At 34.0% G+C, this 109212-nt stretch overlaps 2 protein-coding genes across 7 annotated transcripts; both read left to right on the plus strand.

The window, feature by feature from the left end:
• The first annotated feature begins 707 nt into the window (after positions 1-707).
• LOC145307474 (afadin-like) lies at positions 708-38200 on the plus strand. 2 transcript variants are annotated; one of them, XM_080149923.1, is made up of 46 exons: positions 708-819; positions 1833-1897; positions 2467-2547; positions 3323-3388; positions 3801-3843; positions 4088-4170; positions 4846-4911; positions 5459-5537; positions 7488-7544; positions 7838-7925; positions 8379-8475; positions 8764-8875; positions 10443-10549; positions 11294-11350; positions 12106-12194; positions 12628-12688; positions 12869-12946; positions 13635-13753; positions 14520-14701; positions 15739-15832; positions 17174-17244; positions 18329-18405; positions 18752-18856; positions 19077-19138; positions 19390-19585; positions 20071-20174; positions 20440-20542; positions 21123-21190; positions 21985-22126; positions 22903-22976; positions 23310-23433; positions 24173-24292; positions 24636-24727; positions 25802-25941; positions 26252-26456; positions 27562-27679; positions 28506-28568; positions 29124-29303; positions 30386-30578; positions 31416-31514; positions 31975-32065; positions 32469-33040; positions 33410-33477; positions 34444-34479; positions 34996-35088; positions 36341-38200. In XM_080149923.1, exons 1-46 carry the CDS (start codon positions 774-776, stop codon positions 36413-36415), a joined length of 4941 nt encoding a protein of 1646 aa, XP_080006049.1. In that variant the 5' UTR covers positions 708-773; the 3' UTR covers positions 36416-38200. The 2 variants fall into 2 exon arrangements, with proteins under 2 accessions (XP_080006049.1, XP_080006048.1); XM_080149922.1 differs by having other exon boundaries at positions 2467-2543; positions 3319-3388.
• Positions 38201-42131: 3931 nt separating this feature from the next.
• LOC145307073 (uncharacterized) lies at positions 42132-88750 on the plus strand. Of its 5 annotated transcripts, XM_080149408.1 has the most exons (27): positions 42132-42206; positions 43468-43522; positions 45961-46050; positions 46152-46250; positions 52386-52484; positions 54005-54103; positions 54460-54558; positions 55331-55429; positions 55881-55979; positions 64553-64651; positions 65255-65338; positions 67079-67168; positions 67382-67480; positions 67760-67858; positions 72429-72527; positions 74118-74216; positions 74674-74748; positions 75167-75265; positions 75842-75940; positions 76609-76698; positions 77343-77441; positions 78742-78840; positions 79478-79576; positions 84896-85003; positions 87052-87111; positions 87912-87964; positions 88554-88750. In XM_080149408.1, exons 1-26 carry the CDS (start codon positions 42189-42191, stop codon positions 87938-87940), a joined length of 2283 nt encoding a protein of 760 aa, XP_080005534.1. In that variant the 5' UTR covers positions 42132-42188; the 3' UTR covers positions 87941-87964; positions 88554-88750. The 5 variants fall into 5 exon arrangements, with proteins under 5 accessions (XP_080005534.1, XP_080005538.1, XP_080005535.1 ...); XM_080149412.1 differs by lacking the exon at positions 84896-85003; XM_080149409.1 differs by lacking the exon at positions 76609-76698.
• The last annotated feature ends 20462 nt before the right edge of the window (positions 88751-109212 follow it).

The raw sequence follows: 109212 nt of genomic DNA on the forward strand, positions 1-109212 counted from the left end.
AAAAAGTGAAGAAATTTTAAATTTTCATAAATCTAAAATATTAATTTTTTGTTCTGGTTCATTAGTCAAAAGTAAAAGTGAAACATTTCTAAAGGGAGAAGTTAATTATCGATATTTTGATGTACATCCCCTCTGATTAGAGACCAAATAAACCCCTCTGTAGATTAAAATTAGTGGTTGAAATGTTTGGACAGTTAGTACATGAATGCACCAACCCAATTTTAATTAAAGTCTCCATACTTGTTACCTCAACGACTAAGAAATCGTTATCATTTTAAACTTTGGGGACTAGTTTTATAAGCAGTCTATGGTTCACTCCCTCCAGGTTTTTAAAAAGGGACGTACGGGCATTCAGGTAATTAAATATTATACGCTTTTGAAATCATAGCAAACTAATACAGGAATCACCATGCCAAGTTTAAAGTAGTTAATTAATACAATTCTATCGTGCATAAATAAGCGAAATGAGCTATACGTTTCGGACGGACTAAATCTAATATATAAAAAAGTAGCGAAGCACACAGAAATTAGGTTTTATAAGTTATTTGATTAGTTGGTTTATTATGATATGTGTCGAAGAGTTCTAACTACTAATTGTAATCTACAGAAGAAGTAATTTTGTGCATCATCATTGGGGATGTACATCAATTTAACGGCCATTGTCTTATCCTTTTATATTTATTAGATATTATTTATTGTCAACCTTGTTCATTTTAATTTCAGATTATAATTATTATTTGATATAGTTGTTAGTAACGTTCGTTTGGCGTGTTATGCCAGCACTGATGCTCGCCACCCCAGCGCAAGGACGTGGGCCTGGTAAGTTAGGATAATAGTATCATATGACTGACTGACGTACGAACGGACGCCAGGTATAGAGCTGATACTCTATTCTGTGTTTAGCTACAACTTTATCATTAATTTCTCTAAAAAAAACTAGTGGTTACGCCCCAAGGGGCTTCTAGGTGCACTTGAGAAAGGAGACCCCACCCCCCCCCCCCCAAATTCAATTTAGGGTTTAAAAAGTTTGATTTTTAAGGATGTCATATATATTTTTTTAAATGGGATGATCCTCCTTAAAAATAGTTAGCTGTAAACTTTTCCAGCTCCACTTTTAAGGAGATGGAAGTGATATACTTCGCTACAGACAGACACACATGCAGACACTTTTTGTGTCCCTAGCATCTAGGGGTTCTGTAATCGAAGGGGTAGGGGCATTTAATAGTTCTTAATCATCACAAAACTTAGATATAAAAAACAAAATAGCCTTAAACCATCCCGGGACCTATGAGGGGCCTCCCTAAAGTGAAAAACTATAGGCTCAGTAGTTATCAAAATCTTTAGACATAAAAACCTTACTACTTTAGGAATACCTATAATAGGATTAATTTTTGTCTTATTTTTTATCGAAATTGATAGGTAGGTACTTAGTAGTTTCAGTGCATTTAACTTAAACGAGAAAAAAAGTGTTCAAATCTTTAAAGAAAATATAAAAAATGTGTATTCTATTTTGTAAAGTTTTTAAAAAGTGTCAGTTTTAAAATGGTAGTTTCACAAAGTGCATTTAAACTTGAATTTAGTGAACTGCATAGTTTAAATTACTACATCTATAGGACATATATTTGAAAGAACTTCAATTTTCTACCAATTAGCTTTAAAAATATTTTATTAGAAAACCCTATTTTTAAAATTAAAAATTATTAAAGCAACTGCCATGCCAAATTTCAGTGCTGTAACTCCTTTTTAGTCTAGTTAATTTCATTGACTTGGTTTTAATTATAAAAAGTGTAACACCTGCCCCCTCCCTTTTTATATATTTTTTTGTATATTAGGTGGAGGCATGTCTCGAGATGGTGTCCATAGTGTTCACCCCCCTCACACACACCACCATCATCAACAGGAACCAATATACTTCACTTTACTGTCTGTTTGTCTGTCTGTGTGTCTGTCCATCTGTCTGTCTATCTGTCCATTAATAGGAACCATATACTTCACTTTACAGTCCGTCTGTCTGTCCTTCAGTCTCTCTGTCTGTCTATTTGTTTTCTGTCTGTCTGTCCATCTGTCGTCTGTATGTCTGTCTGTCCGTCCGTCAATCTGTCAGTTCATCAATCTGTCAGTTCATCAGTCTGTCTGTCCGTCAGTCTGTATGCCTGATTTGTCAATCCGTCCATAACGCTGTGGGAAAATGTGATTTTATGGTTGATCTTTTAGATAGACTGCTGATTTTTTTTGCCCTAGAACATCTAATGAACATTCTCATCATTTAATCTTTTCCACCAATAATTTAATCCACAGATGGGGCAGTTTGTTTAACATCATTGGTAATTTTTCTGCTTATTTTCGTCATAACATACCTACCTTCAAGTAAAACAAGCAGAAAAAATGTCCCAATTTATCGTCCATTGTCTTATTCCTTAAATTTTCAGTCTGTATCCTAAAATGCAATTGAAGTATTTTCGTGTTCAGTACCAGGGTCACCCCGCTCCCCCACCCCTTCATTTCAGCCAGCCCCAACACCATCCTCCATACAACCAATACACAGGAAATTAAAACATGTTCTTTTTATTTGTCTTGACTATCACCTTTTTGTGTAATAGTGGCTTCGCCCCTATCCTCTAGGTAGAAGAGTAGAACCCAATCGGTTCTATGGTTACTGAGATCTTAAGCTCCAGATAGACAAACATATATCGTTCTACTTTGTATTATAGATATAATAGGGATCATATACAACTATACCTAGTAAAATTAAAGGACATAAAATAAGTATCTTTAGATTTTTATATCCCCCACTGAAGGATACCAGGAGGCCTTTTTTCTTTTAGTACCTAGTGAATCTACTTTATAATTCCAAATGTAAGACTGTCCGTCCATCCGTTTTAGACAGGGTGGAACATTTTCTCGGCTCCTATTCAAGATACTTGGCTGAAACTTTTTGTCAATATTCCCATCATTAAAAACATCCATGGCGATCAGATTGTTTTTTAGCAAGTTTTGGGTTATTTTTTTCCACATTTTTTTTGGTCCAATTTTCAAAATTTTAGTAGATAAAGGTATTAAAATTAAATCTTCCGTCGTCCTCAGAATATAAATATTAAAAACGTGAGAGAGGTTTCATGATTTTTTCCTCTCCAATACCTAGGTAATCTATTATTGCCTTCAACAAGTGCTCTTTAAATCTCCTTGTCCCCATTTTTTACACGATTTTTTGTGCTTCGCCTTTTTATGTAGGTATAGATGTTGTCATTCTTGTTAGATTCCAAGAGACAGATTGCCATTACGATATCTTTACTCTTTCTAAACATATTTGAAATGATTAGGCCCGCCACAATATAACCAACACATGGGGCCACCTGGCGACCCAAGAGCAAACTATGAACAACACCAGGTATTTTTCCCATAGTTGTATTTATTTTCCCACGGTCATGTTTATTTTCCCACTTATGCGTTAATTTTCCTACGGCCGTGTTGATTTTCTCACTGTCCAGATAATTTTCCCACGGTCGTTGAAATCTTCCCCACCGGGTTTTATGGGATTTCTTCATTAATATACGTGAAGGTAGTTTTCATCTAGGCTCTGAAGAATAAAGGTTCCATATGTGTTATCCATAGGGTAAAAAATACTCCTGCGTTATTTCAATTTGTTTTAAAAATAATCATAGGGGTGGGTGTGGGGTGGTAAGTCCCCAAAGTTATTAATCCATTGAATAAGAAGACATTATTTGAATACTTTGGGGACTAGTGTAATAAAAAGCCTAATTTCCCCTCTTCGTGATTTTTAACCAATATTTTTTTGCCAGGATTTTCTTGCATTTGAAGAACAAGAAGAATTGCGAAGATTACAGGAATTCTAGCTTTTATTGATAACATTAACCAGTGGCTCTCCCTTGCAAAAAGACATAATTGCCTTTTTATCCACTATTTATTTTAGCTAAGCATAAAATAGATCATTATTCTTGGATATTTTTTTTAGAGGGGGGAAAGAACTGGCGCAACTTTTCTTATTTTGTCTTATTTTATTTTTTTGGGGGGAATAGCACAGCGCATGAATGCCGCGTTATAAAGTTTTAAGCTAGATAAAAAAATTAGGATTTGGAGACTTTACGTCACATTATCAGCCAGTGGAATGCCAACAGATTAGATCTATTTGAATTATCTATGCCGAATGAGGTAAGCTGTCTGTCCCTCTGCCTGCCTGTCTGTCTGTCTGTAATGCTTGTTTATTGTCTGTAATTGTCTTTTTGTTTTTTGTGTTATTTTGTTTTTATCTGTCTTTTTGTCTGTCAGTGCCTGTTTGTTTGTCTGGCAATGTCTGTCTGTTATTACATTATCTGTCTGTTTGTCTTTTAGTAGTGCCTGTTAATCAGTTTATTTTTCTTCCTATATGTTTTAAATATTTTTCTTCTGTTAATTTGTTTTGTCTTTCAGTGTGTCTATCTGTCTTATTGATTGTAAGTCTGTCTTCATTTTAAAAAATCTATCTGTCCTGTTTAAAATAGTATGGGGGAAACGTTAGGTAATTTCTTGGCTGCTATTTACATTAGGGAGCTAAATTATTTTCACAAAGATTTTCCAGTATGGTATCGTAATCGATTGAAATAAGCTGGATTAGAACCTTTTCTTAGCTATACTAAAAAATCATATAGCATCGTATTACAGACAATTTTCCATGAATGATAAAATAAAAATCATGAAATAAATACCTTACAGTTTTTTTCCTCGAGCCTTTGGCCCCTTCGGGTTAACAAAAATGGTTTCAATCTTAAAAGTCTTTATTTTGATATCGGCGGAAAGTTGTCTATAACACGATGCGATAAATGACTAATCCAATCATTGTTTTTTAAGAATCTTGAATTTCATGGGGTGATGAGGTTTTACTATCAAGCCCAAGACTTAGCTTCAGGACAAAAGGTAATCCCTTTTTTGTATATTATGACCCTACAAGGGGTATAGTAACACCATAGGGCCGAGGTTGAGTAACTTCTTTGGTTTCAAGATGATCCCTAAAGGGGTAAAGTACGCAACAAAGTTAGGTAACCCCGGAAGGGGTAAGGTTACCTTTTAAGGGGTAAGATAATTCCACAGGGGTAAAGTAACCCCCCCACAAGGCTGTTGTGTTGTGAATTTTAGACTAAAAAAGATTAATTTAGGCCTACTTCTAGAAATCATATTAATATATCAACTACTAATATCTTTTTAGCGTTTGGGCATTTTCCATTTTAATGCTTATCGAGCAATTAACCCCCTTTCCCTTCTTTGTTTTTAAAATAAAAATGTATCTATTTATAAGGTATTCTAAGTCATGTTAGGTTAGGTTATTTTGGTACTGGTTAGCCCCGCAGGGTCATTACACCCTCTTCCCCTTATTTTCAATGAACTTAAAAATTAAGTGAAAGGGGAGGGGGTCAGCGCTCAACAAGCCCTTTAAGGGAAAGTACTAACTTTTAAATTTGTTTAGGTTGCAACCAAATGTATCCGAGTATCAAGTCAAGCAACAACTAAATCTATCATTGAAACTTTAATAGAAAAATTTAGACCAGGAATTTAAATTTTTCATGTTCTTTCTGCTAATTGTCGGGGGCTTAAATGCACGCACAGAGATCTTAAGGGATAAGACACTGGGGGAGAAATTGATGTTAATTAATTTTTTCTTTACATTAAACTAACAAGTTTGAACCAACCAATCAAGATTTAATAAAAAATTACATTACCTACCTACAATAAAAGCAAAATTTTTGGTATTTTTAAATGTATACCAGGGGTGTATATTCTGCACAAGATTAATTTTTTTCCTCTGCTACAAAATTTTTTATTTCCCCCCCCCCCCCTAGTTTTTTCCCACCAAGTAGGGGGAAAATATAAAAATATTTAAAGAACTCTATTTTTTATTTTTTTATCCCTCTTACCACACATTTTTTTAGTTTTTTTCACCAAGGAGGGGGGGAAAATGGAAAAAATGTTTTCAGTTTTCTTAATTTTTACATTTTTTTCCCCTCCAACCACTTATTTCCCCCCCTCCCCCCCCCCCTGAGCAGGGGATCCAGGGTGGGCATACAAAAAACCCACCCAAAAAAACCCACCCAGGGTTTTTTAAAAATCCCATTGAAAAAAAAACCTAGATTTTTTGGGTTTTTGAAAAAACATTGAAATTTCACGTTAAAATTTATAAATTAAACCTCTATTTACTCAAAGACTAGGGTCTAATAACATTTTAAAGCAAATTTTACATAAAAAACATAAAAAAGTATGAAGTAATTATATAAATGATGCTCTAGGTACTTATTGTTGAAATGTTTATGAAATTAGTTTCTCTCAAAACTTAATTTTCAGAAAACGCTTTGCTACTAAATTGATGATATATAAATTGTGTAAATTACATAATCATAATTGGTTTTTTAATCTAACACATAACAATATATGAAAGGAAATAGTTACAGTGGCGTGCAGAGGGTTTTATTAAGGGGATGTAAAAAGGAAAAGACCTTAATAATTTCTGGGAGGGGGGGGGGGGTGTTGACAGCTTAAGAATAGAGGAGTAGGTTCCATGTTTTGAAGCTTTTAACCTCCCCTCCCCCTTAATAGAATATTTTGTGCACCATTGCTAATAAGTGTTTATAATTGATCGGAATGCCAGCTTTATTCATTATCTATCTTGTTTATTGTGAAATCTTGCTTACCTTTTGCCTACAACAACATAAACATTAATATTTCATCAATATATCAAATGTATTTGACTCCTAAATGAAAAAACCCAATAAAACCCTAAATAACCCATAAAAACCCAGGGTTTTAAGGGTTTTTACGGGTTGGGTTGGGCTTTTTAAAAAAAACCTGGGTTTTTCCCCACCCTGAGGGGATCCCATGTAGAATATACACCTCTGATGTATACATAGTTCAATGTTTCCTCCCTCCCTGTAAATACATAAATCCAGAGAGGGATTTGAACTGTAAACTACCAGGGATCTAAAGGGATAAGACAATGGCCAATAAAAATTACTCAAAAGAATTGACCCTTCTGTGGATGACAATTAGTGGTTGAAACGTTTGGACACCAATCAATCAATACCTATCAATAAAAGTCCCCAAGGTTGTTCAGCCAAGGAATTAGGAAACGTTATTATAAGACTTTGGGGACTAGTGTAATAAACATCCCTATGTCCTATCCCTCCCTGATAAATTACACTGATACCCAAAGTACAATGATATCCCATTCGTTTGCTCAAAACCTTTTTGAATTTTAAATGGTTGCTTTCTTTTAAACTAGCAATGTCCAAACCTTTTCAACCAATAATTTTGTAATTAGAGTATCTTTGATTATCATAATTTAAGATCATTAATTCATCGTTCATTGTCTTATCCCTTCAGATCCCTGATAAAACTTGTACTTTGCGCTTTCCTTTAATACAAAACTTTTTGGCGGGAATCAAATATTTGGCGCGAAACAAATAGTTTTGGCAGGAAAATGTGTCAAGTTTAAAATTTGTGTGCAGACATGAAAATGTTGGAGATGCCCGAATATGCCCTCTATGAGATACACGAATCAGGTACACATCATATACGATATTCTTATCCTCAAAACTCCCTGTTGGGAGGGCGGTTAAAATCATTGTATTGGTACTCTGGGCAGATTTTAAGCTATTTTCTTTCTGAAATAGGTACCTATGTACCCAAGTGACGCATTTGCCAGTTTTTATAAAAAATCATGTTTAAATTAGACATACAGACTGTTTGGTAATGGTTACAGACTTTATAGGTACAGTTTCTAAATTGTACCCAATATTTGCAGGAATCATACCAAGTTTGAAATAGACAGGACAATTTTGATTTATATTTTTAGGGGAGCGTCGCCTTGGTCTGGACGAGAAGCCACTGTTGGTCCAGCTCAACTGGCACAAGGATGACAGGGAAGGCAGATTTCTGCTCAGGTAAAGTTTCCCATGGTCGTGTTTATTTTCCCACGGTTGTGTTTATTTACCCATAGTCGTAATTATTTTCTATTATTGTGTTTATTTTCTACGGTTCTGTTTATAACTTCTCCAAAACTTTGTGCAATCTGCTGCATGTAAGTTACATATAAGTTTCTTAAGCAGTTTCCGATTTTTAACAAGTTTTATTGGGATAGTTTTAGTACCTAAATTATAGGGGTGCAGCTGCTAGTATTTTATAATTTACGTTTATATTTTTTATTCAACACCCCCCCTCCCCCCAAAATAAATAAATTAAAATACATACCCCCGTCTCACATATATATCACCTAAAACAAAAATAATTTAGAGGCAATATTATTTTCTTGGCAACTTTTACCAGTAAAATATACAGATAACTTTGTCCGTCGGTCTGTCGGTCAGGCTCTTAATTAATGGCCATATAAATTTCAGACGAATAGACGAGGCTAGTCAGATGCCAGCCACAACCCAGGAAGATTCTTCTTTCAAGAGAAAACTTTCTAAACGGGAAAAGAAAGAACAGAAGAAGGTAAGTCAATGACGTCCAAGCTTTTTTTTTGGAGGGGGGGGGGGGGTGTTAAAATGAGGGGGTTGTATTTTTATAATTTTGAGCGAGGAAAATGAGCTGTTTTTTTACACTAGTACCCAAAGTTTTGTAATAACGTTTTCTTGTTCTTTGGCTTAAAAACTTTAGTGACTACAGTGAATTTTGATTGGTTGGTTAATTAAGACGAGTGTGGCTTAGGTAGTATCCCTCAAGATCCCTGAAAATTTGGGTTTTTCTGAATTTTGAGAGTAACCGCAAATTATTCTTTAGGCTGAGAAAAAAGCGGCGGCTGGCAAAGGCGGTGAGAAGGATGGTATAAATTTTGGCTCTGGTAGCACCGGCGGTAAAAACGACGAAACTGTGGCAGAAAAACTTTATTCAGGTAAAAATACTTTTTCAGTATGGGTTCGAAATCGATTAACCCATTAGTGCCGAACCGGGCATCAAAACCCGGTTCCGAAAAATGGAAAAAAAAACGGTTTCCGGCTTCATAATTGCATCATTCTCAGAATGAATCCCCCCTCTACTACCCTGACTTTCATTTCCCCCTGGAGCAGGCAGTTTAGCTTACTTCCGTTTGCTGGTATAGTTCAACAAAATTTGAAAATCATGAAAATTCAAATACCCCTTCTAACTTTTTTGTTTTTATAGTAAAGTCGCTGAATTTTTTTGTGAAATCTAATGTTTATTGACCAGTACATCTATTTGTGAATTCGTTTTATTCAAATTATAATTTTTTATATGATTTTTTTATCGTTTTTTTACGCCCTATTATGACCCGGTTCGGCTTGGCCATAAATACCCGAAAATTTTAAAACCCGGCTCGGTTTCGGTTTTTATTACCCGGTTTTAACTTTTCAACCAATAAAAATAACAGCTTACGTCATTAGTAAGGGTTTGAGCCTCCCTAATAACCCTAGTAATCTCTATAGGTGTCACCCAATAGTTTTATGTTCGTTTTCTGATATGTAACACCCAAATTTTATATGTTCTTTTTTTGTAGTGTGTGTCTTTTAAAACTTTGAGCAACGGGTTTTTTTACCCGAAAACGGCGGCACCTATAGCCGAAACACTAAATTTGAAATAAATCGCTTCGTATTATACTTGTAGCTCTTTAGATTACATGAGGTTGTGTAGTTTTCAATTACGGATCGTATCAAAGTTCTAAAAAGTGTTCATCTCACTTTTGGCGTTCAAAAATTACATTTTTCGATTTTTGGTCAAAATAACCGGGTTTATACAGGTCAACCGGGTTTTAAAACTGGGGGAAAGCACCAAAAACGGGTGTTAATGCCTGGTTGGTATTTATGGCCAAGCCGAACCGGGTTTTTTTGCAACTTTCCTGTGCACGCCACTAGAGCAAAACAAAAAAATACGAATTCCGTTTTGACCATTATAAAGCTTCCCTGAAACTTACAGCTCGATCGGCCCATAAAAGTGGCGCTCGGCACTAATGGGTTAATATCCGCTGGATTCGAAAAGGTTCTCAGCAATACTGAAAAATCATGTATCGTATTATATCTAGTTTTCTAAGAATATAAAAATGTACCTACCCTTATCACAATATTAAAACTAGTTTTAACCTTGTAGATTGTACATTTTTATATCCGCGGAAAGCTGTTTATAATACGATGCAATCCTTATAATAAAGTAACAGAATATTTGTCTGTATGTTTGTACCGAAGGATCTCGCTAACCGCTGAACCGAAATGCTTCTCCTGTACAGGGTAGCTTCTCATAGGTCCTGGGAAGGTTTATAACTATTTTGGTAAAGGGTTCCAAACCCTCCCAAGAGAAATTGTCCCTAGAAAAAAATCCCACCCCTCCAAATTTTTTCTTACTTTTTCTTTTATTAGGTTGTCGAATTTAACAACCCCCCCCCCCCTGCATAAAGTGCCCCTAGAGGCCTCTAGTTGCGTATCCACTAGTAAATAAATAAACTATTTCAGAGCTCCCCGACACAAGTTTCACTCGCAGTATCTCTAACCCGGAGGCAGTCATGAGGAGGAGAAGACAACAAAAGTTGGAAAAGAAACTTCAACAGTTTAGATCCAAGGTATTTTCCACGAATATTAAAATCAGAAAACATAAAATTGATGCCTATTTGTTAGACTGGACCTTCGGATCTAACAAAACTTCAACAATTTAGATCCAAGGTATTTTTCCAAAGCTTTTCCAAAGCTTATCCCCAGTACCTATGGCTTTGAAACCGATTTTTAGTCATAATGAAAAATAATGTATAGCATCGTAATGCAGACAATTGTCCACGAATATTAAAATAAAAATCATGAAATTAATACCTACCTATTTTGTTAGTCCGGGCGTTCTGCCCCTCGGGGCTAACTAAAACTGTTGAAATCTTCGATTTTTTTATTTTACTATATGCGGAAAGCTGTCTATTGTACGATGCGATATAATAATATAGCTTTTCTTCAGTTATGATTGGTCCGTACTTCCGTCTGTATATACTATTTTAGCGACATCAATCTACAGACGGATGTAAAGACATCTTGTTATTTTTAAGTACGAAGCGGAGCTACTCAGGGTTTTAAAGGGATAAGACAATGGTTAATAAATTGATGCAAATCCCCAATAATGACAAACAAAATAACCCATTCTTTATATTTATATTGTTGGTAGAAAGAAACGTTTGAACACTCAACTTACTCAACCAATCAAAATTCAGCAAAAGTTATTAAGCCAACTAATAAGAATACGTTATTATAAAACTTTGGGGACTAGTGTAATAAACAGCCCATTGTCCCCCATCTCTCTCTGGAATCTAATTATTATTATTTAGGATGGTGGGCCCGACACTGGTGGTACTCTCAAAATTTATGGTGACGCACTCTGTAAGGTGAACATTTTATTTTTAAAAACTTGCGTACGCGCACATGCCGCGTAACCTTTCAAAATCACGCAGCTTTTTCAATAGACACAGGAAATGGGATTCCAATGGAACAAAGCTTTACTATATTATTATAAGGACACTGTTAATTTAGGAATGTTAGAATTGTCCTATTGATTTCAAACTTTGCATGATGATTTATGTAACAGTTATGTAGAAAGGAACTCTGTAATCGTCACCAGAAAGTCCATAGTTCAATTTAAAACTTGTTGATTTTTAAATTTTGAAAAAACATCGTTTTTTATGATATTATTCTATTCATCTGATTTTTGGAATATCGACTCTTGGAACAACAAATTACGATATTATAAGCGAAGCATCTCATTAATCAAATCTTTAAATGTTAGTATGTCCTTAAACAGTGTCCTGCATATGCGTAATTTTAAGGTTAGGTAATCTTTTTGACAGGGATAAGACAGTGGACAAAAATTTTATATAAGTCGCCAATAGTTATAAATAATTTAAAGAAGTCATAGAAGTTTTAAGAGATTTTTTTTTTAAATTAGGTAGTGGGGGGGGGGGGGGTTTGGGGGTAATTTTTTCTAGGAGCGATTCCTCTTTGGATGGTGATGGTACCCACTTTAAAAATATTAATAAGCCTTTCCAGGATCTCTGAGTAGCTACATTGTAAGACAGACATACTAACAGACACATTAAGATCTTGTTACTTTTATATAAGAATTATAACTTTTTTTTTACTTTAGGATGTTCCGTACAAGACCTTGTTATTAAGTATAACGGACACAGCCTCCATGGTTGTGGCTGAAATGTTGGACAAGTACGGACTCAACAGGTATTGTAGACTTGCGCGAATGCCGCGCTCCATTTAAAAATTTTAAAATTATTTCCCGCCATTTTTAATTCTTATTGCGGATTTTTGCAGTCGACATTTAAAAAAATTGTCTTTCCATCAGTCAGGTATGTAAAGAAGGAAACATAACTTTTAAGATTGACGGCTGACCTTTTACAAAATGTTGTGGGTCGTTGGCCATAAACCAGACAGACAGATTTACAGACAGACAAACTTACAGATAGCCAGCAGTAGCTATTTCTTATTCTATTCTAGCCCCTGCAGGGGACTTTAACCCTGCGGGGCAATCACCTAACCTTACCTAAAATAACCTAATAGCTACTGTGAAAACACGACGAGACGCCCATTAAGAGGCGTTGTCACAAAATGGTCTATACCCTAAAGAAGAAACCTACCCTTTATGATAATTTTGTAGGAACGAGGCTCCAGCTTTCTCCTTGGTGCAGGCAACCAGCATCCAGAACCAACATGATATGGTGAGTTCTTCTATTTTTTTATCTCTAAATTTGCTGCTAAAACGAACCAATCGCGTGGATGTCTTATAGTTCACTAAATTAATTTTAAATGCATTTTGTCCAACTACCCCATTTCTATAAGAGCTATCCGTAACGGATGTACAAAATGCCGTTCCAAGCTCTTAATTATCATTGTTGCAGGATGGGAGAGGTGGAGGTGAATATGTTCTGGAGGATGATGAGTGTCCTCTGGCAATACTTATGAACCATCAGGCACAGGTCAGTTGGAATAATAAACACAACAATGGGAAAATAAACATGACCGTGGGAAAATAGGATATTTTTGAAGGGAAAAAAAGCATTCTGAGTGATAGGACATTCCCTATTTAAGCGTGCACCGAAGAATCTCGTTATTCCCCAAAAGAGACTGTTCCAAAAAAAATTTTGGTTAATTTTTTATTTTATAACTAAAATTGTAATGTTGTGTTTATTCTCCCCATCCTCCCTCAAGTGCCCCTAGAGGCTTAGGAGTGATGCTGCTAGTAAACTGTAAATTGTATAGGTATCCCTGGGATATTAAGGGATAAGAAAATGAACGATAAATTGATGTACATCCCCAATAATGATTAACAAAATTATCACTTTCTTATATTTTTTTATGAACGCGTTTTCTCATATGTTGTGTGTGTGAAGCCATTGTTTCTTAGTGTTTGGACCTATTTAGTCATGGAGCTATCTATATTACAAAGAGTGTTCACTATGACAATTCTGGAAAATTTTAAGGTGTGCAGCACAGGCTCAATAGGTTATGGTTGGTCTAAAAACTCACCTTCCCAAAGGATTTTTAATTTGTCAAGATTTTTCAAGGGATATAGATTTTGAAAAATACATGGTAAAATAAGCTAAGAACTAAAAAAGGTTGCTGATTTTTTTTCAAATGTTTTTAACACTATTTTAAATATTCTAGGCTAACCGCGGAGCAATTACTTTCCATGTTCGGCGGCGGATGTCCCATCACGGAATGGATGGCCGATATGCGGCAAAGAAAAAGCCGTCTAATCCAGCCGCCGCCCAAACGGCCGCTAGGTGAGCTTCAAAATATTTTCTTAATAGGTCACCATCTTAAGTTTTTAATTTGATTTAAAATAGTTACGAAGTTATGATTTCAAACTTTTAAATGTTTTTTAAAAAGAATTAGAATTTGTAAACAGAAAATGGGATCATGGAAAGAATACGAAGTAGCGGGTTTCGTTGTATTTTAATAAGCTACTGTGAAAATACGATGAAACCCGCTACTTCGTTTCCTTTCCATGATCCGAAAAATGTTCTAATTTTCTTTGAAAAAATCGTCGAAAATTTGGAATCAAAAGTTGGCGCCTTTAGTCTAATCCCTAATGGATATATTATACGTGGATATTGTGAGATATTCTTGTATACTCTGATGAAATGTTTCTCTCAGCTTGCTAATATAATGATATTTCTATCCTGCCCCCCCCCCCTCATTATGAATTTACCCTATCCGCTCCCCTGACCAAGGAGGAACGTAATGACCAACATATTAGCAATTTAAATTGACGACAAAAATTTAATTTTATTTCACGTATCACTTCGAAACCGATTAATATCCGGTGGATAAGAACCGGTTCACAGACATACTGAATATTTATGTATTGCATCGTTTTATATCCAGTTTCCTACGAATATAAAAATGACAGTACAATCCTAAGATTAAAACCAGATTTTTTTCATCTCGGAGCTAAAAAACTGGTTTTATTCTTATAATTGTACATTTTATATCCGCTTCAAGCTGTTTATAATACGGTGCGAGAAATAACTATTATTTTCTCTGCAGCCATCTTCCGTTCCTGGTGGAGCTGACAACTGTCGGGGGGCCAAACGGCAGCGGATCTGCAGGTCCAGACTCCAGGATAATCCGGCTGAAGCTGACGGTCACCGAGGTCGGCAGTGATGTCGGCGGCAACGGCGTCCAGCTGCCCGGCCTTCAGAGACGACACTGTGTTCTAGCCCATACAGGTATATTATGCCTAGTTGTTCTAGGTATCAGTATTACAAAAAATCATTTGAATAGGATAATTATAATAAAGTAAAGTATGTTTGTTTGAACCGTTGAACCGATATGATTCTCCTTTACAGGGTAGCTTCTCATGGGAAGGTTTATAACTATTTTTTTAATCTAAAATAAAAATTGATGTATCGAATTTAAAACTCTCCCTTCCCTAAGTGCCCCCTAGAGGCCTCTAGGGGCGTAGCCGCTAGTATCATGTATAATAAAATGTAATTTAGAGTATTTAAACTAAATCTTAATATTTCTAATGAACGACATGCTTTTGCTTACTTTGTAGTTTTCCACCTTGCTACCTAAATTATACCTTAAGATAACAGGAATCTTCTTGCCAAGTTTGAAAATGTACAGTGTCATTGGTTGAAGTCGCGGCTTTAGGTACTTTAATTGGATTTAATTATAAACTAGTAGTGTCCTACCTTTTCAACCAATAATTTTAACCTAATATTATTTCCAGTATGGCTCCGAAACCGATTAATATTCGGTGGATTAGAACTGGTTCTCATCCTTATTGAAAAATCATATAAAGCATCGTATTACACCCAGTTTTCCACGAATATTTAATTATTATTATAAAGAAAATGAAATTCACCTACCAGTTTTGTTAGCCTAGTCGTTTGGATATTAAAATTGGTTTTAATCATATAATTTTTCATTTTAATATCCGCGGAAATCTGTCTATAATACGAGGCGATAAATAATTATTATCATACTTGAATAATTAAATTAATCAAAAAGTGGAATAGGGAATTTATCGTCCATTGTCTTATCCCTTAAGATCCCTGCTTGTTATAGAGTAGCTGCGCTTCAATTTGGATGAACTTTGGGTACTTTAGATGGTGGAATTTTGGGTACTTTTATCAATTTTGGGTACTTATATTAATTTTGGGTACTTTTCAGATGGTAGAATTTTGGATACTTTTATTAATTTTTATACTTTCAGATGGTGGTATTTTGGGTACTTTTATTAATTTTGGGTACTTTTCAGATGGTGGAATAGTGACTGTGACCCCTGTTAGTCCTGGAGCTGATGTTAGCGTCAACGGTCAGAGAATTGATCAAACTACAGTTCTTAAACACAGGTTACATACAATAGATAGATAGATAGAATGAATAACAAAAGATTATTTGTAAAACATCCTGTTTCATGCATTATAGCAATCTTCAGATATATAGATAGATAAATGAATAGACATATCAATAAATAGATAGATAAACATATCAATAGATAGATGGATAGATAGATGAATAGATAGATAGATAGATAGATAGATAAATAAGTAAAAAGGTAGAAAGATAGACAGAATGATGTTGTTAATATATATATATCACCCTAGATGTATTGTTCAGTTAGATTTAATACTCCGTCCAAGGAATTATTTCTAGCAGACAAAGTCTTTTGTTTATACAGTGTGTTTTTTTTATGAGAACTTTTTTGAAAGCAATTTTACCCCACTTATAGTTATCAGAATTTATTGATTAATGGCTTATTTTCTTAGTTTTTTAAGGCAATTAATAGAACAACAAAAAAATATTTCAGTTTTTATTTAAAGTACAGTAAAATCTAAATTTCAAAACTTAGGTGTCAACATATAAAAATGGTTTTAGCGCATTTTTCTTTAAAAAATGGATTTTCTGTAGTCGACTTTGGGGGGCCAGTACTCCCTCCCTGGTTGAGATATGACCTTCAAACTTTGATATGTTCTAGTACATGTCCCTAATAGTATCTGTATACATTTTTAGCTCTATATCTCAACTTTGAAGTGTTTAGCAGCCATTCTTGCAAAAGGTTGATTATTTGAGCATAAGAAAAATGCGCTAAAACCATTTTTAGATGTTGACACCTAAGTTTTGAATTTTAGATTTTACTGTACTTTTTAAATAAAAACTGAAATATTTTTTTGTTGTTCTATTAATTGCCTTAAAAAACGAAGAAAATAAGCCATTAATCATCAAATTCTGATAACTATAAGTGGGGTAAAATTGCTTTCAAAAAAGTTCTCATAAAAAAAACACATTGTATAAAGTGATTCAACTCTTATTTCCAAAGCTTAAGCCTAAACGTTAAACTTCTCAAATCCAGGGAGGGCGGGGACATTGGGCTTTTACTACACTATTCCCCAAAGTTTTATGATAACGTTTTCTTATTCGTTGGCTTACAAATTTGGGGACTTTCATTGAATTTTTAATGGTTGGTTAATTAAGTTGAGTGTTTTTACGTTCCAACCACCAATATTACGCTAAAGAAGGGGGGCAATTTTGTTTATCATTATTGAGGATGTACAATGTACATCAATTTATCGGTCATTGTCTTATCCCTTTAGATCCCTGGCCAGATACATATTTGGCCTGATAGCGGATATCCGGCTGATTTTTTAACCCGGATATCCGGCCCAACCCTACTTATTATATTTATTGTTTAGGTGTATTGTGCAATTTGGAGGTGTGAGTGCCTGGCAGCTTATAGACCCCCTTGCTATGGAGCAACACATGGGTAAATATTATTATCCAGAGGGGTTACCTAACCCCTCTGGTGTTACCTCACCCCTGCAGGATTTCCTTTTGTCCTGAAGCTAAGGTTTGGGCTTGATTGTAAAACATCATCACTCCGTGAAATTCTAGATTCTAAAAGTAACTAGAGCTTGATCTTTAAATCGTTTTTATGGTGCGCTGAATCGGGGCGATTCAGAGGTGAACCGTAGGTGCGCTGGTGGTAAGCCACAGCGCACCTGATTTTTAAAAGATTTTCGGCGCGGTGTTGTTAAATCGCTTGCATACTCACTAAAATATCGATCCGCACCAGTACAACTTTATTACTTAAGCAGTGTCCGTAAGGTATTTTATATAAAATGCCGTGTCAGTATGGTATTTTATATAAAACATTAATATATAATTTATTTTAAAATAACTATAAAAATGTTTTCACGATAGTTTTACAATAAAATATTAAAGTAATTAAAAAAAAATATTTATTTATTAAATAAATCACCCCGATTTGGTTCGTCAATGCCACTCGGTGAGTGGCATCGCCGCGCCGGTACCGTGCCACTGGGCGCGCCAAACCGCCCATGCAAATTCGATTTAAAGATTGGTATTTAATAATTTGATGGTGCGCTGAATGAATCGCCCCGGTTTAAATCACCTATAAACGATTTAAAGATCAAGCTAAGAATAATCATTTCCAGTATGGCTTTGAAACCGATTAATGTCCGCTGGGTTAGAACCGGTTCTCAGCCAGGTTCTGAAAAATTATGTTTAGCAGCGTATTACAGACAGTTTTCCACAAATATTAGAATTACAATCTTGAAATTAATACCTGTGAATACCCCTCGAGACAATCAAAGCTGGTTTTAATCTTAAAGTATTTCTTTTTTATATTCGCGGATAGCTGTTTATAATATCTACGATACAGGTACACTTTGGCAATAGAGGGGGGGGGGGGGGTAAGTTTACTCGACCCTCCATTTTAGTTTTAAAAAGAAAATTAATTACATAAAAATTTTGATGGTGGCGATTAAAGATAACTGAAAAAATCAATGTCCAATCAAATTAAATTTTTCATTTTCCCTTTATTCTAGGGGACGAGATGGGAAGCCGGGGAGGTTTAAACTCAGCACCCCCGGGGCACCAACAATTTCAACATAATCAACCACAGGTACATTGACTGATAGATTGATTGATTAATAGATTGATTGATGGATTGATTGATGGATTGATTGATGGATTGATTGATGGATTGATTGATAGATTTATTGATAGATTTATTTATTGATAGATAGATTGATAGATTTATTTATTGATTAATTGATTGATTGATTGTTTATTGTTTTATTGTTTTATTGATGGATTGATTTATTTTTATATTGATGTATAGGAAGATTGAAAAAGTTTCTATCATTTATCTCGTAAATTTATTCTCCTTGTTTTTTATGACCAATAACATCTGCTCTTTAATTCACTTTGTCCTATAATCTTTTGAGAAATAATGTTCTTTTTTTCAGGGGAAAGATTCCATTTTACCCGCAGTACTTGAGTTCCGAGAGGATACTGAGAGCGCATTTTTCAATGCTCTGACGGTCAATCTGGATCCTACCATTGTTAATTTCAAGGGATGTGCACCAATTATTGTCCACCAAATTTATCCTCAATTGTCTTATCCCTTGATATCCCTGCTAATTCAAGTAATTTTATTATAATCAAGATTCATAACAAGTTTACACAAAAATGATTTTAGGAGGGGTAACAAATATTTGGCGCGAAACAAAACTTTTTTGGCGGGAAACAAAAAAAAATTTGGCGGGAAATGATTGGACATCTGGTGTTATAAAGTTGGCACCGACATATACTCTCTACATGGCAACAAGGTTCAGAGCCTCGACTCACTATAGGTAAGTTTATCGTCTTATCCCCTAAGATCCCTGATGTTAAAGAGGGAGGGAGGGAGAGGACATTCTTGTACTAAAAATTCTATAATATCTTATTCTGGCGAACTAACACTTTGGGTATGTCGATTGGTGTCGAAACTTTTGCACCAATAATTTTGATATACATATGGATTAATTTTGTTTATCATCATTAGGAATGTAAATCAACATTGTCTTATCCATTAAGATCCCTGATATTAACTTTTCATTGCCAGGCCTGAATTAGTACCCGAAGAAAGGGCGGTGAAGCTGACGGATATGCTGAACCGCGTGGCTGACAAGATCCTACGGCTGCTGGCTACACCCCCCGGCGCTAACCACGCCCCCACCCTCTCCTTCTGGATGGGGAATTCGAGTGAGCTGCTGCACTTTCTCAAGTCTGACCGACATATCACTGCGTTCAGCCTTCAGGTAGAATTTAATTTCCAACAAAATTACTTACAATTATTGTTCGAACTTTACATTTATATTCGGCTTATTTATTTCTGACACTATGTTCGTTTGATTTCAGAGCTTCGCTTTTATAGATGTTGTCATCCTTGATTATTATTGTAGGAAAAGATCTATAGTTAGATGTATATCCAGATAACTACCCCCCCCCCCTTTCCCAATGACCTTTTTCATTTGCTAGCAAATTGTTTTCTGCTACTTGGCTGTGTTAATATTCCCGACACCAATTGGTTGACTTTAAAAGACCCAATTGAGAGTCGGCGCAAGGTCATTGGGATAGGGAAATACAGTTCCCCCTCTAGTGTTTTACTCTAATATTGAAAATTAATACATATATAATATACACTATACAGTCAAATTTATATGAATTTTTTCTTCCCAAATAGCAGTTTCCTAAATGGTAGGAAGTATGCAGAAATGTTTATTGACACATTGTTTTCATACAGGCTCAAGACATGCTCGGGGACGCAGTGCACATGGCTTTCAAACAACTAGTTCTTGTACTTCAGTCTGAACTTGAATCTGTACTCCCAGCTCTACTTAGTGACAGGTAAATTGAAATTTTTGGGGGATTAAATTTAACCGAGATCTTAAGCCTCAGACGGACAAACGGTCAGTCTGACATCGTTCTATCTTATATTATAACTATCTCTCTGACCATCTAACTATCCAACTATCTGTCTATTTATCTATCTATCTATCTAACTATCCAATTATCCATCTATCTATCTATTTATGTATTTGTCTATTTAACTATCTATCTATCTAATTAGCCATCTAATTATCTACCTAACTATCTATGTATCTATACTAAGGGACGATGATGTTGAGTCTACGACTATGGGAATTCTAAATCTGTTCACAAGCACCATGGGCTTACTAAGGAAGTGTCGGGTCAATGCCGCCCTCACTATTCAGGTTTGTTCTTGTTCAGGGAGGGAGGGGACATTGGGCTGATTTTTTACACTAGTACCCAAAGTTTTATAATAATTTTTTTTTGCCTCAACAACCTTAGAGACTTTTATTGAATTTTGACTGGTTGAGTCAAAACGTTTCAACTACTTATTGTAATCTTCAAAAGAGTAATTTTTTTTATTGGGGATGTACATCAATTTATCGGCCATTGTATTTGAGTTTTTTTTTACGCTCCTAGCACTTACACTGTCATAGCTATATCTATCCAGACGGACAGACACCCTATATGTATATAAGCTTTGCTATAAAAATTATTTCTCATTCAATCGAAACTGATCAATATCCAGTGGATTAGAACCGGTTCTCATCCATTCGAATAAACTATGTCTAACATCGTATAGTATCTAGTTTTCTACGAATATAATAATGTACAAACATCCATGATAATCAAATCAGTTTTTTTAGCGTGTGCCTTCGGCATCTCGTGGCTTAAAAAACAGGTTTCAATCTTATAATTGTACATTTTATATCCGCGGAAAGCTGTTTATAATACGATGTGAGAAATAACCATTCTTTGTTTCAGTTATTTTCTCAGCTGTTTCATTTTGTGAACATGTGGACCTTCAACCTTGTGGTGTCCGACAAAAACAAAGGAAAATTCATTATAATGATAACCGATAATAGCGGCTAGAGGCCTCTAGTGGCACTTTAACTGTTTTTTTTCGTTACAAATATTTTTATGTTTTGTTGAAGTCTCTACGTAAAATGGAGAATATTTTAAAATTTAGTTTTTTTGTTATTTCTCTTGGGAGGGTGGTGGACGTACCTTCCCCAAAACTTGGTATAAATCTTTCCGGGACTTATGAGAAGCTATCCTGTTAAGGAGAACCCGATCGGTTCAGCGGTTAGCGAGATCCTTCATTACAGAAAAAAAACCAACAGACATATTATTACTTGGATTATGCACCAAATTTTTATGTACTCTGATATTGTGATGCTCGCAGCTGTCTAGAATAACGATACCCCTACTTTACCCCTTTAAACTAATAACCTCCCAAAACTATTTTTTTCACTTTTTCTTTTTAAACTTAAATTAAAATCTGGGAGGGGGTGGGGTAGACTATAGGTAGCCGCTTATCCTACAATATTAAGTAGTAAGTAAGCTTTTTTTCTGTAGGAAAGGATCTCACTAACTGCTGAACCAATATGGCTCTCCTTAATAGTGAATCTTCTCATTGATATGCCCAGGGAAGGGTTTTTAACTATTTTGGAAGGTATCTTCACCCTCCACTAAACCCCCCCCCCCCTTTAAAAAAATATTTTTATTTTTAAACTCAAATAAAAATGGAGGTGGGTGGGGGGTCGACATTTCCACATCCTACATTAAATGCACCTAGAGGTGTAACAACTACTTACCAATAAAATAATAATGAACTGCCAATGCCAGGAATGTATTGCACCCACAAATGGGGGCTGCGACTGAAGAGACGGCTGGCCAGAATTGAGATCTGGGCAGAGAAGCAGGGACTCGAGCTGGCAGCTGACTGTCATCTCGCCAGGATCATGCAAACAGCCCACCTCTTACAGGTACATACAGTCACATAGAGTATCAGAAATAGATACCTAGTCATTTAACCATCAGTATGTCAGATAGTTGTTAGAGAGATAGATAGATAGATAGTCAGAATAATAGTCTGTAAGGTAGATATAATATAATTAGTTAGAAATGAAATAGATAGAATGGATGTAGAGAAAATAGGTGGATATTATGACAGGAGAAAAATTTTAACAATTTAGGTTGCAATATCCCCTTGCAGTTATTGGTCGGACCGTTTCTCCAGTGGGAAAGGAGGGGGATTGGGAGATCGTTATTTTAGCCCGCTACAAAGTTCACTTTTTTTATAGAACATGAAAACTTGGTGTAAGATCCAAGTAATAGATTGATAAATAGATAGTCATACAGATAGGTAGATAGTTAGTGATCTGATAGTAAGATAAACAGTTAGATAGTCAGAAAGATATAATTATACATTTGGTCATAAAATAGTTAGATAGATAGATAGTCAGAAAGATAGTCTGTTAGATAGATGGATAGATAGTTGTAAAATAGACAACAAAATTATATAATCAAATAGTCTGATAGAAGATGGATAGTCAGTAAGATAGATAGTCAAGAAGATAGTTAGAAAGATAGATAGATATATAGACATTTAATTAGTCATAAAATAGTCTGATGGATAGATAGTCTGGTGGATTAGTATTAGATATACTGTTAGATAGAAATATAGTTAGTTACAAAATAGTAATAAAATAAATATATATAAAGTATAAAAAAAACTACCTTATGTTAAAAATTTGTGTAGGCCAGGAAATCAACAGCTGAAGACATAGCAACCCTCTCCTCAACATGTTTCAAACTAAACAGTGTTCAACTAAGGTAGGTAAAATGCTTCCTACTGCTGCTATGTCAGGCGCAACTCATTGACATGCACAGTTAAAACTCCCAGACAAAGATCTTGCAATCCTTGCAAGAGTTGGTTGTCTGTTGGGTGTTATTTAAATCTAATATCCCGGGTGTTTGGGCATAAAGGAGAGATTTGGTTACCCTTTGTTATCCTAGGTTGTTGGACCTGACGTTAAAGTCACGTGTCATGGACTGCAGCCTTGCCCTTATGAGATAATCTGTCTAGTCTACACATGCACATAGTATCTGCCTACATATGCACATCTGTATCTGTTATTGATAAGTAATCACACTTTTAATTTGTAGATATTTGCTGAGTCACTATCATACAGCTGACGCAGAAGCTCCTATCAGCACAGAGCTTATTGATACAATAGTCAGGGTGGCAGAGAATACTGTGGATGAACTCACACGTAGCGAGGGCAGACAGGTACGAACCGGTTTTACAACTACAAAAAATGGCGGCAATATGATTATAAGTTGATGTTCTTCCCCCTTTAAGGCAAAAACTGTTTTTAATTTTGACCAAATATATTTATGAAATGTTCATAATTAAGAACAGTTTAACTGAATAAGCGTATTTGAATTAGAGCTTAATGGAATAATGTAGATGATGTAGCGAGGGCAGACAGGTACAAACCAGTTTTACAACTATAAAAATGGCGGTCATTTTTTTCACGCTCATTAAGAACAGTTTGACTGAATAACAGGGTTTGCAAAAATCTGGGTTTTTCTAGAAAAATCCGCGGACAATTTAAAAGTACCTACGGTTTTAACCAGTTAAATCGTGGAGAAAAAAACAGAATTTTCAACAACAAAAAACATAGTACAAAAACACAGTATAAAAACAGAGCTCATTGATACAATAGTCAGGGTGACAGAGAATCAATACTGTTGATAAACTCACACGTTGCGGGGGCAGACAGGTACACTGTACAAGCCGGTTTTACAACTAGAAAAAATGGTAGCCATTTTTTTCGCGTATTTTTCCTTGGGAGGGTGGTGGTACCCTTCCCAAAAATAGTTATAAACCTTCCAAGGACCTATGAGAAGCTACTATTTAAAGGAGAACCTGATAGGTTCAGCAGTTAGTGAGATACTTCGTTACAAACAGACAGACAGACAGTCACATCCTGTTACTGTATTGTAAGGATTGGTTATGTTTTCAGGTTCGGTTGGAGGAAGATTTTGTTCTGCAGCTTCCATTCCTTCTTCCAGAGGACAATTACAGCTGTGACATAATTAGGGGAGTCCCTGCAGGACTATTTGAGTTCCTAGCCCCACTTCAGGTAATGTAGTTACTAGTTAGGTTCTGTGACATCATAAGGGTGAGGGGGGGGAGGGGCCGTAGGGATATTTGAGTTCCTAGCCCCAGTTCAGGTATTGTATATAGCTAGGTTCTGTGACATCATTAGGGGGGTTCCCGCAGGGTTATTTGAGTTCCTAGCCCCTCTTCAGGTACTGTAGTTAGGTTCTGTGACATCATTAGGCGGGTTTCCGCTATTAGAGTTCCTAGCCCCACTTACCTAAAAAAGATAACCCAATCAGTTCAGTAATTATTAAGAACCTAAGCTTCAGAATAAAAAAAAATTACTACTTTAAATAATAGATAACATTAATTCTAATATTTAGAATGCTGGATTATGTGTGATGACCCCACAACCTTCCTCCAGTGGACACTGGACTATTTATATGGATAATCAAAATCTTAGTATAGTACCTAGGTAATTATGCTGACTCTATATCTATACTCTAGTGTATACTAGACTATTTATATGGATAATCAAAATCTTAGTATAGTACCTAGGTAATTATGATGACTCTATATCTATACTCTAGTGTATACTAGACTATTTATATGGATAATCAAAATCTTAGTATAGTACCTAGGTAATTATGCTGACTCTATATCTATACTCTAGTGTATACTAGACTATTTATATGGATAATCAAAATCTTAGTATAGTACCTAGGTAATTATGATGACTCTATATCTATACTCTAGTGTATACTAGACTATTTATATGGATAATCAAAATCTTAGTATAGTACCTAGGTAATTATGATGACTCTATATCTATACTCTAGTGTATACCAGACTATTTATATGGATAATCAAAATCTTAGTATAGTTCCTAGGTAATTATGATGACTCTATATCTATACTCTAGTGTATACCAGACTATTTATATGGATAATCAAAATCTTAGTATAGTACCTAGGTAATTATGATGACTCTAAAGCTGTACTCTGTATCTATCTAGCTCATCTAACTATCTATCTTATCTATCTATCTAGCACTCCTAACTATCTATCAATTTATCATGATCTCTATTTATCCTAACTATCTATATAACTCTCCTAACTATCTATATTATCTATCTATCCTATTTATCTATCTAGCTTTCCTAACTATCTCTCTATCTGTTCTAACTATCTATCAAGCTTTCCAAACTATCTATCTATCTAGCTCTCCTAACTATCTATCCTATTTAATCTATTTAGCTTTCCAAACAATTCTATTTATCTATCTGCTCTCTTAACTATCTCTCTATCTGTTCTAAATATATATCTAGCTGTTCTAACTATCCATCTCACAATCATATCTCATCTATCTAGCTTTACTAACTATCTGTTCTAACTATAATATCTATCTCTCCTAACTATCTATCTAGCTTTCCAAACTATTAATCTATCTAGCTCTTTCAACTATCTATCTATTTAGCTTTCCAAACTATCCTATTTCTCAATCTAACTCTCCTAACTATCTATCTATGCTAACTATCCTGTGTATCTAGATCTCCAAGTGAGCTGTCAATGGTGGACCAAACTTTGGGGGGAGGATTCATGAGCAACAACAACAACAACATCCTGCAGGGCAGCAACAGATCCATACACAGAGGATATTCCCCTGACCAATTCCCCGGCAATAACCAAGGTATAATCACCAGAGACAGAGGGGGGGGGGGGGACTACGGGCTGTTCATTACAATAGTCCCCAAAGTTTTAAAATACCCTTTTCTAATTGGTTTGTTTAACAACTTTAGGAATTTATATTGAATTTTGATTGGATTTTTAAGTTGAGTGTCCAAACGTTTCAACCACTAATTGTAATCTACAAAAGGGTAATTTTGTGCATCATTGGGGAAGTACATCAGTTTAACGGCCATTGTCTTATCCCTTCAGACAAAAGTACAAAGATGTTATCTTATAGTTGTATCTCAATTACATTTATTTATGTCGTTTAGGTGGAGTAAACCGTCCAATGTTGCCGGCTCCACCCCCAGTGACAGCTGACTCGCGGCTGTCTCCGCCCATCCCGCCGCCGCCAGGAGGTGACCGTTACGACCGGTACAACGACCAGTCGTCTCCAGAAGTTCAGACCATCAGGCTGGCCAAGACCAATGGGATGGGACTGTCTATAGTGGCTGCTAAAGGCATGGGACAGGACAGGTATAAAAACAACCATTTTTTTTTGGGGGGGGGGGAGTAAGGGGGGTTATTTCATTGTCTTTTAATTACACTGGTACTCAAAGTTTTATAACCACACGATCTTATTCGTTGGCTCAAAAACTTTGGGTACTTTTATTAAATTGTGCTTGGTTGGATGCAAACTTTTCAACCAATTATGTTTAGCATCATTGGGCTTGTTAAACAATTTATCGTCCATTTTTATATCCCTCAATATTTCTTATATACAGCTTCTAGACGTTCGTCCGTCAAAGAACCTGAATAGTTATTAATCGCATCGTATTATAGACAGTTTTCCTTCGACCATACGGGGTTAACAAAACTGGTTTTAATCTGATAATTTTTCATTTTAATATCCACGGACTTATTCGTAAAAAATAATCGAATTTTAACATGGATCTATTATTTTCATTCAAGTGTCCAAATATTGTTGGATATTACATGTTCGTTTGTCTGTCTTTTCTGATTTATTAAGCTTCGTTTTCATGATTGTTTTCAACCTTGTTTGAAATGTCATATTTTTAGACTATGTTAATGTAATAAATGTCTTGTACTTGTAATTTTGTCTGCATATTTTTTTTATAAGCGAAGCTTTTCTATAATTATGGTCGGATCGTTGGTAACAGTTGGCTATTTTCGTTAATTTAAACAGGTTAGAATTGTCCTATCGAGTTCAAACTTATGATGATTCATAAAACAGTTAAGGTGTAATAGTTACCAGAAAGTCTGTACGTCCATTTAAAACAATCTATTTTTTTACTTTTCTTGACCACAATCTATTGTGTCCTATTCCTATGATTTATGGAATACTGATTCCTAGGAAAATATAGTTCAAAGTTTTAAGTGAAGCTTCTCTAATCAAGTCCTTAGAAATGTAAGTATGTCCTTAAACAGTATCCTGTATTTAAGTCGTTTTGCATCAAATTTTACTTAAAATGTTGTTCAAACAGTTGCTTATTAAGGAATCAGATCTGACACTATACAAGTGTTAATGTTCGTTTTTCCTACCATTTCAGTGTCTCGCTTTTATGGATGTTGCCATCTTTGTTTCTTTATGAAATAAATATTTTTAAAACAAATATTTCAGGCTCGGAATTTACATCAAGGCAGTTGTTGAGGGCGGAGCCGCATGGCAGGATGGCCGGCTGGCAGCCGGAGACCAACTTCTGGCGGTAGACGGCCACAGCCTGGTCGGAATTACTCAGGTATAAAAGGCGGAGGAGGTGCAGGGTTCGGTTCCCTGACCAAACCAATATATTTCATTTTTCTTTGTTAAATTTCTAAGTTATAAAAATTGACAATTATTAGGTAGGTACCTATGTAGTTTCATAAATTTTCACCCAAAACTTTTTTCCTTTTGCTTTTTAATGCATGAAATGAAATGAAACTATTTTTTAACTGGACATTTGTCCATCCCGTCGTTCTTTTAGAACCTCAAATAAAATTTGGGTGAAGTTTTTGACATTTCACACCAAAAAAATAAAAAGTGTTAAGATAGATGACTGTTTGATGTTTGTAGATTCTCCCATATGAGACAAATTAATATTCGTTTACTCAATATTTCCAAACTTTTTCTCTGTGTGTCTGTGTAAGAGCAATGGATATAGTATATCTTTATATACTAAAGTAACAGGATGTTTGTCTGTTTGTTTGTGTGTCTGTGTGTCTGTACCGTAGGATCTCGCTAACCGCTGAACCGATCGGGTTCTCCTTAACAGGGTAGATTCTCATGGGTTCTGGGAAGGTTTATAACTATTTTGGGGGAGGGTACAACCACCCTCCCAAGATAAATGACAAAAAATTGAAAAAATTTAAAATTTATGGGAGACTTCAACATAACATAAAGAGGTATCCTATAATATAAAGTAGTATCGTAAAATAAAGAAGTAACGTAGAGACTTTAACAAACAAAAACATCTAAAGTGCCACTAGAGGCCTTTAGGGACGTAGCCGCTATTTGTGGATATATTGATAGGGGAAAATTTGTTGTCAATTTAGTTTGCTAATAATGATTTCTTTCATCTATTTTAGGAGCATGCTGCAGAAATAATGATGAAAACTGGAAATTTTGTCACATTAGAAGTTGCACGCCAGGTGAGAAAGACTTCTTATTAATTAGTATTATTTTACGACTGGAATAAGGTAGCAAAAAAGCAAAATAAATCTTTTAAAAAAGGTCTTTTTTTACTGCGGAGCGTTGCCTCTAAAAAATCAGCTGAATTAATTCAGTTGTTTGGTTACAGCTGATTTGACGCCTCAACACACAGTACCTTTTCAATTACCTACTGATATTAAAAAATAAAATATGATAACGTTGTTTATTATTTTAGTTTAGCCTAGGTTATATTGGATAATTGATAGCCTTGCAAGGTTAGGGCACCAAAGTTAGAGGCCCCGCAGTGTTAGGTGTAAATAAACCACTGAATCCCCCCTTCCCCCCTTTAATAAATTAGATATAATCAGGGGGGGGGGGGGTTCCTTTATTTATCAGTATTAATAAAGGAAAGGTTAAAATGGGTACTAGGAAGTCAGGCAGGATTAGGCCCCATTTATTTTCAATTTATATATTTAATTAGGGGGGAAGGGGGTCAATGCTCGATAGGTACTTTGTGGAAAAACGCCAAATGTTTAAAATACATTTTTTTACAGGGGGCCATCTTCCACGGTCTCGCCACCCTTCTGTCCCAGCCCAGTCCAGTTATTTCCAACCGAGGGGGTGGACCAGCACCCCCGCCACCACCCTCCTCCTCTGGGGGGATGAGAAATCATATTCCTGGGAGCAAGAGCACCCCAGCACTCCACCACCACAGCTCCGATTATCAAAACCAGGTAAAAACTATAATAAAGTAACAGGATGTTTGTCTGTCTGTGTGTCTGTCTGTCTGTGTGTACCGAAGGTTCTCGCTAACCGCTAAACCGATCGGGTTCTCCTTAACAGGGTAGATTCTCATATGTCCTGGGAAGGTTTTTAACTATTTTGGGGGAGGGTACTACCACCCTCCCAAAAGAAATGACAAAAAAATTGAAAATTTTCTTAAAATCTGGGAGACTTCAGCGTCAAATAAGGTGGTATCGTACATAAAAAATTAACTTCAACAAACAAAAACATTTAAAGTGCCACTAGAGGCCTCTAGGGGCGTAGCCGCTAGTCTATAATAAAGTAACAGGATATATAATCTAGTGTGTGTGTGTGTATATATGGATCTCGCTAACTGCTGAACCGATATGGTTCTCCTTTACAGCGTATCTTCACATAGGACCCGGGAAGGTTTTAGGTTCTTATGTATGTATAAAAAATTGAATCTGTGTATGGTTTTAGGCTATTTTTCTGCACTCTTATATCCCTTCAAAAATAGAGCCCCTAGATGCTCGGTACGCAGCCACTAGTCCTGATAAAGTAACAGGATATCTTGTGTGTTTGTGTGTCTCTGCTGAGCCGATACGGTTATTCTTTACAGTTTAGCTTCTCATAGGACGGACCAGGGATGGTTTTAGGATATTATACATATATGTATAAAAAATCTGTGTATGGTTTCAGGCTATTTTCTGCACTTCCATACCCCTAGATGCTAGGGACGCAGCCACTAGTCCTGATAAAGTAACTAGATATCTTGTGTGTGTGTGTTCTGGCTAACTACTGAACCGATAGGTTCTCCTTTACAGTATAACTTCTCAAAGGTCCTGGGAAGGTTAATAACTATATTTCCCAAGAGAAATCACCAAAATTCCAAAAAATACTACTAGCAAGCGCCTAATGGCATTTTAGATATTTTTTTTGTAAACAGCTGATCTTAACATAGATTGGGTTCTCTATTTCAGGTAAGCTTCACATAGTTCCTGTGATGATTTTAGAATATTTTATATCTAGATGGTTTTAGGCTATTTTTCTAACAAAATACTTTTTTATTCAGGAATGGTTGCACCAACAGTTTACCGGGTCCAGCCGCCACAGCACAGTCGACAGAACTGCCCATCAGCCGCCGCAGCAGTTAGCCGGTGGCAGCAATTTTTATCAAAATTTAGACAGCAATAATTTGGTTGGGAAGAACTTGTTGCTGGGTGGCTCACAGACAAGTCTCACAGGTCTGGCACCTGCTGGGCCAGGTAAAAACTTTTGTTTTTATTTTAAAGGATTAGACTAATGAATTTATAATTTAGTGGAGTGCCCCAAGGTAGCATATTAGGTCCTTTATAAATTATTGGAGTGCCCCAAGGTAGCATATTAGTTCCTTTATAAGATATCGGTGTTCCCCGAGGTAGCATATTAGGTCCTTTATAAGTTATTGGAGTGCCCCAAGGTAGCATATTAGGTCCTTTATAAAATAATGGAGTGCCCCAAGGTAGCATATTAGGTCCATTATGAGATATTGGAGTGCCCCAAGGTAGCATATTAGGTCTTTATAAGAGTGGAATGCCCTAAAGTAGCATATTAGGTTCTTTTTAAGATAATGGAGTGCCCCAAGGTAGCATTGATATTAGTTCCTTTATAAGAGTGGAATGCCCCAAGGACAAGGTAGCATATTAGGTCCTTTACAAGGTAATGGAGTGCCCCAAGGTAGCATATTAGGTCCATTATGAGATATTGGAGTGCCCCAAGGTAGCATATTAGTTCCTTTATAAGAGTGGAATGCCCCAAGGACAAGGTAGCATATTAGGTCCTTTACAAGGTAATGGAGTGCCCCAAGGTAGCATATTAGGTCCATTATGAGATATTGGAGTGCCCCAAGGTAGCATATTAGTTCCTTTATAAGAGTGGAATGCCCCAAGGACAAGGTAGCATATTAGGTCCTTTACAAGGTAATGGAGTGCCCCAAGGTAGCATATTAGGTCCTTTATAAGATATCAGTGTTCCCCAAGGTAGCATATAAGGTCCTTTATAAGTTATTGGAGTGCCCCAAGGTAGCATATTAGGTCCTTTATATTAATCTGATTAATTTTAAGGTGGACGCATAGCTCGGCCTGCTTCTACACATCTAATAATGTCTCACTCCTCATCTCATCAACAATTATCTCGTCCACAATCAACATCTGTATTGTCAGGTATATACCTTCCCGTTTGGCTTTGAAACTGATTGATATCCAGTTTATAAGAACAGGTTCTCAGCAATACTGAAAAATCATGTATAGCATTGTATTACAGACAATTTTCCATTAATAATAAAATAAAAATCTTAAGATTAATACCAGTTTGTTAGCCCTTGTCTTGGGCCAATCGGAGCTTACAAAACTGGTTTAAGTCTTATAATCTTTTATTTTAATTCCCGTGGAAAGCTGTCTATAATACGATGCGATATATAACTAATATATCATTCACCATTCCTGAGAACTGGTTATAATCCAGCTGATAGTAATCTGTTTGGAAGTCATACTGGAGATAACTATGATCAACATGAACACATAATTGTAGAATTTTATGATTGTTATGTAGTTTTATAGCCTTGTATGGCCGTTACATAAGTTTTAAATATAAATATTGAATTTATTGATTGATTTGTATTAGGTCCAGAAAAGCCAAGCCGGCAATATTCGTACGAGATGGATAATTCAGCCACCCAAGAGGAAATTATAACCAATGAGAAGCCTAGAGTCAGGTTTGAAATAAAATCTTTTTAAAATGTTGTGTGTTTTCGTAAGCTGAATCAAATTGGATTATGTTTTTTTTTGAATATATCTACTTGTCCTTATGTGGTTTTATGCTATTTTAGGTTTGGGAGGGGGGGATAGGACATACTCTTAACTTGCATTAATCAAGCCCAAAAGGACATCCCAGTGGAACTACATTTTATTCATGGAGAAAGTTGAAATTTGACTGTAAATTACAATGAATTTTGATAGAATGATTCTGAGTGGGTAGTGTTCTATTTTTTTAACCAATAATCTTTATCTATAGAAGGAGAAATTTTGTTTTTCATCAAGATTTATTCATTTTTCGCTCTTTGATGAAGGATGTTAGAGCCCAAAAGGATATCCCTGTGGAACTCCATTTTTTTTCAGATTCCTGGAGGAACCAGCGAATGAGAGAGTGGTAGAAGAGGATTCAGAGCAGGATGATGATGATGATGGACATGACCAGGAGGAACAGCAACAACATGACTCTGGTGCTTCCAGACTTGACATGTTACTGCACAGTCAGCCCAGTGGTCCAGTTGCTGTGTCATCCCCCGCCAAACGAGTCTCCTTCCAGCAGCAGCACAGTTCTGTCCAAGTTCAACACCAATCAGACATTTCTTCCAGAGCAACAACAACAACAACAGAATCAAAATTATTTGCTAGTAGTCAGAGACAGGTCTCCTTCAGGGAGCCCTCACCACAGAGCTTTAATAATGAAGAGGGCACCGCTAGTGGTGATGACAGGGAGGATACAGACAACCAGACAGATGCAGACACAGACACACCTGCTCACCAGACAACAGAGAGAGAGTGGGACAGAGACAGGGGAAGGACCCCAGAGGACAGAGGTGGAAGGATCCCAGAAGACCCGAACGCCTTTATCACTGAGGCTGAGTCACTGTTGAATGCTGCCTCTATGGGCATCAGCCAGATGGAGATTAAAACTAGCATAGGAGGTGAATATTATTTTGTATTATTTTGTTGGACTTGGCCTTCAGGGTCAAACAATGAATATTGGACTTAAAATATAGCTGGTGCCCAAGGTTTTGTAACCATGTTATCTTATTCGTTGGCTCAAAAACTTGCACTTTCAATCAATTTTTAATAATTTGTTTTAACTTTGCAGTTTCCAACCTTTTTAACCTAGATAATTCAATCGAGTGGAGGGGTTATTATGTTTCTATAATTTGGGATGCATTGTACAGCAATTTATTATTCATTGTCTTATTCCTGAAGATCCATGAAAGAGTGTTTGAATTTTATTTTTCATTTCTCTGCCTCCCAGTACAATGTCCAACAATTTTTAATCAAAAATATTTGTTAAGGTTCTGAAAGTTCGACAATGACAACAACATCTATAATGAAACACACACCCTCAGTTATTGGCACACAGGCAAGTATTTTTTGTGTGTGTGTGTGTGTGGGTGTAGGTGGGTGTGAGTAGGTGTTTGTGTGTGAAGGTTTATTGTGAAGATTTTGCTAACCAATGAACATCTGCAACATAACTAACTTGGACTACCTGTTAAAAATACATTAAATCTATATTTCTAAGCTGCTATCAATTTTGCTGTGGAGATTTCGCTGAATGTTAAGAAATATAAACTCTATACTTTACATCACTTAGTCTCTCAGTCTGTCAGAAAGTGTTCATTCTGTTACAAAAAAAACGTGATATTTTGTGAGGACATTAAATATTGGTTATGATTAATTTCTTTTATATATTTAAAGATTTTTCTTTTTATTTGGAAGATTTTTTTTCATTTATTAATATTAATGTTTAACAAAAGCATTAAGGTGAAATAAATAAATGAAAATGAATGAAAAAAACACATTTTATCATTTTTTATAAGAAATAGTTTGCTAACATCACCTTTTTGTTGCAAGAGAATGTTGTTGACTGAAACAAAATTTAGCATCAAAAGCCTTAGGATGTAAATATACTTGGAATGCTAAATTTTGTTTTTGTAAATAACTCAATGAATACCCAGAGGTGGATTCTTAAAAAACTATGACTCACTGCCTCGCTAAAAAATTTTGTGAAAAATCCTCCAAAATCGCATTAAAAATCTACAAAAATTAAACAAAATCTTATATTAATACCTAACCCTTTCATGATTTTATATAATTTTTTTATGCGATGGGAGGATTTTTCACAAAAATTCAGCGAGCCTCACCAATTTTAGTGAGGCAGTGAGTCAAAAAGTTTTATAAGAATCCACCTTAGTACTCAATACAAACCTAACCTGAGTGATAAAGAAAAAAAAAAATAATCCCCTTCCCCTTATATCATTTTTTTCTTAAAATAATATAAGGGGGGTGGTATTTATTCCCCAACCTATAATTTTATTTATCTGTTTAGGAGGTGTACAGAGACCCCAGACAGAGAAGATTAATGCAGGAATAATTTTATACACAAAGTCGGAGTCAATCAATCAGTCAGTCAGTGAATCAGGGAGGGAAGGGGACACGTTGTATATATAGCTAGTACCCAAAGTTCTATAGCTAGTATCCAAAGTTTTATATCCACATTTCATTATTTGTTTGACCAAAAACTTTGGGTTTTTTTAAATTTTGATTGGTAGGTTCCACTTTTCAATTCAAAGGGGAAATTAAGTTTATCATCATAGGGTTTGTAAATTAGTTGAGCATCCATTGTGTTATCACTTAAGATCCTTGGAATGAGTGTGAACAAGTGTTTTTTTTTGGGGGGGGGGGGATGAGGCACTTGTTTTAACCAACCCTAAAGCACGAGAGAACTAAACCAAAAATGAGAGATATACAGGGAATGTTAATGGCACTAGTGTCCAAAGATTCTAATATGTTGACCTAAAAACTTTGGGTACTTTTATAAAATGACCATGATTGGGTGAATATCATGATTGCTGTGTGTATAAACTGTATATTGTTGCTACAGGCGCAGGAGGAGAGAAAGATGAGTAGTACACACATACCAGATGGTAGTAAGCTCAGCTTCCAGGAGAAAATGAAATTATTTGCCCAGGAGGTATACCACACAACTTAATTAATTAGTTTTTTGCCCAATATTAAAGATAGAGGGCTGAAATTTTTTGTGCGGATTCCTTATGTCAATATGCATCTATCTATAATACAAAGTAGAACGATGTCTGTCCGTCTGTCTGTCCGTCTGTCCGTCTGTCCGTCTGTCCGTCTGTCCGTCTGAAGCTTAAGATCTCGGTAACCACTGAACCGAATGGATTCTACTCTTCAGGGTATATACCTATTGGTCCTGCGGTGGTTTTAAGCTATTTTCTTGGGGGGTGGGACACCCCCAACCCCCCCAAAAACAAAAAAATCCCCCCCATTTTTATTTTTTTTTTTTTTTTTTTTTTTTTTTTGGTGAAGAATTCTTTTGTAGAAATATTCTTTTGAAGAAGAATTCTTTTGTAGAAGATTTCTTTTGTAGAAAATTTCTTTTGTAGAAGATTTCTTTAATTCTTCTTATTTTTTTTTTGAATTTTTTGTTGTTGTCATCTCTTGTGGCAAAGCCCCTAGAGGCTAGGGGCGAAGCCGCTAGTTATGTAATATAATAGATCCGTCAGACACTGATTAAACAGCTGATGTTCTAGACAGCGTTTCGGAGCCGTTTGATTTTGGTGTGGCTCCGGCTTCGGCTCCGCGGAGCCATCTGTGACGATGGCGGCTCCAGCTCCTGCTCCAGCTCCAGCTCCGGCTCCGACCTAAAATCAAGAAAAAACTCGACATATTTTTTTCCCACGTCTATTTTACTTTTGAAGGTTTCAAAAGTTAAATTTTTGATAAAAATGGACTTGAAAAACTTAATATGGGCATTTGCACATGACAAAACAGAGTTACCAAATTATAATTTATAAAAAAGCTATTTATTTATCTAGTCCGGAGCCGGAGCCGTTTTTTAACAAAAATTACGGCTCCGGCTCCAGCAAAATATGGCGGCTCCGGCTCCGAAACACTGGTTCTAGATAAACAGATGATTTTTTTGGCGAAGAATTTTTTTTATCAATGATCATCTTCTCCATTACTAATTGGTCCGTCAGTTTGTTTGTACCTAATGATTTAGAAAGTCTGTCTATTTGAAATTTTAGTATTTTTTATCACATAATAGGATGCTATACATAATTTTTCAGTATGGCATAGAACCGGTTCTAATCCAGCGGATATTAATCAGTTTTGAAGCCATACTAGAAACTGTGTACTTTTTATATTGAGAAAATAAATCTTTCTAGCTTGTATTAAATCTGATGTCTGAATTTGTTTAGGCTGGAGATGCCGCCACTCCAAGAGAAAAAGCCAAGATATCCAGAGCACAGAGAGATATCGAGACAGATACCTAGATACCCAGCAAGATATCTAGTTGGATATCTAGTACCTATCAATGCTGACAATCAAGTTATATAAATATAGAGAGACAGCACTATTATTATATTATAAATAATTTAAAATTTCTACTATGCATTATTATTTATTGGGGGGTTTCTGTGGTTTATATTTCCCCCCCCCCCCCCCCACTTGTGTCAAATACTATATAATTTACTCCGTCCATCTGTAGCCCATATTATAAATACAGGATAAAAATTTCCGTCCTAAAGTGGCCTCTATTTTGAAACCAATATAAGAAGCTCTTCTTAGTGCCTATAAAAAATGACATCATACAATACAAATGTCTACAATACACAGACTAAATTACCAATCGTAGACCAGTATATACATTTTAATTGGTCAATGGCAGGCCAGTATGACGTCATTTTTTATAGGCACTATTGAAAGCTTCTTAGTTACAAGTATTTTTAAGATTAGTTTTAAAGGATTTTTTATTTATTTTGGAAGATTTTTTTAGAGAATAATTTTTTAAAAAAAGTATCTATCTATTGATATATTAGTTCTATGAAGTAGTAATTATTTGCATTTTTCATTCACTTAATTAATAAATTACACAATTAATGTATTAAAATACTCTTGCATTTTATGCATTTTCCAATATAATGTAATGATAACTTATACTCAATAAAAAATTGAAATTGGATTTACATAGGGGATGTTGATTTCTATAGAAATCTTGTAGAACACGGTTTTTTGGTCTATTTAAATACCTAGCTTCTTATTAACAGATATTTGGAGAAAAAAAAATTTTCAATGTTTTTCGTTGGTAATTATTAGGTATTATTTTTACCTTTTAAAGGCTTTGCAATTCATATAGGTATCTGTTTATATATAGCAAAATAAGTATTTTTCAAGGAAGGTGGGGACATTGGACTGTAAATTACACTGGTACCCAAAGTTTTTATTGGTTGGCTCAAAAACATGGGGTACTTTTATTGATTTTGATTGGTTGTTTTCATACAAGCAGTGTTCTAATTTTTCAAACAATTATTTATATATCCTAAAAGAAGTAATATTCTATTATCTTTTGTCGTCCATTGTCTTATCCCTTTAGATCCCTGAGAATTTTAAGCTTTCTAACATGTTTCTAAATGTACAAAAATCTTACAAGATCTTTATATAAATGAACAACACCCCTTTTAGTAAAAAAGCTGTTTTTTTTTAATTTTGTCTTTTTTAGCTGTTCTTTTTTGTTTTAGAATTTCTTAAAACTTTCCACTTAAATAAATTTGATCACCTTTATAGAAAACTGGGGTATAGTCACTTTTGTGGCTACGCCTCTTAAGGGGCGTTTCTTCGTATTTTCACAATGGCCTTTCTCCTATTTCTAGTTTCTGCGGGGTCTCGTACCCTGCGGGACAATCACCTAACCCATTATAACCTAGCCTAACCTAAAAATAACCTATCAAAAGCCATTTTTAAAATATGTCGAATCGCCCCTTAAGAGGCGTTGCCACGGAAGGGACTATACCCGAAAAACTGATATTTGTTAATATGTGAGCGAAGGGGAGAGGGGGCTTTGTATATGTATGTACCTTTAATGCTTGATTACAACAGTGGTACTACATCATACCCCACCCCACCCCCTCCTTATATTTTCATGTGTATATAAGAATTCTATATTCTATTACTCTGTAGTATAAACTGATGTATACTTTATATATATATTCTATATAAATATATAAACATTATTATTCAACACGTTATTGACACACAAAAAATAAATGTCACACTCTCAATTTGTTTTTATTTTAGCTTCTTTGTTGTAATTAAATAATAGTTATTTCTTTCATCGTATTATAAACGGCTTTCCGCGGATATAGAATGTACAATTTAGCCCGTGCCTTCGGCACCTCGGGGCTAAAAAACTGGTTTTAATCTTATGATTGCACATTTTTATATTTGTAGAAAGCCGTTTATAATACGATGCTAGACATAGTTTTTTCGTATGGATGAGAACCGGTTCCTATCCACCGGATTCGAATGAATACGAGAAAAAAAAATTTTAAATCTATATTACAAAGTAGAACGATGTCTGTCTGTACTTCTGTCAGTAACCGCTGAACTTATTGGGCTCTACTCTTCAGGGAAAATACATAATGTTCCTGTGATGGTTTTATGCTATTTTTTTTTTTGGGGGGGGGGGGGGGGTTGGGATACCCCCCACCCTCAAAAAAATCCCCTAACCCCTCAAATATTTTTCAACTTTTTCTTTACCTTTTACTCTAAAATACAAAAATTGGGTTTCATCAATTCCAGTTCATTACCTCTTGGCCTTGAGGCAAAACTCCTAGACACTGAATATATTTCTAGACAAAAAAAACTTTGACTTTCTGCAATCAATAAACGAAAACTTGTGTCCTATGTAATTTTGGGTGTAGAATCATAATCTGTTTAATCTAAAGTCCCCCTTTTTTGCAATAAAATCGCGAAATTGCAATCTTTTTTTGCACGACTAGTTAATTCAAGTTTTTAAAACATTATTTTATAAAATCAATTTTACAAAAAATGTCAATAATTACTTTAAATTAAGCCTTAAAGAAAAAAAATCTTATTAAATAGGTTAATTTTCTTGTTTTAGGTCTTTTTTTGAGGAAAGTATATTTTTTCTTTTTCTGCATTAATATGTTTTTTTTAATAATTCAAAGTTAAAAATAATAAAACTTAAACGATTTTTCTTCAATAATAAGATGAAAATTTCACCAAACATGCAATTTAAGTGATAAAAATTTTAAAAATCATTTTTTAAATGTTTGAAAATTTCAATTTTCTACATTTAAAACAAAATTTAATAGAATTAAAATACAATTAAACATATAACTTAAAAAGTTAACAACATTTTATAAAATAATGTTTTCAAAAATAATTCAGGAAAAGGTATGAAAATGCATTTTTTATGACCTAAAATGAGAACTTATTTTTACACTTTATTTTGTGTAATAAATCTTAATCATTATTTGATGAAAATGAAACATTTAATAAACTTATTGAATCCTTTTGTGGCAATATTTAAACTTGTTAATTTTTACAATAAGGTGTTTTTTAATTAAAATCTTGGTCAATTTCTCTTCTACGGTAAAAGAAGAAAGGGATTTTTTTTACTATTTCTAGGTTCTTTAATTTAATTTAAACTATTTAATATGAAATACATTTTAATTATCTATCTTTTGAGTCATCACACTCAGTAAATTGTAACATAAATGGGGTATTCCTGTCCAGTTTTTTGTTTAGGAATGAAAAAATAAAATAAAAAATATTTTCATATCCTCTTATTTGGAAATTTATAGAGAACAAGGACATATGCATCTTTTAATATTTCATTGAGAAATATTGGCTGCAGACGCTACAAAATACTTTTTAATGGTCTTACCAAATATGAATAGCCTGAGACAAAATAATAAACAACAAGGATGACAACATCCATAAAAGCGAAGCACTAAAACGGCAGGACAAACGGACATTAACACTTGTATAGTGTCAGAACTGAATAATCAGCATATAAATGTATAAGAGTCAAAGCAAAATTGTATGTAAATTTGTTGAAAAACTGCTGGATACAGGATAATGTTTATGGACATACTTACATTTTTAGGACTTGATTATAGAGTTGCTTCGCTTATAACATTATACTTTGTTGTCCCAGGAATCAATATACCAAAATTCAGATCAATCGGATGATTAGATCACATAAAAATTTGTTGTTAAAAAAGTAAAAAAAATCAACATGTTTAAAATAGACGTACGGACATTCTGGTAGGGATTACAGAGTTGCTACGCTTTCTAATTCGTACCTAACTACTAAAGGAATCACCATGCAAAGTTTGAAATCGATAGGACAATTCAAACATGTCTAAATTAACGAAAAAAGCTATCCATTACGGACGGACCGACCCTAATTATAGAAAAGCTTCGCTTTTAAAAATTAAATTCAGTGTATCACACTTATTTTGTAAATTACAGAAGTTTTTATGTGTAGCATACATACAAGGTGTTTCAAGAGAAATGATTTTTTTTGAAAATTTAATTATGCATAGAAAAAAATTATATAAAATGCTTTATATATTTTGAAAACCTTTTCTGGTACATTTATGATATTTAAAATATTTAAAATGGCAATTTCAACAAATTAAGCCTTTGGGACCATGAAAAATTTAAAGTTCGTGCAAATTGCATACATTTTTTTTATTTAAACTGCGCGGCTTGAGCTAATGATAGAAAAATATTATGCATATCGTTAGAATCGTCATAAGCTCTAGTTTCTTTTGTAGTTTAGGAGCTGCATTGAAAACTATGAGAAGGATTGAAAACAACTCTTAAGTTAGTTGGGACATTTTACCACGTAGATCCTATAAAAAACGTAGCACAGTAATTGTTCTAATAGGACCAAAAACTAGACCTTATGACGATTTTAACGGTATGAGAAAATTTTTTATGCTTAACTAATATCACAAGCCGCGCAATTTCAATTTAAAAAAGGTTTCCATTTTTTGCTCACCCTGCAATTTGGAAAAACCAAAAAAGTTGTTAAGGTCGACAAGATTCAACTCCTGCGCTAAGGACTAAGATACACTAACACACACAGCAACATACACTCACACAGACACACCAGGGAGTAAGGGAGGGGACAATGGATCGAATATTCAATCTTTAGGAGTCTCAGACTTTGGGTACTGGCTTAAAGGGAATGTGCAAGAATTTAGCAGTTTCTTACTGAGTTTGGGTACTTGCGCAAGAAATGCCGCTAATCGCTGTATTAGTTTAGAAAATATATAGTTTTGCAGACAGAGAGTAGTTTAGATATAAATACACGGCTCCCTCCCATACTTTATTTCACTCCCTTCTCCCCCACCTCCTTTTTTAAAGCAGACGAGAAAGGGAAATGGGTGCAAGGAAAATAATTAGGATAAAAAGGGGCAGGAAGGCGTGCGGGTCATATTCTTGCCCAACCAGCTTGCAGTTACCCTACACGCCTGCCTGCCCCTTTTTTTCCTGTTCACATCTCTTGCCCCCAAATCTCTTTTCTTTTTCCCTGTCATTTGGAGAGTTCCAGGGAGATTTTTCTAGTAATTAATTACAGAACGGTTACGTCAGTCTGTAATACTGGTAATCTAATTTTCACTTGATTGCTTTTTTTCTTGGAACTTTTTTCTTAGTTTATGGTTTTCTAGATTTAATTAACAATCACTTTACAATTTCCACCAAATTTTCTGGATTATTCTGGATTTCATTGCCTTTCTTTGCAAACTCTTAAATTGAATTAATTGCCCATTGTCCCCTCCCTTACTCCCTGCAGACACACACTCTCACAAAATGTCCCACAAACAGGAACCATATATACACTTACACAGACACACACTCATACAGACACACACTCACACAGACACACACTCGCACAGACACACACTCACACAGACAGACACACACTCACACAGACAGACACTCACACAGACACACACACTCACACAGACACACACTCACACAGACAAATACTCACACAGACACACACTCACACAGACAGACACTCACACAGACACACACTCACACAGACAGACACACACACCACATACACTCACACAGACACACACTCACACAGACACACACTCACACAGACACACACTTACACAGACAGACACTCACACAGACACACACTCTCACAAAATGTGCCATAGATACCAACAGGAACCAGAAATAGAAATCTAGTTACTTTCCGACTGTTGATAATTTAACATGAAAAAAATAAGTTTGGTGAGTGAATAAAATTTATTAGCTGCTCTTTGACACAGTGTGTGTCTGTATCATAGACGTCCAAGGGGGGGGGGGTAAAGGGGTGATTACCCCCCCCCCCCAAACGAATTTGGAGGTGCCGTAGGCACCCCTCCCATTTAAAACTTACCCAACCATTTAGGAGGGGGTATTTACCCCTGCCAACAGATTTCACGGGGGGTAATTACCCCCCCCCCAAGCAAATTTTACCCCCGGGGTGAAAAATTTTTTTTTGGCGGGGGGAAATTTGCGGTGCGCTTCGCGCGCCATTTTACCCCCCCCCACCTTAAAAAAATGTTACCCCCTCCAAATAAAAAAGCTTGGAGCTGGTCTGTATGTCTAAAATATTTACTGATTAACCAGTTAACATAACAAGGATGGCAACATCCATAAAAGCGAAGCTATCAAATATGATGAAACAGTAGAACAAACAAACATGAACTGTTGTAGAATATCAAAAAATAAATAACAGTATAGTAATTCAAAGGTATAAACATAATTGTATATTGGGATATATAAGTACTAGCGGCTACGCCCCTAGAGGCCTCTAGTGGTATAAGTATAAGGAATTTTAATGTTAGAAGGAGATTTGAAATCTGCATCAAATTTTAAGATTTTTTTTTATAAAATTCGTTTTTTGTATAATTCTTTATATAAAAGCGAAAATACAATTTAGGTTAATTAATTTTGACCAATAGGTGGATTGGAAACTACCTGCACTCTAATTGGTTGATGCACAACACTTAGAGTCTCCAATCAGAGCGCAGATAGTTTTCCATCCACCAATCACAGATGGCAAAATTAATTAACTTAAATTGTATTTCCGCTTTTAGATAAAAAATTATATAAAAAACGAATTTTATAAAAAAAATCCTTAAAATTTGATTCCGTTTTTCAATTCTCCCTCTAACATTTCCAACTTATATATCTTATTGTATATATCAAACGCTTACAAATTGTGAAAATACAGGATTCTGTTTGCCTGTTGTTCTAGGAATCATTGTTACAAAAATCAGATGAATGGAACTAATTTAATTGTTATGGTTGAAATAGATTTATAACTGTCAAAAATGCTCAGATGAATAGGATAATTATATCATGCAAAAATATTAAAATTCTAACATGCATAAATTATTAAAAAGAGTGAAGTGTGACATGATGTACAGATGAACAGACATACAGAACCAAATAAGAGAAAAGCCTCAAATTTGCCCTCTTTATGATATTGGTAATACATTTTTAGGTTTGTTTTATATTGTGTGTGGGTTTATGCTTATCAAGATCATTTCCTAACATAGGTAAGTTTTCTTTTTTTTAAATTTTGATTAGTTATTTCTCGCATCGTATTATAAACGGCTTTCCGCGGATATAGAATGTACAATTATAAGATTAAAACCAGTTTTTTAGCCCCTAGGTGCCGTAGGCACGGGCTAAAAAACTAGTTTTAATCTTATGATTGTACATTTTCATATTCATAGAAAGCTGGATATAATACGATGCTAGACATAGTTTTTTTTCGTATGGATGAGAACCGGTTCCTATCCACCGGATTTGAATGAATACATGAAAATATACTATACTAGAGTTGGCTCGATATAATTATCTCCCTATTGGCTAGTTTTCTATATGCATATCTATTTCTCAATAAATCTATTTTCCTCACCCGGCATTACTATCTAAAAGAAAGTAAATATTTAATAATTTAAATGATTTTTAAAAGATTTTTTAAAATTATATTTTTTTCTTTACATTACCATCACCAAAGGGTTAATGATGATGATTACAATTTTAGTTTAATATTTGAACACACAAAATGTCGCCACAATCGAATTCTTTTAAAACATAGTTTTCTTAAATTTATCATATTATAAATTTAAATTTTCTTTTTTATGATTAGAAATTAAATACATCAATATAAGGTAAATAGCAACATGAAATGAAAAAAATGAATTTATTTTTAATAAAGTAAAATAATGGGTCTTATCGTTCTGGGCAATGAGAGTTTATTATGGATTATTGGAGCACTATGAGTTTTAATCATATATTCCTTGGAAAACTTGAGCTCGTTTATAGACATTTATTTCCTATATAGATCTGACATGGATCTTGAAGCAATTAAGCAGGCCGTTTTGTACATGTTAAAAATTGGAAGATTTCATTAAATAAAAGTAATCGCAAATATACTTAGTAAATGAATTCTTCAATTATAAATGCAGAAAATTTGTATTCTTTCTTTTGGCTTGCAGTTAGGTCTAGATTAAACATAGGTGAAAGAAAATATGTTTTGATCATTATGGTTACAATAAATTTCTTTTATTTTGAAAATTTAAAAAAAAAGTAATACCTACCATATATATAACTAGCGGCTACGCCCCTAGAGGCCTCTAGTGGCACTTTAAATGTTTTTGTTTGTTAAAGTTAATTTTTTATGTACGATACCACCTTATTTGACGCTGAAGTCTCCCAGATTTTAAGAAAATTTTCAATTTTTTTGTCATTTCTTTTGGGAGGGTGGTAGTACCCTCCCCCAAAATAGTTAAAAACCTTCCCAGGACATATGAGAATCTACCCTGTTAAGGAGAACCCGATCGGTTTAGCGGTTAGCGAGATCCTTCGGTACACACAGACAGACAGACAAACATCCTGTTACTTTAGTATAAGGATTAACAATTATGCTTAAATATTTATATTTCAACTCTATCTTTCTTAATAGTCCCTCAATACATCAACATCTTTGATATATTGTTTTATTTATATTTGTAGTAGCGAAGCTACTCTATAATTCGAAATGACCGTCCGTCCGTACGTCCGTCTGTCCGTCCGTCTGTCTGAGACAAAGTGGGGGAAACTTGATTTTCTCGGTTCCTATAAAAGATAGAAAGCTGAAATTTCTTGTCAACATTTCTTGTAATATGGAGCATAAATAAGTAAAACACATTTTTGTCGGTCGGACCTTTTTTTAGCAGGTTTTTGGCTGTTTTAATATTTTTTAGAGACAAACTGGGGAAACGGGATTTACTCAGCTTCTATAAAAGATGAAATTTTTTGACAACATTCCCATCAATAAGGAGCACAATTAAGTATAAAACATTAATGGCAGTAGGACCGCTTTTTAGTAGGTTTTAGGCTATTTTTATATTTTTCACATTTTTCTCCATATCTTCAGTGTTTATGGTCCGATTTCAAAATCTTTTCAGTTATAGATATCAAAATTAAATTTCCCGTCGTTTAAAGAAAACAACCATGTCGGCTAGACTGCCTTTTTGCAGGTTTTTGGCTATTTTTAATTTTTTTTCAAGTATTTTCCTTATCTCTGATGTATATGGTCCGATTTTCAAAACTTTTAAAATTAAGGATATAAAAATTAAATTTTCTGTCGTTTTAAGAAAACAACCATGGCGGTCAGACTGCTTTTTATCAGGTTTATGGCTATTTTTATATGCCATATTTTCCCGTATCTTTAGTTTTTTTGGTCCAATTTTCAAACTTTTTTGGGATATCATTATCAAAATAATTTTGTCCATTGTTATGAGCATCTTTTATGTAATCTACTTTGACCGTCGTCATCATACAAAATAAAACAAGGTTTTGTATTTATTTACCCTAATAAATCTATTCTTGATTTTAATAAATACACTTTAAATCTACTTATACGTAGTCCCATCCACTATTTTTTGTTCTTCGCTACTTATGGATGTTGTCATCCTTGTTATTAATTTATATGAATTTTGTTCAGATTTATTAGAAGCAGCAGAAAATGGATCCACTGATCAAATAATCAAGCAACTGGATGATGGAGCCAATATTGAAGAGAAAAATTATTTTGGTGGGCTTTAATCTCTGGATTGATTAGAAAAAGACAAACACATAAATTTCTAAACATTTTCTTTCAATTAATTTGTTCTGTATATTATTAAAATTGTTTAGGTGCTACAAGTCTCATCATTGCAGCTCAGAAAGGACATTTAGAAGTAGTGAAGTTACTTTTGCAGAGAGATGCAAATGTCAATGCAAACTACAATTATGGTATGTTCAAAATAAGCTATACAAGAAAAACTTTATAGTGCAGTAATCATTGATTGCCCTTATTTGAATAATTTTTAAAAAAATTTCTTGTATTCATTTGAATCCAGTGGATAGGAACCGGTTCTCATCCATCCAAAAAAACTATGTCTAGCATCGTATTATATCCAGCTTTCTACGAATATTAAAATGTACAATCATAAGATTAAAACCAGTTTTTGTAGCCAGTGCCTTTGGCACCTCAGGGCTAAAAAAACTAGTTTTAATCTCATAATTGTACATTCTATATTCACGGAAAGCCGTTAATAATACGATGCAAGAAATAACTATTCTCTCACTGTTAATTGATATGCATAAAACAGATTGACTATAGACTTTCTGAAATAGATTTTCTGAATGGACATAAGTATAGAAAAAACGAATAGACTGCGTGGGGGCAGGGGAATATTCAAAATCCAAAAAAAGTGGGGCTATTTGATATGATCACTTATTAACTAAAAAAATTCTAAAATGATATCAAGAAGTTCAGATCTAAGCTAAATAGATAAAAAATGGCAAAGTTTCCTTTTTTTGGTATTCTCTTCAAATTTAGGATATTTTTTTTATCGAATATACTCTCTCCTTTAAGTGCCAAAAGGGTAAAACCTTTGAAAAATACCTTACAATAAAATTTCTTGTCAATGTTTTTTGAGATATTAAAAATTTTGAAGATTCAATTTGGTTGTATTCTGGAAGTTAAAAGAATCCTGAATTTTAAAAAAAGGTGGTCTCTAATCCCCTTCTACGCCCCATGTAAACACCCTTCCTAATCGACAATAGTGAACGGAAGTAATATGATATTACATGGTGTTTATACAATTTCAATTCTTTTTGATTGGCAAATGATAATAAATATAATTGTGTAAAAAAGAGACAAAATTATCTTACAATACTCAATAATTAGAAAAGATTGCTTCTAATCTTTTAGTCAAAATATTGAAGCGTCTCCAATGAATTTAGGGAATACCAAAATGAAAAGTTATTATTTTCAATGTTTTGTTTCTTATATAAAGTATAAAAGACTTTAAAAAATTTAGTCAACTCTAAGTCTATATTATCCAGTAACGTTTTTCTTGACTGTTTCGAATTCACACTAAATGTCCAATAATAGTAGTAACTTGATATGGGTTTCATACACAGCGACAAATAAACACTACAGCAAATATTCATGTATTATTGTTTTACAAAATTAGTAATTTCTTACCGATATGTTATAGGTCTTATTGCTGAATTTTAATGCACTTACCTAATCATTTTGTGCTGTCTTTCTTTACTTTTTAATTTTTCTATAACTGCTCACAAGTTCTCATAGAACTATATACTTTGTTTCTTTTAATTCAAAGAACATTTATTTTGTTTTAAGAATAAAACACCATAATAAAACACTATAAGAAACATTTCTCACCTGTCTGAGAAAGCTCAGGGATTTAAAGGAATAAGACAATGGCCAATAAATTAGTGTACATCCCCAACATAAATACCCAAAATTAACCCTCTTTTAGGTTATAATTAGTGGTTGAAACGTTTGAACACTCAACTTAACAAAGTTATAAAAAGATCCCAAAGATGTTAAGCCAACGAATAAGAAAACATTATTATAAAACTTTTGGTTTTTTGACTAGTGTAATAAATAGCCCATTGCCCCCCCCCCACTCTCTCTCTTTGAGTGAAGCTACTCAATAATTTGATTGTCGATCATTCCGTCTGTAAATAGGAAAGGTTTTTCTCTGCTAGTACATAGTAGTTTTCAATTTAACTCACGACCGTTGCTCAAAACAAAGCGCATCCGCTTGTTAAAAAAGTAAAAAATTCAATATGTTTAAAATGGACGTACGGACGTTCTTGTAATGATTATAGAGTTGCTACACTTTCTAAATCGTACCTAACTACTACAGGAATCACCATGCAAAGTTTGAAATCGATAGGAAAATTCTAACATGCCTAAATTAACGTAAAAAAGCTATCCGTTACGGACGGACCGACCCTAATTATAGAAAAGATTCGCTTTTTAAAAAGTACGTCAAAATAAAACGCCCTTTAATTAATCAATTTTTGTCCGGACTTCTATAAATTATTAATATTTAATGTTTTTATATATGAATCCGTCTGATTTATTTGGCCAATTTTATATGGATGTTGTTATCCTTGTTATTAAATTAGAAACTTTAATCATTACGTAATACGTAACCACTATAAATATTTGAATATACTTGTTATGAATGGATTTAAACAAAGATTTCTTTTATTTGAGTAAGTCGTTCCTTCAGTCTACCAGTCAATAACGGATAGCTTTTATAGTCTATGCGTCACCTTACAGCATGCTGTTTTTTTTTAACTTTTTGTTACGTATAATATGATAATCCAAGTTTTTTTTTTAAATTAGGTTTGGTTGGTAAGTCTTCTATCCGTAACTCTTATTGTTTATTTAGGCATATTATAATTTTCTTATTGATTTCCAACTTTGTATGCTGGTTTCTTTAACATTTGGGTATGTTTCAGAAAACGTAGGACCTCTTTATTTAGACGAAAAGGATAATAATATCTTATGAAAAATTGTTGTAAAAAATCATCATGTTTTAAATGGACGTACGGACATTATGAAAACGATTATTTCCTTTCTAAATCGTACCCAACTAATACGGGAATCACCACACAATGTTTGAAATTGATAGGACAACTCTAACATGCCTAAACTAACGATAAGAGTTACCTGTTACGGACGGACGGACCGGCCGACCCTAATTATCTTTCTAGCAACATTTCTTTTTATGATATAACAATTCTATGATTTTTTTTGGCATGTTAGAAGTGTCCTATTTATTTCAAAATTTCATGAAGATTCATAAATATCTTTAATCTGAAATGTTGAGTACTTTCATTAATTCTTAATTCAGAGTCAGTCTGACCGTCCGTTTGTCTGGGACAGTTAGCTCTTTTCGTTAATATAAACAGGTGTAAATTGTCCAATCAATTTCAAACTTTTCATGATGATTCCTAGATTAAATTATCATGACACTCTACTTGTTTTAATGTTCGTTTGTCGTACCATTTTAGAGCTTCGCTTTAATGGATGTTGTCATCCTTGTTTAATCATCATCTGGAATGTACGTCAATCTATCGTCCATATTTGCATAGGATAAAATTTATTTATAAGGGTATTAATACATATCATTGATTACTGTAATTTAAAATCTTATTTTTAAAGTAGCTTCGCCCCAAAATATATAATCTGTATGGGTTGTTTTGTCCCGCCATTTATAATGTAACTCCTACTTTTTTGTCAGGGATCTAAAGGGATAAGACAATGAAATATAAATTTTTATAAAAATGCAATAATTAAACACAAAATTACCCCTTCTAAGTTCTGTAGATCACAATTAGTGGTTGAAACATTCGGACATTTAATTTAATGCACCAACCAATCAAATTCAATAGAAGTCTCCAAAACTGAATAAAACATTATTATATTGGAGACTAATTTAAAAACAGCACAATGTCCCCTCCCGTCGTTTTTTTAATGTTCTAAGCGAAGCATATTTACAAGCAAGTCTTAAAAGATTGGTATATCCATAATAATTACCCTTTAATTAATTAATTTTTGTCCGAACTTGACATTTAATGTCCTATTACTCTACATGTGTTTATGTGAGTGTATTTGATTTATTGAGCTATGCTTTTATGAATGTTGTTATCCTTGTTTAATTAGAAACTCAACTTGTTTAGTTATCTCAAGTTTATATTCTAACAAGGATTACAACATCCATAAAGTGAAGCTCTGAAACAATAGGACAAACAAACATTAACACTTGTAGAGTATCAAAACTAAATAAATTTAATATAAATGTATATGTCTAAATAAAATTGTAAGTATATTTTTGGCAAAAATGCTTAAATACAGGATAATGTGTAAGGCCATGTTTACATTCTTAGGACTTGATTATAGAGATGAATTGCTTATATCATTGTACCTTGTTGTAATAGGTAAAAATCAGGATAATTATATCATATAGTAAAATTTGCTGTCAAAATTTAAAAAAAAAATGTTAAAATGGACGTACTGACGTACTGACTTTCTGTTAACGATTATAGAAATGCTACGTTTCCTAAATCATACCTAATTGTTATAGAAATAATCATACAAGGTTTGATATCTGTTAAAAAAATTATAACATGTTTAAATTAACAAAAAAGCTATCCGTTAAGTACGGACCGACCCTAATTATAGAAAAGCTTCGCTTTTAAAAATGTCAATAGACGTGCAGAGTAAAATGAGACAAATTAACAAGGACATTCCTGATTCATGGACGTAGATAATAATTTGTGTGATGAGATGTTAAATCACATAAATAATACACAATTTTTAAGATAATTTATGTACTAAAATATGGCTTAAGAGGCAGAGATCTTTTTTTTGTTGTAAAAGTTTTAAAATCAAAATTTCTCCTATTTTACTTTTAAATGTTATGTTGTTTGAAGATCATTTTTATAATGTAGCTGCGCTGCCAACTTAACATAACATCTTGTATTGGTATTCTCCTCATTATTAATTACATTACTACTCCTCCCCCTCGTAAAGTTAAGGATCTGAACATAAATTTTATTTTAATTTGTCGTAAAAATGTGGAAAATACGCGATATCAGTGGCATGTGTTAGGATTGTGTAGAAGGGTGTCAACGCCCCCCATAAAACTAATATTGGGAAGGCCTGTCTTTCACTTTTTTCAATCGCTAACGGTTGCACCAACTCCTGGTGAATCACTGTGCACGCCACTGCTTTTTTTTAGATATTTTCATAGAAAAGTCGATCCGTAGATTTCGAAAATCTTAGCTAAAACTTGAATTGAATTATAATTCGATATGATTTTCATAAAATAATAATTCTTTAAAAAGGTATAAGAAAAAAATTATCTTTAGCTTGTTTATGCTAATATGCTAGTATGGTAATATATATGTTTATTTGAAATTCATCTGCTTTTCCTAATTACATTAACTCCCCAACTCTAATTTTCATACAGGAAGTGTTTTATTGTCCAAAATTTTTCTGTCAAGGATAACTAACAAACAAGTTTTAAAAGTTTATAGCATTAAATGTGAACAAAAAATAACGCATAGGGTCCTGCAGGGTAAATGCCCTATTGAAAGTACCAGAAACATTTTTGGTCCATGTGAGGGAAAATATCCCAAATTGTTTTTATATTTTAATCCTTTTTTTTAAACCTAATTAAAAAACACTCTACTAAAAAAACTAATTCTAAAGCACTATAATTAAAAGTGCTGAGTTTGCATGAAAGGTATGACTTTAATTTTTAACCTGATGGTATAAATTATTGAAAACTGCAGTCTGCACCTGTTTCTTGTAATTTCATCCTTACTCAGGGATACAGGGATAAGTAAATCAAAAATAAATTGTTTCCACTAAAATTATTTAAATCTTTACAAACAAAGTTTTCTTGTAATGTAAAGGTTGATTATGTTATCATTTAATGACCTATAATTGTTTATAGTACTCCAAGATACTATCACGTTTTAAAAAAAAAATAAAAAAAATATTTGCAAAAATTAAATTTTAAAAAAAATTTAAATTATTTTTAAAATATCTGTTTTTACCTTTAAAAATACATTTACTCTTAAAATGAGAAAAAAGTTGTATTTAATACAATACAATTTCTTTAAAATTATGATCGGTTTGCATAGCATATTATTAGAACTGTTATGAATAGATTATGATTAGACCTTTTCAGAAATACTACTATTCAGAAAATCTACACAAATGCAAAATCTACGCATGACCATAAAACATATTTGAAACTAAATTATTTGGAATGACATGGATTTGTAACTTAGACAATGTTTACATATAAAAAATTAGGTGCACATCTAGTTAGAAATTTTGTATTACTTTGATAGTTTTCTCTACCTAGTTTTAATAGTGTAATATATCAATCCTTTATTAACATGCATTGTATGTAGAGAACTCACTAAATTTCTATGGACTTAATTTTTTACCTAAATTAAATACGTATATATTTCAAAGAATACAAGTTTTGATCATTATTCTTGTAATGAATAAAATCAATCCTTATTTATATATATTTTAAGGAAATACTCCATTGAATCTTGCTGCTAAGAATGGGTATAAAGATATTGTTGAAGAGCTTATACAACATGGAGCCAATGTTAATGACTGGAATGAAGATGGTAAGTTTATAGGCTATAAGAAAGAGTTTATTGTAAATATTGTTCCAATATTCCCATAAACTTGCAGAGTGGAACTAGCCTACCATCCCTGCCATGTCATTATTTGGATACCCCTCAGATAGATTTGGACACCAATTCTAAAAGGAAGCCTGCAAGAAATATCACGCTTTACCTGCTGAAAGACTGCCACAAGTAGACCAAATACCCCAAATTTGAAGCCGCCAGCTTCAATAACGTAAAAGTTCTAGGCATTTTAAAATGACATTTTATATACAATGAAAATTTTTAAAGATTTTAATTGCTCATGTTAGAAATTTTAAAATTAAACTATGTGGCCTAGAAACAAAATTATAAGCTTATTTTCATCATAAATTTAGGTGGCCAGTAACTAATTATATTTTTACAATAAAAATACCCATTTTAATAGTCAAAATCTTTTTAAAAACTAAAAGTGACTTTTGTTGTACCAAGAGTAATATAGTATCTCCAGAAGGCTGAATCAGCTCAACAACCAATCACAGTAGAGCTTGTATTAGTTTCATTTGTTTCTGCTATGATTTTACGATTACAAACGCAATTTAAACCAATTTTTTTCCAGTGATTTTGACTATGAAATGTGGTGTTTTTATCATAAAAATGTAATCAGTTACCGGCAATCTAAGTTTCTGACAACAATCAGGTTTTAATTTTGTGTCTAGGCGACTTAATTTAATATTGTTTTTTCTATTATGAGCAATGGAAATCTTTCAAATCCAATACCTTAATTTTCAGATTATTAATAAGAGGTCAATTTTGAGTCCAGGGATAACTAGATTTGAGAGAGGAGGGTTCTTCTTTAGAGTTGGGGAACAGAATATAGATATCAAAAAGTTATTATTGTTTTGAAGAAAAAAATTATTATAAATCAAATATATATTTTTTTACTTTTATTTACTTTTTGTTATAAATCAAATTCAGGCTGTATCAAAAAATAACAGAAATATTTTTTATATAAAATTGAGATGTCACGAACCAAATTAATGAACTATATAGTAATTGTTTCTAAAGTGAACCAGGCAATGCTACCCTATACTTTAACTCTTTCCTTTCCTGAGAATATCAGAATTTAAAACGGTGTCCAAATCATTTGATAGTAGTAGGTAGGGGTCACTTTTACTTTGCATCTTGTGCCAATATTCCCAATGATTTATAAAAAAAAGGGTTAGCGGCTTAGCCCCTAGCCTCTAGGGGCTTTGCCCAAAGAGATAATAAAAAAAGATTTTAAATTAAGTTCCTCGGGAGCTGCAACCATCACATTTTTTTTTAAATTGGGGGAGGGGAATTTTTTTATTTTTTGGGGGGTTGAGGGTGTCCCACGCCCCCAAGAAAATAGCATAAAACCACCACAGGACCAGTAGTTATATTCCCTGAAGAGTAGAATCTGATTAGTTCAGTGGTTACTGAGATCTTAAGGGACAGACAGACAGACGGACGGACAGACATCATTCTACTTTGTATTATAGATATGAATTATTGTAAAGGATGGACTCCATTAATGGCTGCTGCTCATGGAGGTCATGAAGTAATTGTAAAGAGCCTCATCAACCATGGAGCCAATGTAAATGATAAGAATAACTTAGGTAAGTTTTTTGTTCGGTTGTAAAACTGTGTCAATTATCTTTTATAATTTTTTTTTACCAAGGCAAATTAAATGCTTTTTGAACAGCAGCCTTCTTAAAGATAAGAAATCTTTCACATTATATATTTGTGTAGCTGATTTGAATTTAAATGATATGACTGGCTAGGTTCATAATAATATTAATAAATATATCTAACTATCTATAAGCCTTTAACTGATTTTGTCTTTTTAAAGGCAAAAAAAAACACAATATTATTTCATACTTATAAAGGCCATTAAAACCATCACAATAGTTGTTTATGTTTATAAGGGCATTAAAAACCATTAAATTTTAAAGTATCTAATATATTTATCTAGGAATGACCAGTCTTTTTATGGCAGCAAAGAATGGTAACACTGATGTCGTGAAGTTTTTACTAAAATCTGGAGCTGATATAAATTTAAAGGATATTGCTGGTTAGTTACATACAAATATTAAATGTTTAGTGTATTTTTAATTATCTATCTGCTTTTTATATTAATTTTTTCTTTGACTAGAGCTCTTTAGAGGAAGCCTGCAAAAAATACACTGCTTAAACTGCTGAAAGACTGCTTCAAGTAGACCCATACCCCAAATATGAATCCTTCAGGTTTTATGACAAAAAAGTTATAGGCTTTTCAAAATGACATTTTATGTATATGAAAATTTTGAAAGTTTTTCAGCACACATATTAGAAATTTCAATATTAAATTGTGTCAGCAAGAAGTAAAATTATTGGCACAAAGTTAGAATGCCAGTAGCTGATTACATTTATTTAATTAATACACCCTTTTTCATTGTTAAAGTATCCTCAAAATTGTAACACTACATTACTTTCATTATTCACAGTTAAACAAAATGTTTTTGAGAGATTTGGAATATGAAAATTTATGTTCTTTTACTGTAAAATGTAATTAGTTACTTGAATCCTTACTTTATGCCCAAAATAAGCTTATAATTTTGCTTCTAGCTGACGTAATTTGATATTAAAATTCCTATCACGAGTGCTGGAAAACTTTTAATATTTTCATCTACCTAAAGTGTCATTTTATAACTTTTTGTTATTGAAGCTGAAGGCTTTAAATTTTGGGTTTTTGGTATGCATGTAGCAGTCTTTCAGCATTTAGAGCAGTGTATTTCTTGTATTTCTTTAATGGTAAAACAAACACAATATTAAGTAAAGATTTATGTTACTGTTTTATTGTAAAGGATGGACTCCATTGATGGCAGCTGCTTATAAGGGAAATGGAGAAATTGTAAAGAGCCACATCAACCACGGAGCCAATGTAAATGATAAGAATAAATTAGGTAAGTTTTTTTTCTCGTATTCATTCGAATCCGGTGGATAGGAACCGGTTCTCATGAATACGAAAAAACTATGTCTAGCATCGTATTATATCCAGTTTTCTACAAATATAGAAATGTACAATCATAAGATTAAAAGTAGTTTTTTTAGCCGGTGCCTTCGGCACCACGGGGCTAAAAAAACTAGTTTTAATCTCATAATTGTACATTCTATATCCGCGGAAAGCCGTCTATAATACGATACGAGAAATAACTAATCCAATATAAAACTGTGTTGATTATTTTCTATAATTTTTAAAAGTTTTATCAAGAAAGGTTTGTAATGCTTTATAAACAGCAGCTTCTTTAAAGATAAGAAATATTTCATACACAATTATATATTCATGGAGCTGATTTGAAATTTGAGGATATTGCTGGCTAGGTATATTATAATATATCCAATATTTATTTATAGGAATGTCTAGTCTTATTTGGGCAATAAGTGGAAATTACCCTGAAGTTGTGAAGATTTTATTAGAACATGGAGCAGATATCAATTCTAAGGATAATGCTGGTTAGTTACATATTTATGTTACTCTTTCCCTGACACTTTATTACCTGGATTCTTCTAGAGAATTTATTTTTTGTGTAGTTTTTTTCTACAAATATCACAGAGAATACAACATAAGATTATTCCTTTTGTAACTCGTAATCTTTAACACAAATCTTATATTTATGTCTAGGAAACACTCCATTGATTCTTGCAGCTAAGAATGGACATGAAGATATTGTTAAAGAGCTCATACAACATGGAGCTAATGTTGAGGATAGGAATATAGAAGGTGAGTTTCAAGGCTGGAGAGAACATACAGTAGGAAATTTAATTTGACTGCCAGTCTTTCAGTCATCATACAAAATATAAATATTAAAAAGTAAAAAAAAAACATCTGAAATAACATTTCAGGATTTTTCTCCAATAATGTTCATTTTAACAAAAGCTCCTCAAATCTCCTATTCAATCCATGGTTTTATTTGTACTTCCTACTTATGGAAGTTGTCAACCTTGTTTTGGGAGATTTTGAGATGAAAATGGGTGTTTTTTTTTTTTTTTTTTTTTTGGGGGGGGGGGAATGGGTCTATTTGTGGTAGACTTTCAGCAGTTGGAACACTGTATTTCTAGCAGACTTCCTTTATTAATATAAAATGTCCAATATTCAGCAATAGAATCATTTGTTGTTTACATCAGTTAACTTTAGGAGCCTTTTTATATCATTGACTTTTTACAGTCGGGCCCCTTGCCGCACCTTGTTCAACGCCCCCCCCCCCTATTATCTCAGTTCCTATTAGAGCTAGAGGGCTAAATTTTTTTGTGCAAGTCCCCTGTTTGATAATGAATTTCCGACCTTTTATAAGTCTAAGTCAATTTTTGCTTCCTTCACTCTTTTATTTAACAACCTTTGTTTTTGGGTCTTTTTTTACTTAAAAATTTCAAACGGCCGTAATTTTCTTATTTTTGAAGCTAGAAGAACAATTTTTTTCCAGAAAATGTTTATCTTTATGTAGATTTTACATTAGAAATATCAAAATATAAATTTCAGCTGCCGCAGCTGTACTTGGCAGCTGCCAGCCGCCGTAGTCGGCGGTCGGCGGGAAAACGGCCACGGATCTTTATAAAATTTTAATACGTTATGTAGACATATAAGAAAAGCTTAAGTTTAAAATTTGAAGTCTCTAAGTAAAAAATTGCGGCCACAGGAGCCTTTTAAAGATTTATGGAGACCTGGAGGATCAGGACCTGCAGGATCATACCTGGAACCTGAAAGTGACTTGAACACCTGTATTTCATATAAGGATGTACTACTAGAGGATATTTTAGTATTTTGGTATGATAAAATGCTTTGTTTTAGTCAAAAAAAAATTTTGCTCTTTACCTGGATGACCCTGCCAGGTTTGCTGGCATCCTGTGCCCGACAGGATGGAGATATTCAAAAAAATTCAACTCTCAGTTATGTGTCATACCCATACTTAAAAAGTCACGCAGTTTGGGCTCTTTGTCTTTCACACACAGAAAATGAGATAGAAAAAACTGGAGGGGGGGGGGGGGCGTTCAACGCCCCCCCCCCCCCACCCGACCGTTAAGGGTTAATAAAAGGTAATTTAGTTGTGATCATGTGGTAAGCCGAAACGTTTCAGCTCACCGGTTGCGAGTTCGAGTCCAACGAGCCTTAGCCTTGAATTATTCTACCAAAACAAACTAGCAGGATTTAGTCATACAGAAATTATATATTTAACTGAATAATATTTACAATGGATGTTTACTATATATATACAACAGATTATAACAATGGTTAGGTTTGAAGGGGGTGTGGGACACAAGGGCTTAGCCCACGGCGGTAGACAGTCTGCGGGGGTAGCTGTGGTAAAAGGGGAGGCAGCGCCTCCCGGTTGTATAATTGCGTGAGGGGCGCGTGATAGCTGCGTGTCCGTGCCCCTCCCCATATTTAGGCAGGCCAGTTTGACCGCGGGACAGCGGGGTCACCGGCGGTCATGAGGTAAATGGTGATATAATGGGATTAGTGCAGAAGGCTTGTTATGATAAGTAACTGCGTAGCAATTCTGTAAACTGCCCGTCCGTCTGTTGCCGTATTACCACAACCTCCCCTTCAAGGGCTGCGGGGCTCCCGAGCCACCAGGCCTTGAACCTGGGGATACGGCAACCTCTGGGGCACAGCTCGGTGGAGGACAGCTCTGGCTATACAGGCTCCGCGGGACACTCGCTGCTCTGTCTGGCTGTGGTTGGATATCAACATTGTCAACTCCCGGTTGGCTTCCAGCCGTGGGTTAGCGACGGCCAGGCCCCGTCGTTGGAAGTTTTGCCTTGTCTGCAGGACTAGTTCTGTCTCGGCGGGTAGCTGGACACAGAGGCCTAGGCTAACTCTGGAGGCTCCCAAGGGGGGAATAACGATGGATGAAGGCGTGTAAAATTCCATGGGGGCGCCTGCCTGGTCCAGGTTACTTGGCCTCCTAGCTCCCACTCGGATGGGGACGGCTGTCATCAGCAGGGGGCACATCGCTTCAGCTTTGTCCTCTGGGGCCGCCTCTTCCATCTCAGTGGCCGCCTCTCCTCCTGCAGGCTCGCTGCTGGCCGGCAGGTTCTCCATGTCAGTATCAGGGTTCCAGATGGCATCTCTAGGTGGCTCTGGCGCTGGCGGCGGCGGCGGTGGTTTGTTGGGTTGGTGCTGCAGGTTCTCTTCTACAGGGTCGCGATCCTGGCCGCTAGGCTGTGGGGCGGCGGCTGCTGGCTGGTACACTGGAAACTGTCCTGGGTCACTAGCTGGCAGCGCCGCAGCTCCGGCGGGCAGCTCGGTGGCGTCCTCGTCGCCGTCCAGGTCGCCTTGGATGTCTGTTGGAATCTGATGGGCAGTTACATCTCCAGTGTATTTGCGCAGTCGGCCTACATGCGCGGTGACCTCCGAGATCTTGGCTGTTGGAGAGGCAGGTTTGATGACATAATGGACGTCTGTGGCTTGTCGCACTATCTTCCAGGGGCCAGTCCATCTCTTGGTAATCTTGGCTGCCTTTCCTGGCACCAGGCGGGGAGCCAGATACCAGACCAGGTCTCCAACTTCGTACTTGGCCGTGCCTTCGTAGGCGGCCGCGCTCCTCCGGATGGTTCCCTCTTCTCGCTGCTGGATTGCGTCGTACACGGCATGGTAGCGTTGCAGGAGAGCTTGGACGTTGGCTGGGACCGATGCATACTCAGTGTCTGGCAGCCGGAGCACCATGTCCACCGGAAGTTTTGCCTCTCTCCCAAAGTAGGCCAAGAACGGGGTCACGCCTGTGGATCTGCAGGCCTTGGTATTGTAGGCGAAGGCAATGGCAGGCAAGTGTGGCTCCCAGTTGTTGTCGTCTCTGTCTAGGAACAGCCGCATGCCTGTGTTGAGCGTCCGATGGAACCTCTCCACCCGGTTGGACTGCGGGTTGTAGGGCGGTGGATGTGTCAGGCCAATCTCGAGCTTGGAGGCCAGCTCCTTGAATACCTGGCCGGTAAACTCCATCCCATTGTCGGAGTGGATCTTCAGGGGACATCCGAACGTGGCCAGGTGGCGGTGCAGAAGGGCTTCAGCCACCGTGAGAGTGCGCTTGTTGGGGATGGCGTAGAGGCTGACAAACCGGCTGAACCCATCCTGACAGGTGAGGATGTAGCGGTTCCCGGCTGGGGTCTCTGGCAGCGGCCCCACCAGGTCAATAAACAGGACTTGCTGTGGATACCCCTGGCGGGAGGGCACGTGTATCCCTAACTTCAACCTTTCCTTGGTAACCTTCTGTACACACTCAGGGCAAGTCTGAACCATCAGGCGGACGTCACGGGACAGGTTGGGCCACCAGAAGTGCATGGCGACGCGGGCAATAGTAGCGTCCATTCCAAAGTGCCCGGCCATGGGAGTCCCATGGGCTAGAAAGAACGCGTCCTGCTGGAGGGCCGAAGGCAGCAGGTATCTTGTTCTCTCTCCTGTCAGGGTCTGGTCAGTGGTGGTGAGGCAGCCATGCTCGTCGAGTCCCAGGGCTGCGAAGCGGCTGGCGTACTGCTGCTCGTCTCGTTCCTTGCCGCACAGCTCAGCCTTAGTTGGGGCTTTGCCATCGGCCACCCACTGGCGGACACGGAGCAAGAGGGGGTCCTGTGTCTGTGCCTCTAACACTCTAGCCGGGTCCAGCCGTGCGGCAGAGGGCCGGCCAGCTGCGGGCTCCCCTAGCTGGCAGAGGGTGTGAATGTACTCAGCTTGCTCTGCTAATTCTTCAGCGGTAGCTGTCGGCATATTATCGTCCTTCCGACGGCTGAGGGCGTCAGCATTGGTGTTCTGGGTGCCAGGACGGTGGCAGACAGTGAAATCTAGGGCCGCTAGCTCCTCCTGTTAGCGAGCCACCATCCCTGTGGATGTGTTCAGCGACTTCATCTGTAGCAAGGCTGAGGAATCAGTGTTGATCTGGAAGCTACGGTAGGACAAGATGCCGTGGAATTTCCGAATTCCATACATAATGGCGGCCATCTCTCCCTTCAAGGACGGGTAGCGAGTCTCGGGGTCGGTTGTCTTGCGCCCCACGGCGGCAATCAGCCTCTCCTTGCCGTCCTGGCATTGGCTGAGGATGGCAGAGATGGCGCGGCTGCTGAAGTCTGTGGTGAGCTGGAACACAGCCGGCAAGTCAAACCTGGGCGGCGCTCGGATGGGGGCTTGGCGAAACTTGTCTTTGAGCTGTAGCAGCTGGGCTTCCATCTCAGGCGTCCAGGTCAGTGTCTTGGCCGTTTTCTGCCAATTCATCTTGTAGGTGAGGTCGGCATACTCTGGGATGAACAGGCGGTAGTATCCAAAGAACCCCAGGAGCGCCAGCAAGTCCTTGGGGGTGATGGGGGCCGGCCAGTCCAGGATACAGTCAATATAATCCCCTTGCATGGCAATCCCCTCACGGCTGAGGGTGTGGCCCAGATAGTCCACCTTGGCTCGAAACAGCTTGGTCTTGGCTGGCTTGAGGTGGATTCCTCCCCTGCGGTGGGCTTCCAAGACTTCCCGGAGCCTAGCCAGGTGGGCCCAGGTATCCTGGTGAAAGGTCAGGACGTCATCAAGATATGACTGGAGGTTGGCCGTGCCTAATGGGTTCAGGACCCCTGCAATAAATCTGGAGTAGACAGATGGTGCCGTAGCGAGGCCAAAGGGCATCCTTTTCCATTGGTACAAGCCCCTAGGGGTGGTGAAGGCGGTGCAGGGCCGGCTGTCCTCGGACACTCGGATGGTGTAGTACGCAGCCACCGCGTCTAAGGCACTGTAGACGCGGTGTCCTCCCGCTCGTTCTACCAGCTGCTGGATCCTGGGCAAGGGGTAGCTGTCCAGCTCGAGGCACTTGTTGAGGGCTCTGTAGTCGACTGCCCAGCGGGTGCTCCCGTCCTTCTTCTTGATGGGCACCAGGGGGCTGCTCCAGGCGGAGTCTGAAGGCTCTATGACTCCCTCTTGCAGCCAGGTGTCTAGTTGCTTCTCCAGCTCAGCCTCCTGCCGCGGGTTCAGATCCCTAAATCTCTGGCGGATCGGCTGGGTCCCTGGTTTGAGGCGCAGCTGTAACTCTACTACGTCAGTGCAGCCGGGGGTAGAGTTTGAGAAGACGTCCCTGTACTCTGATAGCATGGTCCAGACCTCCTTCTTGAGCAGGGGGTCCTTGCGCAGAAATTCGTTCTCCTCCATCTCAAGGGCTTCCCACAGCTCCTGCATATCTGGGGGCTCAACAGGCTCTTGGAACGAATGAATACGAGGGGGAGGCTTATCAGAAACCTCCAAAATGTCAGGCTTTACCAGCTCCCCAGCCACGGGGAGGCCGGCGTCCAGCAGGAGGGGCGTCTCCCCTTCATTTACCACCAGCACTCGAAACACGCTGGCGGAGCCGGGCCTGTGGGCATACAGGCCTTCTGGGATGACAAGATCCTCCCCAAACCTCTGTTCTGGGGCAGATAGTTGGATGGCATCCTTAGTACGGTGCAACACTAGTTCAACAGGGACAGCCATGACACCGCGGCCAGGCAAGACCACCCTCTTGGCCGTACGGAGGTGGGGTGGTTGGCCATCAGTGGGAGTGACAGCGCTTAGCCTGTACGTGGCTGGCACGGGGTCAGCTTCGGCTCCGGGATCCACCGGCCGCGACTTGACGGGCTCGGCGTCGGGAGGGGCTGAGGTGTCGGAGACAGGCGTGGCTCCGAGGGCGTCCGGCCACGATTTGACGGGCTCGGCGCTGGGAGAGGCCGGGGCGCTGGAACCAGCCTGGGCTCCGTGGGCGTTCGGCCGCGACTTGACGGGCTCGGTGCTAGGAGAGGCTGAGGCATCGGAGCCATGCGTGGCTCCGGAGGCGTCCGGCCACGACTTGACGGGCACGGCGCTGGGAGAGGCTGATTCCTGGGGGTTGAGCGTGGCTCCGGGTGCATCAGACCGCGACTTGACGGGCCTGGACTCGGACTTGGCCGCTTGAATGGCTGGGGGCCCCAGGTAGAGGGGGCCAGGTGGACACGGCTGGCCGTTGATGAAGGTGTCGGTGGAGAAGATCGGCTCTGGAGGGCTGGCAATCTCGGGAAACATCGTTGGCAGGTTCTCTAGAGGCACCTTGGGCACCGGGGGCAACCCCATGGCTAGCAGGTTGGTCCCCCTATGGGCGTTTAGCGCAGCATCCACCCAGTGCGTGCCTTTCTCAACCACACGCGGCTGCTCTGGCAGTGGGCCTGGCAGAGGCCCCTCGTAACTCAACTCTCTCTCAGCTGTCTCCCGGTCGATGGGGACACCACGGAGTGGGATGAACTCCCCACGCACCCACAAGCAGGGGGGTTGCATGTCGAAACAGAGCCTAGTTCCGAACTCCTTGAGAAAATACCCTCCTAGGTTCAGAGGGTGTGAGAGATTCCGTACCACAGTCACGTGGTACAGATGGAGTATAAGAGTGTGTGAAACTGCCATATATAATTCATATAATTTTCCGATTACCTGGAGAGGCTGGCCTTCCTCGTTAGCAGTCAGGATTTGGGTGTTGTCTGGAACCAACATGCGTTGCACGCCCATTGCGTGCATGAGGTGTTCAGAAATGACGGCAGACCCTGGTACACGGTTGCCAGAATTGACCATGGCATCAACCTGTACGTGCTGGGCAGGGTCAGGAGTGGGAAACCTCACCCTGATATGGCAGGGGAAGTGGAGGTCCTGCCCTTGAGACAGGGGGGCCTCCCGTTCGGCTGGGGTCGGCAGAAACTTCGGCGGTGGCCGAACCGCAGCTATGGTAGTATCGCTTACCATGGTGTGTAGACCGCTGGTGGTGGCTTAGACTGTAGCTTCGAATCACTAGAGCTTATCAATTATCACTGGGTCAACAATTTTATATTTCTTTTTATCACTTGGTTGACATTTATACACACTTATGTGTAGTTATCACTAGGAGCTCTAGGTGTGATTCTGGAAGCACTGGCAGCAGGAGAATGTCCGTCCTGCAAGGGTCAGAGGGATGGCGGCGGCAGGGAATGTCCCGTCCTGCAGCGCCGCTGGTTCGAATCCCGAAAGATGGCGGCAGGGAATGGCCCGTCCTGCAGCGCCTCGGGTTCGAATCCTGGGAGGCAGCGGCAGGGAATGTCCCGTCCTGCCGTGCCTTTGGCTCAAATTCTGCTATCCGTTGCAGTGGTAGGCCTTACTTGTGTGCTGAAGCTTCGCAGCCACACATTGCCTTCTCAGGGAGACCAGCACTTAGCTGTCCGTCTCGTAGGTTTGGCCTGGGTGTCCCGGGGCTTGTCCCAGCTACACTTGCCAATTTAGACTCAGTTTTGTAGCCGTTTGAGCTAAATTATCCGATTACCGTGGCTGCGCACCTAGTGCTACTCCTACACGGTACAGAAAAAACGCCGTAACTGGCGCTTTTAGCAGGCTAAATCTGCTTGCCGTAGGCCAAAGGCCTACACATTGCGTTCAAATGATGGAAATTCGACCTAAAAAGGCCGTCTCACGGGTCAGTTGGCTTCTCAGTTGGCGGCTGACTGTTCCCTTACTTGCCAAAGGGTCCAATCAGAGGTAGAATAGGCTAATTTCTGTAAGGCTCGATTGAAACACGCTGACACCAAGATGTGGTAAGCCGAAACGTTTCAGCTCACCGGTTGCGAGTTCGAGTCCAACGAGCCTTAGCCTTGAATTATTCTACCAAAACAAACTAGCAGGATTTAGTCATACAGAAATTATATATTTAACTGAATAATATTTACAATGGATGTTTACTATATATATACAACAGATTATAACAATGGTTAGGTTTGAAGGGGGTGTGGGACACAAGGGCTTAGCCCACGGCGGTAGACAGTCTGCAGGGGTAGCTGTGGTAAAAGGGGAGGCAGCGCCTCCCGGTTGTATAATTGCGTGAGGGGCGCGTGATAGCTGCGTGTCCGTGCCCCTCCCCATATTTAGGCAGGCCAGTTTGACCGCTGGACAGCGGGGTCACCGGCGGTCATGAGGTAAATGGTGATATAATGGGATTAGTGCAGAAGGCTTGTTATGATAAGTCACTGCGTAGCAATTCTGTAAACTGCCCGTCCGTCTGTTGCCGTATTACCACAATCACTCTATAATATGAAAAATTAATATCTAGGAATGACCAGTCTTATTTTGGCATCAAGCAATGGATACACAGATGTTGTGCAAATTTTACTTGAACATGTAGCAAATATCAATTCACAGGATAATGACGGTTAGTTATTTGTATTATACATTTTATAATATTTAAATATAATTGTAGAATGTCTTACATTTCATATAGTATCATTTCTTATAATTAGTTCCTATAATTACATTTCACATATTTTTTTAAAAATAAAGTTTATGTAAGGATATAAGCCCTGCAAGTGAAATATATGAAACATAACTTACAGAAAAGGAAATTTATTATTATATGAAATATTTTTTTCATGAAATAAACCTATATAAATTCTAATTATATTGATTGATCCTAAATCTTTTTCTAAGAGATGCTTTTATTCAAAGATAAAAGGACACATATTTTTTTTCTTTTCTGCTATTTACTGATTTTTGTGTGTAAAGATGGGGTTCCAAAAAAGCATCCAATACACAATTTACTTTGTCTGTTGGCAACAAAAGAATTAGAAATTTAATTATAAATATCTTTCCTACATGTCCTTCTTTCTGTAAGTCAATTTTTTGTGATTATCTGCTTAGGGATGTTTTATCCTTTTTTTCTATGATTTTTTAAATGCTTTGAAATAAAAGCAGAATAAATTTTGTATCTTTGACTCTAGACAACACAATACAAATGTTTATAATTATTTATATCTAGGAATGACTAGCCTTGTTTGGGCAGCAAAGAAGAAACACATTGATGTATTAAATATTTTGATAAAACATGCTGAAGATAATACTGGTTAGTTGCATATTTATAAGTGGTCTGTCTACACCGTTATTTAAAATGGACACCATGGAATCTGTCCCGATTTTGTATAACTTTTGCGGAACATGTTCCAGTTACGTCATATTTTTTTTTCCCGAAAAAGGGAAGGGGGAAAGAAAAAAAAGGGAAGGGGGGAAGAAAAAAGAGATGGGAGAAAAGGGGGTTTTCCCCATCTCTTTTGAAGAGATTTTCTTCCCCCTTCCCTTTTTCGGGAAAGAAAAATATGACGTAACTGGAACATGTTCCGCAAAAGTTATACAAAATCGGGACAGTTTCCATGGTGTCTTTAAAATGTCTTTATGTCTGTTTATGATAATTTAAGGGTGATTCTCTACTGGTAATTTGATTTGTATTGGAATAATTTAATTTCTCGTATTCATTCCAATCCGGTGGATAGGAACCGGTTCTCATCCATACGAAAAAACTATGTCTAGCATCGTATTATATCCAGCTTTCTACGCATATAGAAATGTACAATCATAAGATTAAAACCAGTTTTTTTAGCCGGTGCCTTCGGCACCTCGGGGCTAAAAAAACTAGTTTTAATCTCATAATTGTACTTTCTATATCCGCGGAAAGCCGTTTATAATACGATGCGAGAAATAACTATTACTTGACTGCTATTCTAGATATATGACTGCTGTTTTAGATTTTTCAGATCATTTCATATCATACTAGGTTGTTCATTTTGTCTGTAATGCTCTAGATGACGTTATTTATATTTTTTACTCCTTTCCTTTTAATCATTTAAGGGCGAATATAGGTAGGTTGAATATGATATTGGCTCAAAATTTAGGTGCAATTCTATACTTTTAGAATATCTATGCCAAATTTTAAAAACGTCATTTATTGCAAGAGATTGACAGGTTTTTGGCCATAAACGACCTTATCCAGTGGAATATCTTAAGTTGTTTGAGTTATTCATATTGCACATTTGAAATAAAATCATATCTTTTTGAACCTATATTCGCCCTTTAAATCAACTTTTAAATATAAACAGAAGAATTTTTTAAAGTGAAATTTGTATGATCACTGATAACTTACAATGCCAATTTCTCTGTTTGTAAATAATTCATTTCTCCATCTATCTTTTTAAAAGCGAAGCTTTTCTATAATTAGGGTCGGTCCGTTCGTCCGTCCGTATCGGATAGTTTTTTTTTGTTAATTTAGGCATGTTAGAATTTTCCTATCTATTTAAAATTTTTGATTCCTTTAATAGTTAGGTACGATTTAGAAAGCGCAGCAACTCTATAATCATCACCAAAATGTCTGTACATCTATTTTAAACATGTTTTTTTTTTTACTTTTTTAACAACAAAATTTTAAGTGATCTAATCATCCGATTGATCTGATTTTTCGTATGTTGATTCCTGGGACAACAAAGTATAATGTAACAAGCAAAGCAACTCTATAATCAAGTCCTAAAAATGTAAGTATTTCCATAAACATTATCCTGATCAAGCAGTTTTTCAACAAATTTACTTAAAATTTGGCTTTGACTCTTATACATTTATATTATGATTATTCAGTTCTGACACTATACTTAAGTGTTAATGTCCGTTTGTCCTACCGTTTCAGTGCTTCGCTTTTATGGATGTTGTCATCCTTGTTCTTCTACAAACCTTGGAATTCTTTACATTTCCAATCTATTTATCATTATTTATTTTTTTATTTTTTTATTTCTAAGATAAATTTACAATACATTTTGTTTAGATTTATTAGAAGCAGCAGAAAATGGATCTACTGGCAATGTGATGAAGTTATTGGATGCTGGAGTCAATATTGAAGAGAAAAACTATCATGGTGGGCATAGGCTTCCAAGCTTATCATTTTCAGGGGGGGGGGATCTGGATAATGGAGGAAATTCACCTTTACAGGGAGGGGTAAAATTCTTATTTAAAACTAAACAAATAGTTAACTTTTTTCAAAATTTTCATAAATTGAGTTCAAAATTTCCAATAAACCTACTTTATAAGTTTTATTAAGATAATTACAAATTAACTAAAATATGTTTAGGTGCAACAAGTCTTATCATTGCAGCTGAGAAAGGACACTTAGGAGTAGTGAAACTACTTTTACAACATAAAGCAGATGTCAATGCTAATTACAATTATGGTATGTTCTAAATAATATCTTAAACATTAAATATTTTAGATTACAAATTTTTACAGACTTTTTTGTTATTATTCTACAATTACATATTTAATGTTGCATATTTTAATATTCAATTGTAGATTCACCTAATTATGCCTTTTCTTAATTGTAATTACCTTGATTCAATTAAAGAAATTTTTTATTTGTTAGTTTATTCTACAAATATGACAGAGAATACCTCATATGATTATTCCTCTAGTAACTCATAATCTAAAACCCATATCTTATATTTATATCTAGGAAACACTCCATTGTTTCTTGCTGCTAAGAATGGATATGAAGATATTGTTAAAGAGCTCATACAACATGGAGCTAATGTTAATGACAACAACGAAGATGGTAAGTTTCTATATGTTTATTATTCCCTTAAAGGGACTGTGAACGTAAATTTTTGGCATCTTAATATCAAATCTTAACATTATCTCATTCATAATATCTCACAGATAGAGCAAAACGCGCTTTTGTTTGCTTAAAAAACGGCTTTTTCCAACGATTTTTATAAGGTAAAGGGAAAGGAAGAAATTTTCCGTATTATATAAAATGTGCATTAAATTGCTTTTTTCTCCCATTATAGCTAAAATTAAACTTTTTCACATAGTTCTTGTTTTTTCCTAACGGTTAAGCTGACTTTTAACATAATTCTTGCTTTAAACCAATGTATAGTTACTTAGAAATTGATAAAATAAGCAATATTTTTTATGGAAAACCAAATACAATAACAAATCTAGAAACAGGTTTTTTATTAGTATCCAATTAACTTTAGATGGCCCATCTCTCGCCCACCTTTAATTACAAAGAAGTTGTATCAACTTTTTTTTATAGCTAGCCGGTCCTTTTAGTAAGTAGTAGATGTAAAATTTTTCATAGAATTCAGATATGCAATCGGTTTTTTTGTAGACCTCTTATTTTTTAAGTAATTTAAGTTTAAAAAAAAAAAATTAAGTCGATTTTAAGGTACTAAAATGCAACAAAAAAAAGAAAGAAAATGGCCATTATGAACAAAAATAGTAAGATCTTTAATTTGACACCTTACTTTTTCAATTCTGTCAGGTAATTATTGAAAAAATCGATTTTTTAAACCCATGAGAATAAAAACTTTGAACTCAATTTTATCATTTCACAAGTAAAAAAATATGGGTTCATATATACCTTTAGAATCAGAAAAATATTAAGAATCCATTGTAAGCAAAATTGAAAAAAAAGTTTACAATATAGTATATAAACTACAATAAAAGGAATTATATGAAAATATCATATTATATTGTACAGGCAACGTCTTAACTTTTGAATTGGGTATAAAAATGGGAAGGGGGTATAGAGGGGGTAAAGAGGGGGTAAAAAAGGGAAGACAATAGTGTTGCCAGAACAAAAAATACAGCATGACCCTCGAAAAAGTATTTTTAAGCATCTGCAGCCCTTATTTCTCAATAAATTATAAAAAAATGCATATGTCCTTGTTCTCCATAGTATTCCACATAAGTAGATATAAAAATATTTTTTTTACCTCCATTAACACCGGAGATTTTTAGAGCTAAAGTTTTGAAAAAGTGACTGAGCAAAAGAATTTTTTTTTGTTTCTCTTATTTTTTGGGTGGTTATATTATGTTTTTCTGGCAACTGAAACTGAGACACAAAGAAAAACAAGTTAACTAATTATTTCTTTTTTATTCCACCAAAAAATATAAATTTTTAATGGCAAAAAATACTACTGAATGAATTGATTATTTGCAAATTTTAGGTTATTTATTAACCCTTATTTGAGAAAAGGATTAATTATGACAGTTGCTCCGCCTACTTTTCTGACATCTCAATAATTTAATAGGGGGTTAATTAAGCTTTTTAGACAAAAAAATCATTAAGTTTTAATTTTATTTTCTTTATAACTTTTTTGTCATTAAAGTTAGGATTGTGAAACAAAAACAATTTTCCTGCTATATTCATAAAGATTTATTTGGTTTTTTAATCTTAAACAATTTTGCCTAATAAGTAAGTTTTTCAAAATATCATTAAACTAAAAAGACTCAAAAAATATGTGTAAAAAAATGCTTCTTACTCAAAAACTAAATTTTTTATTTCATTTTTGTATAAAGTTTCTGCTAGTAACAAAAATAAAAAGATTTCTAACTTAATTTTGCTAAAAAAGTCGTTTCATGTTAAAAGTTACTTTTTCCTCAGTCACTTTTCCAAACTTTAGCTCTAAAAATCTCCAGTGTTAATGGAGGTAAAAAAAATATTTTTATATCTACTTATGTGGAATACTATGGAGAACAAGGACATATGCATTTTTTTTATAATTCATTGAGAAATAAGGGCTGCAGATGCTTAAAAATACTTTTTCGAGGGTCATGCTGTACAATTGGCCATTTTTATATTTTTTATTTTTTTACTTTTTTTCAATTTTGCTTACAATGGATTCGTAATATTTTTCTGATTCTAAAGGTATATATGAACCCATGTTTTTTATGTCTGTTTGAGAAAATATTTAGGTCTAAAGTTTTTATTAAACCGAGGTTAAAAAAATAGATTTTTTCAATAATTACTCAACAGAATTTTAAAAGTAAGGTGTCAAATTAAAGATCTTACTATTTTTGTTCTTACTGGCCATTTTCTTCTTTTATTTTGTTGCGTTTTAGTACCTTAAAACCGACTTAATTATTTTTTTTAAAAACTTAAATTACTTAAAAAATAAGAGGTCTACAAAAAAAACCGATTGCATATCTGAATTCTATGAAAAATTTTACATCTACTACTTACTAAAAGAACCGGCTAGCCATAAAAAAAAAGTTGATACACCTTCTTTGTAAATAATAAAGACGCAATATTTCTTTATAAACAGTCTGATAAAAGTGTAAACTAATTCTCCAAAGTGGGTTATTTATTGTCCAACACAATAAAAAAGGGTATTATTATTTTAAATAACCTATGAGATTCAACCCTTTGTAGACAGTGAGGTATTTTTTTGTCAATAATACGAATTTAAAATAGGTCTTTATTACCTAATTCCTACGTTATAAAAAAACTAATTGGCAATTTTATATCATAAAATAAATCCTTAACAGTAAGTAAATTGTTTCAACCATATATGACAAGTTAAATATCCCTACAAACATTATAAGAAACAAAAACGTTCAGATTTTCCCTGTTTTTTCCTTTTTCCCTCCCAAAATAACATAAAATCAAGGCATTATTCCTGGATATTTTTGTTAATAGGACGTTTTTGGTTGATCAGTGTAGTGAAATGTGCTTAGAAAATGTTAAGATTTGATAATCAGATGAGAAATTTTTACGTTCACACTCCCTTTAAAATATTATTGAATAAAAAAAATATATTAATTAACTTTATTATCAAAGTTAAACATTTCTACCCACAAAGTCTTGCTTAGAGCTTTGTCATGCTTAGAATGATACAAAAAAATTAAAAGTGTAAGGCTATAAATACAAGTTTTAAAAAAATATCTTTTAATATTCTAAAAAATAAAAGTATAATAAAACCAAATAAACCCTATTAAAGGGACTGTGAACGAGAAAATTTCTCATCAGATTATCAAACCTTAACATCATCTCATTCATATAATCTCAAAGATAGGGCAAAACTGTCTCTCATTTCCTTAAAAAACGGCTTTTTTCGTAGATTTTTATTATTTCCAAGATTGGGAAAAAAAAATTCCGTACTATATAAATGTGCAGTTAATTGTCTTTTTTTCCTTTTATAGCTAAAACTAAACTTTTTGACATAGTTCTCTATTTTTCCTAACGGTTAAGCTGACTTTTAACATAATCCTTGCTTTAAACCAATGTATAGTTACTTAGAAATTGATAAAATAAGCAATATTTTTTATTTAATACCAAATACAATAACAAAGCTAGAAACAGGTTTTTTAATTAGTATCCAAGTAACTTTAGATGGCCCAATAATAAAGGTGCAATATTTCTTTATAAACAGTCTGATAAAAGTGTAAACTAATTCTCCAAAGTGGGTTATTTATTGTCCAACACAATAAAAAAGGATATTATTATTTTAAATAACCTCTGAGATTTAACCCTTTGTAGACAGTGAGGTATTTTTTTTGTCAATAATACGAATTTAACATAGATCTTTATTACCTATTATTTACTACATTATTAAAAAACTAATTGGCAATTTTATATCATAAAATAATTCCTTAACAGTAAGTAAATTGTTTTAACTATATAAGACAAGTTAAATATCCCTACAAACATTATAAGAAACAAAAACATTCAGATTATCCCTTTTTTTTCCTTTTTCCCTCCCAAAGTACCATAAAATCAAGGCATTATTCCTGGATATTTTTGTTAATAGGACGTTTTTGGTTGATCAGTGTAGTGAAATGTGCTTAGAAAATGTTAAGATTTGATAATCATATGAGAAATTTTTACGTTCACACTCCCATTAGGTATGGGGGTTTGTTTATGCCCCCTGTGTAATAATTTTGCCTCCCATTTTGTATAGAATTATAAAATTTTCTAACTTTTCAAACAGTACAAATATGCAATAATATTGCCAACTAATCATTGCCTGTATCCCTTGCTTGGTTAACATAAGAACCCATTAATTAGGTCCTAAATCCTAATTCATAAATATTTTTTGCTCATGGTGCTGAATTCATCATTTTTAAAACAATCATTATTTTAAACAAATATCTACCACAATTCTTATAATGTTTGTTAATTTTTGTATTCTTAAACCTGTTGGTATTAAAATTACACTTTCTTCCTACTTTAGTCACAATATTTCACTCCTTACCTATATCTAACTTAGTTTACATAAATGTATTGTAAAATTCAGAAATAAAAATTTTAGTTCTTAATATTCATAGCTTTATTGAAAATTGAAAAAAAGTCATAATAATCACTGGAAATGCCATCAAGATTATTTATCTCTTTAAAGGATGGACTCCATTAATGATTGCTGCTCGTGAAGGACATTTAGCTATTGTAAAGATCCTTATTAACCATGGAGCAAATCTGAATAATAAGAACATGTCAGGTAAGTTCTTTATCTTATGAAATATTATATTGCTTAACTTTTATCCAAATGTATACCATATTTAGTTTTTATATTTTTGATTTCAAAAATATAAATACTATTCATGGTTCAGATGCTAACCTCAAAGTAATTTTCTAAATGTGTGTCTCATTATTATAAACAAGGATGACAACATCCATAAGTAGCGAAGCACAAAAAATCGTAGATGGGAATACGCACAGGTAGATTTAAAAGGTTTTTACTAAAATCAAGAATAGATTTATTGGATAAAATAAATATGAAACCTTGTTTTATTTTGTATGATGACGATGGTCAAAGTAAATTATATTAAAGATGATCATAACAATGGGAAAAATTATTTTGATACTGATATCCAGGGTTCGGAAGCCGCGCGTAAGCCGCGTGTAAGCCTCAGTGAAATCTTCATTCTATCACTATACAATTCAGCTGGATGTATAAAACTGCTCTTTAGCAGACAATCCTTCTTTCTGAAATTTCTTTTTCTGCTCACAAGCAGGTTTAAAACTGAGGCTTATGCGCGGCTGAGGCGCGGCTTCCGAACCCTGCTGATATCCCATAAAAGTTTGAAAATTGGATCAAAATAAACAAAGATCTTGGGAAATATGTAAAACATATAAAAATAGCCAAAAACCTGATAAAAGGCAGTCTGGCCGCCATGGTTGTTTTCTTAAAACGACAAAAATTTAATTTTTAAATCCTTAAAAATTTGGAAAATCGGACCAAATACACTAAAGATATGGAAAAAAGTGTTAAATATATTTATAAATAGCCTAAAACCTGCCAAAAAGGCAGTCTGGCCGTCATGGTTATTTCCTTTAAAGACGGGAAATTTAATTTTGATATCTACAACTGAAAAAATTTTGAAAATCGGACTATAAACACTTAAGATATGGAGAAAAATGTTAAAAATATAAAAAAAAACAGCCTAAAACCTGCTGAAAAGGCAGTCTGGCCGTCATGGTTGTCTTCTTTAAAAGACTGGAAATTTAATTTTGATATCTATAACTGAAAAAATTTTGAAAATCGGACCATAAACACTGAAGATATAGAGAAAAATGTGAAAAATATAAAAATAGCCTAAAACCTGCTGAAAAGGGAGTCTGGCCTTCATGATTGTTTCTTTAAACGACAGGAAATTTAATTTTGATATCTGTAACTGAAAAATTTTTGAAAATCGGACCATAAACACTGAAGATATGGAGAAAAATGTGAAAAATATAAAAATAGCCTAAAACCTGCTAAAAATCGGTCCGACTGCAAATTATGTTTTATAGTCAATTGTGCTCCTTAATAATGGGAATGTTGTCAAAAAATTTCAGCATTCTATCTTTTATAGGAGCTGAGTAAATCCCATTTCCCCCATAGCGTTACGGACTGACGGACTGACTGACGGACTGACTGACGGACTGACGGACGGACAAAGTGAATTATAGAGTAGCTTCGCTACTAAAAATTAAACATTAATATTTATGTATCCCTCTCTCATTTTAAATCTTTTTTATATGCATCCTTAATTAACTCTCAAACAAACAGCACAATTTATTTCAAATATAATTTATTTAAATTCAGGATGGACAAGTCTTATGTATGCAGCAGATAATGGAAACAGTGATCTAGTAAATATTTTATTAGAAAATAAAGCTGATATTAATGCCATGGATAATTATGGTGAGCTTCAATTATAATGTTATTTTAATAATTCTTGTAATACTTTAATGTAAGTCCTAATCCGTACAAATGACCTAATGGTAAAAAAGACCTAAATTACAAAAGACCTAATCTTACAAAGGGCCAAGGTTCAGTATGTCCTTCAACAGAATGTTGTATTTTAAATTAAATTAATATTCCCCTTATTATGCTTTGACACTCAAGTGTGTTAGGTTAGGTTTTTGTTGATGTTGTCATCCTTGTAAATATGTTATACTTTATTCAGGCCTTTGTAAGATTAGGTCTTATGTAATTTAGGTATTATGTTATTTTGGTCTTTTGTGGGACAAGGTCTTTCATAATTTGGGTTTTTTATAGCAACACCAGAATTTATAACATATTCGAATAAAAACACATTGCACTTTGCGTATCTATGGCTCTAGTCTAAATTTTGTAATCAACAACATATTTTATCTAGGAATTAACAGTTTTCAACTTGCATCAGATAAACAACACACTGCTGTAATGCAGTCTCTCTTAGAATATGGCCTAGGTAAGGAGAGTGATGGTTTGATTTTTTACTGTTTTTTTTTATCTTTAAATGGTTATGCAAAATTATTATTCTTTAAGTGATAAGAGGAATTTTAAATTAAATTGCTTCAATCTAAAAAAAAAAACAGGTGATCAGATATGGACCATGGTCAAATAGATTATGTAGATTATTATTAATTAACACACTTTTACTCCAATAATTATGAATGTCTATATAGAGAAATAAATAGAGCATAATATATAGAGATATTAACTAGGGGGAAAAAATCAATTGAACTTCTACCATGAATGTAATTTTTTATCAAAGAACAATAACCAATATTTGATTATTTAATATTCCTTCTAGATGTCTCAGATTTAAATCACTGTGATATCTATTTATTTTCAAATACTATTTATATTTCTAATAATTTATCTAGGAACACCCAGTCTTATATATGCAGCAATTAATGGACAAACTGATGTTGTAAAGTCTCTATTAGATCAAGAAGCTGATGTTAACCTGATGACAGATAATGGTTAGATTTATATGCATGTTCATTATGTTTAGTTTATCATATCTAGGATATCCATCCATTAATCTCTCACAGAAATAGTATCTCACAGATATTCTACAGGCAGTCCTGCATACTTTGTAATAGCGCAGCTAAGAAATCTCTGTCAATCGGTCGGCATATCAACTTTATTTCCCATCCCCCAATTCATAATTTAAGTCCCTTAGCACCAAAATTTTGGTACTTTTTAAAATCTTAACCTTTGTGTAAACTAATAATGTCCATACTTTTCAACGCATAATCTAAATCTTCCATATGGATAATTTTGTTTATAGTTATTATTAGGAGATTATTCTATTGATTAATTACAGAATGTTTACTTCATTATGTTGTACTGGTAACCTAATTTTCAAGTAAATGATTTTTCTTAGAACTTTTTCTCATTTTTGAGTTTTCTTAATTAGATTACCATTAACACTTTAGAATTTTCTTCAAATTTTCTGGATAAATCTGGTTTTCATGGCCTTTCAACAAAAACTCTCAACTATGAATCTACTTTAAAAAACACAATATAAGAATATCTAATGTATTTATGCTTAGGAATGACAAGTCTTCTTTGGGCAGCAAAAGAGGGACATGCTGATGCAGTGAAGATTCTAGTTGAAAAAGGAGCTAATGTCAATTTAAAGGATAAAGATGGTAAGTTACATAAATGTATTATATTTTTAAAATCATTCTTAGTATCTAATTATAATAAATTACTATTTTTGATAAATCCATACAAAACCCAGGTAACAAGGTATGTTTTTAAATATGCCTTAAAATACTAAATCACATCATTTTTGTATTTTTTGTTGTTGGTTTTTTGTTTAAATACGGAGTAAAAAGTCATAAAAGTGATAATAACTATTTTACCTTAGAAAGGCCATTGAAAGGTACACCAGACACTAAAAGTATATGGTACTTGAAGATTCAGAAATAAATTTATATCTTTATTTTATTTATTTTTTTGTCCATCATTACAATATTTTTGTAATAGTTTCAAAAGTAAATTGGGGGGAGAAAATTAGATTTATCTGTCTATTTAATTACCTCAATCAATATTAATGGCAGTACTGTACATTTGTTATTTATAAATGAATAATTCTTTCTTTTATGTAAAACATTTTCCAAACTACCAGGGATAAGACAATGGCTGATAAATTGATGTACATCCCCAATGATTACCCTTTCTATACTACTATAGCCTCCAAAGTTGTTAAGACAATGAATAAGAAAACGTTATAATAAAACTTTGGGGACTAGTGTGATAATCAGCCTATGTCCCCTCTCTCTATGCAAATTATACATTATTATTTTTAATCTAGGCAAGAACAGTCTAATTTATGCTGCAAACGCGGATGTGGCGAAAATATTGTTAGATCATGGAGCTAATATTGACGCAAAGGACAATAATGGTATTGTAGTAATTTATCCACCCAATCATCTGTTTATCTATAATACAAAGTAGCTTGATGTCTAACCGTCCATCTGTTTGTCCATTAAAATATCGGTAACCACTGAACCTATTGGATTCTACTCTTCAGGAAATATACCTACTGTTTCTGTGGTGGCTTTAGGCTATTTTCTTGGGGGGTGGAACACCCCCAACCCACAACCCAAAAAAACAAAAAAATCTCACCCCACCCTATTTTTTAGATAGGTACCTATTTTTTTTTAGTTAGGTACCTACTCATTTTTTTTATCTATTTACCTCCACTGCAAAAACCCTGCGGCTCGGATTACCACATACAAATTCTATTTATCCCCCTCATAGGGCAAAGCCCCTAGATAGAGGCTAGGGGCAAAGCCATTAGTATTTCTGTATAGTTATATATCACAAGACAAAAAATATGAAATTAAGGTTATTGTCAGTTTAGTGACATCACCTCTTAAGGGCGTTTAGTTGTATTTTCACGTTTGCTTTTGATAGGTTAGGTGATTGGCCTATACAAATAAACACCCTTGAGAGGCCATGTCACAAAAACCTACAAGGTTCAAAATTCTTAAACATATAATTTTTTCACTAACTTTCTCAAAACTGTAGATCATTTTCATCTAGGTGATAACAGTCTAATCCTTGCAGCAAAGAATGGAAAAACTGATTTGGTGACAATATTGTTAGAACATGGAGCTGATATTAGTGCAAACGACAATGATGGTACGGTAGTAGTCTCTCCATTATCTGATTCTAAATATCTATGTACCTCTCTATCTATTCCTCTCATCATCTGCCTTAATGAGGAGGGGTGAGTTGAATTCAATATCCAAATTTTTTATTTTAGAATAAAAATTTTTTTTAAAAATTTACCCCACCCTCCATTAATTTTAGTTTTAAAAAAAATTGGGGGGGGGGGGTCATTTTTTTCTAGGGGCGATTTTGGTGGTACCCTCCCAAAATAGTTATAAACCTTCCCAGGACCTACGAGAAGCTACCCGTCAAAGGCAAACCATATCAGTTCAGTTGTTAGCAAGATTCTTTTGTACAGAACAAGGGACTCCAAGCTTTTTTATTTTTTTTTTTTGGGGGGGGGGGTAAAAATTTTTCCAGGGAGGGTAAAATGGCTTGTGAAGCGTTCTGCAAATTTTTTAACCTCCACAATATTTTACCCCATGGGGTAAAATTTGCTTGGGAAGGTAATTACCCCCCTGAAATCTGTTGGAAGGGGTAACCCCCCATCCTGTGATCTGTTGCGGGGGTTAATTCAATAATGTAAAAAATTCGATTTAAATTTTTGGATGTCCCACTGGATCGCACTGTGAAAAAGTACTTACCTAAAAATTAAATTTTATTGAATATTTAGTAGTATCTAATTCCTGTACATAAAAAACACAATAAACAACTCACAAGTCTTGCTAACTGATGAACTAATATGTATCTCCTTTAAAGTGTAGCTTCAAATAGGTTTTTAACTAGTTTTGGGTAGGGTACATTCACCCTGGCAGCCTGCCAAGATAAATGGCCCCTATAAAAACAAGAGTTTGATATTTACTGAAATATTTGATTTAGTTAATTTATCTTTTCTATAAAAGCTTTACGATTAATTTTGATTTAAATTTTTTCTTTCTTAATAATTGTGAAACTTTTACTTTTTCAAATAGACATTGTTTAGACACACCCAGTGCATTGTTTAATTTAAAGGCCATTACAAACTATGACATGTATATCATGGTTCAGAACTGTTTTAATCTGGTGGAACTATATGGTCTGTTGATTTTAAAAATGGTAAAAAATCTTGATAGTGGATGTAAAAATGCACACGAAGCATGCTGAAATTTATTTTTTTAGGGATTATTTATATCAGGGGTGGTATTTACTCCCCCCCCCCTTAAATTGTTTTGGGTAAATTCTATATTGGGGGGTGAATCACCCCTTTACCCCCCCCCCCCCTTGGATGTCCTTGGTACAGAAGGACAGTCAGATAGACAGCCAATCACCCTGTTACTTTATTTTTGTCTAGGCAAGAACAGTCTAATCCATGCAGTAAAGAATGAAAACACTGATGTCGTGAAAATTCTGTTAGAACATGGAGCTGATGTTAATTCGAAGGATAATGATGGTTAGTTAATATAATAATACTAGAAATGAGGGTAAAGCAACCCACTTTTAATCCAGAGTAATTGACAGCTTATATTAACAACGAAATTAATTCGGATAAAAAATCATAAAACCTTTACATGGATTTTAGCTGTCGTTGAAACATAGTAAAATTGACAACCTTTACATCTGCTCCCTAAATATTATTTAAGAATTATTAAGCTAGTTGGTAATACCTTATTCCTGGGTATTTGAAAAAAATAATAATATTTTTTGTTAACAAATATTATTTAAAAAGGCTTTGATTTTTGTCTGTAAGGGCTTTGCTAACAAAAGTGCATCATATCTTCAATTACCCTTGAAAAAGGAATGTGTTAATTTCTTAAATGAAAGATCCAAAGCTTAAATTTTAAAAGAAGATTGCCTAATTAATTTTTCTTTGTTCATATGACAAAATAATCTGATGGGCATTTAAGATTCTAAGTTCTACTTTGTATTATAGATAAAAAGAATTAGCAATTTTCTCACATACTGAAAATAATCTTTTGTTATTCATTCAACATGGGCTATATTTCTATTTATCTGAATTTCTGAAAGTAAAAGTGTATTATTTCTCTACATAACACAATATTTTATAAAAGCAATATATTTATATCTAGGAAGGACCAGTCTAATGTTGGTACCATGGTGGAATGGTCTTGAACTTGTTAAGATTTTGTTGGAAAATGGCGCTGATGTTAATGCAAAAGATATAAATGGTAGGTTATAATATGATACAATCTTTTCATTTGTCTGGCAGTTGGACAGTTGAGATGTGATGGGAGTGTGAATTCTATATTAGGGGTGATTTGTCATCTGTGGTTTCACCTTTTCTGTGTTATAAAAAGATTTAAAGTAGTCTGGAGTATCCAGATCTTAACAGGGAGTATAGTAATCTGGTTGCTCTAGGAAGGATATATTATTTATTGCCTTATAGAAGGTTTCTTTTGAACTATAGCAGAAAATGATTTTGGCCATGATGTTTCTGTCCTCCAATTTATGAACAGCCTTATATTTAGACTTTAAGTTGTCTTTTTCTTCCATGAAGGAAGTTTTGAATTCTGATCTGAAGAACTGGATTGATTATTTATCCTTTTTGGAAGAGGTTTGGAGGTTAGATCTGAACCAGATGGTTAATGATAAAGTTAAATAAAAGAAACTGGTTTGGGACTGTTTAGAATTGATCTCTATTTTGGAAGAATCCTAGACACTCTGGGAAGGTGTTTTTCACAGGCAGTTTCTTGGGTTTCAGTTATTATTCCCATGGCTTGATTCTAAATGGTATGAAGCTTCTTCCACACAGTTGGATTTGAGATGTTAAAAACTTTTAGTAAATGGATTGAAAATTCATAATAACCAATTATTAAAAAAGCCTATACAAAAAATGTAAACTTCTGTTAAATCTATGAAAATAGTTTTAATACTTAAATGAAGCCTGCATGAATTACACTGCTTTAATTACTAAAAGACTGCCACAATGAGACCCAATACCCTAAATTTAAAGCGAAAAGCTTTACTAACAAAAAGTTAAATACATTCTAAAATGATATTTTAAGGAGTTAAAAAACCTTTCAAATTTATTTATCTTAAAATATTAAATTTCACCAGCTAGAAGCAAAAATATAAGCTTATTTTGGGCTTAAAGATAGAATTCTAGTGATCTTACATATTTCGTTTGGTACTTTCATTATAAGATATAAAATTGCATAATTTCTGTATCAATTTGATACAATCTTAGAATTTTTGGTGCTGTAAAATCCTAATTTCCTTGATTTAAGGATTTTATGTTTGGTCAAAGAAGATAAGCTGATTTTTTTGTAGATATTTTGACTATTTTGAGGTGTTTTTGTTGTAATTTGTTACTAGCATTTAACTTTGTGGCTGTGCCCAAAAAAACCTAATAATTTTGATTCTAGCTGGTGAAATTTAATAAAGAATTTTCATATATGCTGGTTAGCAAAATTTAAAAGATTTCAAACTAAATGAAAAGTTTATTTAAAGGAAGCCTGCAAGAAATACAACGCTTTAGCTGCTGTAAGACTGCCACATGTAAAGTGTGTTACCTTTTTTTATGTTTTATTATTATTTGGCCACAACTTGGTAAAAAATGCTCACAAATCAGACCTTTTTCAACCGAATATACTCTAATGGTTCCTTTACAAGCACAATCAATCAGTTTTAAGATATCTTTATATTTCAAGGAAAATTGATGAAAATACTAAAAAAAGGCAAATTTGGGTGTTACCTTTTATATGCACAGATACCATAAAATCAACAGAAAAAATACTTATTTTTACTTTTCTGTCATTTTTAAAGTTTGATTCTGTTAAATTGGCTATTCTTGAAGGGATTTATGCATTGATTATACTGAAACATAATATTGGACAGAAATTAAAGTATTTCAAAGAAAGAAATTTTGGAAAATAAGAAATTCGACCTCTATCACTTCAGAGGACAGCTGCCAACCTCCAGTTGACAGGATGTAGTTAAATACTTGTTAGCAATAATAATTAGCCCAAAAAGTAAAACAAATTTTTTTTAGTATTTTAAAAAAGTGATAATCTAAATCTTAATTTTGAGGATGATGATCTTAAAGACGCTCTTGCTGTTGGTGATGATGACCCAGGTGGTATCCAAATACATGAGCATTTTGACAACGTATCTATTAAACTATGGTCCGATTTTTGTATTTGTAGCATTCTCCAATCAAGAGAAATCCCAAAACATACAATCATGGTTTTTAAATTCATAAGGTAAATATAGTAGATTTTAAAACATGGTTATATTTCTTGTTACAACTTTTGATTGGAGGCTGCTACAAATACAAAAATTGGACCATAGTTCAATAGATGAGTTGTCATAACGCTCATGTACTTGAATACCATCTGGGTCATCATCACCACCAGTAAGAGCGTCCTTCAGATCATCATCCCCAAAATTAAGATTTAGATTATCATTTTTTTACCATATTAAAAAACTTTATGTTTTACTTTTTGGGCTAATTATTATTGTTAACAAGTATTTAACTATATCCTGTCAACTGGAGGTTGGCAGCTGTCCTCTAAAGTGATAGAGGTCGAATTTCTTATTTTCAAAATTTTCTTTCTTTAAAATACATTAATTTCTGCCTAATATTATGTTTCAGTATATTTCAATGCATAAATCCCTTCAAGAATAGCCAATTTAACAGAATCAAACAGAAAAGTGAAAATAAGTATTTTTTCTGTTGATTTTATGGTATCTGTGCATATAAAAGGTAACACCTAAATTTGCTGTTTTTAAATATTTTCATAAATTTTTCTTGAAATATAAAGATATCTTAAAACTGATTGATTGAGCTTGTAAAGGAACCATTAGAGTATCTTTGGTCGAAAATGGTCTGATTTGTGAGCATTTTTTACCAAGTTGTGGCCAAATAATAATAAAACATAAAAAAAGGTAACACACTTTAAACCGGCTCAGTACTTTTTGTCATAAATACAGTTGAAATAAATACACTTGTCATGAATATATTTGTCATAAATACATTTGTCATAAAGGTACACATGTCATAAAAGGTACAATTGTCATAAATACATTTGTCATAAAAACATTTGCCTTAAAGGTACATTTGTCATAAAGGTACATTTGTTATGAGGTACATTTGTCATAAATTACATTTGTCATAAAGGTATGTTTGTCATAAATTACATTTATCATAAAAAATTATTTGTCATACAGCTAAGGTATGTTTGTCAGAGATACATTTGTCATAAAGCCATGTTTGTCATAAAGCTATGTTTGTCATAAAGCTATGTTTGTCATAAAGCTATGTTTGTCATATCCGGCCGGATAATCGGCCAAATTACTGGCGTCTTATTATGTAAAACTGGCGGCTACGCCCTTATAGGCCTCTAGGCAATTTCTCTTGGGAGAGTGGTGGTACCCTCACCCAAAATAGTTATAAACCTTCCCAGGGCCTATGAAAAGTTACCCTGTAAAGGAGAACCCGATCGGTTCAGCGGTTAGCGAGATCCTTCAGTACAGACAGACAGACAAACTTATAGACATCCTGTTACTTTATTATAAGGATTCAGGTTAAAACTTAAAATTTATGTAACTATTAAATGATCTTTCTTCTAAGCAATTAATCTAATAAACTATTACTACCCTCAATCTGTAATATTAACCCATGTTGGAGAATCGGCGGGGAGGTGTAATTGAACGCATGCCCCCCCCCCCTGTGCATTTTCTCTGTATAAAAGGTAGAGGGCTATAACTAAATGACTTTCGAAATATGGGTATGACACATAACTGAGAGTTGGAATTTTTTGAATACCTCCTTCCTGGCGGGCACAGGATGCCAGCAAACCTGGCAAGGTCATTCAGGTAAAAAGTAAAAACATTTTTTTTTACTTAAACAAAGCATTTCATGTTATCAAATACTTAAATATTCTAAATTCGTACATTTTCATAAGAAATATAGGTGTTCAAGTCGATTTCAGGTTCCAGGTAAAGTCCTGCAAGTCCTGAACCTACAGGTCTCCAGAAATCTTTAAACGGTTTCTGTGACAGCAATTTTTGACTTAGACTAATAGACACTTCAAATTTTAAATTTAGGCTTTTTATATGTCTTCATGACATATTACAATTTCATAAAATCCGTTGCTGTTTACCTGCCGACCGCCAGTTTGAGGCTGGCAGCTGCCAAGAACTGCTGCCCCCGCCAAAATTTATGTTTTGAGATTTCTAATATAAAATTTACATAAAGATAAACATATTCAAAAAAATTGTTCTTATAGCTTCAATAATAAGAAAATTACAGCCATTTGTAAGAAAAAAAGCAGAAATATTTGTTGTGAAATATAAAATATTATATTGCCGGATATCCGGCCGGATAGTTTCAATATCCGGTATCCAGCCGGATATTGAAAATGGCCAGATATCCGGCCTCACCGGATAGCCGGCCCAACCCTACTTTTATGGCAAGTGTAATTTATGACAAATGTTCCTCTAAGACAAATGTACCTTTATGACAAATGTAATTTTTGACAAATGTAATTTATGACAAATGTAATTTATGACAAACGTACCTTTATGACAAATATTACTGGGCCATTAACCCATTACCCCAAATTTGAAGCCTTCAGCTTCAATCACAAGGAATGTGAAAAATTTTTCCATTGCTAATGCTAAAAATTTTAATATTAAAATATGTTGCCTAGATTCGAAAATATAAGCTTATCTTCGTCAGAAACTTAGGTGGCCTGTAATTTAGTTTAACTTGTAAGCGGAAAATCATAGCAGACAAAAATTAAACTAATACAAGCTCAGCTGTGATTGGCTGTTGAGCTGATTCGACCCTCTGATTGGCTGGATATACTACAGTACTCTCAGTACAACGTAAGTTAACTGAATTTTATGAATAACTTTTCTCGTATTCATTTGAATCCAGTGGATAGGAACCGGTTCTCATGAATACGAAAAAACTATGTCTAGCATCGTATTATATCCAGTTTTCTACGAATATAGAAATGTACAATCATAAGATTAAAACTAGTTTTTTTAGCCGGTGCCTTCGGCACCACGGGGCTAAAAAAACTAGTTTTAATCTTATAATTGTACATTCTATATTCGCGGAAAGCCGTTTATAATACGATACGAGAAATAACTATTACAATGAAAATGGGCGTTTTATTTCAAAAATATAATTAGTTACTGGTGACATAACTTTCTGCTGCACATAAGCTTATAACTTTGTTTCTAGGCGACACAATTTAATTTCTAAATTTCTAACATAAGCAATGGAAATCTTTAATAATTTTCATGTAACTAAAAATATCATTTTGAAATGCCTAGAACGTTTTAACTATTTAAGCTGAAGGCTTCAAATTAGGGGTATTGGGTCTACTTGTGGCAGTCTTTTAGCAGTAAAATCGGTGTATTTCTTGCAGTCATCCTTAAAATGCCTTTTTTGTTATTGAAACAGGAGTCTAATTGTGGCAGGTTATTCTGCAGTTAAAATGGTCTGTTTCCTCAAGACTTTTTTTATTATCTAGGAATGACCAGTCTTATGTATGTAACAGAATTTGAATTTGTATACCCTTATTCGATTTTGAGGATATTATTAGAACATGGTGCTGATGTCAATGCAAGGGATATTAATGGTAAGCTTTTTAATACTATCATATATAATACTAGCAGCTTCGCCCCTAGCCTCTAGGGGATCTTGGACAAAGTAGCTTCGGACAAAGTAGCTTCAGACAAAGTAGCTTCGGACAAAGTAGCTTCAGGACAAAGTAGCTTCAGGACAAAGTAGCTTCAGGACAAAGTAGCTTCCGGACAAAGTAGCCTCCTAAGGAAAGTAGCCTCTACTGTTAATAAAGGTCATGGCCGCAGCGCTCGGCCCCCTGGCCTGCCTAGCCGAGGGCGCTCGGCACCCTAGCTTATAGCCTAACCTAACCAAAAAATTGTAAAAATATTATTAAAACTTGTAAAAACAATATTAAAAATTGTAAAAATTTGCAAAATCCACGAAATTCTAAACCACCTATGTATTATCAGTTGATGATATTTTTCTTAAATAAGTGTTCTGAGGCTAACATAGGTTAGGTTAGGTTATAGAATAGGGGGCCGAGCGCCCGCGGCTAGGCAGGCCAGGGGGCCGAGTGCTGCGGCCATATTGGAGACTATTTTTCTTAGGAAGCTACTTTTCTTAAGTAAATGTCCTGAAGCTACTTTGTCCTGAAGCTACTTTGTCTGAAGCTACTTTGTCCAAGATCCGCCTCTAGGGGCTTTGCCCCAAGAGGTATAATTACATCTTCTATTACTTACCCAGCATAACGGATCGCAAATTTTCGCACCTACCCAGCAGGAAAACATTTTCTCGTTTAAATAACGAATTTGCAAAATTCGTAAAAAAATAGTCTAATGTGTTCTCAAGAAAATTTTTACTGGTGCTGCTCATAGTCTAATGTGTTCTCAAGAAAAATGTTTTTTTTTTTTGGGGGGGGGGGGGGGGTAAATTTTCATTTTTGGGGGGGTTGGGGGTGTCCCACCACCCAAGAAAATAGCTTAAAACCACCACAGGACCAATAGGTATATACCCTGAAGAGTAGAATCCATTCGGTTCAGTGGTTACCAAGATCTTAAGCTTCAGACGGACGGACAGACATCAAGCTACTTATTTATTTAACCTACAATCAAACACATAGTGGGTAATAAACTAAACAATGCATCATAACTAAATATGTTAAAAATGGTTACTACTGCTGCTATGTCAGGTGCGCAACTTAAATTGGTAGAGTAGGGGGAATGCGCAACTCATTACCATACATAGTTAGGACTTCTAAGACAAAAGTAGTGCAATCAAAGGGTTGGCTGTCTACAAGACTCCAAATATGTTTCAAGGTACGTGTAGAACCATGTATGTATGCATATTTATTTAATTAATTATCTTGCTGTCTTGCTTTGGCAGTTCAGCCAGCAGTTGCCCATTCTTCCATGAAAATTTTAAATTTACATGAAAACAAATAACCCCCCAAAAAAGTCTTTCAAGTAAAATAAATAAAAACTTTATAGACATTTTAAGCAGCTCTTTATAGTTCCCATGAAAAGGAACAAAAAAAGGGTAGCTTCTCATATGTCCCAGAAAGGTTTATAACTATTTTGGGTGAGGGTAAAAAGAAATCGCCCCTAGAAAAAATTACTCCCCCCCCAAAAAAAAATTTTTTTTTTTAAACTAATATAAAAATGGGGTTGGGGGGTCGAACCCCCTCCCCCCCAAATTTTTTTTTCTTTTAAAAAATCTCTAGTGGCGTAGCCGCTAGTAAGTTAATAAGGATACCATACAGCAAAATGCAGACCTCCAGCAATAATAGGAATTAATACAGTAGGGGGGGGGGGGGAGGGCATGTCATAATCATTTTACACCACAGACTGGATATGGGAATAATCTATTAGGGTATATTATTTGCGATGATACAAAAGATCTAATTTACAAAAGATCTTACCCTACATAAGACCTAATCCTACGGTCTATTGTTACAAAATTGGCTTGGCTAGCCGCGGGCGCTCGGCCCCCTAGCCTGCCTAGGCGCGGCACCCAGCCCCTATCCATATAACCTGAACTAACCCACACAAAGTTAGGTCTTTTGTAGCATTAGATCTTTTGTAGCAACGCCATATCATTTACTCATAAATATTATGTACCTAGGAAGAACAGCAAGTGACGGTACGCTGTCATGGGAAGAATCGGAATTACTAAAAGAATACGGTGAGCATGAACATGTACAAAATGTTATTCATATTATCCCTTTTCTTCCTTTCAAATTATATAAACTAAAAAAATTGACAAAATCAATAAATAGCAAAACACAAATTAATCATGTAATTAAAAACAGAGAAGGAATTTTAAAGAGCATTTGTTACAAAGAAAAGATTTATAGTTGAAAAATTATGGCACATTTAAACAAGAAATTTAATTTTGATACTATCATGTTTTGCATACTGTTAGAATCACTATGAACTCTAGTTTATGGAAATATAAAAATAATTCCTGTGCTATTTATAGTAAGAAGCTAAATATGTTGTAAAATGTTCCAACCGACTTCCAAGTAAAGTTTTAAGTAAATTGGAACATATTGCCATAAAGCTCCTTAACTAAAAGTAGCACATGAATCGTTTTTAAAATATTTCCAAAAACTAGAGTTCATTGCGGTTCTAATGGTATGCACATTTTCTAATATTAATGTAAGCCGCGCAATTACAATTTAAAGGTCCCAATTTTTTTCACACCCTATAGAAAAGACTTGCTACTAAAAAATGGGGGAAATAAAACCAGTAATAAGGTTTTTCTTCTTGATTTTTTTACTGCAAAAATCTATTAAACGGTAAAACTGGCTTCTTTGCCCTGCTATTCAATAATATAAAGTAGTTGCCTGTTTGTTAAGACCAAACTAAATGAGCTATCCATTTTATGAAAGCTTCTTATATAGCCTGGTCATGTTTAGCTAGTCTATTTTTCTATAAATAATGGATATCTCTATAAATTGGAATGATAATTGAATATTTTAGGAGGTAAGAAAGGATGGGAGATTCAGTAATATACTAGATGGCAAATACAACAGGTAGAATTTTTAATCAAATTTAGATTTATACACATTAAAGTTAGCTTTCTGTATTGGAAAAGGCCAGGCTGAGATAAAGATCTATTGAAAAAGATCTGTTTGAGATTGTTATAACTGATAGGACATAATTTATATTTGGAATTATTTATACAATACAATTTCATGTCTATAAACTAATGCAATGTAAGTTAATTTTTTTCTATAATGATAAGTTGAAAAGGCAATTACCCTTTCAATGCTAGGCTCCTCTTTCAAACTAACATTTCTGTACAAGCCATGTTATTTCAAATACGGAGGTTTTTGTCCTCATAATCCTATAATCATACATTATATTCTATTAAGAATAACTTTTATTAATAATTGATTATATTATCTGTTTGGATATTTGTAAAAGATGCAAGATATATCTAGATGCATTTATTAAATTTTTATTGCTACGTTTAAAATAACTTGGTATATATAACTGTTTATGGAAGATTTTTATATTCATTTTAATAATTTTTTTATATACTTGTGTATAAGTTTTCTTACACTCATTACTTACCCTAAATCTTTCATTATACCATGTCTATATTCTTAAATATTTCAGGACTGATTAGATTTCATAGATCCTTCAAATTTCATTTCATCTGTATCTTCAAAAATGTATTATTGTTTTATTATTATATTTGTTCATAATTTTTCATTCTTTTAATTTTGTGTAAATATTATCAAAAAGAAGATAAGAAGATAATTGTTAGTCTATTTTTATTTTGATGTATATCAGAAATATATTGTTGTTAAATATTTATTTGTTTTATTAAATAACAGTATTTTTTTTTGCAAAGTCTTAAAAAATCGCCAACTTCAAAATTTACTATATGTAAATTGTATAGTTCTTACCTAACCATTTTATGAAGCAACTGCAACCTCATTTCTTAACCCTTACAGATCGGGCCCCAATTCCCACCTTAATAGATTGGGGGGGGGGGGGGGCTTATTTCACCCCCCTCTATCTCAGCTCCTGTTACAGTTAGAGACATGAAATTTTTTTCTGGTAGTTCATGTGCATATATAGAGATAATTACTTTTCTAGTCATAGCGGTCAGACCGCTCCTTAGCCGCTTTTTAGCGGCCAGCCACTAAATATTAAAATAGCTGTAGAGCGGCCAATTTTAAAGCTAGGATCACCAAATTTTAGGAGGAACTTTATTTATTATAACAAAAAAATTACTTTTTCTGACCATCACTGAAAAATGGCATATAATGGAAACCGCCATTTTCGGCGGTTACGGCGGTAAAACGGCGGTTGGCGGCGCTAATTAATATACAGTGTGTTTTTTTTATGAGCACTTTTTTGAAAGCAATTTTACCCCACTTATAGTTATCAGAATTTAATGATTAATGGCTTATTTTTTTCGTTTTTTAGGGGAAATTATGAAACAACAAAAAAAAATACAGTTTTTGTTGAAAAAGTACAGTAAAGTTGAAAATTAAAAACTTAGGTGTCAACATATAAAAATGGTTTTAGCGCATTTTTCTTTAAAAAATGGATTTTCTGTAGTAGACTTTGGGGGGCCAGTACTCCCTCCCTGGTTGAGATATGACCTTCAAACTTTGATATGTTCTAGTACATGTCCCTAATAGTATCTGTATACATTTTTAGCTCTATATCTCAACTTTGAAGTGTTTAGCAGCCATTCTTGCAAAAGGTTGATTATTTGAGCATAAGAAAAATGCGCTAAAACCATTTTTAGATGTTGACACCTAAGTTTTTAATTTTCAACTTTACTGTACTTTTTCAACAAAAACTGTAATTTTTTTTTGTTGTTTCATAATTTCCCCTAAAAAACGAAAAAATAAGCCATTAATCATTAAATTCTGATAACTATAAGTGGGGTAAAATTGCTTTCAAAAAAGTGCTCATAAAAAAAAACACACTGTATTTATCTGTTTCTGATCACAATTAAAGACAACATCAAAAATTTGGTTGGTCTAAAGCTGTTTTGAAATTCGGCGGCTGGCTGCTTACAAACGGCAAAATTACAGGTAGGAAATAGAAAATCGGTCAAAAATCGGTCAAGAAGTGGTCAAACGGTCATGACCTTACTACTCACGGAAGTTTATTATTGCTTCAGGATGTACCACAAACATTTTTTAGGTCTCTAGCTGTAATAGAAGCCACGATATACATGATATAAGTCCATATTAAAAGCAGGACATAAAATCGGTCAGGAAGCGGTCAAACGGTCAAAGGGTCATAACAATACTATTCTCAGATGTTCATTGATATCCCAGTATTCACCAAAAAAATTTGAGGTCTCTATCTTATACACAAAAGTCATAATGAAGAAATTAAGATTTATTTAGAATTTTGTCTAAATTTGGTGCCACCTATCCGACTTTGACCGGACGCCACGACCGACACAAACCAGATATCCTTATAAGATCAACTCTTGCCGACGTATAATTACTAAACTTAAAAAGGCATGAAGTCACAACTCTCTATCTTACCTACAAAAAAAATGATATTGAAAAAACTAGAGGGGGGGGGGGTCAACATGACCCCCCCCCGCCCCCGATCTGTAAGGGTTAATGATTGCGTCCTCACACCCAATAATGCAACTGTCAGTAACAGATGGAGAACTTAATAAATTATAGAAAAATGTGTAGATGCAGTAATAGATAGATTTTATTTCTCGCATGCTAGACATATTTTTTCGTATGGATGAGAACCAGTATTTATCCATCGGATTCGAATGAATATGAGAAAAATGTTTCAACAATCTGCAGCTACTAAATGTATCTTGATTCCTGTTTTTTAAAAAAAGGTTTTTGTGAAATTAGGAAAGTATTATGGGATCAAAATTTTTATGCTCCATCAAAGATTAGCAGCTACGCCACTCTTTCGTTACTCACAGACAGACAGACATCCTGTCACTTTTATATTAGGATTAACCAATACATTAAATGTACAATAACATGCAAAAATAAGACTATTCTTGAACAATGAACAGGTTGTTGAAAAACAGACTTTCTTCGTTTTAATTCTTCTTTCTTTCTGGCTATCTCACTATCACCATGAAGTTCTGAAAAAAGTTAATCCTTATACTAAAGTAACAGGATGTTTGTCTGTGTGTGTATCTGTGTATCTGTGTGTCTGTACCGAAGAATCTCGCTAACCGCTGAACCGATTGGGTGCTCCTTAACAGGGTAGATTTTCATATGTCCCGGGAAGGTTTATAACTATTTTGGGGGAGGGTACCACCACCCTCTCTAGAGAAATTAAATTTTTTAAAAATTTACCAATTTTAGAAGATAGTTCAACGAAAAATAAACGTCAAACATAATTTTTTTTTCAACTTTTTCTTTTAAAATCTAAAATAAGAAATTGAATTATTAAATTCGACTCTCTCCTCCTCAAGTGCCCCTAGAGGCCTCTAGGAGCGTAGCCGCTAGTGACTGTTAAAGTATTATATGTTCAAGAATGCTTTCAAAACAGACCTTTTTTAACCTAACATACTCAAACTGTTTCTTTGCTAGACCAATCAATCAGTTTTAAAATATCTTTCTATTTTAAAGAAATTAATGAAAATACAAAAAAATATGCAAATTATAAAACATATTAATAAATTGACATACGAATGTGCTTATTTTAGTTTTTTCCTCAATTTTCCTTGAAATACAAAGATACCTCAAAACTGATAAATTTGGCTTGTTTTAAAGAAACGATTTGAATATATTAAGCCGTAAAAGGTCTATTTTGTAAACATTTTTGACAGAGTTATGGCCAAGTAAAGGTTGTGCAAAAAAAAATGCGGACATTTTTAAAATTGAAATTGTGCGGCTTGTGTTAATAGTAGAAAAATGTTACGCATTCTGTTAGAACCGCTAAGAAGTTTATTTTTTTGAAATATAAGAACGATTCCTCTGCTACGTATAGTTATGGAGCTACGTGTTAAAATGTCCCTACTGATGTAAAACTTGACTTGCGAGTAAATATTAAAATATAACTAAAAATTAGAGAAGATATTTTGCAAAAAGAGATGCCTACCCTAGTAATCTCAAAACGTGTAAGTAAGCAATTAACATTTTTTTTGGCTTACTTAAATGTGCCATTGTGCCATTTTTGTGGTAAATTACTGATAAGCCATAAAAATACTAATTGCTTACTTATATCAGCATTCAACAACAATTTGGTCTTACTTGTGAGAAAAAAGAGGGTGGAGTAAATAAATACTCAGTCATTTACAGTAAAAGTGGCTTATATAAGTTGAAGTGAAGAAAAAGAAGGAGGAGTAATAATTAATCCCTTCCTTCCTGTAAGCAGTTTATGAAAAAAAGAGAAGATTTGGCTGATATAAGCCAAATAAGCAACAAATGTGATTGATTGCTTATAAGTAATTTATCAAAAAATTGCATGATTTGGTATATAAGCCAAATAAGCATTTATTGTTATTGATTGCTTGTAAGTGATTTATGAAAAAATAGCATGATTTGGTATATAAGCCAAATAAGCAATAATTTTCATTGATTGCTTATAAGTAATTTATGAAAAAATTGCATGATTTGGTATATAAGCCAAATAAGCAATCATTTTCATTGATTGCTTGTAAGTAATTTATCAAAAAATTGTGTGATTTGGTATATAAGCCAAATAAGCATTTATTGGGATTGATTGCTTATAAGTAATCTATCAAAAAAGTGCATGATTTGGTATATAGGCCAAATAAGCATTTATTGTGATTGATTGCTTATGAGTAATTTATCAAAAAATTGTATGATTTGGTATATAGGCCAAATATGCATTTATTGTGATTGATTGCTTATAAGTAATCTATCAAAAAAATTGCATGATTTGGTATATAAGCCAAATAAGCATTAAATGTTATTGATTGCTTATAAGTAATCTATCAAAAAATTGCATGATTTGGTATATAACCCAAATTAGCCAAACTTTACATTGATTGCTTATAAGTAATTTATCAAAAAATTGCATGATTTGGTACATAAGCCAAAAAGGCCATTATTGTGATTGATTGCTAATAAGTAATTTATCAAAAGATTGCATGGTTTGGTATATAAGCCAAATAAGCATTTTTTGTGATTGATTGCTTGTAAGTGATTTTTGAAAAAAAAGCATGATTTGGGTAATAAGCCAAGTAAGTAATAATTTTCATTGATTGCTTATAAATAATTTATCAAAAAATTGCAAGATTTTGTATATAAGCCAAATAAGCAATCATTTTCATTGATCAAAAAATTGTATGATTTGGTATATAAGCCAAATAAGCATTTATTGTGATTAATTGCTTATAAGTAATTTATCAAAAAATTGCATAATTTGGTATATAAGCCAAATAAGCATTTATTGTGATTGATTGCTTATGAGTAATTTATCAAAAAATTGCATGATTTGGTATATAAGCCAAATAAACAATAATTTTCATTGATTTGAAATTTGATTTTGAGTAATTTAACAAAAATTGAAAAATTTGGTATAAAAGCAAAATAAGCATTTATTGTGATTGACTGCTTGTAAGTAATTTATAAAAAAATATATATAAGCCAAATAAGCAATCATTTTCATTAATTACTTATAAGTAATTTATCAAAAAATTGCATGATATGGTATATAAGCTAAATAATCAATCACAATAATGGCTTATTTGGCTTATATACCAAATCATGCAATTTTTTGATAAATTACATATAAGCAATCAATGTAAAGTTTGGCTTATTTTGTTTATATACCAAATCATGCAATTTTTTGTTACGTCACTAAGATAAAAAGTTATACACTATTACTATGTTCTAAATTCTGCTTTTTTGCGCTCATAATATAAAAGGGTTGTATATTAAATTAACTGGAATTGTCATATCCCTCCATCCCTCCCTTATGGAAACTCTTTAATAGAGAATGCTTCCCTGTAAACCAAAAGTTAACTGTATTTTATTATCTACAAGAAAAATAGTTAATCATACATTTCTTTGAGGTAATACAGAGTGTTTCAAGAGAAATACGTTTTTTTAAAAACTAATTAGACATAGAAAATTAAACATTTATATAAAATGCTTTATATATTTGAAAAACCTATTCTGGGACATTTATGTTTTAAATATTTAAAAATGATTTTTTCAACAAATTATGCCTTAAAAACCAGTTTTTCCAAAGGCCTTATTTTTGAAGATTTACAGAATTAAAGGTTGTTGAAAAAATGCCCTCGGTTTAAAATTCAAATTGCGCGGCTTGTGTTAATAGTAGAAAAATGTTATGCATACCGCTAGAATTGTCATAATCTTTAGTTTTTGGATATATAAGAACCATTCCTGTGCTACGTATAGTTTAGGAGCTACGTAGTAAAATGTTTCAACTTACTTAAAACTGTTCAACCTTTATCACACTTTTCAATGTAGCTCCTAAACTACAAATAGCACAAAAATAGCACTTATATTTCCAAAAAATAGAGTTTATGACAATTCTAACGGTATGCAATTGGAATTTTAAAAATGTTCACATTTTTTCCACAACCTTTAAATTCATAAATCTTCAAAATTAAGCAATCAATCACAATAAATGCTTATTTGGCTTATATACCAAACCATGCCCTTTTTTGATAGATTACTTATAAGCAATCAATCACAATAAATGCTTATTTGGCTTATATACCAAATCATACAATTTTTTGATAAATTACTTACAAGCAATCAATGAAAATGATTGCTTATTTGGCTTATATACCAAATCATGCAATTTTTTCATAAATTACTTATAAGCAATCAATGAAAATTATTGCTTATTTGGCTTATATACCAAATCATGCTATTTTTTCATAAATCACTTACAAGCAATCAATAACAATAAATGCTTATTTGGCTTATGTACCAAATCATGCAATTTTTTTGATAAATTACTTATAAGCAATCAATCACATTTGTTGCTTATTTGTCTTTTATCAGCCAAATCTTCTCTTTTTTTCATAAACTGCTTACAGGAAGGAAGGGATTAATTATTACTCCTCCTTCTTTTTCTTCACTTCAACTTATATAAGCCACTTTTACTGTAAATGACTGAGTATTTATTTACTCCACCCTCTTTTTTCTCACAAGTAAGACCAAATTGTTGTTGAATGCTGATATAAGTAAGCAATTAGTATTTTTATGGCTTATCAGTAATTTACCACAAAAATGGCACAATTGCACATTTAAGTAAGCCAAAAAAAATGTTAATTGCTTACTTACACGTTTTGAGATTACTAGGGTATCATATATGGTATGTTTGATGGTATAAAGGGTGTGCAGCAAATAGCTTTGAGGGCGGGTCAGTCCATTACGGTCAGCGCAACACGGCACGGTACGACCAGCGCGCGCTGTTGAATGGTTTAGTTTCGTTTTATCTTTGGAAGGAGAAAGTACATCGATTTCTTACGTGAATATAAATACAAGTACAGTTTAGATATAATTAGAGATATTAAGTTATAATCAATATACATATATATTGTAAACGGTGCTTTTCATTAAAGATAAATGTATATGAAATACATGTATATTATTTATCTTTTTTTAGAGGCAAAGTTTATAAATGCTCATTTATTTCAAACAAAAGTAAATTCATAGTGAGATTCAAAATAGAAGCCAGAAATTTGGCCCCTCTCTGTTCCTTGTCTTTCATCATGATGCATAGCTGGACTTAATTTTGGTAAAGGTAATTCTTATATTATCTATCATATGTATTTAACAGCTTTTTTTTTTATATATATACTGTTTATCTAAAGGAAAAATTTCTGTAATGCGATTCTATACATAATTTAGCCTTGATTTTTATGAATGTTTTCATCCTTGTTTTTCTGATATTTATCAGGGATCTAAAGGGATAAGACAATGACCGACAAATTGATGTACATCTCCATTTATAATACACAAAATTACAACTTACAAGTAGATTACAACTAGAGGTTAAAACGTTTGGACATTTAACTTAATCATGCAACCAACTAATCAAAATTCACTGAAGTCCCCAAAGTTGTTAAGCCAACGAATAAGATAACTTTATTATAAAACTTTCGGGACTAGTGAAATAAACAGCCCAATGACCCCTCCCTCCTTGGATATTTCTACTCTTCTTTTATTTCTGTCCAATTTTATTATTGGCAGAATTAAGTTCATAACATTTTCGTCAATTGTTCCATCCCTGTTTGTTTATATATACCAAGGGAGGGAGGGAACATTGCAATGTGTATAAATAAGGTAGGGATATAGTATGACTAGTAAAATACTTTTCAGTATGGCTTCAAAACCGATTAATATTCGCTTGATTAAAACCAGTTCTAAGTTATACTGAAAAATCATTTAATGTATCGTATAATATAAATTTTTCTTGCATTATTAGTAGCGAAGCTACTCTATAAATCACAATGTCCGTCCGTCTGTCCGTCCGTCTGTCCGTATGTCTGTCCGTCCGTAATTAATGAATTGGGGGAAACGTGATTTTCTCGGCTCCTATAAAAGATAGAGAGCTGAAGTTTTTTGACAACATTCCCATTATTAAGGAGCACAATTAACTAAAAGACATCAATGGCGATCAGACTGCTTTTTAGCAGGTTTTAGGCTATTTTTATATTTTCCAAATTTTCCCCATATCTTTGGTGTTTATGGTCCGATTTTAAAAATTTTTTCAGTTAAAGATATCAAAATCAAATTTCCCGTCATTTAAAGAAAACAACAATCACGGTCAGACTGCCTTTTTGCAGGTTTTTGGCTATTTTTATATTTTTCACATTTTTCTCCATATCTTTGGTGTTTATGGTCTGTTTTTCGAAATTTTTTCAGTTAAAGATATCAAAATTAAATTTCCTGTCGTTTGAAGAAAACAACAATGACTGTCAGACTGCCTTTTTGCAGGTTTTTGGCTATTTTTGTATTTATTACATTTTTACCCATATCTTTGGTGTTTAAAGTCCAATTTTCAAAAAATTTTCAGTTAAAGATATTAACATTAAATTTCTGGTGTTTTAAGAAAAGAAACAATGGCGGCCAAACTGCCTTTTAGCAGGTTTTTGGCTATTTTTATATGTTTGACATATTTCCACATATCTTTGGTATTTTTGGTCCAATTTTAAAACTTTTTTGCATTAACAGTTTCAATTTTTTTTCCCCCATTGTGATGTGCATCTAGTATGTAATTTACTTTAACCGTCTTCATCATACAAAATAAAACAAGGTTTCGTGTTTATTTTCTCCAATAAATCTATTCTTGATTTTAATAAATACAGTTTAAATCAACTTCTACGTATTCCCATCCACAATTTTTTGTGCTTTGCTACTTATGGATGTTGTCATCCTTGTTTTTATAATATTTTTACTCTTACAATTGTACATTTTTAATTTACGATGCTATAAATAACTATTTCAGTGTGGCTACAAATCTAATTTTTCCCTCTTGATTTAATAGGTTTTGAGTCATACTGAAAACAAGGATGACAACATCCATAAGTAGCGAAGCACAAAAAATTTGGATGGGAATACGTAGAAGTAGAATTTAAGTGTATTTATTAAAATCAAGAATAAATTTGATGGAGAAAATTGTTTTATTTTGTATGATGAATACGGTTAAAGTAAATTACATACTAGATGCACATAACAATGGGAAAAAATATTTTGAAACTGTTAATGCAAAAAAGTTATAAAATTGGACCAAAAATACCAAAGATATGGGGAAATATGTCAAACATATAAAAATAGCCAAAAACCTGCTAAAAGGCAGTTTGGCCTCCATTGTTTCTTTTCTTAAAACGCTAGAAATTTAATTTCAATATCTTCAACTGAAAATTTTTTGAAAATTGGACCGTAAACACCAAAGCTATTGGTAAAAATGTGAAAAATATAAAAATAGCCAAAAACCTGCAAAAAGGCAGTCTGACTGTCATTGAAGTTTTCTTCAAAGGACGGAAAATTTAATTTTGATATCTTTAACCGAAAAAATTTCGAAAATCGGACTATAAACACCAAAGATATGGGAAAATTTGAAAAACTTTAAAAAATAGCCTAGAACCTGTTAAAAAGCAGTCCGACCGCCATTGATGTTTAATAGTTAATTGTGCTCCTTAATGATGGGAATGTTGTCAAAAAATTTCAGCTCTCTATCTTTTATAGGAGCCGATAAAATCATGTTTCCCCCAATTCATTAATCACGGACGGATGGACATTGTGAATTATAGAGTAGCTTCGCTACTAAAAATGTATTGTATTGTAGACAAATATCAAAAACATAAATTTACTTGCAAGATAACTGTTTACAATATTTGCAATTACAATTATAAAACGGGAACCCTTTTATAGATTGAAATAATCGGTGGAAAAGTTTGGACACTGCCTTTTTGTAGACACACCATACCCAGGGATGGAGGGATCATTGAGCAGTAAATTACATTTTTACCCAAGGAGGGAGAGTACACTGGACCTTATTTACACAGGTATCCAAAGCTTCATTACTATCCTTGCTCTATGGTTAGCTTAAAAACTTGATACATTGGACTGTATTTACACAGGTACCCAAAGTTTTATTACTATTATCGCTTATATTAAGCTTAAAAACTTTGGGTACTTCTATAGAATTTTGATTGGTTGGTTCCAGAAAAGAAAAATAGTGCCCAATCAATAATTTTAATCTACAAAAGGGTTAATTTTTATTCAGCATGGCTTTAAAACCGATTAATATTCGCGGGGTTAGAACCGGTTCAAGGCCATACTGGAAAAATGTGCAATGCATTATATATGATCTAGACAATTTTATATGAACATTAAAATGAAAAAAAATATAATATCAATAACAGATTTGTAAGCCCAGGACTTCGGCCCCTCATGGTTAACAAAACTGGAATTAATCTTTTAATTTATAAATTTACTAACCGCAGAATGCTGTCTATAATACGATGCAATGAATAACTATTATCATAATTGGGGATGTATTGCAATTAAACATTAATTTTCTTATAGCAATAAAAACTGGCGCTTTTACTCAGGGTACTTTGTTGAGCACTGAAACCCTGAAACTTTTGAAATTCAAAGGACAACTCTAGCATGCCTAAATTAACGAAAAGGTATTGACAGACATAAACAAATGGACAGACAGACAGACAAACTGACGGACAGACAAACTGACTGACAGACAGATGGACATATGCTTTTAAGAATATTTTGAGTGTTAATTTAAATTATGCATAAAATTAAATTAAATTAAATTAAAATAGGCACGTCAGAATTTTTCTATCAATTTTAAAATTTGTATGGTGATTCTTGTGGTAGATAGGTAGACTTTAGAAATCGTAGGAACTCTATAATTGTTACCTGAATGTCCGTACGTAATTATTTTATTGATCTGATTTTTGGAATGCTGATTCCTAGGACAACAAAGTACAATTTTGTAAGCGTAGCATCTATAAAAATGTAAGTATGTCCTTAAACATTATTCTGTATTTAAGCAGTCTTTCAACAAATTTGCTCAAAATTTTGTTCCAACTTTTAAACATTTTATATTCTGATTATTTAGTTCTGACACTCTAAAAGTGTTGATGTTCATTTTTCACACCTTTTCAGAGCTTCGCTTTTATGGATGTTGTCATCCTTGTTTACCTATGGGTTAATGTTTGGCTTTATTTCTTAAAACGTTTTTATGATGCATTTGTTTGAGCAAACAATGAGGGAGGTGCCATTGGACCGTAAATTACACTTGTACCCAAAGTTTTATAACCAGTTCAACTTGGTGAATTGATATAGGGTAGGGCTTTATATTATATTATTCAATATTAATATTAATTTAGTTGGAAAGCTGTTGATAATACGATGCTCTAAATAATGCACTAAATAGTATGGCATCGTATACTTTTAATTTTTGCAGGTTCTGAGCCATACTTATAAAATAATGTGTAGTGTCGTTTATTGACAACTTTCAATAAATATTTAATTATAAAGTAAAAACATTTTATTTGTTTTGATAGCCTGGGCCTTCGGACCTTAAAGCCAACTATACTGGAATCAATCTCATAATAATTTTTTTTATTTTAATATCCCTAAAAAGTTGGTATTAACACGATCTGTTTTATTTTAACTGGATTAAAAGGATCATTTAGATATATACCCAGGGGAGGAGAGAACATTGGACTGTAAATTATATGAAAGGAGAGAGAAGACCATGCACGTTTTATAAAAAAAAACTTTGGATAATTTTAGAGATTTTGAATTTTGATTTTTTGGTTTCTAACTAGTTGTGCCCAAACTTCAATCAATTCAATTAATAATTTAAATCCACAATAGGTGTAACTTTATAATTTATCACCATTATTAATCCCTTATTTGTGCCTGATTATAGGTAAAAGCATTCCCCCTACTCTAACTTTTTTTTGTCGCGCCACTGACCTAACCCAACTTAACCTAGCTAACGTAACCTATCAAAATCTAATATAACAAGGATGACAATATTCATAAAAGCGAAGCACTAAAATGGTAGGACAAACGGACATTACCACTTGTATAGGGTCAAAACTGGATAATCAGAAAATATATGTATAAATTTGTTAAAAAACTGCTTGATACAGGATAATGTTTATGAACATACTTACATTTTAAGGACTTCATTATAGAGTTACTTCGCTTATGATATTGTACTTTATTTTACTATTGTCCCAGGAATCAATATACAAAAATCAGATCAATCGGATAATTAGATCACATAAAAATTTGTTGTTAAAAAAGTAAAAAAAACAACATGTTTAAAATGGATGTACGGACGTTCAGGTAATGGTTATAGAGTTTCTGCGCTTTCTAAATCGTACCTAACTATTACAGGAATCCCCATGCAAAGTTTGAAATCGATAAAACAATTCTAACTTGCCCAAATTAACAAAAAAGCTATCCGTTCCGTATGGACGGACGGACTGACCCTAAATATAGAGAGCTTCGCTTTTAAAAATACGACGAAACGCTACTTGCCACGAAAGGAACCATACCCAAATTTTATTATCGCGGTAATCTAAAGGGATAAGACAATGGGAGATTGATTGATGTACATTCTCAATGGTGGTAAACAAAATTACCCCTTCTATAGATTACAATTAAGGGTGCACGTTTGGACACTATCCATACAACGTAGAACGATGTCTGTTTGTTAGTTTGTCTGTTTGTTTGTACTAAAGGATCTCGCTAACCGCTGAACCGATCGGGTTCTCCTTAACAGGGTAGCTTCTCATAGGTCCCGGGAAGGTTTATAACTATTTTCTTGAGGGGTGAGACACCTAGAGGCTAGGGGCGAAGCCACTAGTAGTTAATAAACCAACCAATCAAAATTCAATAAAAGTCCTCAAAAAATATGATCGTTATTATAAAACTTTCGGGACTAGTGTAATAAACGGCCCAATTGTTGAGCTTCATAACTTTTATCAAATTTTGGTTGCTCAGTTCAAAAATAGCTGAGCCTGTGTCAAAACTTTTTGACCAATGATTTATTTATTTCTTATCGTAAATGGGAAAATTTTCATCAATTTATTCCTTAAGATTCCTGGTAAAAAAAATCTAGTTTGAAGTAAAAACAAGAAAGACATACACCAATGCTTAAAAAAAACATTAACGCTTTCACTTGAAGTACCTTGTTGAGCACTGAAACTAGGCAAGGTTAAGTTAGGTTGTATAAGGAGGAGGGGAGGGGGGGGGGTGTATCACTGTGAGCAAAAACAACGAAGAAGGTGCCATTGGACTGTAAATTACTGGCACCCAAAGTTTTATAACAACTTTATCTTAAATTCTATTTTAAGATATTTAAGTTACCTGTCCCTCCTTGTAATATAATTGAATTATCAGGAACTAGCAGAGAATGAGGGGGGACAATGGGCTGTTTATTACACTAATCTGCAAAGTTTTAAGATAACGTTTTCTTATTCCCTGGCTTAATAACTTTAGGGACTTTTATTGGATTTTGAATAGTTAGGTTAGTAAGGTTATTAAGTACTAGCGGCTTCGCGCCTAGCCTCTAGCTTTGCCCCAAGAGGTGATTTTTAAAAAAATTATGTCGAAATTCGTAAAAGGACCAGGGAAATCTTTAGCAAATTTTTTTTTAAAATGGGGGGGGGTTTGTTTTTTGGGGGGTTGGGGGTGTCCCACCCCCAATGAAAATAGCTCAAAACCACCACAGGACCAATAGGTATATACTCTGAAGAGTAGAATCCGATCGGTTCAGTGTTTACCGAGATCTTAAGGGACAGACGGACAGACAGACAGACGGCCAGACATCAAGCTACTTTGTATTATAGATAGTAGTGGTTAAACCAACCATTCAAAATTCAAGTTCCCAAAGTTGTTAAGCCAACGAAAAAGAAAACGTTATTATAAAACTTTGGGAACTAGCAGAGAGAGAGGGGGACAATGTGCTATTTACTACACTAGTCCCAAAAGTTTTACGATAATGTTTTCTTATTCGCTGGCTTAACAACTTTGGGGACTTTTATTGGATTTTAAATGATTAGGTTATTAAGTATGCCAGTGGTTAAACCAACCAATCAAAATTGAAAATTCAGTAAAATTCCCCAAAGTTGTTAAGCCAACGAATAAGAAAACGATATTATAAGACTTTGGGAACTAGCAGAGAGAGAAAGAGAGGACATTTTGCTGTTACACTAGTCCCCTAAGATTAAAATAGCGTTTTCTTGTGCGATTGCTTAACAACTTTGGGGACTACAGAAGGGGTAAATTTGTGTGTCATCATTGGGAATGTACATCAATTTATCAGTCATTGTCTATAGATCCCTATAATTGATATAACTTCGGTATTTTGATTTATTGGTTCCAAACAAGCAGAATCTTAATTTTTTTTGGCCAATAATTTAATTTCTTGTATTCATTCAAATCCGTTGGATAGGAATTGGTTCTCATCCATACAAAAAAGAACTATGTCTAGCATCGTATTATATCCAGCTTTCTACGAATATAAAAATGTATAATCATAAGATTAAAACCAGTTTTTTAGCCAGTGCCTTCAGCACCTCGGGGATAAAAAATCTGGTTTTAATCTTATAATTGTTTATGCTATATCCGCAGAAATCTGTTTATAATACGATGCGATAAATAACTATTAATTTTTTGTATTGTAATTGGATATTTTCATCATTTTATACTTCATTTTCTAATTCCTTAAGATTCCTGGTAAAAATGAAATTTAGTTTGAAGTAAAAACAAGAATCATGTAGAATCCATGAAAGCGATGCTATATAAAAATACTGGTGTTTTTCTCAGTACATTGTTGATCTCTTAAATAATAATTTATGTAATAGTTATTTATCGAATCATATTATAGACAGATTTCTGAGTATAGAGAAATGTTACATTAAAATTATTGTTTCAAAGTACCCAAAGTTTTTAAACCATCAAACACAACATAGTGGACCTGTGTAATTTACAGTCAAAAGTCCCCTCCCCCTATATTATTTAATAATTAATATTCAAATTTCTTTCTGTTTTACAATTTATTAAAGCTTTGTATAAACAAAGAAGAGAGGGGACATTGGACTGGAAATTATACTTGTCCCATAAACAAATCTGTTTTTTGTTGTCTAAAAAACTTGTATGTTTCTTTTTGGGTTGTGTCTTAACCTTTCTACTAAAAAAGTGTAACCTACAAAAAAAGATTTATTGTAATTGAGGTGCTTACATAAATTTATCGTCTATTGTCTTATCTCCTTAGATTTCTGGTAAGATCAAATATTTAGTCTGTAATGAAAAGAAGGATACTTCAATCCATTAAAGGGAGGGAGGGGACCATGGGCTGTTTTATACACTAGTCCCCATAGTTTTATAATATTTTTTTCCTGTTCGTTGGCCTAACAACTTTGGGGATTGGTTGATTCAAAAAGTTAAGTGTCTAAAAGTTTCAACCACTAATTGTAATGGAAGATTTTTGTTATATCATCGGGGATGTACATTAATTTAAATCCCTGCATTAAAGCAATAATAAATAAGAAACAATTTAGTTATTTTAATTTCGTCTATTGTCACATACCTTCACGATCCATACAATGCTTTACTCTGGTGGGCCTTCACGTCTGCATATTGTCATATTTAAATCAATTTTTTTTGCAAATTAGTATAAGACCATAAATATTTTTTTACTCTCTTGAAACTCAAATTCAAGATAGGCTGACGTTGACTTTTCCCCCTCCTACCCCTAGATGCTTCTATGGATGTATCCGCTAGTTAATTATAATAAAGAAAGACAAAATAACCCTTTCCTTTGTTATATATTTTAAATACTAACATTTAAAAAATAAGCAAACAAGAATAGTCATTTCATAAGAATCGCAGCAATAAAAAGTAGACTTTCTTAATCAAGAATAATAAGATCATAGGTTGGGCAACAATAACAATTCAACCTTTTTAAATCTTTATATTTATTTAATAAGAAGCAAAACAATAACTATCTATACCTTCTTAAACAAGAATGATTAGATTATAAGTAGGGCAACAATAACAAGCATAGCTTCTTTAAGAAGAATATTAACCCTAATCAATTTGATATAGATAGCAGATTACTTTGTAGTAGCGAAGCTACTTTATTATTCGAAATGTCTTTCCTTCCGTCCGTCTGTCCGTCTGTCTGTTTGGCCGTCCGTCCGTCCGTCTGTCAGTCTTTCTGTCTGTCAGAGAAAAAGTGGGAAAACATGAATTTCTCGGCTCCTATGACAGATAGAAGGCTGAAACTTTATGATGAAATTCCCATCACTAAGGAACATAATTAATTTTTACACATCCATGGCAGTTGGACTGCTTTTTAGCAGGTTTTAGGCTATTTTTGTTGTTTTCACCAAAACTTTGGTGTTCATAATCTGATTTTCAAAAAAATTTTTGTTATAGATATCTAAATTAGATTTCCTGCTGTTTAATGAAACATCTATGAAGGTTTGACTGCCTTTTAGCAGGTTTTTGGCTATTTTTAAATTTTTACAGATTTCCCCATATCTTTGGTGATTATAGTCCAATTTTCAAAATTTTTGTAGATAAGAATATCAATTAATTTTCCAGTTGTTTCAAAAAACATCCATGGTGATTGGACTGCATTTGAGCAGGTTTTTGGCTATTCTTATATTTTTACATATTTCCTAATATCTTTGGTGTTTTTGGTCCAATTTTTAAACTTTTTTAAGATGACAGTATCATAATAATTTTTCCAATTGTTCTGTATGTAATTTACTTTGGGCATTTGTATGTCAGTCATCATACAAAATAAAAAAAGGTTTTGTGTTTATTTTCTCCAATTAATTAAATCTATTCTTGATTTTAAAGAATACTCTTTCTTTCTACTTGTAGGTATTCCCATCCACAATTTTTGTGCTTCGCTACTTATGGATATTGTCATCCTTGTTCAAGTTTTTACTTGCACTTCTGTATTTCTTCTTGTAAGTCTGTATGTAAATCCCATATGTCTGGACTAGCTAAATGTCCATATGTTCATATGTTTATCTGTATGTCCAAAAATCTGTCTGCATGTCTGTATGTCAGACTGTTGTCAGTCTGCCTGTCTGTCTATATGTCCAACCATCTCTCTGTCCATCTGACTATCTGTCTATTTGTTACTCTATCCATTTTTCTGTCTGTCTATCCATCTGTCTTGAAGTCTTTCTAAATGTCCATCTGTTTGCTTATCCATCTGTCTGTCCATCTATCTATTTGTCCATCTATCTATTTGTATTTGATCTGTTTTTCTGTCTGTCTGTTAGTCTTCTGTCAAGATTAATTATTTTTAAAGTAGTGCAACAATAACAATTTACAGCTTTGTAAACAAAGATAATTATATCAATAAGCAGCACAAAAAAACATTGTATACTTTTTAAACAATAATAATTATTTTATAAGTAGTACAAAATAACATTCTAAACTTTCTTTAACAAGAATGATTATTTTATAAGTAGCGCAGCAATACCAAGGTATACAATAAGTAGCACAAAATAACATTCTATACTTTCTTAAACAAGAACAATTATTTTATAAGTAGTGCAGCAATACCAAGCTATACCTTCCAATACAAGAATAATTAGAATATAAGTAGGGCAACATAACAAGCATACCTTCTTAAACAAGAATATCAACCCTAATAAATTGGGGGTTTTTTCTATCTGTTTTACTATCTGTTTGACAGACTATCTAAATGTCTGTTAATATGTTTGTCTATATTTACATCTGTCTGTTTGACTGTCTGTCCATCTGTCTGTTTATCTTTTGTGAAAGGTAAATAAATATTTTTTTTAATGTTTAGAAAAAAAGGCATCAAGTTTTCAACTCCACCAATTTAAAATATTTTTTCAATGCTCTCATGTCATTTTGTCTGGTCTTTGGGACATCTCAAAATTTGTCTGTCTGTTTCTTTGTTAGTTTGTTCATTATGTTTATTAGGTGGGTTCATATTGGCAATTTATCTGACACCAAAGCAGGAACTTACACTTAATTTATACAACTACAATACACCTCTGGATGAATTTGATTCATCTTAAGTCTAAAAACTGTTGGTTACCACACATTCGATTGTATAGCTATTTGTGAATTGTCATAAGCTCTAGTTTTTGGATATGTAAGAACTATTCCTGAGCTAAGTTTAGTATAGGAGCTACATGGTAAAATGTTCCACCTTAATCAAAACTTATCAACTTTTTTCTCACATTTTCAATGTAGCTCCTAAACTACAAATAGCTGAAAAAACTGGTATTCAAGGCACAATAATAATCAAAATGTTTTAAAGTTTTCTTATAAAAGTTTTACCCTAAATTAAAATACTTTTCTTGAAATTTATTCAGGTTTATTAACAAACAGGCATTGGAATATTATTTGTTTCTATATTTGATGTATTTTATTAGTATTTATTGATATTAAATGTTGATAAAAATTCTTGAATGTTTAATTGGAAATTGTTAAGAAATATTTTTATGTAATCCTATTTAGTACATTTGAATATATTTTGTTTGTCTGTAATTATTTTTCATTAGATTACTTCAGTGAAGAACATAAACTTATCACCTGAAAAAATAATAGGGGGCATTTAGAATCACTTTAAAAATAGATTGTTGTTTTTTTTAATTCAGTCTGTTGTTAGAATGGTTTTGCTGGAACTCCTATAGACTTCATTTAATCAGAAACATCAAATTAATTTGTATCAACTTGAATAAATTTTCATCCGAGTCTTTTGTATTATAAATAAATATATAAAATAATTTTTAAAAATGTTTGAGCAGGTTTATGTGAGGTTTTAGTAGTTCAAAAGAAAGGTAAGTAAACATAAGAAAGCTGGTGTTCAAGCACATATTTCACAGTAAAAAAGGTTGAATTAAAGAAAGCATAAAATAAAAAAATGGATGATTTAAGTAAGCAATCAACCCCAAAAATGGCTTATTTAAGTAAGGATTTTGCAACCAAAATGGATGATTTAAGTAAGTAATCAACCCCAAAAATGTCTTATTTAAGTAAGGGTTTTGCAACAAAAATGGATGATTTAAGTAAGCAATTAACCCCATAAATGGCTTAATTAAGTAAGGATTTTGCAACAAAAATGGATGATTTAAGTAAGTACTCAACCCCAAAAATGGCTTATTTAAGTATGAATTTTGTAGCAAAAATGGATGATTTAAGTAAGCAATCAACCCAGAAAATGGTTTATTTAAGTAAGGATTTTGCAACAAAAATGGATGATTTAAGTAAGTAATCAACCCCAAAAATGGCTTATGTAAGTAAGGGTTTTGCAACAAAAATGGATGATTTAAGTAAGCAATCAACCCCAAAAATGGCTTAATTAAGTAAGGATTTTGCAACAAAAATGGATGATTTAAGTAAGTAATCAACCCCAAAAATGGCTTAATTAAGTAAGGATTTTGCAACAAAAATGGATGATTTAAGTAAGTAATCAACCCCAAAAATGGCTTATTTAAGTAAGGATTTTGTAACAAAAATGGATGATTTAAGTAAGCAAGTAACCCCAAAAATGGCTTATTTAAGTAAGGATTTTGCAACAAAAATGGATGATTTAAGTAAGTAATCAACCCCAAAAATGGCTTATTTAAGTAAGGGTTTTGCAGCAAAAATGGAGGATTTAAGTAAGCAATCAACCCCAAAAATGGCTTGTTTAAGTAAGGATTTTGTAGCAAAAATGGAAGATATAAGTAGGACATTAATCACAAAAATGGCTTGTTTAAGTAAGGATTTTGTAGCAAAAATGGAAGATATAAGTAGGACATTAATCACAAAAATGGCTTGTTTAAGTAAGGATTTTGTAGCAATAATGGAAGATATAAGTAGGACATTAATCACAAAAATGGCTTGTTTAAGTAAGGATTTTGTAGCAATAATGGTAGATATAAGTAGGACATCAATCACAAAAATGGCTTGTTTAAGTAAGGATTTTGTAGCAAAAATGGAAGATATAAGTAAGCAATCAACTACAAATATAGCCCAAATGGCTGAGAAGGGATTAAATTTTGAGGAAAAATAATCCGGATTAAAATCTTAATCTGTAAGACATTTACGTCAAAAGCGTCCGATTTGGCTGATTCTTATCAGCCACCCTTATTTTTGGGGATTTTTAGGGGTTTATAGGGCAATAATAGTTCTTCAAGTAAGCAATTAACCTACGAAAATGGCTCGTTAGTCCGACATTTCCGATTTAAGTAAGCCACTTTTGTTGTAAAGTGCGGACTTTCCCGATGTGAGCACGTCCTACTTAAATCTGACAAAAATGCTTATATAAGCACAAAAAAAGGTAAATTGCTGAGACAGAGATTACTAGGGCTACATTTATTTAATTTCAAATTGCGTGGCTTGTGTCAAAAGTAGAAAAATGTTACGCATACCATTAGAACCGCTATGAACTGTATTTTTTTGGAAATATAAGAATAGTTCCTGTGCTACAAATAATCTAGGAGCTAGGTGGTAAAATGTCCCAAAATTTACTCGCAAATCAAGTTTTAAGTCAGTTGGGACATTTTAACACGTAGCTCCTAAACTAAACGTAGCATAGGAATCGTTTTTATATTTCCAAAAAATAGACTTCTTAGCGGTTCTAACGGTATGCGTAGTATTTTTCTACTATTAACACAAGCCGCGCAATTTAAATTTTAAAAATGTCTGCATTTTTTTATGCACACCCTATAATTATAAAACTTATAAGCTGATGGACTTTAAAGATAAAATTTCAAAGCACAATTTTTTTATAAGAAGATTCCGTAGCGCAGTGGCTATATTTTATTAAT

The sequence above is a fragment of the Acartia tonsa genome, chromosome 15 (genome assembly GCF_053477335.1).
Source record: "Acartia tonsa isolate MP-2025a chromosome 15, ASM5347733v1, whole genome shotgun sequence".
Lineage (NCBI taxonomy): Eukaryota > Metazoa > Arthropoda > Copepoda > Calanoida > Acartiidae > Acartia > Acartia tonsa.

Coding starts and splice junctions, on each gene's coding strand:
- LOC145307474 (XM_080149923.1), top strand. CDS start 774: ATGCCAGCACTGATGCTCGCCACCCCAGCGCAAGGACGTGGGCCTG. Junction 2,548..3,322: donor CATACAACCAATACACAGGA/AATTAAAACATG, acceptor AAATGATTAGGC/CCGCCACAATATAACCAACA. Junction 10,550..11,293: donor TTCAACAGTTTAGATCCAAG/GTATTTTCCACG, acceptor ATTATTATTTAG/GATGGTGGGCCCGACACTGG.
- LOC145307073 (XM_080149408.1), top strand. Junction 54,559..55,330: donor AAATTTAAAGGATATTGCTG/GTTAGTTACATA, acceptor TTTATTGTAAAG/GATGGACTCCATTGATGGCA. Junction 64,652..65,254: donor CAATTCACAGGATAATGACG/GTTAGTTATTTG, acceptor ATTTATATCTAG/GAATGACTAGCCTTGTTTGG.